The following is a 140,324-nucleotide window of genomic DNA, read 5'->3' as shown; positions in this document are numbered from 1 at the left end:
CTCTTGCATTAACCCGCTTCCCATTGCAAGTTGCCAACCACACAAATACCAGTTACCGGCCTGTATCAGCTCCAAATATTTACGGGTAAAATTGCTTTTATTTCTTTACTTTTTTCCCTTCAAATTCCACCTAAATATTTCCACCGTATTTTTCCAGCCGTGCTTTGAGGTTATTGCAGACTCCGGGGTTTGCTCCTTCTTGCAAAGTTTATTATTATTATTTTTTTTCTGCGAAGACTCCAGGGATGTGCCACGCACCTGGGAAAAGCACCGGGATTTGGGGAGGATTTGATGTTTTCAGTAAAAAAAAAGAACACATGGGAGTTTTTGATGTAGACGCAAACTGGATAGTGAAGACTAAAAATAATAAAACCAAAATAAGATTAAACCGCCCGTTCTATGTCGTGAGCGTAGATTTAGGAGGCGAAATACACAAATTCACTTCTCGCCCGAATTAATTTTTATTACGAATTCATTTTTCACCTGAATTCATTTTTACAGTCGGACCGGATTAAGGTAAGAAAACTACTCGCTGTTCGGAGCTTCCCACGGGCTGGAGCGATCCTAAATCAAACCACGATATAAAAAGGTGTTTTAGGGTATTTTTTTTGTTTCTACCTTGCCTTTGCTGGCCCACGGCCACTCCAGGGTGGCCACCAGCCCGGGCGCTTTGCACCCATCCTTCACCTCACGGTAAAGCCGATGGGGGAGAAGAGAAGAATTACCGCCACTAAGGAGGTCAAATGTGCAAAACTGCCATTTTTTTTTCCGGGAAAATAAATAAAAAATAAAGAGGACAGACCAAACCTCAGGTTTTACCCCACCCCAGAGCCCTTTGGAGGGTGGAAGATGCTCTGGGCTCAAGCCCAGGGTGCTTCTGCCTCCTCCACCCCAGAGATGGGCAGAGACACTGGCTCTGGAGAGGTTATTCACCCCAAAAATACCCCTTGACATAACCTCCCTCCAAAAAAAAATACCCCAAATCCTGCATCTCCCAGGAATTTAATGGTGAACAACCCGTCCCGATCGCTCTTCGTTCCGTGGCAGGAAGAATTTTCACGAAGGATAAATTAAACAATTTAAAGATGATTTGTTCCTCTTTTCCTGCTCATGTACACGCAGCCAGAGATGGAAGGATAAAGGGATCTATGCCCACACAGATGCGCATATATATATATATTTAGGGCGATGCCTGTGGTTATCTACATATATATATGCATATTTGCATGCAGATATGGATAAATGGTTGGGGGGAATTTAATTAAGAGTTATCAAGGTGGTTTAATCGGCTGCCCTGGATTAGCTGGAGCAATGCTGTGAGTTTGGGGGATACTCGGTGGGTTTTTTTTTGCGAATTTGGGAATTCTGAGGCAGTTTTTTGGTGCAGGCAGAGGCTGCTGAAGGTGAAAAATGCGGTTAGTTCCTTGTAAATTCTGTGGTGCATTGCGGCCTCTTTGGAGGAGAAAAGGAAAGAGGAGAGGGGGAGAAATGGGAGAAAGAGGGAGTGAGAGTGAGAAGAAGGAAGAGAAGAGAGAAGAGAAGAGAAGAGAAGAGAAGAGAAGAGAAGAGAAGAGAAGAGAAGAGAAGAGAAGAGAAGAGAAGAGAAGAGAAGAGAAGAGAAGAATGAGAGAAAAGATAACAAAAAAGATAATAAAAGAGAAAATAAAAGAGAAAAGAAAATAAAAGAAAAAGAAAATAAACTGCGATTTTAATCTCTTTTTTTTTTTTTTTAAGGCAATTGAGCTCAAGCGAAGCCAAGAGAAACAAGAGGAAAAATTTTACTGGCAAAACTCCACCTTTGGATAATTGCAACTATTCTTCTCTTCCCAACGGTGGCGGCTTTTGATGTTCTTCGTCCTTTGCTTCTTCGTGATGCATTTTGCCATTTGCCCATATTGAGCCAAACGTGGTCCAAGGACCTGCAGAGTGAACCACCAAGTCCTGGGGCTGCCGAGGGGTTGGTACGGTTCCATCTCAGGGTGCCAGTAGGGTGGTCGGTGCCGTGAACCCGAGCCCCTGCCGTGGGCACCTTGTGCCTTCATGAAACGTGTCCTGCTCCTGGAAACCTCTTCCAGCTCCCACATTTTTGGTCTTCTCCACCTGGATGAGGATGAGTAGGAAGTGCAGCCTCGAGGTCTCTTGTTGCTGCAACCTCCCCCTGCCCTGGCCCCTCCATCTGAGTTTCTCCCACGCTCAGGGCTGGGCTGTAGGTGTACCTAACAGTCTCCAGTGAGAGCTCATCTTTCTCTTCTTCCCCTGTTCCAACCCCAAATTTGGGGCAGACCATCCTCTTTGTCCATTTTAGGCCAAAGTTTGCTCAAGTCTCAGCATCCCACCCAGTCCCCCTGGGACAATGAAGCTGTCCCCACCGTCCTCCATGGGGGACAACAAGGAGTTGCTCATGGTCCCCAGACAATGGGGAAGTGCCAGCAGCCCCCAGGGGTCAGAGCAACCTCCTGTCGCCCAGAACAATGGGGACATCTCCACCCTCCCAAAAACAATCGGATCAGCCTGTAGCCAGGACCTGGCCACATGTGGCCTCTTCCGTGCTGGTGGCATGTGTCCTCTGTCCTCCTCTTGGCCTTGTGGTATTTGGGGTATGGGTCCATCATGGCTGATCCAGGACTGCTGGGGTGCAGGGACTATCTCAATCCATCTCTTTTTATTGTCCCCGGGCCACCTCCTCATGCCAGCATTGAGTGGCATGTTCTGCTTGTGTTGTCTTAGTTGTCCTGTCTTCCTTGGGACACCAAAGTGGAGAGATCATCCCCAAAAAAGCTTCTGCAGCCCATCCAGCTGCAGGAACCTGTGTGTTTCCCACAAAAAGTGCATTTCCCTTCTCCTTGTCTGTCCATCTCACCCTGGATGAAATCCCAGCTGACACCGGGAGAGGAAAAGTGTCACCTCCAGGGACAACAGACCTTTGTCTCTTGGCCAAGGGGACAGTCTGGGATGCAGCAACGACCAAGACACACATTCCCATTCCCTCCTGGTAGAGAACCATGACACGGAGCTGCATGGTGGTAACCTCCAAGCTCAGCCCAGGCACGGCCTGAACCCAAATCTTCATTTTTTTTTATTAGCGGTCACCCCACAGGAGCACGTATCTTTGTGTCCATCCTCCCATCCATCCATCCATCCATCCATCCATCCATCCATCCATCCATCCATCCATCCATCGTCCTACTCGTGCTCACACACCTCTGCAGCACACCCGCGTGCAAACGTACGCCCACAGAAACATTGATTTGCACACACACACGTGCAGAAGCACACATGGTCCATATAGATGCACGATGGGATGGTCACCAAGACGTCCCTGCGATGGGATGGGTCAGAATGGGGAAATGAGAAGCTGCGTTTCTTCCAGGATTTTTTTTTTTTTTTTTTAGCAAAACCGTGGTGTAACTCGGGGCCTGATCCTGCCCTTACTAGGACTCAGCATCACTCGTTTCCTCATGGAGTTTTTTTTTTTTTTCCAGCTTCTGGCCTCTCCTTACCTTTGGGTTTGAGAGGAGCTGAGTGGTGTCATGGGGGAATCCCAGGATCTGGGGTGTCGGCAGGAGGTTGGGGAGGCAAAGCGGATCCTCCCGGCGCTAATTAAGTGCGATTAACACGTTAATTGAGCATCACGGTGTGCTAATGGACTTGGGGGATGAGGGGAGAAGTGGGGGAGCCACGCTTTTGGGTGTCTGGCACAGATTTTACGCTTTAATTAACGGGAAAGATGCTCTGGGCGACGCTTTTAAACCGACACTGAAATCCAGACGCTCTGAAATGCCCCCAAAAAAAAAAATCAGCGACTGGCAGAGAATAATTACACTGGGTCGGGCAGTCCCGGGTGATCTGAGCAACAATTCTGTTTCCCCCTCCTGCCTCTCCTAACTGAAAAAAAAACAAAAACAAAACCAAAAATTTTAAATAATTAAGTGTCTGGGCTTAAATCCGGCCAAATCCACCTCCCACCCGACCAGAGGGGATGAGTTACGGGGAGGCACCGTCCCCACTTCATTTTATTCCCTTTTTCTCCACTTTGGTTGTTTTTTTTTTTTAGGTTTTTATTGAGCGAGATTTTTTTTTTTTTTCCCAGCAAAGGCCTAATTTTTCTCATGTTTCCTGAGCTTTCAGGCTCCCCCTAACCCTTCCTCTCCACCCTATTTCTCCCCATCTTCGCTCACAGCATCCCCCAAAGACGGGGAACACCGTGGGGCTCAACCCCTTCTAAGGCATTTTCCTTCCAATGTTTAAACCAAGTTGATAATTTAACCGTTTTTTTCTTATTTTCTTTCATTTTTAAATTTATTTTATTTATTTATTTATTTTTCAAATTTATTTTTTAAAAAATAATTTATTTTTAAAATTTAATTTGAAATTAATTTAATCCAAATCTGTTATTTCCTGAACTGCAGGATAAGCCGCGGAATATCGTGGGAAATGGACGCTCCCAAAAACCCACTCGCCCGCACTTTAGGCTCCGGAATTGCAGGAAAATGGGATGAAAATGGGCAAAAATGGGGAAGTCATCACCCTCTCATGTCCGACCACACAGGGTCCTGGAGGGTTTTTCCTTCCAGTGCTCGGTGCAGGTCATTTCTGCAGACTTTATGTAAAAAAAAATAAAAATCATGAACAAGTTAAATCACTTTCTCGGAGAGAACATTAAAAAAAGCACGAACAAGCCCGAAAATCTCGGATTTTGATAAGTTTTCTCCCCTTTCTTTTCCCTTTTAACTTCCAGATAAGTTATCTGACGGACAAAGAAGTACTGAAGGGTAAAAACACCGAAAATAAGAAACTCTGGTTTAAAACGAGGAAAAATAAATTCTTGAAAAAGTCCTTGATGCTTAAAGTTGTGGTTTTCTGGAAGGACACAAACCGCAGCAACTCTGAAGGAAAACCGGTTAGAATTCTTGTCGGGGTATATTTTTTTCTGTTCTTCCTTCGGGAATTTCAATTCAGGAGCCAATCTTGGAAATATCTCCTCCTGAGTGAACACATACCTTCTCATTCAGGCATTTATTTTTTATTTTTTTCTTCCTGATTTAAATACCTATTAATTTAGGAAAGCGAAGCACTGATAGAAAAAAAAAATAATTTAAAAAAAGTCGATCATTATCAGTCGCGAAACCGCAGCGCCGGTCTTTGAACTGCTAATAATTTATTTGAGGAAGGAAATCGTTTCTTCGGGCTTTATTTTCTTTTCCCTGTAAGTGCTCGAGTCTTTCCTTTCACCTCCCCATGGCTTTTAAATCCCAGAGATGGGCTATTTTCGAGGCGGGGGGGGGGGGAGGATTATGGGTCTATTTGGGGTTTTCCTAAGCGGAAAAAAAAAATTAAAAATCAATTAAAAATCAAAAATAATCATAAGCAAAAGGCAGGAAAACAGCCCAGGACGGGTGGTTCGGTGCCAACTCGCTCCCGTGGGAATGGGAAGAGATTTCCATGATGATTCGTGCATGTCTTAACTCGGAGCCTTCCCGGTGACCTATGACTAATGCGATGAGCGCTTCCAGGCTCAGCCGACTGGGATAGATTTTTTTTTTGGGGGGTGGGTTTATCTCTGCACCCCCCCCCGCCGCAGAGCATCCTTATTTTTTTCCCGGAAAAAAAAAAAAAAATCGCATTTTAGGGGGATGGGAAGCGCCCAAAAGCCGCGGAAATAGCGCCTTTCTCAGGTAGGCACCGCGCGGGGAGGTGGGAGGGGGGGGGGGGGCGGAGAGGTGATGGAGAATCCGCAGCTGCGCGGATGTTCGCACAGACCCAGTTCCCTCGTTTTTTGCCCCAAACAACGCGCACGCACTTCCCTTCCGCCCCCCCGTCTCTAAATAAAAAAACGTAGAAGAAAACAATATATTTTGTAATATTTTTAAATTTATTTGTTTATTTACTCTTCCCTTCCCACCCCCCCGCCTCTAAATAAAAAATGTAGAAGAAAATAATATATATATTTAAAATATTATTTATTTAAGAAAAGGAAAAAAAGCAAAAAGCTCAATCTCACTTTTTCTATTCTCACTTTTTTTTTTTTTTCTCTCTTTCCTGGCGATCAGGTATTTTCTATAATATCAAAATTCTGTTACAGGGGTTGGTGCCATTTTGGGCTCAAGCTGGTGGGAAACGTCGCTGAGTTTGTCACCTCAGTGTCACGCCATTGTCCGTGTAACTGGGTGGGATTTTTTTGGGGGGTGTAGAGATGATCCGAGTACATCCCATCTTCTGTGTCCCTCGGAGATGGGTGTGTCTCACCCATCGCCCAACTCCTCGTGTTCCTGTTGTGTTTCTGGCCTTTCTCCTCTCCTGATGACTCCACCACGCTATTCAAATTCATCGTCTGCACCAATCTGGAGCTCTCCCAGTGAAAAATGAGACATTCCCCTCCCAGGTAGGTGAGACTCCAGTTGAGGTTGCAACCTCCAGCTCCAGAAACCATTGGCATGTGCTTCAAATGTATCCCAGGGCATGATCGATTTTGAGGAGATTCCTTGATTTACACTTAAAGCTACGAGGGAAGGACCCAGAGGAGGACAACGTACATGATGGGGGACCAAATGGGTTCAAGACGAGCAGGTCTGTTGTACAAATATATCCATTACAAGAATGACTTCAAAGGTGTCAGGGAATTTCGTTCTCTTTGGGAAACCCCCGTTTTCCTTATCGACGCACAGGTGTGCTGGAAGCAGGAGGTGGGAAGGAGGCACGGGGAGGAGAGGTGCAGGGGATAGGGCTTCCTTTCCCACGTGGGGCAAGAAATACTGCTTCTTCTGGAAGATCTGGTCCTCTCTGCAGCTTCAGAGGTGGTCACCTCCAGAGACCTGTTGTTCCCAGAATGTCCGGAAAGGTCTCTGAGAGAGAGAGGAGAAGATGGGAGGCAGGACCAGAGGGCTCATTTTGCAACCCTGATGATGTTGAAGCCCTTGTGAAGGTGTCCTCCAAGGAAATTGGGTTGCAGATACAAGTGTTGAGGTGATATTCAACATGGAAATGAATGGATGCATCTATTCCTGATGAGCTGGGTCATCGCACAAGGGGGTTTCATTCCCAGATGATAGTTTTTGGCAGAAATGTTCATTTTTATTGAAAATACTGAATTCCTCTTCAATGTAAAGTTGTTGGGCTTTTTAAATCTTGGGTGCTCTTTACAAACCCAGGAGTCTCCAAAGAAAATTACCAATGGAAATTAAAAGAAACGGGAGGTCCACCTAGGGCTGCCTGTCCGTTTGCCTATCTGACCATCCATCCATCCACCCATCTATCCACCACAGTGTGCACCATGTGCCAATGTGGACCTTGACCAGTCCAGATGTTCTCCATCACCGGTGCACGGTCAGAGAAAGGGGCCAGCAACATGCTGGCCCTCCAGGAACATCCTGTATTTGTTCTCTGGAATATTTTCCCAGCTTATATATTATATTTCCAGGATATTTTGTCTTTCTTGTCTGTGAGCTGAGGAGCCAGGCACCACACAAGTAGAACCGAGCCTTCCTCCTGCTCCCTGCGAGGAGGAGGACGTCTGAAGGCATCTGAACCCAACCAAGACCTCCTGGACACGCAACTGGGCTTGACCCTCTTGGTTTCCCACTGCCTCCAAGGCATCACGTAAGGATTTCATCCGCTTTCCAGTGCGGTTTCTTTGTTGGTTTTCCTTTACGTTGGCTGACAGCCTTTTATGGACTTTTAACTATTTTTATAAGAGGCCTTTTCCTCTCGTTTTAGTTATGTATTTTGCTTTTCCTCTAGCCGGAGGGGGTGGTTCAATAAATAATGGTAATGAGGCTCCGGTAATTGCTTTTGGATGTGCCTGCAGATGAAATCTTGGATAAATTATTTCTTGGTGGGAAGATTTCACTTGACTTTTCGTTGTTGTTCTTTTTCCCCTTTCTTCTTTCCCAGCTACCAAAAAAAACTGATTTCCTAAACAACAGCTACACCTCAGGGACTTTTGAGGGCTTTTTAAAAAACAACAACTTTACAATTTACCATCTTATAGAGTTGTTGTTTTTTTTTTCCCCCCCGTGCACTTTCCCAGTGCAAAGAGAGATTTATTCTGCCTGAAATGCCTCCGTCTCACAACAACCCTTTATGAAAAATCGCCGCCCTTACGAGATGTTCGGGCTCATTCTTTGCCTCCTAAATTTGTCAGGCGTAAATTCAACAAAATAAAACATGTCAACAGGAAGAGAAATGACTCGCGCTTCCATGAAATAGTCCTCTTGGTAGGAAAATGGTGCTTTTACTGGGTTTAAATGAAGTTCCCTCTTGACCTGGACTGAGGTTCTGCTTAAAAATTAATGGCTAGAGACGACTCCATATTATTAAAAAAATATTGCAGTCAAAAGGAATGTTTTTGGCAAAAATCAAAGCTGAGGGGAGAGCTGGAAAAGCAGGGTGCAGGGGATGGAAATGGCGGAGAGAGGAAAGTGGGACACAGTGGGATGGTTGAACGGCTGAAAACGCCCTGGGAGCCGTCGGAGAGGTTCGGCCGGATGCGAACGCGGAGGGTAACGGGATCGGCTGCTGTTGCATAAATTGATTAACAAAAGCTAAAAAAACCCACCCCGCTCACACCCACCCACCCATGACTAAATATGCCTTTGGTTGGCCAAGTTGAAGAAACCTTCTCACTCTGTCTCGCATGGTTAAAAATCTGTTTTCCAGTCAAACAAAGGATTTTTCCCATGACTCGCTGCCTCTGGAAATATTCCTCTCCCAGACCTTTCTCCCCTCCCCCAAATCCGCGTTTTTTTCCCCTTCTCTTGGACATTTTTGTCTTATTTATTTCCATCACTACAGCAAAACTTTCCGAGTCAGTAGGGAGAAAAATGGCAGCAAATGGCCAAGGGACTTCAAATCCAGGGATGTCATTTCCAAAAAGCTTGGAAAATCACCAGGGGAACAGTTTCAGAAGTGCCTGTTCATCTCAGGAGCTTCGAAAGCGCCCAAGCCAAGAAGGACTTGACTCTTTGGCCTCTAAATCGCTTAGACGTAAGGCAGAAAATGCCATCTCCCTTGCCTCCAAACCCGTTGTATTTCAGGACACAAAATTTGGGCAGGATCCTTTGAAAATTGCTCCCTGGGGAGATTGGGGGCAGGTGGGAAATGGGAGAGATGAGTCTGGGAGGGCAAAGCTCTCCATCCTCTTTCTGATTCCATCTCCTTTTCCTGCTGTGGTAAAAAAGCCTGCCTAGATAAGTCCCAACTCGTCTTGGGGGGCTCCCATTTACACGAGCTGGGACGAGCAGCGATGAGAGCAGCTACAGAAATAAAAGGTAAATTCCCTCCATAATCCCACAACTTAAAGCGGTTTATTCTTCAACGCACGGATGGATCATCCAGGTTAGCGCTAGAGCCAAAAGAAGGATTTCTCCTGGTTTTATTAAGCCAAGAACCAAACCCTGTGCACACACAGACTAACAAAAATGCTTCATTTTCCCCCACATGCACCCAAAATGTGGTCTCCTTTGCACACATCCATGACAGGTTTTGGATCCCCGGATACTATTCTGACTTTGAGATAATGAATTTATTAATTTCCATAAATGAAATGCTCAGCATGCCGCGTGCGAGGAGGGAAGTAAACCCAACCGAGCGCTGGCGTGTTTGCCAGCTCGTCCAACGCCCGTGCCCGGGATGGTGCTGGGCTGTGGAGCCAAACGATGGGAGCTTTCATCAGAGCATCTTGCTCGGGTCGGAGTGAGCTGAGCCCTGGCGTGGCTGGAAGCTCCAACTGCCAAGAAAAAGTCTTCCGTGGGCCAAATGTGTTGGTGGTGTAAGGCAAGCCTGGCTCCTTTGAAATGTTTGGGGCAGAGCCAATTTACACCCAGTTGGGTTTGGCCCATGGTTCATGTTTAGCAATAATGTTTTCAAAAACAAACACTGGGGAGGGAACTCGTGGGTATTTTTTGCCCCAGGGCATTGAATTTACCAGCATTAAAGGAAGCATTCCTCTTCCTTTTTCCCTTCCCTTCCCTTCCCTTCCCTTCCCTCTTTCTACCTTTCCCTTCTTTCTTTCACATCCTCAAGCCAGCGAAACGATCTTCCCATCCCAGTTCCTCGTTCCTCCAGGATTTCAGCACCCAATTCCCCAAGGCTTCCCCTGGCCCCAGCCCATCTCAGTGGGAATTAGGTGCCTGGTCCTCGGAGATCTCAGCAGCTGGACCATACCAGAGGTCACTGTCCAACCTCAGTCCCCACTTGGTTGGGATGCGATGGGATTAATGCCCACTGAGTTGGAAGATTTCACCCAAAACTAGAGTTTGGTTGAAGGGAATAGGTTGTAAGCCCCAAAAATCTCTGGGTCAGACATGGCCTCGTGCACACTCCTGCTCCCATGAATCACAGCGCTCGGCTCCGGGGAGTGGAACTGTACTCAGCATTTGCAACCGTGTGATTCATGGCAGTTGGTGGCTGCTCATACCCACGTGCAGCACATCGACCTTGAAACAACCTCTGCCAGGATGAGCCAGGCTCATCTTTTGGTTTGCAGAAACATTTGCTTTTGAAGTCTCCATCTGATGAGCCAAAAACAAGACAGAAAGAAAAGACATGGTGAAAGCCAGCGGTGGCTTTGGGTTTCAGATGTATGGGCACCCAGGCGTTTGCATGCTTGGCTTCAGCATCTAAAAGGGTCAGACCTGCTGTGTACCCAAAGTGCCACCATCGAGGACATCTTTGATCCCTCAAGAGGTCTTGGGACCTGAGTAAAACCCGCCACCACCAATGAAGTTATCCTAACCAGGGAACCACGATTTCACCCTGGTATTTTGGAGCTTGGGCATCAAAGCGTTACACGGTGCGCTTCCTCCCAGAACAAAACGCGCATTACTTGGCGTCATCGCGACGGATTAGGGTGACTAGAGTCGGCTGAGGGGACGGCAAAGAAAACTCACCCTTTTATCTGCCTGGAGAGGCGGGAGTCACCCGGCCGGTCACACACGAACCAGTTCTGCAGAGCTTCAAACCAGCCGCAGCAGCTGATGGCACCGGCCCAGCCAAGTGGAGGGTGTCTGGGATTTGGGACACCCTCAGCTTTGTGGTTTCTGAAGACATGGAAGAGATTTGGGCTGTTGCACGTTCAGCTCAGGGCAAAGACTTGCGGGGGGCTGTGAAGTTGGGTTTAACGAATCCCTCTTTGATGCTCAGCTCCTCTTTGGTCCCACATCTGCACGATGAGTCCCAACTGCAACTGGGGTTCTCCATTCTGTCCTACAAGGTTTGCTGCTGCAATGTTTCACGCACATTCAATGTCTTTTTTCCTCTCTAGGACCTGGAAAAGGGCAATAAATGGGATTTCTGGAAACTCAACACCTTTGGAGAGGCAAAGCCAGTTCAATCTGCCCCTGTCATCACGCCGGCATGAAACTCAGACCAGGGAGTTTTCTGTTTGCGTGCTGATGACACCACCCTTTAACTCCATGACTAAGCGCTGGAGATGAGCCATACCCGCTCGCACCTTGTTTCTTCCTGCCAAAGCACTGCACCTCGCTGCACTCGCTGGAGATGAGGATCATTCCACAGTGCACTACTGTATCCACCGCGTTTCATAAACCCCAAAATCAGGAAGGACCCGTCAACCTCTCTTGTTTGCTCAGCTCCCTCTTCGGGAATGTCCTCTGCTGTGCACTTCTGCAAAACCTGTCCCCCTCATTCCCTGGATCCGTCTCCTCCCACATCTGGGACAGACAGAGCTGCGTTTGCCGAGGGGAAGGGGAAAGAAGGGTTTATTTGTGGGATTTTTTTGCTCTCCTTGCTTTGCCCTACGAATTGCAAACCCAAAGTTGTGTATTGACAGGAGGGGACCATGCCTAGTGAGCTGGACATGTTTCCTAGCATTGCTCCATCTTTTCACCCAAATCCAAATTGATTCTCACATTATTTTAGCACATTCTTACCCAACAACGTCCTTTCTCAAGCGGTTATGCCAAGCAAGATGTTTGCTTTCTGGGCTGCGAGCAGCCACAGCTTCTGGAGAGCTTTGAGTTCTCAGCTCCACCTGCTCCGTTCATCTCTGGAAAGGGTTGGGAGCCCTCAACCATCTGGTTGCACCTTGCACACCACCTGGTGTGCTCATCGCTGGGTCTGCCATCAGCTTGCCAGCGGCCTCAGCCACATCCTTTCTCCTCCTGGTCCTCTAATTTCTTATTCTATAAAATAGAGATAACAGTTGTGACTTCTCTGGCAAAACACTTGGACAACTCCAGCTGAAAAGCTTTCTGACCACCGGTGCGTGCAGAAGAAGGTTTTACCTCTATCTGACAGGTAGATCTGGGATCGCAGGGAATTACACGGCTCTCAAGCATTTACTGAGCTGTTCTTAACCTCGTAAAAGCAAACCAAGCCCATGGATGAGGAGAAGACTCCTCACCTCAAGGCTCACTTCCACCAAAGCCAAGTGGTTGTTATCCTGAAGTTATGGTCAACAAGATGAGATGGGAACAAGTCACCCACTGGGTTATCTTGGCCTTAGCAGAAAGTTTTCCCCATGGAGATTTGTTTGAGCTGCTCTTCCAGCACTTGGGAGCCAACGTTCCCTGCGAGCAACGGATTTCAATGCCTCCCTTTTTGTAACAGCCAGGGCCGTATTTCATCCCCCGTCCCCAGAGATTCTGCACTAGAAAAATTTATAAGCCTGGAGGATCGTACTTAAGGATGAGCTAATGGAGGCCAGGGGTGCCTCTTCTGGGAAATGCTTTGGTGGTCTGATAAAAGCTGGAAAATATACCTATTTTGTCCATTTCAGCCATTCATCAAATAAAAGACCCCTGTTCCCCGGTAGATTTTGGTAGTTCCTATCAACCCGGGCAAAGGAATAGGAAGACCACGGGGGACATGAGGGGGCAGCGTTAGGCATCCTGCAGAAATTGCGTCTGAAACGGAAAGAACTTTCCTCTGCATCTGTGACTCTTTCCATCAGGAAAGAGGAGGAGGACAGAGGGGGGGTCTAACCCTGCAGCCACATGCTTTGGAGTCAATGGCACTGGTCGTGGGCAGGTTAGATATGGGATAAATTGCAGAAATAGGTGCCCAGTTGACTTCCACCCAGGTCTGCTGACTCCAGGAGGGATAACCAGGTCAGGAGATGCATGGCGTGAATGTGGCTTTGCAGCTTCCCCAAGCTGGGCTGGTTCGACCGGGGTCAGCTCGATGTGGAGCCAAGCTGAGCCTTGACGTGCACCAGCACTGGGCTATGACGTGGGGGATGAGGGAAGTGCAGAGCCCGTGGTGTCATCCTGCCCGGGTGATGCTGCAAAGTTTTGGGCAGCAAAACTGTTAGGTGTTGACATTTCTATCCAAAAACCTTGGCCCTGCTGAAGTTATTTGTGTTTTGGAGGGCTCTCAGCACTCACAGCTGCTTCGGACGTGGTCTTCAGGCCTGGAGAAAGAGCAAGACCTCAAGAGTGTAACATCCTTTGGAGAATCTGATGGGACTGGGCAGGGTCTGGCTGCTCAGCCTGAGCTCACCCCATATATCCCGTAATGTTTCACAGTGACCTTACGGGGTCAAGAAACCAGCCCTGATCCTTCTTGGAGAGGCTGAGCGCTGGGTGCAGGAGATGGTTTAACTATAGGCATCCTTCGGGCCTGATCCCACATAAGACCCATCAGAAACGGGCTGCAAGATCTCCCATGGACTCCAAGAAGCCTCAAACTCATCCTGCAAAACTACAGATGCTTTTGGTCCTACCACGGGGGACTCGAGAGAGCCGAATGTTGGGCCATGCCTTCTTTCTTTCTTGAGGCCTCATCACCCAAGATTTAAATCCCCAGCGAGTCTCAGAGGCTGTCGTAATCGTGCAGAACCACCCGTAACGAAAAGAAAGTTCGAAGGAGAAACCAACAATTACCGTTCAGCAAAATAACTCAATTTGGGGAAAGCCGGGAACCGGCGCGTTCACTTTCCTCCTGTCATTCCTCACGCTGAACTTATTTGTTTTAAAATAAATTACCGGCCGCCCTGTAAAACACTTTACTGGCAGCTTTTAAAAATGGCCTCTCCCTCCAGCTCCTAATGCCACGTTATCCAGCGAAAAGCGGTGTTTCGCAGACGGCAGCCATCAACCGCATTGATTTGTGTGGACTCGAAGATGAATGATAACGCCGGGCCATGGGATGGATGGTGATTTATGAGCCGGGGGGGAGCTGACGGCTCGCTCCTCGCAGCCCGGGCTCCGGCATTGCTCAGGAATGAGCATCGCATCAGCACCCTGCTACTGGTCCCACTGGGAGAGGGTTACTGGGAAGGGAGGGTGGAGGGGGTCCTCTGCTTGTACTCATGGTCACAGGATGCCCAACTGGGTCATGGCATGCCATGGTGTCCCATGCCATCCTTGGAGATGGTTGCACTGAAGGTGAGTTGAGGCTGGGTGAACGTTCTCCATGACATGATACCTGTGGTTTTTGGGTGCTATTTGAGCCAGTAGCAACTCATGAGTCCCGGGATGGAGGAAACCGGGGTGCCAGCGGTTCATAGCTTGTGGTGGTGGGTGTCCCTGCCCACGGCAGGAGGGTTGGAACTAGATGATCTTGAAGGTCCCTTCCAACCCAAACCATTCTACGATAGCTTGCTGTTTTGAGCAAAGTCTCCCTAACTCTAAAGCACCACCTGAAAAATGGATTTTCCATTTGCCAGCAGGATCCGGGCTCCGGGTGAAGTTTCCGTTGGGCTTTAGGTAGCATTAATGTCTCTCTCTGGCAGGGAAGCTCCAAAGGTTATGCTGAGGTGGAGCTCACCCAGACCTCCTCGAGATAGAAATACCGTCCCTTGCCTTCACCCGGTTACATCAATACTGTAAGAATTTAATTACTTCGGAGACCTTTAGCTCAGTCCTGATATTAATGTGGCCAACAGGTCTAAAAGACATAGAGAGGGGGGAATTTATACACTGGCTCACACTGACACACACAGAGCACGAGTGATAATTCCTTTAGGAAAGCAGCTGAGACTCATCAACGGGTTCAGTTGGGATTTTTTACGGGCACATCCAGGTAAAAAAGGGATGCGCTGTTGGAGGAGGAACCCCACATGTAGGAATGGCAGCTCAGCATCACCTCGAATTAAGTTAATACCTAAACCCAGCGGGATTGTGCCCTCTCCCACCACCGTCCCCAGCGCCGAGCCCTTGCACAAGACCCTGAGGAGTGCAATGACGTGGCAGGATTTTCCTTCTAAAAAAAGAAAAAATTCCACCCTGCTCTGCAGGATCGCAGCGGGCTGGAAAATTCGGCTGAGCATGTGCAACTCTGGGTTGTGCTGGATGCAAATTACCTTGATTACAGGTTGGGTAATTATAGTCGCAGCAGCGGCGGTTGGAGGGCTGCAGGGGGAAGCCCCTTTTTGGGTTTTTTTTTTTTTTTTGGTGTTTTTTTAGAGGCTGCCTGTTAATTCATCTTAAAACTTTCAACAGAGAAGGGGTGTGCGTGCGTGGGGTTGGGAGCGGGCGGGGGGGGGGAAGCTCTGCCGCTCCGCTAAGAGCATAAATCACTTTTAGGGAATCGTAAATCAATCTCTTCCCGAGCCTTCCAGCCCGGGAACGCAACGAGGCGACGGCAGAGCTCACGCTTCGCAGCCGGCGCGCGGCTCCGGCAAGAAAAACACTCTCCGAAATAGAAAGAAGTCTGGAGAGCGTAAAAAGCCCTTTATTCAGAGTGGGCAGACGCAGGGGGGGTGGTCAAAAAGGGGCCCTGGAAACTCGAGGTATTTAGATAGGGGAGGATGAAGGGGGGTTGTTGAGGGGATTAGTGCTGGAGCACCTTTCCCACTTGGATTTTGGGGAAGCAAGGTCTGAGCACGGCTGTATGGAATCACACAATCCTAGAATGGTTCGGGTTGGAAGGGACCTCAAAGATCATCTGGTTCCAACCCTCCTGCCACAGGCAGGGACACCTTCCACTACACCAGGTTGCCCTCCACATCCCAATTTAGTCCCTGAGGGCTGCAGACACCTTCATGCCTTTATCCCAACCGCTCTCAACCTCTGCCTATCCCAACCCCGGAGCCGAATCAGCCCCGGGGAAGCCGCCGCGGCGCTGAGAATGGCCATATTGGGTTTCCCGGGGTGGTCGGGTGCCAACGCCGAGCTCAGGGCTGCTCGAGGTGGGGGGCACCCAGCTCAAGAACATTAACTGCTCCACGCTTGAGCTGCCCACGTCGGGGTTCGCCGGTGGGAGACGCCGATTTCTCTCCGACGAGCGCTTCGAGCAAGTGTATTAAACGCTCAGCGTCCCGCCGAGCCCTCCGCGCTCGGCGCGGGTAATGGATGTATTAACGCGCCGGCGAGACGCGGCATTATTCTTATTAAAAGTAATTTACGCAGCCCCATCGCTTGACATTTATGTTTCGAAGCCGGTATAAATCTGGCGCGCCCAGGCAGGGGGGGGTTCTGCATGGATGGGCCATCCGGAACGGGATGTTCCTGCCACCGAAAAGCTTTGGTTCGAGGCCAGAGAGATGCAGGGTAGCTCCAGGAGGCTTTTATTATCGGGGGAAAAAGGGAATATTTAGGGAATGAGGACTAAGGAAGCACTGCGGCTCTTTCTCCTGGTTTGGCTCCGCTGTTAATTTGACAGTGAACGACGATGGGATGGTTGTAAATCCGCTGAAGCCGTCTGCAGCGAAGAGGTACGACGGCCCCCGGGGCTCGGTGGCTCCAGGTGAGTCTCAGCCCTGTGGGGTCCGGCTGCCCTTCCCATGTCGGAGCCAACGTTCCAGTGTGAGCGGGCACGGAGGGAGGTCAGAGCGACCGGTTGTGGCAAGTCCCCATGTCCCCCGGGGCCGGTGTGTGCCATGAGCTCATCGCTCGGGGGATCTCTGACTCAGTAAACGACCCGTTGGAAGAAATGAGGGGGAAAAATACTGGTGGAAAGAGAAAAAAAATTTATTATTTTTTTATTTTTATTTCCCCCAGAGTGAAAGATCTGGGGGAGTTGGAACTGGACGATCTTTAAGGTCATTTCCAACCCAAACCATTCCATCATTCTATGATTCTATGAATCTTTCCACCCAGCCTCTACCCTGTGCTGTGCTGCGTCGTGTCCCAGAGCCCTGATGCCAATCAGGCCTATTACCAGGTTGTGCCTCAGTTTCCCCATCTCTAAACCAGCACACCGCTTGTTTGGAGAGGTCTCAGAAAGCCCTGAAGTGAGATACAGCAGACAAACAGGCCGTGAGTTATTTGCAGATGAGTGGGGACAAGACCCCGAAGAGCCCCAAAAAGGGTCCCTGAGAGCCCCACCTTGAGCCCGTGGCACAGTTGCGTCCCTGTGCCCTGAGATGTCCCACCACATCCCGTTTCCCACCACCTGGGCTTTGCCAGCACCCAACACTCAGCGCTCAGAGGGCACCTTGGCCACCCTCTCCGAGCTGCTGATCTCGGGATGGGGTGACCCGCCCATGGGAGGCACTTCTTTCTCCTGGGGGACTCCAAAGGGTGCTGAGGACAACTGGATCAGGCCCAGATCCCTGGGGTGGAGCTGCCCGGGTTGCAACTCCGATGGATGCGGGCTGGAGAGGGGGCACAGACAAGGCTGTGTGGGTGGTGGAGGAGAGCGGGGTGACAGTGGGAACAGACACCGTATCCCTCTGCATCGCTGGCAGTCGGTGAGGGACCGGATCCAGCATCAGCAGCTCCTGGGAAAGGGCCAAGACGTAGACAGGTACCACCAAACACCTCTCCTGGGATGGAGGCAACCAGCAGGTCCCAGAACTATTGCTCTCATGGAAAGTATCCGGTGACCTACTTGTTGAGGAGTTGAACCCGGCGCTAAGAAGAAAATCAACGCCTTTAGCTAAATCTGCTCCGCTTTCCGTGGCCTATATACCCACCCGCCTCCTGGGCAGCGGCAAAGTCTCCTCCACCAAGAAACGCCGCAGAGATGACCTGTTTCTCCCGCCGCTGATGCCTCCAGCCCATCACGGTGGCACGAGGAACTGGAGGAGCCCATACGCCCGAAGATGACGCATAAAGGGTCTCCTGCAACCTCCTCCTTCCCCGTTCCTTAACATGAGATTTAATTAGGGCTTTTTTTCCTTCCTAGAGATACCCAAGCAATGTTTTCCCCATGTTTTCTTGTTTTTGAAGGTCCAAGGATGAGGCTTTTTGGAGGAATCATCTTGTCCCTGTAACCCAAGGGTGGTTGGACCCCATGGTACAACACCGATGGGTCTTCCTTGGGAGAGACGCAGCAAAGCGTCGCAGGACAGTGGCGGAAAAGGGGGATCGGATCGCTTGGCTCTGCAGAAATGCCTTTAATTCCTTAATATCCCCCTTTTTTTTTTTAGGGTACAATTATGGATTGGCTGCACCTCGCTGCCGTAAATCAGCATCAAAGGCTCCCTCGCGTCGAGAGGAGAACACATGTACTTACAAGACTCCGGCTGTTTGATGCTAATAAAAAAAGATTAAACGAGAGGTCGTAATCACCCGCCGAACCTGCCGGGGCCAACGCGGCGTAAGCAGCCCGGAGAAACCGGGACCAAACCCCTCCGAGGACACCCCCCACCTCAGGGTCCTTCCTCGCAGGGACCCACCGGTGCTGCTCCAGCCCTCGGCTCCATCTGCTCCCCCTCCTCCTCCTCTCCCCACCTCCCACACCCCACGCTGGATTTCAGGAACATTAATCACCTTCCCTAAACTGACAGTCCGGCTTTCCGTACCCGTAGCGATGATCCAAGCGTTTTAATGACACCTTGGACCCAAGGTATCAATTAGACATGTCAGGATAAGAACTGCCTTGAGCTGATTCAGCCCATCGCGACCACAACGCGGGGACCCATTCCAGGATCTCCCCGGGATGGGTTCAAACTTTTGGGGTTGGGATGGCTCCGAAATGCCTCGGAGCAGGGGGGGAACCAGACGAGGACTTGGCGCTTTTTGTTTAGTGCCTCGCGCGCCGCCGAGCCTTGCGCAACGGCCACCGCGACGAGAGGACGAGGACGCATCCGGGTTTCTACTCGGCGCGGAACAGCGCAGGGCAGGGCGCGGGGGGTCCGCAGCGGAATTCGGGTGGGATCATGGGGTGATTCGGGTCGGATGGGATCTCGGGAGGTCCCTAGTCCAAGCTCCTGCTGGAATTAAGACCAGCTATGGGGTCAGACAAGGTTGCTCAGGGTTTCATCATCCTCTTCTCTACCTACTCATCCTTTTTCTTTAATTTTCTCCCTCCATTTTCCATATTATTTTATCCCAACCTGGTGCGTCACCCACCTGCAACGGCTTCTAATGTCCAAAATCTTTTCCTGCTGCCTACACACAAATCTCCATTATCTTCCTCCCTGACATATCCTTGCTTTGCAAATGTGACACCCGCAGACCCCATGGCTCCTGCCGTTGACGATTTTATTTTCCTTTAGATGACAGCCACACAGGAGGTTCTTCAGCGTCTCTTCAGCCATGGGAAGGGAAAGTGCTCAGGGTAGACCTGAACAAGCCACTTGCAGCGGTTTGGGTTTCAGCTGCATCTCCTGCCTTGGTGGAACTGTCAACAAAGGGCCTTGTCTCATGGGTCCCAATCCGGGGTGATGCAGAAGAAAAATCCCACATGGGAGGCTAGCAGCCCTGAAAGCCAACCATGTCCTGGGCTGCATCCAAAGCAGCATGGGCAGCAGGTCGAGGGGGATTGGAACTAGATGGTCTTGAAGGTCCCTTCCAAACCACATCATTCATGGTTTTATGAAAAGCTCCCAAAAGCAAAATCTGGTCTTGAGGGCTTGGGAAGAGCTGCTAAGCCACAGGGACAAGGTTCTTCGTTGCTTTTCCAAGGAGTTTTTCAAACAGTCATCAGCATAAAAGGGACCGAACATCCATGGGGTTTCAGATCTCCTGGATTTTTTTGGAACTCTCTGCTTGCAGTGTCCCATGGAAATGCGGTGTCATCAGGTGGGGTTTGGGGCACGCAGAGGCTTGGAGGAGCTGTAAGGGGGACTTGAGAGTCACAAATGGAGGTGCTGAACATCGCCAGGGTGGATTTAAAGAATCATTTTTCTATTCAAAGGTCAAACAACCCTTACGCTGACCACATCACGGGCAGCCCACACAGCTGTGGGATTGGACACGGGCAGTACGTGAAGCACATCCTGCTCCCAGCTGCTCCAAGGAGCATTCCAGCACAAAGCAGATGTGCTCGCAGGTCTTGAGATAGCTCCCACAGATGTGGCTGCTCTTGGCAGATGTAAAGCACCACTCTTTAGTTGGGTATCGCTCTTCCTGGGGGTCGCCCAAGATGCATGGACTCTAGGAGACCTTGGAGGTGTCCATAGCTTTCCTCTAACATCAGGCTGTCAAGTCAAGGATTTCCGTTGAGGGAGACCAAAACATGACAGAAAACCACTCTACAAGTGGAAGAGGCTCAGGGCTTGGGCGGCAGCTCGGCCCGCGGTTGCCTGCCACGGCCAATGACTCAATGTGGTTGTGGGCTCAGGTTTTTCGCGTTCCTCCAAGCACACAGGGAGCATTTCCACCCACAAATTGCACGGCGCCCACGGCTCGGCACCCTTCCTCCTGAGAAAAGCCTCTGAGAAGATGAGGGAACCTCAAAGCTGTCGTCGACATGTGGGCAAGCCGATGAGCACTTTGTGGTGATGGAGGGCCCGTCCTCGTGAGCTGGCCTGCCAAAAATGTGTCTCTCGGAACGCTGGCAATGACATATTTTTGGGCGCTGGCTGCCTCCTACTCCTCTGGAGCTAGAAAGGCTCTAAAGCCAACGATCTGTCAAAGCCTAAGGGCTATAAACATGTGGTTTTTGCCACCCAAGGTCTTTCTCCTTGGCTTTTGCCTTTGCCATTTTGGGATTGGGTGTTTTTTTTCTTCTTTTTTTTTTTTTTTGAAGAGCCTGTAGGAGAGGGCAAATTTAATACATCCAGCCTATGGTTCCCTGCACCGCTTGGGCCTGCAGCTACGCTACTTTTAGGCTAAGAGCAATGCAAGAGTTGGGAGGCTTCACCATGAAGCCAGAAGCTTGGGATGCAGGACACCTTGGCTCCTCTCCACTGCAACGTTGGCCAACCTCTGCCCATAATTCATCTGTTTGAGTCCCTGGGGGAAAAGGTCAGAGTTTTTCAGGTAGACCTGGCCAGCCCTCGCATCATGTCTGTGGCCTCCTCTGGACTCGCTCCAGCAGCTCCATGTCCTTCTGCTGTTGGGGCCCCCAGAGCTGAAGGCAACACTGCGGGGGGGTCTCAGGAGAGTAGAGCAGAGGGGCAGAATCCCCCCCCTCACCCTGCTGCCCACGCTGCTTTGGATGCAGCCCAGGACACCGTTGGCTTTCTGGGCTGCCAGCGCACGGTGCCGGCTCATGTTGAGCTTCTCATCTTTCATTTATCCTCCAGATCGGTCTTGAACGAGGTGCTCAAAAGCGGCCGTGCAGGTAGGACCTGTCTACGATAAAGGCTGAGATATCAAAGACTCCCGTTATAATCAAAGGGGAGGAAGAGACACCTGCAGAGGATGAATCACCGGAGATTGGTACCCGAGATAACGTCGATGGATTGTCCTCTGCGTGTGCATGCTTCTCCCCGCTGCCGACGTCAGGAGCCGGGTGGAACCTGATGAAATGTAACTGTCGCAGGATTGCACCTGGACATGGGTGGCACGGGCTGAGGTGGCATTTCGTGCCTATTGAAGGTGGGGGGTCACTTTGGCCCCCTCGTTTATGTGTCCTCGTAGGATGCTGGTGTGAACACGCGCAGCAGTCTGGCATTGCCCGGATGCAATGGGAGCAAACAGGATCCAGCTTCGCTTTTTAATATTTTTAATTTTTAAAATTCTTTTTCTTTTTCTCTTTTTTTCTTTTCTTTTTCTTTTCTTCTTTTTCTTTTTCTTTTTCTTTTTCTTTTTCTTTTTCTTTTCTTTTTTTCTTTTTCTTTTTCTTTTTCTTTTTCTTTTCTTTTTTCTTTTTCTTTTTCTTTTTCTTTTTCTTTTTCTTTTTCTTTTTCTTTTCTTTTTCTTTTTCTTTTTCTTTTTTTTTCTTTTTCTTCATTATATTTTTCTTCTTCTTCTTTTAATTTTTTTTCTTTTCTCTTTTTTTCTTTTTTTTTTCTCTTCTTTTTTTTTTTTTTCCTCCCCACAGAGCATTGGTTTGATTCCAGGACATTTTTTAAAATAACTTTCAGAATTAACAGGAGGTGGGGCAGGGCAAAGATCTGTTCTGGAGTTAAGCTGGGATATACGGGCTTAATTCTCCACTCCACGGGGAGCCTGGTGATGCAAACTGGCAGCGAAGGCACGGAGCTGAGCGACTGCAATCCCGTCTTCTCTGGGGCACGCGGGAAGGTCGGGGTGACTCAGAAAGCCGCCGTAGCTGCTGCTGGGAGAGGAGTGAGCTAGTCTGAGCCCGTCGCTGCACGTGAGAGTGGGCAAGGGAGGGCAGGCAGGGTTAGGATCGACGTGGCGGAGGCAGGGAAGGAAAGCTGCAGCTTCTCAGCGAGAAATAAGCTTTGGAAACGGCGATGCTGCTCACCGTGGCCCCGGCAGCACAAAGGAGGGGAGGAGGAGGATGAGTGGAGACCGTCCATCCATCGCCATCCTCGTTCTCCAACTGTAGAGTCTGGCGTTACCTGGGCAGGGATCAGGGCTGGGGCGGGAATGGGTCTGGCTCGTGTACGGGCGGGTGGACATATGGCTTGCTGAGTTGGGGTCCCTGTCATTGCCTGTGGGTCAACCCAGCCTGCCCCGAATGGCACGAGTTGGGGGTGATGTACACAAGACCTGCTCTATGAGATGTCTCAGATACCCCGGGCAACTGAAATGACTCCAGACACCTACGTGTGGGCGACCCAACTGAGTCCTCGAACACTTATCTCATGTAATCTTAGAAGACCACAGGGAAGATGTCCCCATGTGAACTGCTCTTACCAGGCTTCCTTTATCAGCCATGCAGAGGACCACATGCTCCCCAACCATCACAGTGACACGTTGGTCTCCATCTCAACAACGGCAAGACGCAGAAAGGCAGATTCCTCATGGGATTCATGGAGGTGGTGCATGGAGAAGGGACCTCATCACCATCTCTTCAAGCCCCAGTGCCACCAAGTGCCACTTCAGTCTCTGCATCTGCTGGCCTGGGAGCAAAAACCATGTGCTTGTGAGTTGCACCTTCCTAGTTGCCCTGAGCCTCAAATAGCCCCTCAAAGCATCGCAACATGGCAAAGAGGAGGAAGAACCCAACCAGTGGGCCATAAGACCTCAACTATGGGTACCTGAGAGCAGCTTTCAAGAGCCAAGTGAGGTTCAGGGCTGCACTGACAGGAGCAGCAATACTGGGATCCCAGTTTGGTTTGGGGAGCTCAGGTCTCACAGGGCTTGTTCCCCATGTGGAGGTTTCCTACCATGAGGGCTTAGTGGTGAGCTGGGCTGGGAGGAGGGTCTGGAAGAACCAAGAGACTCCTGTCAAATCTCTCCTTGTCCTCTTGAACAAGACTTTATCTTATCTACTGACAGCCATGGAGGCCTTCTTACTTGATGGAGTGACTGCTACCTCCAAAAAACCTCCTCCCATCTGGATTTTCCTATCTCAGATGGGCCAAATGACCCTTATAAGGTGCCCGTTTCTCTCCACTGGCTCCAAAAGATTGGACAAGTTCATGCTGCAAGGCTAGAGTGAAACATCTCCTGGCCTCCATACCAGGGCCAACATGTTGCCCTCTCCCTTCCAGCTCTTTCAGGATGGACGCAGGGTTAAGAGGTGCCCTGGAGAGGTAGAGGATGGGTTGGAGAAGGCCACCCTTGGCACCAATGAAGCCCAACCTTGCTCGCCTTGCCTCGGCAGCTCTTGCCACGCGGAGACGCGCAGCTGAAGAGGTCACGAGTTGAGAGGAGACGTCTTGGCGGTTGGGTTGGCGGAGGAGGCAGGGAGGAGGCAAGGAGGTGCGTTTGTTCTAGGCAAGGAGACAACCAGGCAAAAGAGTCATGAGATCTTGGCTATGGAGGGGCCCATTCCTCGGAGAGAAAATTACTGGCAAATGGTTGAACATTGAGCGTTTCTCCCCAGCCCTTCCCTCGCTGAGAGCGATGCGAAGGCAATTATTAGAGCTACTTCTGAAAGGGAAAAAAAGGAGGAGGGAGAGGAGGGGAAAGGAAAAAAAAAAAAAAAAAAAGAAAGGGAACAACCTGGAGAGCTGAAAGCTGCTGCCTGGATGTGGGTTTTCAACAAGACTCCTTGGCACATCTGTTTGCCTAACCCAATGCATCACCCGGGCTCCCAAAGCTATAATCAGGCAATTTCAGGGTGTGGAGCCGGGCACTAAATAAGTACTGAGATAAGTGCACGCATTGTTCACACGCCAAAGAGTCAAAGAAGCCCAGACGGCGAGACCCCCGCGTCGGCCCGAGCCGGGAAATCACGAGAGCCTTGAGGGCTCGGGGATGGTGGGGACCATCCTGGGACCTGGTGCTCCAATGCCCGTGGGGGAAAAGGATGAGAAAAATGAAAGAAAAAAAAAAAAAGAAAAAAAAAAAAAAAAGAAAGGAGGAGAAAGCAGCCTGGCTTCTGCTTCTCCACACCTCCCCACGCCAAAAAAACCCTCGGTGTAAGTGTCAATGGCGTCATCGTGGAAAGGTGGTGCTTGTCACAAATAAATCAGCCCTTGCCTTTTAGCTGCGATGATAATTATATGGTGTCTTAAGTATCTGTACAAACTGTCAGGGGAAATATATGGTGAGTAAAGAAACTTGGAGCTCGCTAGCAGGGAAGTGTTAAGGTGTCTCAGCTTAGCTGCTACAAAGGAACCTTGTCTGGATTTATTTGGGGGTGGGAATGATGAAAGGTTGGATTCGTGTCCTTTCTTGTCCGTCAGGAGACATTTAATGTGGTTGTATAACCCTAATGGTTTTTTATTTTTTTTTTTTTTTTTTTAAAAAAAAAAAAAAGGAAAATTAGAGAATTAGAGGTTTGGTCAAGGGAGAGCCAGATCCTGGGCACTGTGGTGGTAGAAGAGGTCCTCGTGGTTGGGACAGTGGGGTGGTGGCACCCCAAGTGTTGCTACTCGACAGACGCGAGCCCGGAAAGGGCGGATGGGGCCAGGAGCGATGCTCAGGCAGGATTGAACCCCACCGAGTGGCCACACAGGACCTTCACCTGCAGGTGCAGATATCATCTTGGGTTTAGGAGATCCTCAGACTGCAGATGTTTGCAGATGACTTCATCCACCACCTGCCCATCGTCGGAGCCCAACTCAGAAGATAACCACCACCGAGGATGGATCCTGGCACTGAGAACAGCCCCGGCCTCACTGCGCTTCCGACTCAGGCCACGCTGATGGCTGTGGCAGGATACAGCCCCACTGAGGTGGCACATCTGCGTTTCACTGAGCTTTTCCAAGGGCACCCATCACCATGGCCTCTGGGTGCCTGGCGGCCAAGCTGAGCGTGTTGCATCCACAGCCGTCATGGTGCTCAGAGAAGCTGCAGAGACACCAAAAGGGGGTCATGCTTTGGTTGTTCTCCACCCAAACACAATCAATAACTCAGTGTGCACATCAAGTTTGCCCCAAAACGCCCCATTTTACCAAAAAATGCTTAATTCCTCCCACAATTCAATTTTTATTTTCTTTATCTTCTTTTCCTTTCCTTTCTTTCCTTTCCTTTTTTTATCTCTTCTCTTCTCTTTCTTCTCTTCTCTCTTCTCTTTCTCTTCTCTTCTCTTCTCTTCTCTTTCTTCTCTTCTCTTCTCTTCTCTTTCTCTTCTCTTCTCTTCTCTTCTCTTCTCTTTCTCTTCTCTTCTCTTTTCTCTTCTCTTCTCTTCTCTCTTCTCTTCTCTTCTATTCTCTTTCTCTTCTCTATCTTCTCTTCTCTTCTCTTCTCTTCTTCTTTCTCTTTCTCTTCTCTTCTCTTCTCTTCCTCTCCTCTCCTCTCCTCTCCTCTCCTCCTCCTCTTCTCTTCTCTCTTTTTTTCCTCTTGGGGTTCCTGGTTTTGGCAAATCCAAGACCTGCCACGCTCACAGGTTGGGTTCGGGTGTAGATATTTTCGGTTCTAGGTGTGGCTGCTTACACAAACTATAATTACACCAACAAAACCCCCATGGCGGCCATGGTTACAACGGCACCGAGGTGCCAAAGACAGTTACGGGGATAACGAGCCCTCGACAGACCACGTCCACCCCAGTGCCTTCAGAAGAAGGCGTCAGCACCGCCATCCCAGCATCCCAGGCAGTGAAACCGAGGCACAGGGCCATGACTTGCTCAAGGCCAACTACCGTCAGGACCGGCCTCACCCCTTGCCGCCGCGTTTCACATTCCTCCCTCTCCTCGGCAACCCACGGCCGGGAGCTCCTTGCACGATATCCTACGTGAGGGCTCGCGGGTGATGAAGCGGAGCCAGGGCTCGGTGGCGGGAGGGATGCTGCAAGCTCGCACATGCCGGAGCTGGGATAATCCCCGCCGGCGCGGCTGGAGCCGGGCAGGGTGGCTCTGGAGTCCGAAACGTGGGGGTTTGGGGTATCCCAAAGACGGGGGAAGATGGGGATATCACGATGTGTTTTCCCATGTTGCCACCACGCGATGGGTTTGTGGGGCAGCAGAGGTGGGGACGTGGCAGCCCCGTCCCTGTCCCTGTCCCTGTCCCTGTCCCTGTCCCTGTCCCCATCCCAGTGGCTCTGGAGGATTCGGAGCAGTGTGGGGGTCACTCCAGACGGGGGAAGATGTTCACAAGCGGGACGGTGCAGAGCATCTCCCCTCGCAGGGCAGCCACGGAGGGGGCCACATCCCGCTCCAGGGGCTGCATCCCGCCCCAGCCGCCCCTTTCCCGCGGGACACCCACCCTGCAGCATCATCCCAGGGTTCCATCCTGCCCAGGTCCTGCTGCACCACAGGGCATCCCCCCTGTTGGCTGCACCCACCCCCTCAGCCAATCCCCTTCTGCCAGCTGTATTCCTGACCAATCCTGTGCTGCCACCTAGCTCTGCTTCCAGCCAATCTCATGCTGCCACCTCGCTCTGCTTCCAGCCAATCCCATGCTGCCACCTCACTCTGCTTCCAGCCAATCCCGTGCTGCTACCCATGTTCCCAGCCAATACCATGTTGCCACCCACGTTCCCGGCCAATCTCGTGCTGCCCCCTAGCTCTGCTTCCAGCCAATCCCACGCTGCCACCCACGTTCCCAGCCAATCTCATGCTGCCACCTACATTCCCAACCAATCCCGTGCTGCCTCCTAGCTCTGCTTCCAGCCAATCCCGTGCTGCCACCCACATTCCCAGCCAATCCCGTGCTGCCCCCTCCAGGGAGCTATAAAACTCCGGTGGCTGCTGCCCCACAGTGTCTGTGCAAACCCTTTTTGGGCCAAAAATTGGGGTTTTTGGTCAGCGAGGCCACCCCAGAGCACCCAAAACTGCCCCCCAGGGTGGGACAAAGGGGTCCCTGCACCCCGCCAGCCCTCCGCCCCTCCTGGCTGCCCCGTACGGCCCCGCTGCCACCTGAGCTCGTTAGTGCCCGGTGCTAATTACCCTTCAGAGCCAATACGGACACGGCGGCTCTCGTTAACCCCTGCCCGGTGTCTCCGCTCTGCCGCAATTAAAACAAAGCTCGTTTGCACGCCGAGCTCCGGGTAAACGAGCTCTTCCGGAGCGAGCCGGCAGCCCATTTTTTAATTTTATTTCATATTTTCGGTTCCAGCCCCCTCCTGTTTCTCCTCGCCTCTCCTCGGTTCCTTCGCTTGGTTATTTATTGGCCTTTTATCGCGTCGGATATTTGCATGGAAACTGTTTCCTGCTGTTCCTTTCCCGCTCCAAGCCATCGTCCTCGGGTTGGGATATTGCGGTTTCCACGGCAACGCGTTGAGATGCCACAGAGGACCGGCACTGCCTTCAGGTGGGGAGTCGGGCAGATGGAGCCGGTGAGAAACAAAGAGAGGAGGGAAGAAAACGCCCGTTCTTGTGTGGCTGTAGTGGCACCGCGATGCCGGGGTGCCATGACGGGTGATGCCAGCTTTGGGGGTTCGTTTTTGAGCGGTGTGAGGATAAACTGCAGGGCTGGACATGTCCTTAACTGCTCAACTCGTTGTAAAAAAAGGGTTTGGGGGTGATGACGAGGGGGTTGCTCAAGGGCAAAAGGTATGAGGTGATTTTCTACCCGCATCCCAGCGCACCCCGCCTCACCCAGAGATGCCCGAAACCCAGATGGCTTCATGCATCTTCAAGAATAACCCTTGATGTCTCCATTCAAGGACAGTGGGAGGTGCAACACCACCTCTCCATAGGCAGCTCCCTTGGCCCATTCCCCCAACCCCTTCAAACTCTGTTCTCCTCCAGATCTCAGCATGAAGAAGCTCAACGTGAGCCGGCACCGTGCGCTGGCAGCCCAGAAAGGCAATGGTGTACTGGTGCACCCAGAGCAGCGTGGGCAGCAGGGTGAGGGAGGGGATTCTGCACCTCTGCTCTGCTCTCCTGAGACCCCCCATGTAGTGCTGCCTTCAGCTCTGGGGCCCCAACAGCAGAAGGACATGGAGCTGCTGGAGCGGGGCCAGAGGAGGCCACGGAGATGATCCGAGGGCTGGAGCACCTCTGTATGGAGACAGGCTGGGAGAGTTGGGGCTGTTCAGCCTGGAGAAGAGAAGGTTCCAGGGAGACCTTCCAGCACTTCCCAGTACCTAAAGGGGCTACAGGAAAGCTGGAGAGGGGATTTGGACACGGGCGTGGAGTGACAGGACACGGAGTGATGGCTTTAAACTGAAAGAGGGGAGATTTTGATGGGATCTAAGGAAGAAATTCTTCCCTCTGAGGGTGCTGAGGCACTGGCACAGGTTGCCCAGAGAAGTTGTGGCTGCCCCATCCCTGGCAGTGTTCCAGGCCAGGTTGGATGGGGCTTTAGGCAACCTGGTGTAGTGGAGGGTGTCCCTGCCCATGGCAGGGGGGTTGGAACGAGATGGTCTTGAAGGTCCCTTTCAACCCAACCTATTCCATGATTCTGTGATTTCCAGCCGAGGCTGCTGGCTGGTGTCGTGCCTTCCCCTCCTTGGCTGCAGATGGGGATGTCTGGAAATCGTTAATCCCAAGAATGCCGCTGGGTTTCTGGCGCAATGGGAAGGGGACAGAGTTGGTCTATAAAACCTGAGCAGCCTGAGAGCGGGCGGTTTGCGAGCTTGTTCCTCCTCGCTTGGCCTCTTCAGGAGAGGTCGAGCTCTCAGCTTTCCTGAATCCATCCTGATGGCTGCTGCATCTCCAGATGTTTGTCATCCTGATGGGTCTCCTTGATTAGGTGAGCACCCAACCACAGCCCCATCTTCCAGTAGAGATGTGGCCCTCGGAGAGACGGGTCCAAATTCTCTCCCTGATGTGGGAGAGGAAGAGATGAGATGTGCCTTTGCAGAGGTCTGCTTGCTTGGCTTCCCTTGACCCCTAAAAGTGACCCTCCCTTGGATCCAAAAACCTCCATGTGCTGGTTTCAAGAGGATGTTGTGAAGTTCACATTTTGCCTTTCATCGGGAAAATTGCCCTGGTAAAGGGTAGGATGCGTTTCATGAGGTAGAAACCCCAAAAATGCTCATTTCTCACCAGTTTCATGCTCTCAGGCAGCTGGGGAGAGCAGAGGACACCCTGGTATCTCCCGGCTGCCCCGTGCGCCCAACCTCCCTTAGACATCAGCGAGTCCGTGCGGCTGAGATGGAGGTGGCACCTCCAGGAGAAAGGACGTCCTGGGACACCTCCAGTCACCGAATGGTTTAGCAAAGGTGAAATCCAAACCACGTCCGAGCGTGGACCTCTTCCTCCAGACCTTCCCAAAACGGATGCCGAAGCCCTTGGCTGGCGGCCGGCATCTCTCCCGCACCATGAGCCGGCGGGACGGTGGCCTCACACCTTGGTTTCGGGTCACGTTTTGCTCAAAGCTTCGTCTCTCCCTTTCCCAGGACCAGCCCTCGGTACCTCTGCGCTGTCTTTTGTTGTATTTTTATTTCGATTGCTTTTCCCAGTCTATAAAATGCCAGTAATAGGTGCTGCAAATCACGGGTGTCTGGATGCTAAACACGCTGCCGCTCGCCGATGGGCTCTTTGTGACCCCGGCACAGCGATACTGATTATTCTTTTCTTTTTTTTTTTTTTCTTTTTCGCTCGGAAAAGAGAATTTCTCTGCAAAACCTAAACCACGACTTCCCGCAACAAAGGAGGGAGCTATTACCGCAAAAAAAAACCCCACAACAACCAACCCACCCAACCTGCTGACTGCAACCAAGACACATCTTCGCAGTATATTACTGCTTATTGGAATATTCCCCGCGTCTACTTTGCCATATGTTTGTCCTCCCTCATTTTAGGTTGTGCTGCTTTGCTAAATTACGTGTTGGAAGCCAACGGAAGGAGGAGAGGGGAGATTGGAAACCCACCAGGGGGGGTTTCTTATCCTTTTTACCAAACTGACTCAAAAAACATGATGAAGGCGCTGCGCCGGCAGCCGAAGCCCCCCCCGAAATTCCCTCGGTGATTAGATTTGGGAGGGGAAGGAAAAAAAACTCAAACCCAAGGGCGATGGTTGCGTCTTCCGTTTTGGGTTCCCCTCTCGAAGTGGCAGTGGAACACTCGGGCGCTCTGTTCGTGCTACTCTCTATTCATACGGTAATTAGAAAGCCGGGAATGACAGCCCGTTTAATGACGGCTGTAATATGTACCTGCATCTCGCCCGACAGCTGGTGCGCTGGAGAAAATGCAGCCATGTTTCTTGGAGATGGGCTAATAGGAAAATCTTGAGCTAACAAGGAAATAAATCTCCCCAAGGCTAAACTTCGCAGAAAAAAAAAAAAAAAAAAAAGGGTTTCGTGCGCAGGGAAAGGAATTTTAAACAAGTCAGGCCAAATTCAGCCTGGCTGGAGCTGAACCGGCGCTGCCGCCAGCCTGCTGCCGGCGTAACGGAGCGCGGTACCTGCGCCTCGGCGCGTTGGGTTTGTTGTTTTTTTGATTTTTTTTTTTGCTGTTTATGCTGGTATAAATCAGGGCTGACACGTCCTGGGTTTTGCACCGGGCTGTAAAAGCAGCAGCCGGGCAGATGCGAAAGGACGCGGCGGTCGGGGCTGGGGGGCTGCTCCCCCGGGCCGGTGTGTGCCGTTAATGACCCCCGTTCTTGGCGTAAGCTGGCAGCCTTGGTGAGGGCTTTGCGTCAGGGTGATGCAACAAAACCCCCCCTGGGTATCTCAGGGGATGAAGAGTATGAGGAGGGTGGAGGTGCGGATGCCGTGTGTGATGTCCAAGCTCAGGCTCTGGCTTTTCAGGCTCGGAGAGGCCAAAGACACAAGGATGGGGCTGAAGGCTCCAGAAAAGAGACCTTTGCATGGCCCCAGGTGATGCAGCGGACCATTCGGAGAAAGATCTGGATCATTGTGCTCTCTGTCTGCATGGGATGGATGAATCCGTGCGTCTCTGTGTCGGAGCATGGGGTTAACCTTCTCCCTTCGAGACCACACCTGGTTTCAAAAGATGATATGGTTTCCTTGAGGTGTTTTCCCAATGAGGAGTCACCTCTCCAGGGTCTCCTTTCCCCTTCAGATCCCTCCAGCATCTACTATAGGTCTTCTGCTTTGCTCCGCTAGATCCACCCAGTTCCTTTTGTGTCTCCATGGGTGATGGCAGCTGGGAAAAACGAAAAGAAGCAGCCGAGGTCTCCTGGCATCCAGCAATCGCCCCAAAGTCCCTCTTGCCCAGTTCAGCCCTGAGACTGGGGCTGGTTTCATTGGGCACAAGGACATCCCTTCGCCCAGCATCCCATCCATGGAGAACCACCCCGATCCGCACCTTCTGGTACCCAATGGGCGCAAGCTGAGGTCACGAAAGGAAAAGGAGCAGGATGGGACCGGGACCCCCTGCTCTGCCGTGAGTTACAACCGTGGGGCTGCCGAGCCCCAGCCCGGCGAGGACCTGCCGGTGCCTCTCGCCGCGGCGATGATTTGCGGCGCGGCCCAGCCCGGCGCGCTGCGTGCCGTCTCCAAACGGATCCGCCTGATCCGGCTCAAGTTCTCCCCAGCACTAATTGATTTCTCCTCGCAGCCAGCTCCCTTTCAGCCCCCCCGCCAGCCCCCAGCCCTCAGGAACCCGGAGATAAAGCCCCGGGGTCTCGGTTTCCTGGAGCCAACCTCCAAACATCTGATCAAGTGTCTTAAATTGTGCGGATTTCGCTTCTTTTTTTTTTTTTTTTTCTCTCTTCCCCTTTCTCAGGCATCCCTGGGGAAGTTCCCAGAACCATTCCTCATTTCTTCCAGCCATCTGCTTGGACCTACGGCGAGAAAAATCTCCCTTCCTCCCAAACTCCCCCTTAAAACCCGCGTTAATCCGACGTCGCACATGGCTTTGGGAAGGGACGTGGGAAACGGCTCCGTGGCGGGAGAGGGACCTCAAAGGAAAGCCGGAGCGAGCGGAAAGCTTTCGGGGAGGGATGGGGGAAGAGGGCCGAGCGCGGTAGCATCCGTGATGCCGTGAAATGGGGCGTCTCGGGATGGGGAAGGGGGTCAACCCCGACCATTGTCAGCCCATAAAAACAAATCCTGCAAACAACTTCTCCGTGTCCTTCCGAGGGAGCTGCTGCTCCGCTCCGTCCCTCCTCGGGCTGTAATTTCAGGGCTCCGAGGGGGTGCGCGTCCTTTCCTGGAACCGCCGGCGCTCCGCATGCTGTGAATAATATTCCGTTTTTTCCATCTGTGAGTAGATTTACGACCCGGCAGCTCCGTTCAGATCTAGGTCTGATTTCGACGGTCGATGCCGGAATGTGATATTTTCCTAAATGTCCCTGTAGTGCCATGAAATCCAGTTATAAAGAAAACAAGGACATGTTTTAACAATAAAACCAATGTGCATGATCTAATTAAATGGCATAATAAAATTAGGAAATAAATGCACAAAGCATGAAAACCTGTTCCTTGAAAAGTGAATCAAATTGGCTGCTAAAAACGAGCGTTTATTCCTCGTGAAGGAAGCTGGAAGATCCCGTCCTCCGTCTCTGGGAAGGGATCTCCGAGCTGGTTTCCAGGTTTTGGGAAGGTTTAGCCGTTAAGGGTTGTTTTTCTCCGAGAGCTGGACAGAGCAGACGGGAGGGGGAAAAGGAAAGAAATATTTGCCTTGTGGATGAATTTACCTGCTGGAAAACCCATCCCGATAATAAATATATCACAAGGGAGGCCAAGATGCCAAAGGTGAGGGAGGAGAGGGGTTTGCTGCCGGGGTTAACTCCAACAAGCCCCAAAAACACGGTCGGGAGACACCACCTGCCCCACAGAGCTGCTGTTGGCAAAAAAAAAGGAGCAAATTTGGTTGCCCAACTCTCAAACCCCTCTGAAATGTGGATAATATTAATCCTTTGCTATCCATAATTTCCTCGTGCCCTCCAACAGTGGGTTCGGGAGCTGGAGCAGGGGAAACTGAGGCAAGGGTGTTTGAGTCAGGAGCCCAGGGGACGTTCCTGGCCCGTGGCAGCGGAGCGGAGGAGGAGGAGGAGGAGGAGGAGAAGGTTTGGTTCTGCGGCTCAGAGCCTCGGATCCCACCACACTGGTGAGGGAAGAGGGAGCGAGACTGAAGCTGGAGGCTCCGGGGGTTGGAATTTCCAAAAGTGGTTTGTTGTTTTTTTTTTTTTTTTCCATTTTTCCATTTTGTATAAGTTTCAAAACCCAGCCTGGAGTCTGGGAACCTCCACATTTCCAAAGCGGGGAGCTCCGACATCTGCAACGACCCCGGTTATCGCCCGCGCGCCCCGAGCCAGGCTGGTGCCAGCAACCACGAGGTTCTGGAGTGGGGGGCTGAGGACCACCTGGGAGCCCCCAGCTCTTCCCTCCCGCTCTCCCGGGGATGCCAGTAGAAAAATTCCCTTCTCCTTCTCTACTTGGCACCGCCGCCCGCCCTTCCATAGCCCATCCATCAATTCGCTTGGCGCGCTCTCCCTCCCAACCGCCTGCGCCGTCTCGCGTACCCCCCCCGTGGTGTTAAATAATTAAACTGTAGCACGTTGTAAAAGAAGAGGGGGGGGGGAGAGAAAAATAATTAAAAAAAAGAGCGATCTGTCTTACAGCTGCGGAATAAAATCATTTGGCAACCGCCGCCGAGATCAGATAACGTTCTGGCAAGCGCCGGTGCCAACGGCGGGCGCGAGTCGGGGCTGGTGGCCTGGTAGATCTGCGGGATTTCGGATGACCCCGGTGGTGGAGTTGGTCCCCCCATGGCAGAAGAAAAGACTCTCCGGCTCCGGCACGGTGGAAAGGTTGTGGTTTTTTTTTTTTCCAAGAGGTGGGAAAAACCTATTCAAAAATAATTATTGCCCAACGTCAGGAGGTACCGGGAGCTCGTAACTCAGCGTGGGAACGCGGGGGGGTTGGGTTATTGCTTGAATCAGCCTCGCGGGGTGTCGATAAGGACACGGGGTCTTATTTATTGCGTAGGTGAGAGCGCGTTCCGGCTCCGCGCCGGCTCCTGCCAACCTCGCGCCGGCGCCGCGGCTCCACGTGCCATCGCGGGAGATGGACGTCCAACCCAACCGCGTGCCATCGCGGGAGATGGACATCCCAACCCCGCAGCCAGGGACGCCAGACGGGTAAAAACCCCAAGAGTTTGGGGCCTTTTCTTTCCTTTTTGCCATTTTGCTGCCTAAAGAAACTTTCTGATTTATTCTTAGCCCCCGTTTTTCACGCTTAAGGGCATGACACACATTATCATTCACCACCTTCGTTTACATGTAGCAAACATAGGTCAATTTATTTCTAAATCCCCTTTTTTATGGCTCTATTGAACTATTTGCCACATTATTTATACGTTAATGCGATGAATCCCTCTGGATATCGCACTGTCTAATAAATAACGCGACAAATCATTAAGCAGGGTGATAAAATCAAGCCATTTAAAAATACATCAACCTGTGTTGCTTTCGTGTAAAATAAGCTCCAGGGGCCCATCAGCGCTGGAGAGGAGGTGAGAGACGCAGGCACACACACAAAAAAAAGGCAAAACACCTGCTTTTGGCGAATATCGTGGAAAATGAGGACGTGGCTGGTTGGGGGTTGGGGTTTTTTTATGTAGGTGACGAGGCTGGAAGGGGAAGGATGGAACAAAAGGGAGGATGATGCGGGGTTGCGGTGAGGGATGGATGGTTTTGGGTGCGGAGCTGAAGGCAGCCGGGCAAAATGGGCTCCCCAAAACCACGCGAGACCCAAATCCCGCCGTCGGCAGGATGAGACGCGCGGGCACGGCACGGCACGGCTGTCGGCATCCTCCCGAAACGGTTACGTAGGTAAAGGCAAAGCTGACTTGCTGCAACACGCTGAGGCGTTCGCAGCTCCCGGCTTTGGGCGAGGAAAGGTACCGGGTGGGAGAGCGGATCCGCAGTCCCGGCACCGCGGCTGGGATTTTCCAGAGGAGTCGTGGCCACGGGATCCCAAATCCCGGGCGGTCAAGCAACGTGTGCATTGGGGAGGAGAGGTGGCACCTTGTTCACCCAGCCACAGGTGGGTTAGACAGTGAGTGCTTTGGCATCCCTGATAGCACCCAAAATCCTTCCAAGGATGAGGGAGGTGACCAAGGCCAGTGGGAAGGCAGTGTCAGAGGAATAACAGCTTCCACCTGCTTTTGCCTTCATCACCCACCTCCCAACATCCCTAAAAACGGGTTTTGCATCCACAGAGGCTCCATCGTCCCCGGCGAACAGATCCACTGGCTCCAGGTGAATCCCGAACCGGAGGGGCCTTTGCTGGGCACCATCTCACCCAAACCCAAGGAGAAAACCCGCCTGACTCGCCTGCTCGCTGCTCCGGAGCCATCGCTTGCCTCTGGCACTTACAAATGATGTAATCCACTTTATTTGTGTGACAACAAAACGGTTATTATAGTAATAAGTATAATTAGCACAAGACAATTACCATAATAATACATTTCCCTTGTTCCAGAGGTACCTTTAAAAAACAGGTTTATTTAAGATTTTGAAGAAATAAATAAGAATTGCTCAGCGAGGCGCAGCAATAAAGCGTTTTGTTGTGCTGATGCGTGGGGAACGAGAAACAGCGTCTGCCAGAGGCGAGCGTGGACTCGGAGGTCACTGGGTTGCTGTTTGCCCAGAGCTCGGGAAAAACTCATCCCAAATATCTTCTCCGGGCAGGCAACGCAGCTGGGGAGAAATGGGAAATGTGTGGGATAACCTGGACAGAGCACTCTAGCATCATCTCCCAATAGATGCAACCCATCAAGCTCGAGGATGGTGCTCGGATGTGCCACATGCAGGTGGTGGACCTCCAAAAGACCTCGATTTGGTGGCCACCATGGGAGGAAATTCCCCGAGAACTTTTTCAGGGCTCGATGCTGTCGCTTTTGAAGATGCTACAGGGAAGTGGAGCTTGAGGAGCTGCTGATAATTACATAGGGTTAAAAAATGCCTTTTTTTTTTTTAATTTTAAAAACACACCCTTTGTGTCCATCTGAAGAGCAGGGAAGCATTTCCAGGGAGCTTGGGTCTGGAGGTGCTTCAGGGCTGGGAGTTGAGCATCACGCCAAGGGCTTAGCTGCTCTGCGGGGTCTTTAGGCTGGGTTTTAAGCCCAGAGTTGTTAAAAATAGTCTGGGAGACACGTTGCCGATGTGACACCCTTGTTCCCAACGTGTCCGACTCCAGTCGGGCTGAAAATGTCACCTTCGATGGACCTTGTGTCCTTCCACTGAGTTGAACGGGAGATGGAGAAGCTGTGGGAGCAGCGCAGTCCCCTCCTAACCCATCTGGCACCCCCCACCCCCAAAATCCTCTCCTGCTCAATCCTTTATACCCTGATGTCTCTCTCCAGTGTGGATTATCCAGTGGCTGGTAGGGTTGTGCTTTGGTTACAGCTTTTCCTTTGGTTGGAGAGGTCATGTCCACGGAGATGGTGGAGATGGTTGGAGAACAGGGTGCCCAGAGAAGCTGTGGCTGCCCCATCCCTGGCAGTGTTCCAGGCCAGGTTGGATGGGGCTTTGGGCAACCTGGTGTAGTGGAGGGTGTCCCTGCCCATGGCAGGGGGGTTGGAACTATATGGTCTTGAAGGTCTCTTCTATAGGACCTTCTATTCTATGGGTCAGCAAACGGGCATTTTCTCACTCAAAACAAATGGTGAAAACGCATCCAGCTGGAGCTGTGGGCGCAGTGGAGGCAACTGCCAAGGACGATGGCTAACAAGCCTCTTGCTGCTGCCTCTCCTTGCCACCAAGTGACCCCATGGGCAGCATCTCCCCAGCCACTGTGCTCAAAACCAGTTCAAAACCAGTCCCGGGCTCCTACTTTGCTGCTCCTGTCTTTTGTCCTTGGCTCACCCAACGCTGCATCGGCAGGACGCCTCTTCCAGAGCATCACTCTGTGTTTTGGGGCAGGATTTGGGGATTTTGGGTGGAGGCAGCTGCGTCGGAGCCGCCTGGCGCTGACTCATCACTGACCCAAGGGCTGAATCACCTTTTTCTTGGTCTCCTGGCCAAAAGGGACGGGTTTTCCACTCAGCCCGGCAGAAGAAGCTGCTGTTTCTCCAGGATGGTGTTTGACCACCAGTAAAACCATCCCAAATTTCCTCAAGCCCTTAACTTTTTTTGCATTTAACCCCTTCCAGCTCATCCCAGGAATGAGATCTGGGGGACATCACCTCTTGCTCATCTCCTTCCACAAACTCTCTGGGTCCAGCTCTGACCCGAAGACTTTTTCTCTTCCTGCCTTTGAAGCAGACGACGTCTCCTTGAGCGTAAACACAAGCCTGGCCTCGGTATTTTTAAAAGAGGCTTTGAAAAATTCACTTTAGGACTATTATTCCCGCAGCCTTATTATTTTCAGATGCAGAGCGAGCCGTTTGGCAGCCGGCAGCCGGAGTTAATACGATGCAAATGCGGCGAATCCACCGCAGCTGAACTCCTTACATCCCGGAGTACGGCTGCGCCCTTGATTTCTTGACAACGGCTCTTTGGAAAGACACCAAAACCTCTTTCTGCAAAGGATTTTTTTTTTTTTTTTTTTTTTTTTCCTCTTCTCAAGTCTGGTTCGACCGAAAGTTTATTAGTGGAAAGGGGGTAATGAAAATAACGTGAGCTGGCATCGTAAACACGCACGCTCAGACGGAGGAGCCGAACGCAGTTTGGAACGAGCCGTGTAAGCACCACGGGATCGTATTCCTGCAATCCTCCCAGCCAGCCGAACGCCAATAATTAGCCATAAATAATACCTAGGCTCCTCACAGCAGGTTAATCCACTATAAACACGAACCGAGCTGGAGAAATAACCCCAGGATGGAAAACAGCCTGGTAGCCAAGCGCAAAGTTTCGCCCAGACGGAGCCGTTGCCAGATTTCGAGTCGCTGGATATAAACAGTTTCTTGGCTCGTCTGGCGGCTCTTTGGCCACTGAACAGCTCTGCCTCCGTGGGGGGGTTCGGGGCTGCTCCACGCCGCGGCGGGGACACCCGATGGCTGCCGTCCTTCCTCGCGGCACTCCCGAAATCCCGGTGGGATGCAGGTGGGGTTGGCTGGATTTGCGAGGGTGGGTGCACGGGGAGGCTGCTGGGGACACCGTCGTGAACGAGGAGCCCAGGATCCATCCAGGTGGATTGAAGCGTGGAGCTTCGGGGTGGATTTCACCTGCCACCGACCCTGGATGAGTCTCAGGAGACATCAAGGTGGTCGTCTGATCTACAGCCCCCCCAAATTATCCAGCGGCGGTGAAGGGAGAGGACAGATGACCCAAAATACACCTTTTCTCGTGGATCCATGGGGATGTCCTGATGTTGAAGATGACAAAGCCTGGCCATGAGTCATGACCGTGGGTGACCAGGAGGTGCCAGAGGTTCCACCAACCTGCTGAGATAGATACTCAACCTGACCCCCTGCCCCGGACCCTTGTCTCCCACCACCCGGGCGGACCAGGACCGAGTTGCCCGGGACGCCGGCTCATGCTGGATTCCCCTTCGCAGGAGCTGCCAAAACTTAGTCTAAATAGAGGACGGTTAAGTCAGGCAGATCCCCATCCAGGACCTCTCGGCTGCTATTTATAAAAGCCGCTGCTTTCGTTAGAGCCGAGCGGGAGAGCGCGGAGGGCTCACGGAGTCTGGGAGAGCGGCTGGAGCAGCGTGTCTGCTTCGAAGACAGCTCCGTGTCCGTAACGCTCTGCAGATGTTCAACCAAAAACAATTTAGTCATCAGCTGCTTTCATTTTCCTATTTTTTTTAAATTATTTTTTTTCCCCCTCTTCCCTTCCCATATGCATATTTTTTTCTTTCCAAGCTACAAACCCCACATGCTTTCCCCCCTCTGACGGGATAACCCCAACCCTCCAACGGGACCAACCTCCCTCCAGCCCTGCCCCAACCTCTTCCCTTGAGCCAAAATGTCTTTTTAAATGCCACAAGGGTAGGAAAAAAAGCCAGAACCCCAAACCCACAGGTCACGAGGGTGCCCAAGGTGGGACTCCAAAGGTCCATCTCGGTCGTTTCTCTCTGTCCCAGTGTGGTTGGGGGGCCTGGGCTGGTCAGGGTGGGGGACGCATTAAGGATCCATCCCCTGTCAGCAACCAGCTTTGATGTTTTAAGAGAAAAATCCTGGATCTCTCCCGCTCAGGGGCTGCTTTCCTGCTCAGATGGATTAATCTAAAGCAAAGGAAGAAATTCATAGCAAAAAGCCCCTGGGAAAGGGAGTAAGAGGGTGGAAAAGCTCCGTCGGTGGCCCCATCTACTGAAATAAGAGGTTTTCCATGGCCAGGGAAGGGATGGGGGGCTGGAGATGGGGTCTGGGGGGAGGACAACGCAGGATGGGATGTCTGTCCCTGGGCAAACCCGTTGCCTGCAGCTGGAGAGGTTGGACCTGCTGGGAAATGCAGCCGTTTCTCCCCTAAAAAAAAAATAAATAAAAATATTGGGTGTCAGCCCTGATGTGAGTTGGGCAGGAGGGTGAAAAAAAAGGCCATTTTCTGTCCCAGCATAATTCCTCCTTGTCACTCGCCGCGAGGAGCCGCATTCCAGCCCCACCAGCCGAGGCAAACTCTCCAAAAATATCTCTTTCACGAGAAGTTATGGTTTTCGGCTTCCTCTCTCGGGGCAAAATCCTTCCCTACCCCCATCCCTCCGTCACAGCAGCCCTTTCCAGCCAGCAGAGAAATGAAACACAGAATATTTTGCCCCAGATCTTTCCAGCTGCGGCCAAGAAAAGACACGGCTCCGTTGAAGCCAAACGTGGCCCCTTTCCAGCTCCCATGAATGGGATGTTTGGAAACCAGTTAGGATTTTTTTTTTTTTCACTGGGTTGTCAAAGAGCAGAAGGAGGGGCAGGAGGGCTGCTGGGTTGTTTTATTTATATATTTTTTTAAGAGACATCTCTGACGTCATTTATTTTAAAAGGAGAAAAAGGGGAAAGGTGAAGGGGTAAAAAATGGCTATTTATGCAACTGTTCTTGGCACGTGAGTGTACGTGTCACCTAAGAACTTTGAACCCAGAGGCCGAGACCAAGTGGATGAGGCCGTGATGCTCGGCTCTGCCAAATTTTGTTGAACCAGCAAAGAAGGATCCCAAAGGAGGATTTTCAACCCTTCGTAGACATCAGAGAATCCACACGGCACGTCATCCTCCGCAGTTGCTCATGGTGAACTCAATGCTGCCCGATCCACCATTCAGGATCCTCTTCTTTCCACCCCCAATAATCTTCTTTCCACCCCCAATAATCTTCCTTCCACCCCCAATCCCCTTCTTTCCACCCGCAGTCCTCTTCCTTCCACCCAGGAGCCTCTTCTTTCCACCCCCAATCCTCGTCTTTCCACCCGCAATCCTCTTCCTTCAACCCAGGATCCTCTTCTTTCCACCTGGAATCCTCTTCCTTCCACCCAGAATCTTCTTCCTTCCACCCACGATCCTCTTCTTTCCACCACAATCCTCTTTTTTCCATCCAGGATCCTCTTCCTTCCACCCCAAATCCTCACCTTTCCACCCACGATCCTCTTCTTTCCACCCAGGATACCTTTTTTTCCGACGACCGAATTTCAGAGAGAACTCCCTTGCCCAATCCCCTTCGGATTAGCCCCGAGTCGCTCCTCTAAGCCTCATACCTCCAAGACGACGGTGCCAATTAGGGATCGCGTGTTCACAATTAAGCGCGTTGGTATCGCCGAGAAATAAAATAAAACTAAAATATCAAGCGGAGCCCATTATATCGGCTAATTGGCCGACGGCACGGAGCGGGTGTTAAAATGGGTCTTTTAACTGTGCGTTAATCTCCCCGAAGACAAACTGTTTGTTTTCACGTTTTTACGGCTCTCGCTCCCACACACGTTGTATATTTTGACCCGGATGATGGACAGAGTTATGGGAGACAACTGTAAAAAAGTAATTGCAAATTATGAAAAACATATATAGCCTTTTCAGGCTGGTGGATGAGGCAGCGTGGCCGGTGTCTGGTGAAGATTTAATGCTCTTGGGCTTTATTATCTCCATCTAACCATCCATCCTTACGAAGCGATGGCGGTGCAGTCCGCTGCTGTAATAGCCCCAAAACGCCGCAGCCTGCGGAAGCGATAAGGCAGCTCGCGCCCGGCCAGTATTCGAGCATCATTTTATCCGTTAAACCCGTGCAAAATGGCCGGTTCTCCAAGGTCAAGGCAGTTGGGGCGATACCAAAGCCCCATCAATCCCCGTGACGTTAACGAGGTGGTAGAAGTAGGCTCTTGGCCAGGCTGTGGTTTGGCTGAGGATGAGGAGTTGGGCTGCGCGCCGGGGAGCTGAGAGGCGTGTCTCCACCGCGGCGGGCTGGCACAACCCCCGTGGGGTCCCCCAGGCCACCGAATCCACGATGATGGCTCGTGGCCACCAAGTCAACACAGTTGAGTTGACGACGCTGGTGTGTTTGGTGTTGGGAGAAGCCAGGATGACCCAACGGTGACCATGTGCATGGTGCAACACGTGTGCAATGACCCTGGCCACCACATGTCCACCGTACCAAGAGCTATGTATGTCCTCAGTGGTGGTAGAAGCTCTCTGGGACCATCCAGAAACCACAACTCAACCTCCAGACTGCGCTGGGGCGATATTTCTGGGAAAAACAATAAAAAAAGGCACATGAGGGAAACCCATCGGCAGGGTAGCCCAGGCTGGGAGGTGCTCAGCAGCAGTCAGGATGATACCACAACCCTCTCTGGCAGGTCTCTCCCACCCGACAGACGCTCGCCCCACGGTCAGCCATCGCTGGCAAGCCAACAAGGCCGGATGCTGGCAAGGAGCTGACAGCGAAATGAAAAACATCAGGTTGGAGATGCTCCAGCTCCTTGACAAGGCGACTACTCACACGCGGCGATGCCAGATGAGCCGCGGCCAAGAGGCAAGGGCCAGCTCCCCGCGGGGACGCTGCTCCGTGCCGGCCCCAGCCGCAGCCGCGGGTGGGAAGGGAGGGTTGTAAAAACACCTCCACGCCTGGGATTTTACGACTTGCTTCCAAAAAGATTTAGGTCCTCCAGGAGGAGGTCCGGTGGCAGGCGGCGGGATGCCGGCTCCCTGTGCACAGCGACGTGCAGGTGAGTTGGAAAACCTCCCAAAATTGGCCAATTCAAGATCTCCAGGCTGGAGAGGAGAGGAGATTATCCAAGATGTATTGGTTGGGTGTCACCTCCCTGATCTTCAGCAGTGGTGTCTAGCCAAGAGTGTCCTCCAACTTGTCCCATGGAAGGGGAGACATTGAAGCCAGGGCAGAGGAACCACCATGAAGGTCTTCACACTCTCCATTGACTCTAGCCCAGCTCTCGACACTTGCATGGGATAAGGAAGGTGGAAGCCCTGAGGCAGGTGGACGGTCTCCATCCTTGAGATCTCAATTCCTGAAGTCTTCAAGTCTTGGTCATCTCCAGTGACCCAAGGTTGGCCGAGAGTCCTCCAGAGTCCCTTCCAGCCAACACTGCTGGTCCCTGCAAACTCAAGGGAGCCAAATCCCGCTGTGGCACCCCAAAGAGCCTCCACAAGAGCCCAGATTTGTCTCCTAGTAGTAGCCGTCAGGCGCTTTTAAATCAATGCCCCCCCCAGCCGCCGCAGCACCGGCGCCGGCAGCTTTATAGGGAGGTATTTCCGGAAAGTGCCGGCCATCGGGAAGGCGGCGTCTGCGCCGTCACTGGGCTGGAAGGAAACGTCACAGGATTGGTTTTTGTTCAAAATCCAAGACAAAGGTGGGGTTTGGAGGTTGAGTTTCCGGGGGGGAAGGGGTGGTGGAAGCCTTTTGGGTTTAAGGGAGGGAATGTGGGGCTTCAGCCCAAGCTTCGTCGCTTCGGGATGGGTGGGGTCCACCTACCCACCTACCACCACGGTGGACACACCGCTGTGGTCATCGTTAGGCTGAGAGGTCTCCCCACCACGTCAACCTGCATATGGTGGGATGTTCCCATCGGTAAAGTTTCAATGCCCAAACATCCAGGAGGGAAACTGAGGCACAAGGACCCACTTTCCTTGTGGTCAGCAACAGTCTTCAAGATGCCACCAAATGTCTCCAGGAGGTGATTTGGGTGGGTTAAACCTCTGTCCCTGAGCTCTTGTTTCCTCACATGGGTAGTGTTGGTGTCCCAGATCCCTGACTCACCTCCTGCGACATCCCCTTGCTGCCCCGCGGCTGGAAAACCTCACGAAATCCTCTTCATCACGCGGGCTTTATTGCGCTGTAAAAGGTGTGGACCTTCCAGTCCAGCCTGGCGAAGGAGGGAGAAAAAGATAAATAACACGTCCCCGTAAATCCCGCCGAGATGAATGGAGAGTCGTGGATAATACGGGTACGTGCAGAAGTGGCAGCACCCCGGTGGAGCCTCCATGTGCTTCAGGGAACGGTGGATGAGGCTGTTGGCCATGGGATGCCGTTGGCCATGGGATGCCGTTGGCCATGGGATGCTGTTGGCCATGGGATGCTGTTGGTGATGGGATGCTGTGCGTGGCAGGATGCTGTTGGTGATGGGATGCTGTTGGTGATGGGATGCTGTTGGTGACGGGATGCTGTTGGTGATGGGATGCTGTTGGTGACGGGATGCTGTTGGTGATGGGATGCCTTTGGCGATGGGATGCTGTTGGCAATGGGATACTATTGGTGGTGAGATGCTGTTGGTAGGATGCTGCTGGTGATGGGGTGCTGGTGGTGGTGGGATGCTGGTGGTGGTGGTATGCCATTGGCAACGGGATGCCATTGGTGATGGGATGCTGTTGGCAATGGAATGCTGTTGGTGACGGGATGCCATTGGCGACGGGATGCCATTGGTGACAGGATGCCATTGGCGACGGGATGCCATTGGTGACGGGATGCCATTGGTGACAGGATGGCATTGGTGATGGGATGCCGTTGGCAATGGGATGCTGTTGGTGATGGGATGCCGTTGGCAATGGGATGCCGTTGGCGATGGGATGCTGTTGGTGATGGGATGCCATTGGCAACGGGATGCTGTTGGTGATGGGATGGTGCTGGCAATGGGATGCTGTTGGTGGTGGGATGCCGCTGGTGATGGGATGCCATCCAGTGCTGCCTAACTGCTCCATACCTCAGTTTCCCCACCTCCATCTTCACGGGATGCTCCTGGGCCTCTCTGCCTCCTCATCCCCCACCACCACACACCAGCTCCCCCATTCCCACCCATCCCTGTGCATCCCCCCGCAAACAACTAGAGCCCAAATGCTCTTTGGCTCCTTCAAAGCACCAAATCCAGCTCGAGGAGCAAAACCCCGGTAACGCGGCTGCTCTGACCACTGAGCCGCGCTCCCACGTGCGCCGCAAGATTTATCCCTGGGTAGTTGGCTGAGTTTCTAACGAGAGCCAAGACGGATGCTCCACTCACCAGTTAATAGGCCGGGTCTTGGATTAGTCACACTAACTGGCATCAATGCGCTGATTTTCTTTTTATTGCACATTATAACTCATGCCTGGGGAGGAGAGATAGAGGAGTCTGGTGGCACTGGGAAGATACGGCTCCAGCCGCCCAGGATTGGTCGTTCCCCGGCTGCCAGGGGTGGACGGGAGGGAGGGCTTGGTGCCCCCAACCAGGGACCCTCATGGTGGGAAGGGGGAGATGGGGATGAGGAGGGTGAGGGGGGGACAGTCGGTTCCAGCATCTCGTCTAGGGGGCTGTGCAGCAGCTTTGCCATCCTCTTCACCTCCCAGGCAGGAAGGACACGGCACCGCTGGAGTCCCCGTTGCATCTCCTGAAGCTTCTCCTGGTGGGTTTTGGCGTTGGACCAGATGTTTAGAGACTGGAGGGGGGATCCTCCAGCATCTCCCACCCCCAAGAGCACCAGGATCCAGGTGGCCACGGGATCGGGGCAAGCCATGGACCACAAATCCCCATCTCAACTGGCCTGGATGTGTCGGCACTCAACTCGATGGGTGCCCCGGTGTATCTCCAGCACCCATCCGTCTCCAGTTCCTGGGGTGGAAATCCCAGCTCGGAGGGGCCGGAGAAGCTCCGGCAGCCAGGCAGGAGCCGGCAGCAGCTCCGCGAGCTCCTGCGAAGCTGTTCTCTCCCCATCTAGTGACCGCAACACGCATAGCAGGACGCGCGATGTCAAAAATTATTTGGGACCCTCCCAAATTCTTTAGGAACCCAACAAACGAAGAAGAGCTCCCAGAAAACAACCCCTTCGAAATCAAACCCACGCCAGGTGGGTGCTTGGATGTGTCACCCGCGCGACACCGGCCAAAGGGGTCCCGTCCCTCGCGTGCCCCCAAACCGGGGGCACCCCGAGGTGTCCCCACCCTGGGAGGCCTCGAGCACGAGGCGGCTCCGACCGCAGCCACCGCGGGGAATATTTTTTCCCCCCCCTCCACTTTCCCCACTCAGCAGCTGGTTGTGATTTACGGCTCTCGCCTCAACGTTGCCACGTGGCCGAGCTCCCGTGGGCGCCCGCTCCGAGCCCCCGAAATCCCGGCGGGGGCCGATGGGATGCTCAATTTTATTTTTTTTTTAATATTATATTATTTTGGCACCGCACACGGTGCTTTATTTGGCTTTAAAACGCCAGAAAGGGGAAAAAAAAAGCACCAAAATTGGCCTCGATCGCTGGGGTTGCGGCTGTATCCGGAGGGTGCCGCCGGGCTGGGGATGCCCCCGCTGGCACTGGGCACCCCGAGCCCCCGGGTGAACAGTGATTTTTTTGGCTCTTTCACCCTAATTTCTCCTCTTTGAGGTGACGTGGGCATCGAGGGAGCGTTTTCCCTCGGGGTTGATTCATCTCAACCCGCTTCGGCGACGCTTGGGCCTGGCTTCCCCAGCGCCCAGCCCGTCACCGGGGCATCAGGGCACCTATTTTCCACCCCCCCCAAACCCAATCCTTGACTCTCTCTCCACACCAACCCCAGCCTCCCCCTTCCCTTTCCCACCTCATGGCACGTTTCAAGCTTTACACCCCAAAACACAAAGGCTCCGGCTCTCCCCGGATCCGACGCGCCTGCCGATGCCGGTGATTCACGAATCCTTTTTTTTTTTTTCTTTCCCCAGACATTTCCATAACTTTCTCAACCTTTCCAGAGGCAAAACGCGGCTGATAATTGTTTTCATGCAAATTAGAGCCAATTAAACCGAGATAGAGTTTACTGGAAGGCGAGACGGACTTTCTGCGGAGCGAAGCCTGTCGGAATTTCGTCACGGCGTTAATTACAGGTTGACGCGGGGGTGATTGTGCGGACGCAGCTCGGGCGCGCGTTGGCCCCTGGCAGGTTTATTTTCATCTTTTTGGAAGGTTTTTAATCTTTTTCCAGCAAAAAAAAAGCACAGGGCAGGACTTCTCCTGCCTGCTCCGTGCAGGGAGGGCTCCATCCCGGCTGCAAACGGGGTGTAGGGTGGAGGCAGGATCCAACCCCCGCTTGGGGCAGGGAGGGAAATTTGGGGCCGTCTTTTGGCAGGAATGCCGAAATCGCGGGAGCGAGGAGCAGGTAATTGCTTTGCAGCCTCCGGAGCCTCGCGGAGCCCCAACGGGAGGCAGAACTTTGCCGACGCAGCCGTAAAATATGCAGGGAACAAGCTGGAACAGGCCAAGCCGCCCAGGCTCCAGTCGCCCGCTGCGCCCGGCTCGCCCCGGCTCTGCTCGCGATGGAGCACAAGGAGGAACGTGCTCTCCTCACATTTTTTTTTCCGTCATTTTTTTTCTTTCCCCTTTGGCATTCCCAGGCAATTCTTGCAGAGAGCGGCCCGGCGGAGCTCGTGGAGAGGTTGGTGTGAGGTGGGTGCAGAACCGAGGTGAGATCTTTGCTCGGCTTGGCTCCGGTTGTTGGGTGCTCCCGTGGTGCAAGAGTGAACCAAGATGGAAATGTCTCACAATGCAAGAGCAAAGCCAACGTGGAGATGCCCTGTGGTGCAAGAGCAAAGCCAAAGTGGAGATGTCCCATGGTGGAAGAGTAAAGCCAAGGTGGGAATGTTGAGTGATGCAAGAGCAAAGCCAAGGTGGGGATGTCCAGTGGTGCAAAAGCAAAGCCAAGGGGGGGATGTCCCATGGTGGAAGAGCAAAGCCAAGGTGGGGATGTTGAATGGTGCAGGAGCAAAGCCAGAGTGAGAATGTCCCACTATGCAAGAGCAAAGCCAAGGAGGGGATGTCCAGTGGTGCAAAAGCAAAGCCAAGGTGGGGATGTCCCATGGTGCAAGAGTAAAGCCAAGGAGGGGATGTCCAGTGGTGCAAAAGCAAAGCCAAGGTGGGGATGTCCCATGGTGCAAGAGCAAAGCCAAGCTGGAGATGTCCCATGGGAGAAGAGCAAAGCCAATTTGAAGATGTCCCATGATGCAAGACCAAAGCCAACGTGTGGACGTCCAGTGGTGCAAGAGCAAAGCCAAGGTGAGGAGGCTCCCGTGGTGCAAAAGCAAAGCTGCAACGTTGATGCTCCCCCCGTGCAAAAGCAAACCCAAGGCTGGGACGTCCCCCCGGTACAAAACCAAACCCCGAAGGGTCCCGCACCGACCCCACGGTCCCTCCCAGCCCTGCCCCAACCCACCCACCACCCACCACCCCGGCCTTTCCACGCGGGGACTTTGCCCTCCTCCCGCCCGCTGTTGGACAGGGTACAAAGCAGCCCAGCACCGCCGGCGCGGCGACGAGCCGGGACGCGCCGAGCCCAGACGGGAGGTGGTTGCCCAGAAAATGCGCCCTGGAGAGGCAAAACCTTCGCCGATGATGCCAACCCCACCAGCCCCGCTGCCTCCTCGCCGGCAGCGAGTCGTTTGCCTTTTGATCAGCAAATAAAATATAATTAGTCTTTTTTTTCTTTCTTTTTCTCTGTTTTTTGGGGTTTTTTTTGCATTTCCCCCCACCGTCAGCAGAGACTGACGGAGCAAATTTCTATTTTTTGCCTTTTTCTTTCTTTTCTTGTCTTTTCCCTACTCGAACCATCCGCTGGCGACGCTCCTCCGTGAACAGCGGAGGATTTTGTGGGATTTGTCCCCTTCGGACAGTGCCCGTGGCAGGATTTGGCCCCCCCGGCAGCCGAAATCACCTCCCTGGGGCTCGCTGTCTCCTGCTTGGCTTCTCCAGTGTCTCATAAAAGGTTGTGCCCCAGTGGAGGCCATCGGTGCCATTATGTCCCCTTTTCCCAGCTGCCTCATTTGGGGTAATTTAGGGTTTTTTGCCCCGTTATTGACGTGGCTGAGAAATGGCAAAATTTGGTTGGATTTTGGCGAGGGCTGAACTGCCTCCGATGATATTTGCACGAAGCATTAAGAAATAATCGGAAATAAGAGGTGGGAGGGGGAGAGGGTGACCAGGAGCACCCCAGGGTGCTGCCTCTGCCGCCCACCCGGGGCTGGGGAGGGGGTGGTCACCCCTAAAACCTCACCCCCTTCATCGTGACTTGCTGGATCTGTGTGCGTGTCCCCCCAAAAAAACCCTTTGGCAAACTCAGGGAAGGGAAAAGCTGAACTGCAAAAACGCCGCTCGAACCCTCGGACCCCCCCCCCAATTTTGCAGCGTTTCAACTCCGCCTCATCTCATTAGATTTTTTTTCACCCCCCTCCAAAAAAAAAAAAGAACCTCCGGGGAGAGGCACAACCCCAGGAATGTGGCTTCAGACCCGGGAAGGCTGGAAAAGGGGCATTGACTCAGCTGCTGGCCCCTTTTTGGGGTTCCTGGAGGGATGTGGGGCTGTTTCTCCAGCGGTTTGGGATCCCTGTGTCCATCTTCATCCAACCCACAGGTCGTGTTTAATTACTAATGATTAATTTTCCCTCCAGACAACCATTTAATTGCTTTTGTGACCAGCAGCCGACCCTGGAGGAGGAAAAAAAGAGGACATCCCTCTGCCACTGCCACCCCACGCGACCACGGTCACCTCCCCCAGCCCTCCCCAATGTCCCCAGGGAAATGCCACGTCCCCACGGGTGACACTTTTCAGCGCAGCCGTTTTATCCCAAATAAGAAGCTTCTGCCAATCCATATCCACGGCGATGCCGGCGAGGAGGATCTCGTTTCCTACGTGAATTTATTTACCTGCAGCTCCTGGGTCTGGTTGGAGAGCCCTGAGCAAACGGCTCCTTCCTCCCTGTGTGGCTAGTTATAGTCCAGGATATTTATAAACAAGCCCAAAACGCTCCGAACGGATCGAATCACCCATAAAAACACGGAGATTTGCAAAGTGGACGCGGCAAAGGGTCGGGGGGAGGAACCCACCGAGGTCTGCGGCGGTGTGGAGCATCTCCTGGGCATCAGGAGATGGGGGTTTGCTCATTTTCCCCTAGGAATTTGGGGGGTCAGGGTGGAAAATGCTTGATTTCCACCCAAAAATACCCCCAAGGATCTCAGCGGCTCTTGGATGTGTCACCGCTGTGCGGCTACTGAAAGCGGAGCGGTGGCCACCAAAACTTCTGCCACCTCCCCGGCTCCAAAAGGGATGAATTTCACCCCAAATGACGCCCCGTGGTTGGAACAGCAGGAAAAAGAGTAAACTGGGGCAATTTTCCGGGATTTTTGGGTCACTCGTGACACGGAGTGACGGGAAAGGGCTGGTTTGTCCGTCCGTCCGTCCGTCCCGCCGTGTGCGGGTGCCCGAGGTTGGCACCAACCCAGCTGGGCGGGGGTGGCTTTATGCTTTGATTAACCCCCTTCCGGTTAAATCAGGCGCCCAAAATTTCCCAAAAAACACGGATATTGGGAAAAAAATCACCAGGAGGGAGGCTGCAGGGAGCCGGAGCCAACCAGCCCTCGGTGGCGGCAGTCGGCGAGAGCCGCTCGAACGTTTCAGACCGGAAAAAAAACCACAAACCAACCAAAAAAACCTCTTTTTTTTTTTTCATTTTTTCATTTTATTAACATACTATTTTTTCGGAAGCGGCGGATTCGCGGGCGGAACGTGGCCGAGGCAGTTTTTTTTTTTTTTTTCCTCTCCGGGGGCAAATAAATAAAGCGAAATGAAACCGGGGGGGAAGGAGCATCGCCTGACCTTTTCCAAGACAATTAAAATCCCGGCAGAAATGGTGTTTTAAGGAGCACGATCCAAGCTTTGCATGGAAAAAAATATTAAAAAAAAGCTTTAATTTTTTTTTTTTTTTTTGCTCAAGGTTTTTTTTTTTCCTTCGGTCAGCTGTTTTTTTGGGGGGAATAAGTGGGTTTTTGGGTGCGTTTGTACATAATGATGGTAATTTGGAGCGGTGTGGGGGCTGAAAATTTCCCCGGTGTTTTTTGGAGGTGTTTTTTTTTTAGGGAAAATGTGGATATTTCTACCTGGTGGCCTTTTTATTCCCCCTCCTCCCTCATCCCTGCAGCCTCGCTCGGGTTTATAGAGCATCTCTGCGGTGCTCATTACCACCGTGTCTGTTCTTTTGGACTATTTTAACTTTTTTTTTATTTTATTTTATTATTTGATTTTACGACTTTTTTTTCTTTTTTTTTCCCCCCTCTCCCAGGTAATACCAAAAAAATAAAAAAAAGGGAAAAAAAGAAAAAAAAAAAGCCCATCCTGCAGCCCCTTTGCCTGGAGGGATCCGATATAAAATACAGAACAATTTGTCAGTTACAACAGGAAATAAAAATGATGTATTAGAGGGACAGAGCCAACCTCCACCCCGCTCCCATCGGCAAAGGTTTCACCTCCTCTCGTTGTAAGGAGCTGGAAAAAAGGCTGGAGAAAACAGGCTTTTGGGGAAATATTTGGGATTTTTCGGGGAGGATTTTCCAGGCTGGGGAATGTCAAATCATCTACAATTGGGATTTTTAACCCAAAACGCAGTGGTTGGACCCTGAGAGGCTTCAAAAGCTGCAGAGGGGAAATCAAGGATCTAAAAATGTCCTTTAATTCTCTTTCCATCAATAAAAAATGTGGATTTTGAGGCTGAAAACACACTGTGGGAATCAAAGTGCTCTTACCAGAGCCAGACCCGCAGCCAAATTTTCCCAAATGTTCCATCTTGAGGGAGAAAATGGCCAAATTTGGGGTTTCTTCACCAAAAATGAGTCTTTCCTACGGGAAGCTGTGCTCCCAACAAAAACACTCATGTCCAAAAATGAGGCAGAGGGGAAAAAATGGTTGAAAAATGCTGGAAAAAAATGGTATTTCACCATCATCCTCCTGGATTTTTTTGATTTCGGCGTCTTCCCAGAGCATCACTGCGAGAGATGCTGGTGAGGAGCTGGTGCAAGGAAATAAGGTTGGGGTTTTTTGGGGGGAGAAAAATGAAATATTCCATTCCAGAGGAGGGAAGATTTCCCTGGGAAGCTTTGGATGGAGTCAGGATCTTGCCCCAAACACGCTTTGCTTCATCCGAGCACCCATGGGAGATGGTGGGGTGGGGGGGAGGAAGCCCCAGAAATGCTTCCGAGAAGCTGCTGCCTCCTTTTTTGGGGAAAAATGGGATTAAATCCCAAGTCTTGGGAGGAATTGGGATCTCTCAGTCTTCACTCCCCCCCTCCCCACCCCGGCACCCATCCCACGGCGGGTGCTGCTCCATGGGTGTTCTGGCCAAGGAACCATTCGGAAGCTCTCTGCTGTGTTTTGGGGTGTTTCTGACCCAAATTGATCCCATCAGACATTTATTCCGGGGGGGGGGTGGAGGTGCAAGGAGAGATGTGAATTTGGGGATGGAGGCAGCAGGTGCCCATCACCACGGCATCCGGGCTTCATCCCCCTGCTCTGTGTCCCCCCCAAACCTCCAACCTAAGGCGAAACCCTGACGTCCATCTATCGCATCCTCTGCGTCCCCGTCGTCCCTGTCCCTGATTTTTGGGAAATCTGCTGGAAAAGGAAAATGGAGATGGGAAGAAGGGAAAAAAAAAGGTGAAAACCGCCCTTTTTGGGAGCGCGGCGCGGACAAAGGACTGCAGCGCCAACGTGAAACAAAGCCCTGGGAAGAGGCAGATGTTTTCCGAGGAGATGCCGTTATTAAATCACGATCGTGCCGGTGCGGCTCCGATCGCTGGGACTGGGAGCGCTGGGAATGTCTGGGGACCCCCCGGCTCGGTGTCACCCCCCTGCCCTGCAAAGCACCCACGTTGTCCTGGGGTGGGGGGGTCTGCAGCGTTGCCCACCCCCAGGGTGGGGTTTGGGCCCTGGGTGGGCATCGCTGGGGGATGGAGGGATGGATCCAGGTCCATGTGTCCGGCTCTGGGCTGCGTCCATCCCCCTTGGACCCTGTCCCAGTCGGTTCAGCTCACAGAACCTGTGGGAAACTGGTTGGAAACTGGGGTGGGGTAACAGTGGGATGAGGAAGGGGGAGACTGGGGGGCTCAAACCCACTGGGATAAGGATGAGGGGGACTGCGAGGTTCAGCCCTATTGAGATAAGGAGTGGGGGGATTGTGGGGCTCAGCCCCAGTGGGATAAGGATGGGAGGACTGGGGCGCTCAGCCCCACTAGGATAGGAATGGGGGGCGTTGGGGCTCAAACCCACTGGGGGGACTGGGAGGCTCAAACCCACTGGGATAAGGATGAGGGGGAACTGAGCGGCTCAGCCCCATCGGGGTGAGGATGAGGAGGTGACTGGGAGGTCAAACCCACTGGGATAAGAATGAGGGGACTGGGAGACTCAGCCCCACCAGGATAAGGACTGGGGAGTGCTGGGGGGCTCAGCCCCACCAGGATAAGGATGAGGGGGGACTGGAGGGAGCAGCCCCGCTGGGATAAGGTGGGGGGGACTGGGAGGCTCAAACCCACTGGGATGGAAAGGACAGATGGAGGGCGAGGACAGCCAGCCAGGAAGGATAAAGAGATGGATAGAAAGGACAGACAGACGGACAGACGGGAAGGTCCTTGTGTGTCTACTTCCTCCCCAGCACCCATCCCCTTCACCTTGACCTCCACAGCTCCCACGTCAGCCTGGCCACAGCACCCGGACCCCTCACCCCTCCCCGCTGTCCCCATCCCTGACCCCATCCCCATCCCCATCCTCACCCTCCTCACCCGGGACGGCACTAAATACCGGGGGGGCCCCGCGCCGCTCCCCCACCTCCCCGATAACCGCCCCGGCAGCCACGCTCCTGCCTTCGCCTTTTTGATTTTCCGCTCGGATTTCAGCGGCGCCGCGCTCCCGCCTGCATACAAATGACACTTTTACCCCCAAACGGAGAAATGCAGATATAGAATTTTTTTATTTTTTTCTTCTTTCGAGGGGGGAGTCGTTGCCATGGAAACCTTCCCTCCGCTGCTCTTCAACTTTCCGAGCATCCCTTCGGCCAACGCAGCGGCCGTCGGGCCGGAACGGGGTCCCTGTGGTACCCGGCGGGGATGGGTGACGACGTGCCACCCGTTGGGTGGCGGATCGGGACCCAGGGGCAGCCCCGGATGCAACCGTGACCTTGGGTGGGCCCTACTCCAGGGATGAGGAATGAGGTTTGGGGTGGAGGGGATCCCCCCAGCACCCCTGGACCAGAACCCCCCCCTCGAACTCCCTATTTTGCCCTTTTTCTGCCCAAAATGGGGCTCTGCAGCTGTTTTACCGCTCTGCTCACGTCGGCTTTACGACCTGCCCGTATTCCCTGAAATCCTGACGTTCGGCCCCATAAAAGCGGCTGCGGAGCCGGTGGTGCCGGGGGAGCTCCGGGTTTTATCGGCTTTGGGCTTGAGGCACCGCGTCCTTGTGGCCTTGGTGTTATCAAAATTATTTGGGGGGGGGGTGGGGGGGCCCATTTCCAGCCCCAAAATGCACCTCCCGACCCTGAAGTGGCTTCATCCCCCGCTAACCCACACCAGAATTTCAATTCTGGGTGGGAAACAGGGAGAATGGAGGGAGCCGAGCATCCTCCCTGGCGTTTGCACATGGGGAAACTGAGGCACGGGAGGGTGGGAGGTGCTGGAAGGGCCACGATGCTGCAGGTGGCCCCAGGACAGAGCTGGGGGCTGAATTTGTCCCCTGCCCAGTTCAGAGCTGTGTCCCCCCCCCCCCAAACCTTCCCCTCCCGCAGCCACTTTCCCTCTGCCTGCCCCGGCGCTGATTTAATGGGCTGTAATGGGAATAAAACTGAAGCCGTTTTAATGGGTTTCCTTCTCTTTTAAATATTCATTTTCCAGCAGCTTTGGCGGCTTTTTCCTCTCCCCCCACCCCCCTTTTGTCACCGGGGCTGGTGGAACAAATTCCATTTCCCACCTCCCTCCAAAGGGTGGGACTCAGGAATCCCCCCAAAACTCTGCCGTGGGGAGGGGGCAAAGCCTCTGCCGTGCCTTGGGGGTACCCCAATATAGGGCCAGGGGCTGGGGGTGACAGCAGGGGAGGGGGGGGCAGTGTGTGACCCCACTGCAACCCCAAAGCTCCGCTTCCCCCCCCCCCTTAATAACTTTTATCCTTTTAATTTTTTTTTTTTTACTTTTCTTGACCGAATTTAGGAAAAAAAAAAGAAACACACAAAAAACCGAAATGGCGAGTTCACCCTTTTGCCCGAATTTGGGGGGAATTAGGCAAAAAGTCGGGGTGAAACTGCGGGGAGGGGCCCGGGGAGCACAACGGGGATCAGACAGCGGAGAATCCACCGCGGCCGGATACCGTCGGGGGGGGGGGGGGGAGCGATCTGGGGGGTTGGGGGATGCTGAGGGGTCTCGCTGAGCCCCGGGGTGGTCCCAGGGGTGGGGGGCGATCGCTTCGCTGCGCTCCTGGGCGAGCCCGGAGGGGGGAGCAGTTGTCCCGAAAATGGGACCCGGTGGCTCCGTGTCCCCCCCCCACACCCACTCCCCATTTCGGGGGTCCGAGTCCAGCCCAGGACACTCGGCTGCGGGGGGGGCAGGGGGCTGGCACGTCTTTGGGTGGCACCTGAGCACCCCTGGGTGCTCCGGGATACCACCCCTCCCCGCCCCGAGGGTCCCAGTGCCGCCTGTCGTGGTGCTGCGGGTCCCATCCTGCTCCGCTTCCCGGTGGGGCGCCCGTGGGTGCCCGAGTCCCGTCCCGTGGCACCCAGCCCCATCCGGCACCCACAGCCCCGGCCTGCGGTTCCCCTTCCCAGCTTGGAACCTGCATCCATCCCACCCATCCCACCCCACCCCATCCCACCCCATCCCATCCCATCCCACCCCACCCCATCCCATCCCATCCCATCCCATCCCATCCCACACCATCCCATCCCCTGACTCACCATCTGTCCCATCCCACCACCCATTTTCCCACCCTGTGACCCACCACCCCATCCCATTCCTCCACACCCATCCCACAACCCACCATCCCACCCTACATCCCACCACCCCATCCCACAACCCACCACCCCATCCTGCATCCCACCACCTCACCCCAAGACCCACCACCCCATCCTATGCCCCACCACCACTCCACTCCATATCCCACCCTCCATCCCACAACCCACCACCCCATCCCATGTCTCACCACCTCACCCCAAGACCCTAGGAACCACCACCCCACCCCACATCCCACCACCCCACCCCACGTCCCACCACCCCATCCTAGGACCCACCACCCCACCCCACATCCCACCACCCCATCCCACAACCCACCACCCCATCCCATGACCCACCACCCCATCCCACAACCCACCACCCCATCCCATGACCCCCCACCCACCCCATCTCTCCCCACAACCCCCCCCCCACCCCGCATCATCCCTCATCTTCTCCCCATCCCCATCGCAGTGCCGGGATCGGGGGCCCAGACACGGTGTGGGGTGGGACAAGAGAGGGGAAAAAAATCACCCAATTTAGGTGAAAACCCTCCAGAAAAAGGGAAAAATAGGAAAACGGTGGGAAAAGCTGCCGCGGCGGCGGGCGGGGCCCTTCGTTGGGAGAACAAAGGAACGGCAGAAAATATTGGGAGAAAAGACGCCGGATTGATTCACACCCCCCCCCTCGCCCCCCCCCCCTCCCCCCCCCCCCCCCCAGCCTTTTGTCGCAGGTTCGTGATGGGGGGGGGGGGGTAGGGGGGGTGTCTTGGCCTGTAAATCACGGCTCCTCACTCACCTGCTCTAATTGGGGGCCCTAACGAAGCCCAGCAGCACCCCGATGCTCAGCTGTGGCACCCACTGGCACCCAAAAATGGGGTTCGGTTTATGGGGGGGGGGGCGGGTATTTATAAAGGGGCCGGATTCTGCCGGGGGCACTTTGGAGGGTCCCAGTTGCAGGATTTGAGGGGGGGGTTGGAAAAAAAGGGGTCACGGCAAGGGGGGAAGGACCCGACTCGTCCCCAAATGGCTTTACTGGGAGCAGACGACCTTTCCCAGCTCTGCCCCCCCCTCACTCCCCCCCCTCGCTCCTCTTTTTTTATTTTTTTTCCCATTTTTGTAATGTTCTCCCGCTGCCGGGTTATTATTTTCCTGGAGCATCGTGGTGCAGTGCAGGGGGGGGGGGCCAGAGCCCTCGCCCACCCCCACCCCAGCCCCCCCCCCCCCATGAGCAGCACCCATGACAGGAGCCCCCAGACCCCCTTTTCCACATCCCCCCCCCCCCCAAAAAAAACATAATAAGGGGAACAGCTGGGGGGGGAAAGGGGGGTTGGGGTTTGCTGAAAGGGCCGTAAATGGTCAGGGCGGAGGGGGCTGCACCACCGCGTGTGTGCACACGCGTGTGCAGGGGCACACGCACACGCTTGCACACCTGTGTGTGCACGCTCACCTGCCTGCACGCACACACGCGTGTGTCAGGCTGTGTACACACACGCACACTTGCACGCACACACATGCTTGCACACACACATGCTTGCACACACGCACACTTGCACACACACATGCTTGCACACACACATGCTTGCACACACGCACACTTGCACACACACACATGCTTGCACACATATATGCTTGCACACACGCACACTTGCACACGTACACGCTTGCACACACACGTCTGTGGTTACGTGCACACCCATGTCTGCAGACGCACGACCTGCACACGCCGTTGCACGCAGCTCACGCACGTGTGCACACCTGCACACGCACACTCACGTGCACTCCGCTGCCTGTGCTCGCCAGTGCACGCAAACACTGACACGCACACACGCGCGCGCACACGTGTGCAAACATGCAGTCGCACACACTCATGCACGCGCAAATGCTCTCGCATACGCGTGCAAGCACACGTATGCACACGCATTCGTACACGTGCGCGCGCACACAGACGCACAGGCGCGCACGGACACATGCACGTACACGCAGGGACACGCATGGACGCGCACACGCGTGCACACACGCGCGCACGCGCACGCACGCGTGCGCACACGCACACCGCCGCCCCCCGCCCCTCCCCAGCCCGTGGGGGGTGACTCACCGGCTCCCGGCCCCCACCGATCCCACCGATCCCACCGATCCCACCGATCCCATCGATCCCATCGATCTCCCCGGGGCAGCCGCTCCCCCCGCGCCCCCCCGCGCTGCCCCCGCGCCAGCTCCGCGGTCGCCTCGGCAACCGTCGCCATGGAGCCCGCAGCATCCTCCGGCCCCCCCGCACCCCCGGGACCCCCGGGCCCGGCACCGGCATCGTGCTCCCATGGGGGGGGGGGTCACACTCACATGGGGGGTCACGTTCACATGGGGGGGGTCACACTCACATGGGGGGGTCACACTCACATGGGGGTCACACTCACATGGGGGGGTCACACTCACATGGGGGTCACGTTCACATGGGGGGGGTCACACACCCATGGGGGGGTCACATTCACATGGGGGGGGTCACACTCACATGGGTGTCACGCTCATGTGGAGTGATCATGCTCACATGGGGGGGTCACACTCACATGAGGGGGTCACACTCACATGGGGGTCACACTCACATGGGGGTCACGTTCACATGGAGGGGGTCACACACCCATGGGGGGGTCACATTCACATGGGGGGGGTCACACTCAAATGTGGGGGTCACACTCACATGGGGGGTCACGTTCACACGGGGGGGGTCACACTCACATGGGGGGAGTCATACTCAAATGGGGGGGTCACACTCACATGGGGGGTCACACTCACATGAAGGGGTCACACTCACATGGGGGGAGTCATACTCAAATGGGGGGGGTCACACTCACATGGGGGTCACACTCACATGGGGGGGATCACACTCACATGGGGGTCATGTTCACATGGGGGGGGTCACACACCCATGGGGGGTCACACTCACATGGGGGGGGGGGTCACACTCAAATGTGGGGGTCACACTCACATGGGGGGTCACGTTCACACGGGGGGGGGTCACACTCACATGGGTGTCACGCTCACGTGGAGTGATCATGCTCACACGGGGGGGTCACACTCACATGGGGGGGGTCACACACCCATGGGGGGGGTCACGCTCACATGGGGGGGGTCACACTTGCAGGGGGGTATCACACGCGTGGCGACACGTTTGCACAAGAGCCATCCCCCTGGCACAGGGGATCACACTTCTATGGGGGTATCACCCCCATGGGGGGGGTGTTCAGGGTGGAGACTGGGGGGGTTTGCCCCAATTTGGGGGGATTTAGCCCCACATTGAGCCCCGCTTGCACGGTGCGGAGGTGGGGGGGGGTGTCTCTTGGAGCCTGCGGTTATTGTCCCCAAACTGGTAGTTTTTAACCCAAAATTCAGCCCGGCTTTCCTGGTGCTGCTGGAAGCGAGTTGGGGGGGGGGGGAGTTGTGTTTGGAGATGGCCCAGTTCGGGGGGGGGGCGGTTTGTCCCCAAATTTCCCCCTGGGCAACTCCAGCCGCGATTGGTCGGGACAGAGCAAAGCGCTGAGGCTGGATTGGCCCAGAAGCCAAATTAACCTTTTTTAGGATTGGTCCGAGGGGGATGGGGGGCTGCTGACATCACCGGCTCAGTGAGGCAAAAAAAATAAAATGATGACATCACCCAGGCAAGCAGTGACGTCACCTTTTCTACTCCAGAGCTGCAGCTCTGGGCCTGACGCCGCGGTGACGGGCGTTTGCTGCCAGGTGGTGGTGGTGGGGCTGATCATCAACATTAACCCCCTCCCGGGAATATTTGTGCCCAAATGACGCAAATAAAGATAACGTGGGGGGGTCCCTGAGGGGTCCCCGGGCCTGTGGAGCTGGTGCTGGTGGTGACCCCCCTCCCACATGCCAGGGGGGAGGAATCTCCATCGTTAGTGGTGGGAAATAACGACGGGGGCAGGAAAAGGCGGCGATGATGTTGTATTTGGGGCTTTTTTGGTGAGGTGGGGTCTCAAAAGCCACCCTGGCCCACGGAAGGGACATCCACAATGTGTCCCCAGGTCTGAGATGTTGTCCCCAGGTCTGAGACACTGTCCCCAACCCAAGACCCCTTCCCCAGGTCCAAGACCTTGTCACTTGACCCCAGACCTGGCCCCAGGTCCCAGACACTGTCCCAAGAGTCTCTTTGCAGGTCCAGGACATTGTCCCTCACCCCAAGACACCGTTCCCCATCCCCAGGTATCATTCCCAGGTGCAAGACCCCATCATTTGACCCAAGACCCGTTCCCCCAAGCCACGACATGTCCCCAGGTCCAAGGCATCGTTCCCCACTGAGGACCCCATCCTCCAGTCCGAGCCACTCCCGAGACATCGTCCCCAGCTCTGAGACAAAATCCTTTCACCCAAGACACGTCCCTGGCTCCAAGACACCATCCCAAGACACCAACCCCAGGTCTAAGATGTGCTCCTCAACCTGGTAGACCATCCCCAGGTCCAAGACACGTCCCTCAAGTCATGTTCCAAGGTCCAGGACACCATCCCTGACCTTGGACATGTCCCCACATCCTGAATGCTGTTCCCAGCCCAAGGCTGGAGATGCCAAAGAGCTGAGGAGCAGGTAGAGAAGCAGGAGAGCAGCAGGCAGGGGGTTGGAGGGCAGAGAGGAGCTGCAGAACAACACGGAAAAATCCCAAACTTTCACTTTCAAACAACAAAACCCTTCCAAGAAAGCGCCGCGGTCACCCCAGCACAGCCCCGTGCCTGCCACCGGAGAATCCCCACCGCGGCGGCACGGGATGAGCCGGCCCCGGCTCTCGCCACCTTCCAGCCACCCTTTCTCGGGGGGGGGGGGGGACTAAACCGAACCCTGAGCCCCCCATAAATCGTCGTGTCCTCAGGCTGCGGCGCGGCCCGCGGCACCGGCGGCACCGGCGGCACCGGCGGCACCGGCCGCCCAGACGAGATCTATAATCCTGCCGCGCTGTCGGAATAAATCTCGCGGCTCTCCCGGCATCGGCGAGACCCCAATAAATATCTCCATTTCCTGCTGTCCTGGAGGGAAGATCTGATCAGCTTTTAAATGTCAAACGTAAAGTAAAGTTTGTCATAAAAAAGCCTGTAAAAAAATGGGAAAAAAAATAAAAAATAAAAGAGGAAAATCCCCCGGTGGAGGCGGGGCGGGAGCCGGGGCGAGGTCCAAGGAGCTGCGGGATGTTTCGGGTGCCCCCGTCCCCGTCGGGGGGTGGGGGGGTGGGGTGGGGGGACACACTCGTTTTGAGCCCCCCTCACCCCAAAAAGGCTCCGCTGATCCCCCGGATGGGAGGGGCCAGGGATGGGGATGGGATGGGATGGGATGGGATGGGATGGGATGGGATGGGATGGGATGGGATGAGATGGGATGGGATGGGATGGGATGGGATGGGGTTGGGGATGGGGCTGGGGATGGGGATGGGGATGGGATGGGGATGGGGATGGGGATGGGATGGGATGGGGATGGGGATGAGATTGGAATTGGAATTAAGATGGGGATGGGATGGGATGGGATGGGGACAGGGATGGAATGGGGAAGGGGATGGGGATGGGGACAGGGATGGGATGGGATGGGGAAGGGGATGGGGATGGGGACAGGGATGGGGATGAGATTGGAATTGGGATTAGGATGGGGATGGGATGGGATGGGATGGGATGGGATGGGGATGGGGACGGGGATGGGATGGGATGGGATGGGGACAGGGATGGAATGGGGAAGGGGATGGGGATGGGGACAGGGATGGGATGGGATGGGGAAGGGGATGGGGATGGGGACAGGGATGGGGATGAGATTGGAATTGGGATTAGGATGGGGATGGGATGGGATGGGATGGGATGGGATGGGATGGGGATGGGGACAGGGATGGGATGGGGAAGGGGATGGAGATGGGGACAGGGATGTGGATGAGATTGGAATTGGGATTAGGATGGGGATGGGATGGGATGGGATGGGATGGGGATGGGGACGGGAACATGGATGGCTCAGGGGCTGTGGCGGAGTGAAGGGTGTTTTTGCGGCATCATCCCTAAATCCTGGGGGATAAATCAGATTCACCCCACCCCTTCCCTGGCATCACTAGGGAGGTCAAAAAAAAAACAAATTCCCCCCCAAAAGTGTTCCCCCCCCATTTTATTCTCCTCCCCCCCACCCAATTCCCCTCCCTTTAACGCTTCCCATGACGTCATCCCATTTGGGTGCTTCTGCATCGCGTCGTTTCACCTCCTAACGAAGCAATAAAACCCGACGGGGCCGGATTTACGGGGCCGGATTTCACGGGGGGGGCAGCAATGGTTTCCCCGCCCCCCCCCCGGCCACAGCACCCTCCTCATGAAACTGTGGCACCCAAGGGTCCCACCTGCCACCCCGAGGGTCCCATTTGTCACCGTGGGGACACCGGCTGGTCCCCCCACCTGGGTGTCACGAAGCAGGATCCCGCACACACGTCACGTAGCGTCACCCCCAGCCCGGTGGCACCCCCAGACCAGTGTCACCTCCAGACCAGTGTCACCTCCAGCTCAGTGTCACCCACTGTCCAGTGTCACTCCCAGCCCAGTGTCACCCCCAGCCCAGTGTCACCCACTGTCCAGTGTCACCCCCAGCTCAGTGTCACCCCCAGCCCAGTGTCACCCACTGTCCAGTGTCACTCCCAGCCCAGTGTCACCCCCAGCCCAGTGTCACCCACTGTCCAGTGTCACCCCCAGCTCAGTGTCACCCCCAGCCCAGTGTCACCCACTGTCCAGTGTCACTCCCAGCCCAGTGTCACCCCCAGCTCAGTGTCACCCACTGTCCAGTGTCACCCCCAGCCCGGTGTCACCCCCAGCCTGGTGGCACCCATTCCCTAGGGACAGGGACCAGTGAGGGAGGGGTCTCCAGGGCTGGAGTGGGAGGTGGTGATCCCTGGGATCCAGCTGTGGGTGTCATGGTGACCCGCCCCCCCGATCCAGCTGTGGGTGTAACAGTGATCCCTGGGATCCAGATGTGGGTGTCTCAGTGACCCCCTCAATCCAGCTGTGGGTCTCAATCCAGCTGTGGGTGTAACGGTGATCCCTGGGATCCAGATGTGGGTGTCTCAGTGACCCCCTCAATCCAGCTGTGGGTGTCAATCCAGCTGTGGGTGTAACGGTGATCCCTGGGATCCAGATGTGGGTGTCACAGTGACCCCCTCAATCCAGCTGTGGGTTTAATGATGCTCCAGCTGGGATCCAGCTGTGGCTGGGTGTCCCGGTGACCCTCCGCTCCAGCTGTGGATGTAATAGTGATCCTTGCGATCCAGCTGTGGGTGTCATGGTGACACTCCCCCCCCCCACCCCGATCCAGCTGTGGATGTAGTAGTGACACCCCCCCCCATCCAGCTGTGCGGGTGTGGCAGGGACGGGCGGTGCGGGAGTGACTGTCCTTGGGGGGGGGGGGATTCGGGAGGGGTCGGGGGGATCTCGATCCCCCCGACCCCCCCCGAATCCCCCCCCCCATCCCCCGGGTCTCCGCGGGGCCGATCCCGCTCCCGCCGCCGCCTCATTAGGATTCAGCGCGGGCGGTGACTGCGCCAGCGCCGGGAGCGGGGCCGGGAAACGGGAGCGGGGCGGGGCTGGGGGGCAGCAGCACCCGCCCCCCCTCCCCCGGTACCCCCCACCCCTGGTACCCCCCACCCCTGGTACCCCCTTTGCCCAGCACCCCCCTTCTCCGGTACCTCCCACTCCCGGTAACCCCCATCCTCAAGTGCCCCCCACCCCTGGTACCCCTCTCCCCTCCCAACACCAAGCCCCCTACCACCCCAAAACCCCCCCCTCCCCAAAAAGAGTGAGTCACCCCCTCAACCCCCCCCAATTTACCTCATTCCCCCGCCCAGTCCCCACCATTCCCCACTCGTGCCTCAGTTTCCCCACCCAACACCAAGCCCCCTACCACTCTAATCCCCCTCCTCAAAAAAAATAGAGACACCCCCCCCCACCTCTCCCACCCCCCCCACACCCCCCACCCCCCCCGGCCGCCGTCACGCCGCGGCGGCTTTTGCAAATCCCGCTATTAATCGCAAGGTCAAAGCCATTACGGGGATATTAAAACCATCAGAGCCCACTGGGAGGGGTGGAAAAGAGGGGGGGGGGGACTGGGGGCTGGGGGGGCCCCCCCTTTCTAACCCCCCCCTCGTTCTTCTCCGGGCTCGGCGGCTTGGCAGGCGCGCACAGAACATTGCTTTTTAATTTAAGCCGTTAAGGTCAGCGGCGGCAAATGGAGTCGGGGTTTAAATCAGGGAATAATAATAAAAAAAAATAATAAAATAATAAAATGGGCAAAGGAGGGGAAAAAAAAAGAGGAGGAAGAGGGGGGGGAGGAAAGGCGGATAAAGACGGACGGACGGACAGGCCGTGGAGGGGGGGTTTGGGGGGGCTGAGGGGGTTTGGGGGGCTTGGAGGGGTTGGGGGGGGCATGGAGGGGTGTCCCCAGGGATGGGAGGGGTGACTGGGGGCACTGGGGGGGTGACTGGGGGCATTTGGGGGGTAATTAGGGGCACTGGGGGGGTGACTGGGGGCATTTGGGGGGTAATTGGGGCACTGGGGGGGTAATTGGGGGCACTGAGGGGGTGACTGGGGCACTGAGGGGTAATTGGGGGCACTGGGGGGTAATTGGGGGCACTAGGGGGGTAACTGTGGGCACTGGGAGGGTAACTGAGGGCACTGAGGGGGTAATCGGGGGCACTGGGGGGGTAACTGGGGGGTAACTGGAGGCATTGGGGGGTAATTAGGGGCACTGGGGGGTAACTGGAGGCATTGGGTGGGTAACTGGGGGGGGCATTGGGGGGAATTGGGGGATCTGGGGGTAACTGGGGGTATTGGGGGGGTAATTGGGAGCACTGGGGGTTAATTTGCGGCATGGGGGGGTAACTGGGGGAATTGGGAGATAACTGGGGGCACTGGGGGGGTTGGGGGCTGAGTGGGGGTTCGGGGGGCACGCGTTGCACACGCGCTGCTGCAGGGGTGCGCACACACGTGTGTGTCGCTGTGCAGGGCCCTCGTGGGCGCACATGCACCCCCGCGTGTGCACGACCCCCCCGTGAGCACACACATACGTGTGCACACCCCCCTGTGTGCACGCATGTACACACATGCAGCCGCCTGTGTGCAACCCCCGTGCACACCCTCCACGCGCACACACGTGTGCACATCCCCGTGTGCACGCACACACGTGCACACCTGTCTGTGCGCACACTCACGCATGTGCCCACCCCGGTGTGCAACCCCTGTGCATGCACACTCTTGCACACACACGTGCACACCCCCTTGTGCACACACACACGTGCACACCCTTCTGCTTGCACACTCACACATACACACCCGTGTGCAACCCCTGTGCATGCACACTCATGCACACCCCCGTGTGCACACACACACACGTGCTCACATCCATGTGCACACACACGTGTGCACACGCGTGTCCCTGGCACGCGCAGGGCCGCACACGGAGCCCCCCCCCGCGCCCCCCGGCTGGGGGGGTGAAGGGGGAGGGGGGCCGGGCCGCCTTCCAGCACCGCTATTGATTTTCCCTTAATGAAAGTTAATTAGAGCAGCGGGTTAATTAACGGCGGCTCGCTCGGCCCTCGCGGCTGCCCATCGATCCGGCCCCCGTGTCCCCCCCCGCACCCTGGGGGGGGGTCCCAGCACCCCGGGGGGGTCCAAATACCCCAGCACCCTTGGGTGACAGAGCCCCCCCCCAACCCTGGGGGGGTCCCCAGCACCCTGGGGTGACACCGTGTCCCCCCGCAGACCCTGGGGGCCCCCCCAGCATCCTGGGGTGACACAGCCCCCCCCCACCCTGGGGGGGTCCCCAGCACCTTGGGGTGACACAGGCCCCCCCCACCCTGGGGGGATCCCAGCACCTTGGGGTGACACAGCCCCCCCCCACCCTGGGGGGGTCCCAGCACCCTGGGGTGACACAGCCCCCCCCCACCCTGGGGGGATCCCAGCATCCTGGGGTGACGCAGCCCCCCCCCCCCCCCCCCCCTGGGGGTCCCCCAGCACCCTGGGGTCTCCCAGTCTCGCAGCACCCTGGGTGACACGGCGCTCCCCCAGCCTCCCACATGTGTCCACTCCTCGCACACACGTGTGCAAACGCGCACACATAAGCACACACGGGCCACAGCAATGCACGTGCCCCCGTGCACACACACGTGTGCGCACACACCTGAGCACGCACACGTCACGCATGCAGGCAGACGTGTACCCACACGTACAGACATGTGTGCACACACGTGTGCTCACACATCTGGGCACACACGTGTGTCACACACACCTGCAGACCGACGTGTACCTACATGTACAGACATGTGCGCGCACACGTGTCCACACACCTGAGCACGCACACGTCATGCAGGCAGACGTGTACCTACATGTACCCACGTGCGCACACACGTGTGCTCACGCATCTGGGCACGCACGTGTGTCACACATGCAGACAGACGTGTACCCACAGGTACAGACATGTGCGCGCACACGTACACGCGTGTACACACTTGAGCACGTACATGTCACTCATGCAGACAGACGTGTACCCACAGGTACACACGTGTGCACACACGCCTGAGCACGCACACGTGTCACGCATGCAGACCGGCGCGTACCCACACGCACACACGTGTGCGTGCACACTTACACGCGTGTACACACGTTCACGTGCACACACACACGTGCCATGCACTCACACGTGCACACGCGTGCGCGCACACACGTGCACACACGTTCACGTGCACGCACACACGTGCCATGCACGCGCACGTGCACACACGCGCGCGCACACACGCACCCCCCCCACGCCCGCTCGTGCCCCCTCCCCGAAACGGCGCCCGCAGCGCCCCTCGCAGCCGCCAGGGGGCGCGACGCGAGGCCCCGCCCCCTCCACTAGACCACGCCCCCTCCTCCTGACCACGCCCCCCGCCCCGCAGCTCCCGGCCCCGCCTCCTCCCGGCCCGCAGGCGGCGCCGCGGGGCGGGCGGCGCTCTGGGCGGCCGCAGCGCGGGGCTCTCTGTGGTGCTTCCGGGCGGCGCTTCCGGGCGCGCCTGCGCACTCGACGCCTCCGCGACCTGCCCGCCGCCGCCGGCCCGCCAGGTGAGCGTGAGGGGGGGCACCCCTGGGCGGGGGGGGATCCCTGTGATGGGGGCACGGGGAGGGGGGAGAGAGACCCCCCCCGCTTTGGGTGGGACAGGGAAGGGGGTTTACCCCCCCCCCCCCCTCCAAGGAGCTGGTTGGGGTGGGGGCACCCCCCCCGAGTTTTGAGATGACCCCCCCGAGTTTTGGGGTGAATTTCCCCCAGGTTTGGGGTGAACCCTCAGTTTTGGGGTGACCCCCCCGAGTTTTGGGATGACCCTCCCTAGTTTTGGGGTGAATTTTCCCCAGTTTTGGGGTGACCCTCCGGTTTTGGGATGACCCCCCCGAGTTTTGGAATGACCCCCCCGAGTTTTGGAATGACCACCCCGAGTTTGGGGTGACCCTCCTCCAGTTTTGGGGTGAACCCCCAGTTTTGGGGTGACCGCCCCACTAGTTTAAGGTGCCATCACCTCACGCTGCCTTTCGGGGTGACCTCCCTCCACACTGGGGTTCCCGCCCCCCCCCCCAGGCTCTGTCCCCTCCAGCCCCCACACCCCCTGCCCGGGCTGGGGGGCCCCAGGCCGGGACCCCCTCCATGGCCCAGCGGGTGCCTGGAGCTGCCCCGTTCTCCATCAGGAGGCAGAACCGGGGGGGGGGAATCCCCAGGGCTGTCCCACCCCATGGGCACCAGGGGCCTCGTGAGCTCCTGTCGCCCCCCCGGCGCAGGTGAAACCCCCCCTGGAGCGATTCCTGGACCCCAAAATCCTGAGCTGCAAAGTGCCACCGCTCAGCGAGGCGCTGTCACCCGAGACACGTCCCACGCCGCCGTTCCCGCGTGCCTCGGACCTCCCGTGTGTCCCCCCGCCCGTCCCGGGGGCCACCCGCGTCCCCGAGGCCGGGTCCCACGTGTTGTGGCTCCTCACGCCCTGCTGTCCATGTGTCTTTTCCCAGCCGTGTGTCCCTCCGTCCGTCGGCATGTCCGCCTGTGCAAAGTTGGTCTCCGCTCCTTTCCTCGTGAGTAGTGGCAAACCTCTCCGTCACCCTCCGTGTGCCCTCTCCAGGACAAGGGGCATCTGGGGGGGGGTCTGGGGGTGGGTAACGTGTCCTTGGGGGCAGAGAGAGAGATTCTGGGATGGTTTGGAGGCACCCTGATCCATACGGAAGGTGAGCGGAGCCCGGAGCGCTCGTCCACTCCAGTTAAAGACCGTTAGCCGTTGCTCGACGGTTCCTAATTACCCACGTGGAGGCAGAGGGATGGATGCCAGCCCCGCTGGCACACAGGATCCGTACACCCACCCCTGCGGATGTGGGTGCTCATGTGGGATGCCCAGGAGCTCCCCTTGAGCGGCGGGTGCCGGGACAGGCTCTCCCAGCTGGGTGCTGCTGGCTCCTGGGGTGCCCCGAGGGGCTGAGCGGGTTCGGGGGTACCAGAGGTGGCAGCAGTGGCCTCAGGGGACCCCGGGTGGAGTTGTACTGCCCGAGGGCAGCGTAGGGTGGGGTGTCCCACCCGAATCTGAGGGTTTCTGTGCTTTGCAGGTGAGGAGGAGCTCGCGGGCGCTGTGCCAGCCCCTCTCTGCCTCCATGCTGAGCAGCCCTGAGGCCCGGACGGAGCAGGTAATGTGCCCAGCTTGGGCTGGGGGTACCCGAGGGTGCTAAGCACCAGCCCTGGGAGGGGTGCGAGGAGGTGACTGTGCCCCCTATCCTCTCTGGGGCTCCCCGAGAGGCTGCGGGGAGCTCGCTGGGGGGGAAACTGAGGCACTGGGGGGACTGGGGGTGAGGTTCCTCCCGCTCTCCCCTCTTGCCCACCCTCCCGTCCTCCCAGGAGCGGCCGGGTGCCCACCGCGCCATCCAGACGAGCGCGGCCCACCGGGACATCGACACCGCCGCCAAGTTCATCGGCGCTGGCGCTGCCACCGTGGGGGTGGCCGGCTCTGGCGCCGGCATCGGCACCGTCTTCGGCAGCCTCATCATCGGCTATGCCAGGTCAGGGGGGCACAGCGGGGGGGTGGGAATGGGGGGGTCGGGGGCTGGCTGCGCCCCCGCTGACCACCCTCTCCTCTCCTTGCAGGAACCCGTCGCTTAAACAGCAGCTTTTCTCCTACGCCATCTTGGGCTTTGCCCTCTCCGAGGCCATGGGGCTCTTCTGCCTCATGGTGGCCTTCCTCATCCTCTTCGCCATGTGATGGAGCTGCTGACGGTGACAGAGCTGACACCCCGCTGCGTCCGGTGTCCCGCCCAGCCGTGAATACCAGTCAGGGCGTGGGGGAGAGCCCCGACCCCGGCCTCGCCGTGGGCGGGAGGGGAATAAAGACGGTTTGGTGACGGAGTCTCTCGGCTCCTCGTGTCTCCTTGGTGGCCCCATCTCGTGTCACTTGCCCGCGGCTGGCGCTGGGGCACGGCAGCGGGGCACCACGCTGCCCTGGGCTCGCGTTCTCCCTCTGGGGAGGTGACGGTGCCGCCCTGAGCCCTCAGCCGTGTCCCCACGGGGATGGGGACATGGCGGATCCCCGGGGACCGCCGGGAGTGCCCGGCACCACCGCCCGGGCGGTCACGTCCCGCTGTCCCTGCCCAGGACACCCCGCCCTGGGGGGCACCGCAGCCGGGACCGGCTCCCGGGCAGCGCCAGGGCCCGGAGCGGGGGTCTGGGGAGCTCCGGGGTGCGCTGCTGGGCTCAGCGGTGTCCCGGTGTCCCGCCGGTGTCCCGCAGGATCGGTCCCCCCGGGCGGGTCCCGCCCTCTCCGTCTGGCCACGCCCACAGAGGCGTGGTCAGCCCCGCCCCTCCACGCCGAGACTCCGCCCCCGGAGCCCCCCCATTGGCCCCGGCGCCGTTCCCTCCCCTCGGGTCTCGCGAGAGTCTCGCGCGCGGGGAGGGAGGGGAGGGGAGAAGGGGGAGGCGGGAGCCGTGAGCGCAAGAGGCAGCGAGCGCGAGGCCCCGGCGGCGGCGCGGCCCGGCCCTCCCTCAGGTAACCGGCGGCACCGGGGCTCGGTCGGGCCGCGGGGCCGCCCTGCACGGCGCGGGCGGCGGGAGAGGCGGCGGAGCGGCCGCCGGGAGGGGCCGCGGGGAGCCCCGGCCGGCCCCTCCCCCCCCCCAACTCTCCCCGAGTTTTCGTGAGGCAGCCCCGCCGCCGCCCCGCCCCTTCGCTGATTGACGGCGCCGTCTGGCCAGTCGGCTCCTCGCTTGGCCCGGAGTGACGGGCGGCGCGGCCAATGGTAGTTTAGGGGCTGCCGCCGCGGGGCCAAGCCCCTCCCCGGGTGGGCGGGGCTGCTGGAGGCAGCGAGGGGCCCGGGCGGTGCCTGAGGGGGGAAACCCGGAGGCCGCGGGGGCCCCGGAGCGGGGGAAACCCGGGGAGGTGGTGGTGGGGGGGGGGTGAGCGGGTGTGGGGGTGTCACGAGGGGTGGGGGTCTGGGGAGGCCTTTGAGGCGGGGGCCTTGGGGGGGGTCCCGGGAATACGAGGGGACTTGAGGGGCTGCGAATAGGGGGGCAGCGGGGGGGGTCTGCAGGGGGTCTTGGGGGTTTGGAAATATGGGGGGGCTTTAAAGAGGGGCTGTCTTGAGGGGGATTTGGGGAGGCGAACCCTGGAGAGGTATCGGGGATCTTGAGGGACTGGGGAGGGGAGTTGGGGGGGAGCTTTAGAAATGAGGGAGATTTGGGGGGTCTGCAGGGGATCTTGGGGGTTTGGAAATATGGGGGGCCTTTAAAGAGGGGTTGTCTTGCAGGGGATTTCTGAGGGGTGAACCCTGGAGAGGTATTGGGGAGTCTTGAGGGACTGGGGGGGGGGGGGGGGGGAGTTGAGGGGGGGGAGCTTTAGAAAGGAGGGAGATTTGGGGAGGGGTCTTTGGAAGATGGAGATGTGGAAGACCCTTTGGTGTGCAGGACCCTGAAGAGATATGGGGTGCCCTGGGGGATGGCAGATGGAGACCTCAGGGGGTAAAGGGGATCCTGGGGGGGACCCCCTGGGGTGCAGGAGGAACCCCTTTAACTGGGACACTGCTCTGGTTTGGGCTCAGCGTGGTGGCTCGTGGCTTGTGGGGCAGCTGGGGAGGATCCTGGTGGCAAGTAGAGCTGGAGAGCTCGTCGGTGCCCGTGGGGAACGGGGTGTAGGCTGGTGAAGGGCTGTGGGGTGTTGGGAGGTGGGGGGCTCTCAGCCCCATCCATCCCACCCCGTGCTGTCCCAGGGGAGCAGTGACTCCCACATCACCGAGTAATGGGAGACATGCAGACAGCGGGAATTAGGGAATTCGGTTGTTTCTTCCCAAGTCTGAAATCACAGTTAATTCACGTTGGGGGCTTTCAGAGCTCGTCGGAGGAAGTGCTGGTGCAGAGTCCCTCAACCGTCCCAAAGAGATCAGCGGGTTCAGTCCTGAGATAAAAACCCCTCGTTCTGCTCGGCTTTCCCCATTTTGCTCTTCCTCCCTCTTCCGTTGTCGCCTCTTCTTCGCCGAGTCCCACCGTGATCTTTCTTGATGAAGTTGCTGCTTCTTTCCCCGCTCAGGTCCCTCTAAAGACGACGTTTCCATTTAACATACCAGTTCAGAAGTACAGCATAAAAGCTCTGCTGACACTTCCACGGACTTCCCAGTTTATTTTGCCTCGCCACGGTGCTTGTTGGGCAGGGACTTTCTTCCGCCAGTTGAAGGGCACGGTCTGGAGGGGTTGTCTGGTTGTTTGCAAACTAATTTAAAAATAGTTGTCACTAAAACGCAGTCGTTTCTGGAGAGGAATTCCACAGCAGTTCCGAACCACCGGCTTTGCCGGGCAGTTTTTTTTGGATTGGGGTTTCCTCAGCGGAGACTGGGAGATTTTACGGGGGGGTGTCTTTGGAAGATGGAGATGTGGAGGACTCTTTGGTGTGCAGGACCCTGAGGAGATATGGGGTGCCCTGGGGGATTGCAGATGGGGACCTCAGGGGGTAGAGGAGATCCTGGGGGGGACCCCTGGGGTGCAGGTGCTGGAGGAACCCCTTTAACTGGGACACTGCTCTGGTTTGGGCTCAGCGTGGTGGCTTGTGGCTTGTGGGGCAGCTGGGGAGGATCCCGGTGGCAAGCAGAGCTGGAGAGCTCTTCGGTGCCCGTGGGGAACGGGGTGTAGGCTGGCGAAGGGCTGTGGGTCTGTGGGATGTTGGGAGGTGGGGGGTTTGTCCTGATTCCCTGTGGCCGGGATGGTCCTGTCTCAGAAAGGTGTTTTATTGCTGATCCTAGAAGTTGGTTGAGAATTGAGAGACTGTTTTTGAGAACTTTTTTAAAAGCAGCCAGGAGTTACCTTAATTGCGTGCCAATCCTTTGGTTGTACCTAGAATCACAGAATCATGGAATGGTTTGGGTTGGAAGGGACCTTCAGGATCATCCAGTTCCAACCCCCCTGCCATGGGCAGGGACACCCTCCACCACACCAGGTTGCCCAAAGCCTCATCCAACCTGGCCTGGGACACTGCCAGGGATGGGGCAGCCACAGCTTCTCTGGGCAACCTGGTCCAGTGCCTCAGCACCCTCAGAGGGAAGAATTTCTTCCTCATATCCCATCGAAATCTCCCCTCTTCCAGTTTAAAGCCATCACCCCATGTCCTGTCACTCCACACCCGTGTCCAAACCCCCTCTCCAGCTTTCCTGTAGCCCCTTTAGGCACTGGGAGGTGCTGGAAGGTCTCCCTGGAGCCTTCTCTTCTCCAGGCTGAACAGCCCCAACTCTCCCAGTTTGTCTCCATACAGAGGTGCTCCAGCCCTTGTTGGCTCTCTGGGCTGCCAGTGCACGGTGCCGGCTCACGTTGAGCTTCTCCTCACCCACCACCCCCCAGTCCTTCTCCTCTGTGCTGCTCTCCAGCCATTCTCCACCCAGCCTGTGCTCGTGCTTGGACGACGTTGAGCCTCGTTGTAGCATGTTAAACGTTTCCTCTCCCGTTTGGCACTTCCCTGCCAACTAACTGTAAAAAATCATCGTGTCCACCTTCCTCACCGCTTGGCCAAACTGGGCGCCTAGTTATTTTAATCCTTGTAAACCAATCCCTCCAGCTGCTTAACTGTGTTTTCCCGAATGCCTTCCAGTTTGCCAAGATCCTTCCGATACCGAGCAGCTCGGAGTCGAACGTGGCTTTCATCAGAGTGCCGGAGCTCGGGACTTTCCCTCCTGCCTCTCCGTCCGCCTCGATTATGCGACGGAAAAGCTTTAGGCAAACTTTGTGAATGTGTTAAACCTTCCGCTTGTGACTTGTCTTTCACTCTGACTTAACTTTCCCCTCTTGCAGGGTATTTCTGACAGTAATTCCTACTTGTTCTCGCTCGTATTTCCGTTTTCTCGAGGTTCCTTATTTCCCAGTCGTCTCCAGCGTCTCCCACTGCATGGATTTAGCGCTGTGATTTTTTTTCTGTGTGTGATTTACAAAGATACCGGCTGAAAACGCGCTCGCTGTTGAGCCTCGCTGAGTCCTGCCGTTGGACTTGGGTATGTTACAAGTGTTATTTCGCTTTTTCAGCTTGTTGGCTGGACTGTTGGTAGCCTAAATTATCTTGGAAGTGCTGTGGAGTCTGCGTGGCACGGCCGTGGTGGTGCTTACGTGGATATGCCATGTCGGAAGATGGCAAACATAAAAGGATATGGCTTAAAAAAAAAAAAAAATCAAACTTCTCATTAAGGTCTTTGTTCCCATCTCTTCCGAAACCCGTCGGAGCTTGACAGGAGGAGATGCTGGCCATGGAGGGCGTTCTCAGGATGGCTCAAAGGGGGGTTGTGGACGTGGCGTGGGGCAGGTAGGAGATTTCCCTCGCCCGTTTTTGGAAGATGAGGAAGTTTGAGAGAGGAAGCGCGAGTGGACGGTCGGGGGGAAAGAAACAGAATCCTCCTTCCGTCCTCCTTCGACACGTGGGTCCTTCTTGCACGGTCCACTGGTTTCTCCTGATGAGGCAGCTGGGAGGAACTGGAGCTCTTCTGAGGGTGTGCAGTGACTGGGACACGTCCTTGCCCAGAGCTGGTCGCTGCCTCTTTGTGGTGGAACCGTTTTTGGAATGTTTTGGGAAGACACGCTCGATTCTGGCAGACCTCGCGGTGCGTGTGTTGGTTTTTTGCGGCGGGTGGCAGCGGAGGAGCTCTGGGATGGATTTCCTTTTGGACTTGTTTTCTGCTGCATCACGTGTGATGCTTTTTTGCGTTCTGTTTGGTTTTATTTACGCTTCTGACTTTCTTGGGGCCTTTTTTTTTTTATTATTTTTACGTTCCTGGCGCCGAGAATTGAGGCCAGATTTCCAAAACCGCTCTTCCCCAGTCTTTTAGCACCCAACAACGACGCGTTTTCAGAGAAAATCTATTTTTTTGTGATAGACCTTCAGGACTGGGGGACCTGTTGCTTCCTGTAACTTCATTAATTTTCTATTTTTCCCCCTCCTTTTAAAATAATCTCATTTCTTGGTTTTGCTTTCAAGGAACTTGTCATACAGTGAATGCTGAGTAACGTAGTCTGAGCAGAGCTCTTCATTAGCGGTGATACATCTTAGAATCATGGAATCATGGAACGGTTTGGGTTGGAAGGGACCTCAAAGATCATCCAGTTCCAACCCCCTACCATGGGCAGGGACACCCTCCACTACACCAGGTTGCTCAAAGCCCCATCCAGCCTGGCCTTGAACACTTCCAGGGATGGGGCAGCCACAGCTTCTCTGGGCAACCTGTGCCAGTGCCTCAGCACCCTCAGAGGGAAGAATTTCTTCCTTAGATCTCATCTAAGTCGGGTGCTTGGTCTTGAAACGTGATAAATTCCGCCGCAGTGTGGTTTCACCGAGCCTAAACCTGATTTTAACTCAGGCTGATGATTTAGCGGAGTGGGATTTTTTTGGGATTGCTCCTCTTCCCTCCATGCTCTTGGCACGCTTCGCTGGGCTGGCGGCGAGAGCCCGCGCTGGCCAGGGTGAGTTTTCCTGTCTCCACGTCTCCCTTTTGCTGCTGTGCACGAGCAGGGGCTGCCGTTTAGTGAAATTTCCCGACGAAACCACCGTGTTCGGCTCCCGGGGAGTGGTGTAGGGATCAGGAACAGCGCAGGATCCGGCCCGTGGAGAGCCTGGAGCGGTCTGGAACGCTGCTTTGCTGTCCCACCCTTGCCCAGGAGAACAAAGCGGCAATGGGGACGTGGTGCCAGCCGTCGCGAGCTGGGTCGTTGAGCAAACAAAGCGTCTCTGCCAGCTGCGGGACATGCTGCCCGCTGCGGGTATTTCTCTGGGCACGCTCTGCAGAGCTCTGAGAGCTCTTTGTTGCCGAAAAAACCCTACAAGAGAAGCTGCATGAAGACAGTTTCCTCCTCTTCTCCCGAAAAAAAGATATTTGAAGTACTTTAGGATGAGCCTGGAGCTCAGGAGGGAGGGAAGCTGCAAATTTCACCATTTTGCACAGCCTTTTGCAGTGCTGCTGTTAGTAAAACTCTTGCACAGCTAACTTCTTCTCTTTTTTTTTTGTGCTTATGGAGAACATTTTCAGCCCTGGCTGGCGGAGACCTCGCTCTGAATACCACTGTTACTATTTAAAATAATAATAATAATAAAAAGCAGTCTTTAACAGACTCCAGTGTATTAAGGACTTGGCAGCGCTGGGGAAGAAGCGGTGCCCAAACCAGTGTATTTATACCTGCGTAACTAACCCTACCGCGCCGTCTCGTTCCCTTCAACTGTTTCCAAAGTGGCCAAACCAGACTTGGAGCAGAACATGGCTTCTGGGTTTTCTGCCAAAAAGCTCATGTTGGTGCTGAGTCTGCTGAGATGAAGGGAACAAATCTTCCAATCGCTAAGCAGGTGATGCTTGGAATGGTTTAAAATGTAAACTAGACTTGTTTCCAGAGATACAGCTGGCCGGGTCCGTGGCTGGAGATGCTGCAAATCCTTAGGAGTTGTGACAGTGAGGTTGAGTTGCTGCTGGTGGAGCCGAAGCACTGGGGAGGGAAAGCTTTGCCAGTTAATCTTGCAGTGAAATGTAAAATTTTCTTCTGCCTCGTGCTGCTCTCGTTGCAGCGGGACCCAAGGGTGGGCTCGGCCGCCTTGCACGGGCCCTTCTGCCACCGCGGTGTGAATATTCTCTTTGTTTTTTTTTGTGTGTTAGTAAAATAGAGCCAGAGGAGGAACAGCAGGAGAAGGAGATGAGATCCAAAGGCAGATTGTGACAGCAGCTGGACGCCAGGTCTCCCGGAATTAACGACTGAGTCCCGAAAATGTGACGGCAGAGGCTTAGCTGAGCGTCCCGCAGCGCGGGGTAGATTGACTGCATGAAAACGGGGCTGAGAAAGTTTTGTAGAATTACGGAATCCCAGAAAGGTTTGGGTTGGAAGGGACCTCAAAGATTACCCAGTTCCAACCCCCCTGCCATGGGCAGGGACACCTTCCACCACACCAGGTTGCTCCAAGCCCCATCCAACGTGGCCTGGAACACTTCCAGGGATGGGGCAGCCACAGCTTCTCTGGGCAACCTGTGCCAGTGCCTCAGCACCCTCAGAGGGAAGAATTTCTTCCTTAGATCCCATCAAAATCTCCCCTCTTCCAGTTTAAAGCCATCGCCCCGTGTCCTGTCACTCCACGCCTGTGTCCAAATCCCCTCTCCAGCTTTCCTGTAGCCCCTTTAGGCACTGGGAGGTGCTGGAAGGTCTCCCCGGAGCCTTCTCTTCTCCAGGCTGAACAGCCCCAACTCTCCCAGCCTGTCTCCATACAGAGGTGCTCCAGCCCTCGCATCATCTCCGTGGCCTCCTCTGACCCTGCTCCAGCAGTTCCATGTCCTTCCAAAGTTGTGTTATCCACAACTTTAATTGGATCAGGAGTCTTTATACAGCAGAGTGCACTGCTACAAACCTGGACAGTTTACATGAGTGAGTGATTCTTGTCATCCCGATCCTCACTCCAACCAAGCTGGCTGCAAAGCCAACATGACAAAACGTGGGTTTTGGGTTTTTTTTGTCCATAATCCTAGGTGTGTTGGCAGCGTTTTAACATACATTTTCTGGTGGAGGTGGTGAGAAACCTCCTGAGGGATGCTCGCTCTTCTCCGCGTGGATGTTTTCCATCGTTCTACCCCACGTTGCTTTCTTTTCCTTTGGTTTTTGGGAAAGCTGCCTGGTTTTAATGCACGTAGAGCGCCCGTTTGTATGACCCACCTTTAGGACCTTCTGTCCTTCATCTGTGGAAGGTTTCACATTTTGAATTATGTGAACTTTATCTGGGAAATCATTGCTTTGGTCGCTGCTGAAACGCTATCGTTCCGCAGGCGGAAGGCAGCTCTGGTTAAACAACTCCCAGTAACGTACCGGATTTCTGAACGTCGCTTGTATTTGGAATATTTCTTGCTCCCCTCTGATTTTAGGGCTCTCATATCAAACGACGGCACCGTAATACGCGTGTGCCTTGGAATGCTGAATAAATAAAAACGCCGCGTGTGAGGGAAATAATAACAGGTGAGACAAAATATTTTTGCTTTATGACCACGCGTAGGTACAAGAACATTGTGCCTTTCTGTCCCCTGTCCCGCCGGTGCCATTTCAGTCGTTTTTATTCATCGACGAGAGCTTTATCCATAGGTATTCGCTTCCATAAAAGCCTCTCCTCTTCTGAACTCCGTGCAGCCGTGACTTTGATCTTCCTTGAAAACTATTCACATGCCGTTGCGGGGAAAATATGTTGGAGGTTGACTTGGGCTCTTGCGTCCCATTTTCGGCAGCTTTTTTTTCTTGCTTTCGTTGAAACGAGGGCTCTTAAGCAGCTAAATAATTTCAGGAAATGGGACTCCAGTTTCTAGGTCACTTAGGCATTTCCTAGGTAAAATAATGTGTTCTGTAAGGCTTGTCACGGCTTCCTTCTAATTATCTCTCCTCGGTAAGAAGCAGTGGGTCTCTTAGGTTTTTCCTCCCTTTCTTAAACGTGAATTATTTCCCTCTCCTGTAGTAGATCTCTTGCAATACGTTGTCCCTGCTGTGAAGAAGCACATAGCTGAAGAACACAAGAAGGACATGGAGCTGCTGGAGTGGGGCCAGAGGAGGCCACGGAGCTGATCCGAGGGCTGGAGCACCTCTGTATGGAGACAGACTGGGAGAGTTGGGGTTGTTCAGCCTGGAGAAGAGAAGGCTCCGGGGAGACCTTCCAGCACCTCCCAGTACCTAAAGGGGCCCTACAGGAAAGCTGGAGAGGGGCTTTTTCCAGGGGTGTGTAGTGATAGGACATGGGGCAATGGCTTTAAACTGGAAGAGGGGAGATTTCGATGGGATCTAAGGAAGAAATTCTCCCCTCTGAGGGTGCTGAGGCACTGGCACAGGTTGCCCAGAGAAGCTGTGGCTGCCCCATCCCTGGCAGTGTTCAAGGCCAGGTTGGATGGGGTTTGGGCAACCTGGTGTGGTGGAAGGTGTCCCTGCCCATGGCAGGGGGGTTGGAACTGGATGATCCTGAAGGTCCCTTCCAACCCAAACCATTCCATGACTCTGTGATTCTAGGTACAACCAAAGGATTGGCACGCAATTAAGGTAACTCCTGGCTGCTTTTAAAAAAGTTCCAGTTTGCTCAGCGTGCCGTCGCGCTGCGCACGCGACCCTGCTGGAAGCAACGCTGGAAGCGTTTCCTGCCCGGTGATCTCTGCTCGGAGCCCCTTTTCCTGCGGGCTGCCAGGGTTCAGCTGGTCGGGGTGTGAAGGAGGGCAGAAAAGCTTTTTCCCTTGAGGTCACGGGGAACGTTTGTGCCGTGTGGCTTTTGGCTGGAGTCGGATACGGGTGTGCTCTCCCGTCACCCCTCTGGGTTCACGCGTAGGTTGGTGCCTCGCTCCTGGTGACAGATGGACCTCTGGGTCTGCTCTGGTCTCAAAGGTGACAGCAGCGGTGGGAATGAAGTGGAGGCTTGTCTGACCTCAGTCAGGAGGCTCAGGGACTTCCATGTAGGTCCTTCCATTTTGGAGGAGGTCCTGGAGCAACCAGTTGATGTTGAACTGCGCCTTGGGCCTTGCTGCTCGTTGCAGTGTTGAGGCTGGATGCTCTACTTGGTGAGATCTTTGGTGCCCCCACCAAATGCCCTGTCTAGGTGCTGCTAGAGAGTCCTGCTCTGTCCTGGTCTTGCAGTTTGGTCTCTCTTTCGTGCCTTTGTGTAAACACCTTAGGGACATCCTGTAGAGTCCATTTTTCCTCCAGAAATGGGGAGGGGAAGCAGAACTTTGGCATAATGAGTAGCTGGGTGATGACTTAGAGATGGTCTTTCTCCGTCTTCTTGCCTGGGGAAGTTGCTGACTTGCTGGTTTATGTTGGATTTTTGTCTCATGTTCATCAAAGGCTTCGAAACCCTTTGGACAGATGCCTTCTCCTATTAGAAATCTGATACTTGGCACCTGACTAGAGAAACCGTGCGTGCCTTGAAGCGTGTTTTGCCAAGCTACGGCCGCCTCGGTGATGTTTGGCAAGGGTTAGCTGAAGGAGGAGGTGCTTGAAGAGCAGCAGCTACTTCTCTCTCAGGAATCTGACCGTGAAAAGAGGAGCAGGAGGACGTGTGCTGTTAGCGAGCTGAAATCTGACCTCCTGGCACGTGGAAAACACCGAACCGGAGAAGTGCTGGTGAGGTGTCTGCGCATTGGTGTCCCTCAGCAGAGCAGAAGGACCTCCTGAAGATGGTTCCGCATCACTTGAGCTTCTTGTGGTTGGTCTCACTTGCTTTTTTCGCCACGGTGTTCTGCATAGATTAAAAAAACCCCTCAATATTCTTCCCTTTGGGCTGCCTGTGATACGCAGGCGGCCCCGTGGCGTCGAGATGACACCAGACTTTCTCTGACACCTTGCTCTGAAGTCAGAGGCCAGGCCAGATCTGGTCTGGATGCTGGCCAGCAGGAGCAGGCTCTTGGACGATGGAGCTTCTCTAACGGTTTTTATCCTGCCAGGCCCTAACGTGGAGGCAACGTTAAGAAATTACACTTTTTGTTATGGTAACGGTAAACTCTGTCTTTTAAGAGGGTAATAAACAGTCGTGAGTTGAGGAGCTGGGAGGACTGGTGGGAGCTGTGCTGGGAAGAGCCTTCGGGCTGCTTGGAGCGCTCAGCCCCGGGGCGTTAGTTGCTCTGACTGCAGAGGAGAAGCTTTTCTGGTCTCGGGTTAAGTCGCTCGTGGCTGGTGTGCTGGTTTGGGGCCCACGTTATTCCTTTCGTTGGAATTAGTTTTATCCTTGGCAGGGCAGTGCCTCCCTGTCCCATCACTCACGCACCGAGGAGAGCGACTCTTGTTGCTTCATGTGAGTTTTGACCCTTTTCCCAAAGCACATGGAAATACTCTTTGCTGTTAATCTGCTCCTCCGTGAGCTGAGAGCTGCGTTTTACATCATTTTTCGGCCAAATGTCCTGTCTGATGGGAAATATCATTCTGATAGCAGCAACTGGGGATGCTCTTGTGGACTGGGAACCCTCTACAAGCTGGAGAGCAGTGCTGAACACCCAGAGAGGTCCAGTCAGATGGCGAGTGGCTGGACTTTGCTTTCACCCTGCGCTGTAGGTTAACTCGTAATGACTTGTTAAATACTCTGTGTCTGTTGGAGATTTACTTGGAGCAAGTTCCGTGCCAATATTCCAGTTTATACAGTTGGGTTTGCTTTATCAAGCTTATAAAGCACAAGGGTGTTATGCCTCTAAAGCAGATTTTATAGCGTCGGCTTTTGGCCTTCTTTCCCAGCTGACAATTTTAAGCTCTCTTGTAGCTTTTTGGTTACAAAGCAAACATTCTCACTCCTTCCCTCACACCCCAAAATAACTTTAAAGTCAGAGTCTGGGACTAACAGCGGTCCACGCGTTTTCACTAAGCTGGGTGGTGGCCTCTCCCTGTAAAACTTAACATCTTTCAACATCTTTCCCAATCTCTTTGGGTGTAGAACAGCTGGCGACAGTCCAGCAGAGATCTGGGCACCCAAAGGTGCAGAGTGAGGTCTGCTCCTGGGTCCCTGCAGGCACCTAATTTAGTGTGGGAGCCAACAGTCATTCACCAGTGAAAATTAGGTTAGATTAATTAGGAAATTAGGTCCTGCACGTGAGCCGGGGCAATCCCAAGCACAAGCACAGGCTGGGTGGAGAATGGCTGGAGAGCAGCATGGAGGAGAAGGACTTGCGGGTGGTGGGTGAGGAGAAGCTCGACACGAGCCGGCACCGTGCGCTGGCAGCCCAGAGAGCCACCCGTGCCCTGGGCTGCACCCAGAGCAGCGTGGGCAGCAGGGCGAGGGGGGGGATTCTGCCCCTCTGCTCTGCTCTCCTGAGCCCCCCCTGCAGTGCTGCCTTCAGCTCTGGGGCCTCAACAGCAGAAGGACATGGAGCTGCTGGAGCGGGGCCAGAGGAGGCCACGGAGATGATTCGAGGGCTGGAGCAGCTCTGTATGGAGACAGACTGGGAGAGTTGGGGCTGTTCAGCCTGGAGAAGAGAAGGCTCCGGGGAGACCTTCCAGCACCTCCCAGTGCCTAAAGGGGCTACAGGAAAGCTGGAGAGGGGCTTTGGACACGGGTGTGTAATGACAGGACATGGGGCAATGGCTTTAAACTGGAAGAGGGGAGATTTCGATGGGATCTAAGGAAGAAATTCTTCCCTCTGAGGGTGCTGAGGCCCTGGCACAGGTTGCCCAGAGAAGCTGTGGCTGCCCCATCCCTGGCAGTGTTCCAGGCCAGGTTGGATGGGGCTTGGAGCAACCTGGTGTGGTGGAGGGTGTCCCTGCCCGTGGCAGGGGGGTTGGAACTGGGTGGTCTTTGAGGTCCCTTCCCACCCAAACCATTCCATGATTCTATGAAATTAGGTGCCAAATTGGCTTTACAAAGCACCTGAAAGCAGGTTGGGCTCCTCTGTCTTGCAGAGCTGACCCTGCAGCATGGAAACCTGAAGTTCCCTGTTCTCCTGGTTGGTAATTTTTTTTAAGGAAGAGCTTGACCTGTTTGTTTTACCCCACTTTATGACGGATTACGGTGCTCCGAGTCATCACTGCGGTGTTGTACGTTGAGCCGGGGTCGGATGGGGAATGCCGACCCCAAACCCCAGCCGAGTGCCGGGGAAGGGCTGGGTTCCCCTCCGTGCCTTTTCCGGGTGCTGCTGTCTCATGTCCCTGCTGATCTCAGCCTCCTCAGAGCCCCGTGTGCTGAGTATTCGTTTGGGGGGTCAGGAAGCTGGAGGCAGAGAGCTGTTAATGACCACACTTAGAAAAATAATAAAGAGCCTTTCCTGGAACGGTCTCAAAGCAGCATGTTTCCTTCCTTGCATTTTAGTGGGAAATCTCTTACTATTTTTGCAAGCTTGGGGCAGTGCCTTGTGCTTCCTTCTCGTTTGGCTGGCGGAGCAGAAACGCCCGTCGTAGCCCGACTTTCTTTCCCTCCTACTTCCCAAAAAACCGTTTGGTTTTTGATTGCAACAAACCTCTCTCCCAGTTGCAGCTCCCAGTGGCAATTACGGATTCTGTCTCCGGTCTGCTTGCGATCTTGTGTATTCTCCTGCAGTAAGATGTATGCTACAGCCCAGATTCCGTGCAGCCATCCATAATAATCTAGTTTATTGTGGGTTTTATCTCTTCTTCCCAGTAGCAGTGTACTGCCTGTCCTTGGGGCTTGCTCTGGTGTCTTGAGCACTATTTGTGTTTGAATAGGCTTGTTTGTATCGCAGCTCCGGTTGTTAATGCTCTTGGCACGGCTCCCAGGTCTCCACAAAGTTACCCAAATTGATCTGGGATGGCCCCGCCACTCATTAGTCTCTGAGAATTAATCCCGTGTAGCTCAGGCTCGTAAAAAGTTAACTCCTGGCTCTGTTTTACCTTCTGCGTTAAAGCGTGCCGAAAGCAAGGAGAGCGGTGAGGATCGGGGAGAAAACAGGCTTCGCCTGCTGTAGGTGTAGTTGTGCCCCGCGATAAATCCAGGTGACGAAGCCTTCTTTCTCTTTTTTTGGGAAATACGGAGATTTTTATAAGAATGCCATTTCTGATCCACTTCTGCCTTTGCTTCTGCTGTCAGCTCAGCTCTGTAACTTTCCTACAAAAGTCACAGCCCTCCCTGGATCCTCTGCCCTTCTTGAAAACCCTTTTCCTCCCAGGACAGTTGCAAATGGGTTTCTGTATTGTCCGTTGGTAGAAAGATACTTTACCTTTAGCTGCACCTTTGCTTGGACTTGGACCTTCGTGTCTGTGATGGGTTTTACATCTGACTGTGTCGGGTGCTTTTTCATTTTGGAGAGTGAAACAGTTGTAATCTCCGTGCCAGTATGTGTCCCACAGTGGAACGGGACGGGGCAGTTGTGCTGAACCATCTGGGTGTCCTCTTTTTTGCTTGCAGATGGCACTGCCCATCTGGGATGAGCTCCCTCATCCCAGAAACCCCGGTAAGAGCCTTTTTGGGGTGCTGGGTGCTGCACTAATCATAGAACCATGGAATGGTCTGGGTCAGAAGGGACCTTCAAGACCATCTAGTTCCAACCGCCCCTGCCAGGGACACCCTCCACCATACCAGGTTACTCCAAGCCCCATCCAACCTGGCCTGGAACACTTCCAGGGATGGGGCAGCCACAGCTTCTCTGGGCAACCTGTGCCAGTGCCTCACCACCCTCAAAGGGAAGAATTTCTCCCTTAGATCCCATCAAAATCTCCCCTCTTCCAGTTTAAAGCCATCACCCCGTGTCCTGTCGCTCCACGCCCGTGTCCAAAGCCCCTCTCCAGCTTTCCTGTAGCCTCTTTAGGTACTGGGAGGTGCTGGAAGGTCTCCCCGGAGCCTTCTCTTCTCCAGACTGAACAGCCCCAACTCTCCCAGTCTGTTTCCTACAGAGGTGCTCCAGCCCTCGGATCAGCTCCGTGGCCTCCTCTGACCCCGCTCCAGCAGCTCCATGTCTTTCTTGTGTTGAGGACTCTAGAGCTGATCCTGACACTGAGGCACCAGCACAGTTATCCCGTGTGATGTGCCTGCTTTTCCTCGCTCCCCCTCCCGCCGTCATTATCCTAACTCTTGGCAGACTTTTAAAACTGGTGCTGAAATTCCCTGAATTGTCCCTTTTCGCGGTGCAGCGCTCCATCGTTTGCTCTTTCGGCAGCTGCAAATCGGAGGGGTAAGAGTGCTCAGTGGGAGACTGGAGCCTTTTTACTGGAATCTGAAAAATATCCGTGGCTAAACTCATGCACAGGCAGAATATAGAGCGAGGGAAGCTCGGTCGTACCCGCTGGTGTCCGTTCATCCGTTGGAAACCCTTTTGTTTCTGCACCGCACCTTTCGCTGCCAGTCTGAACTCACAGCCAGCTCCCAAGGTACGTCCTTCCTCGTGACGTCCCTGTCTCCAGGAATTTTCTTTCTTCTGCCTCATTTTGCAGCTCGTTCCTCGCTCAGGTCTTCCTGGGCGAGTAAATCCAAGTGGGGAGAGACTCGTGTCAGCAGAGCGTGCCGTTGGCTTCGGTTTTCTGCTTTAAGCCTGTTTTTAGGAAGTTGCTCTGCAGCTCTTTTGGTTTTGTTGCATAGCTGGTGCAACCTCTCGCTTTAATTTTGTGGTCGTATTAATGTAAAGTTTATCCTGACGATTTGTGGGAGTAAACCATAAACGTGCTTGTACTGGTGTACTGGAGAGGGGAACCGTGCCGCCAAACTCGGAGCAGTTTTTGCGTTGGGTGGGATCTGAAGTATTTCAGCTCGTCCTGCAAGGCACGAGAGCGTTGGGTAGAAGCATTCCTGCAATAACAACAGTCCCATGGAAGTACAACAATAGAGCCTTATTTTTAGAGCATTTTTCATTCCGACTCTATCCCCCGACGTTCAGCCGAGTTAATGACCTTGGAGTTTCTTCCATCTTAACGCTGAGGTTTCAGGAAAAGGTTGGGCTTTTTTGATGGGGATTTGAGGTGATCCAGAAACAAAACAACGACAAAAAAGTGCTTTCCAGTTGGTGGGAGTTGGGAGGGTCCCAGTGTTGGGTGCAGGAGATGCCGGGCCACCGTTGGAGGCAGCTGGATGTAGGATATGAGACCCAGCAATGTCCTCGGAGAGGATGAGGGGGCCAGTTGCTCCTGCTGTTGGCAAGCCAGCAGAGGCATGACTCAGATTTACAAATCTTGGCTCGAGGCTGTTTCCAGACCTCAGCCGCTTGTCAGTAATTCAGCTGGAATGGGTCCGTGAAAGCTTCACGGACACAAACACCCGCGGCGCTCGTACCCGGATCCTGACGCGTACTGGGACAACGGGGCGTGCTCACCACTGGGATGTGGGATGTTTGTAGCAATATCCACTTCTGAAACCGTGGTGTGGGTAACAATGCTGACACCATTAAAACTCTGACCGTGGCCCTTTCTGTGGCATCAGACTGATGCTGCCAACCAAAACCACGACTTGTCCTGCGGCTGCAGGCATACCTCGGGATCCCTTTTCCGGTTGTAACGCTGAAATAGTGCATTGGAAAGGCTGTGGAACATCTTGGATGGAAGGATCCGTAAATGCCAAACGCGCTTTTTGAAACACGTATCCTGCTTCTCGTGTCTCTTCCTAAACTGTTTCCAAATGGAAGTTTTTAAAATGGATTCCGCGAGGTGCCAACACGCGTCCCGGGGGAAATCCTGTTCAGGAAGGCTGGTCTTTCATTGCTGCTGGTGGTGCATGTAATATGTCTGATTCCTTTTCAGGGAGCGAAAATATTGCCCCTGCGTGTCTGTCTAGACGAGGATAACGGGCTGAGTTTTTTGCTTAATGGGTTGGTTAACACGCTGTGGGACCACTTCGGTTTATGGACTGGTGTACCAGGGGGAAAGGAGCATATGGGCTGAGTTCAATATCTGCAGGAAGAATTAACTTTTAAATAAGTGGGAATTCTGATTATTGAGGTAAGCAAACCAGCTTATCCCCAGTCTCAGTCAAGCTCTTCATCGTAAATAGAGGATCCGATGGGCAGTTCGGATGGGAAGGGGAGGTCTCAGCTTTCTTTGGATACCTGCAGCCTTTCCCCACCAGCTCTTGCAAGTACCAAGAGCCCATTCAGTCGGCTGAAATGCATATTTTAATTTTAATTTTAATTTTAATTTTAATTTTAATTTTAATTTTAATTTTAATTTAATTTTAATTTTAATTTTAATTTTAATTTTAATTTTAATTTTAATTTTAATTTTAAAGGTGACAGCGTCATCCTGTGTATATACGAGCCTGGGCATCACTTCTGACCTCTCAAGAGTTTCACACCTGTGTCGTGGTTCATTTCCAAGTTTAGAATTAAACCTTTTGTTAGTGTTTAACGTGCCTGGCAGGTGGTGCTGGACTGTGGATGTTGGTGGGGAAAAGGGATGACTGAGGCATTCGGCAGGAACGGTGGGAAAAGGCAGAACATCCCCATTAGACTGGGGAGGAGTGTGTGCAGGAGAGGGGGGTCCTGAGCTGGGGGGCAATGTCCCAGACTGGACCCCCTTTCTGCTTCCCACCCCAGCAATTAATTTGCATTTCTTTGTTTCCTGATGGACTTTTGTGAAAAGTCGTGAGTAAGAATAACAGCAAAGCAACTTCCAAAGCGCCCATTTGAAAAGTGTGGAGCTTGACATCCTTAAAATGGTGGGGGGGGGTGCTGTGAATCTGCTCCCCGTTACGGAATGCTTTGTCATCACAAAATTGCCAGCGCTTGTCCCGCTCTGCCTGTGGCCTTGCACAGCTCCTTGGGAAGCTCCTTCTCGTCTCCGTCCGTCGTTCAGAGAACCTCGTGGCGTGGCACCTCTTCCTGTGCTGGCACCGGTGCCGCGGGCAAAACTCTGCCCCCCGTTTGCGGTAGGGATCCTCACGGCTGCCGGGGATGGCAGCGGATCCTGTCTGCACCAAGCGTTGCAGACAGGATTGGTAAAACGTACTTCTAAATCTAGGGTAATAGACAGGTATTCCGAAACATGGAGAGGTCCTTCTCCATAGAATCATAGAATAGAACCATGGAATGGGTTGGGTTGGAAGGGATCATCCAGTTCCAACCCCCCTGTCACGGACAGGGACACCCTCCACCACACCAGGTTGCCTAAAGCCCCATCCAACCTGGCCTGGCACACTGCCAGGGATGGGGCAGCCACAGCTTCTCTGGGCAACCTGTCCCAGTGCCTCAGCACCCTCAGAGGGAAGAATTTCTTCCTTAGATCCCATCGAAATCTCCCCTCTTCCAGTTTAAAGCCATCACCCCGTGTCCTGTCACTCCACGCCCGTGTCCAAAGCCCCTCTCCAGCTTTCCTGTAGCCCCTTTAGGTACTGGGAAGTGCTGGAAGGTCTCCCTGAAGTATTCTCTTCTCCAGGCTGAACAGCCCCAACTCTCCCAGTCTGTCTCCATACAGAGGTGCTCCAGCCCTCGGATCATCTCCGTGGCCTCCTCTGGCCCCACTCCAGCAGCTCCATGTCCTTCTGCTGTTGGGGCCCCCAGAGCTGAAGGCAGCACTGCAGGGGGGGCTCAGGAGAGCAGAGGGTCAGAATCCCCCCCCTCGCCCTGCTGCCCACGCTGCTCTGGGTGCAGCCCAGGACACGGGTGGCTCTCTGGGCTGCCAGCGCACGGTGCTGGCTCATGTTGAGCTTTGCATCTCATTGTCATTCCTCTGTTCAGTTTAAACTTTGAGAGGGCAAACCAGTTCAAAACTGGTGAGCCCTCATCAGCGCAGCTGTATCAAAGCCTGTTGGTCTCCTGATGTCCATTACCGGGGTGAATCGCCACCTTCTTCATGGCTCAGAACAAGCTCTCGTGCCCACCTGCAGCCCGTGCCGCATCTTTCACGTTTGAGCCTCTGTGGTTCTAAGGGGATTCGGAATGGTTCGAGTTCTGCAGCTGCTAATTTGATATTTTGATTTGTTTGAGGGTTTTCTTTTTTAATTCTCTCGACTCTTCACAAGGGAATTCTTCCACCAGGTTTCAGGTGGGTCCGCTGACGGAATTATTTATTAAGCAATCCGCGGCGTGCTCGGTGCGTTGCACACAAAATTGATGGGGCTCCTGCACCACCACGTTCACACTCTTGGCTCACATTTTTCCCAAAGCCTTAAAGTAAAGTAGATTTGTCTCCAGTTCTTTCTTCATCAGACCAATAATCATCCCCAAAACAACGTCTTGTAGTTCTTCTGAACTTAATAGAAGCCCTCTGCTGCGGGGAAGGCCTGGGGCTGCCCAAAATGCTCTCTGGTTAATGGACGTTTAGAACACGCCGCCTCGCAGCACGCACAGCAGAATACTGGACTTTATTACACACCAACTGTGACTTGATGACTTTTCCCTTTAAAAAAACGCGTGGAATCGCTCCCAGCTAAGGACCTGACCTAACGAAAGGCTTTGCACACGAGTTCTTTGTGGAAATCAAAACTTTGAACATCTTCGTACCCTGCAAACGCGATTTGTTCAGCGATCGAGCAAGCGGAGCCTCCGTGGGGGTGTGTTTAATCTCCCGAGGGTTTGTTTTCTCCAGCTCCAGCGCAGTCATGAGCGGGTGGCCCAGGATGACGGAGCTGGGAAGAGGACTCGGAGCTGGGAAGAGGACTTGGGTGAGCGTGGCCCTGCAGAAGAGCCCCTCGTCTCTGTGATGCTGTCACAACATGTGGCTCCTGTGTCAGCCCAGCGTCCTGGCATGCGCTGAACCGCTCCGTGTGATGTTCCTCGTTTATCTCCATGCCAGGAATAGGAAGAAGCGATGTCTCCAGCAAGTGGAGAACGAGATTATCTTCAGGAAAACGTCGTCATTGCTCCGTCAGTGCTTTGATAAGCAGCGCTGGAGAAACGGTGCAGGGTGGCCGTTGTCCTGGCTACACGTGTCCGGCTTTGCAGACATCCCCGTGAGGAGCTGAAGTTGCGCTTGGAGGTGGGAACGAGCCCCGCTCTTGGATGCTCAAAGCCTCATCCAACCTGGCCTTGAACACTGCCAGGGATGGGGCAGCCACAGCTTCTGTGGGCAACCTGGTCCAGTGCCTCAGCACCCTCAGAGGGAAGAATTTCTTCCTTAGATCCCATCAAAATCTCCCCTCTTCCAGTTTAAAGCCATTGCCCCATGTCCTGTCACTCCACGCCCTTGTCCAAAGCCCCTCTCCAGCTTTCCTGTAGCCCCTTTAGGGACTGGAAGGTGCTGGAAGGTCTCCCCGGAGCTTGTGTATGTTCTGCTTCCCGCAGCTGTGCGTGCTCCAGAGGAGCTGCTCCCGTTGAGAGTGCCGCTCTGTACGAGCTCCTCTTGGCAAAATTTGTGCTCTTTGACAACCAGTGCACCCTCCGAGGGGTGCCCGGTTGTTGGCACAACGCGCTCTCGAGGCTGCTGCCATGTGAGGCGTTTGGTTTGCTTCTTGGTACGGGCAACCTGGAGCTTATTTGCGTGAGTTAATAAGGCGAGAGAGAGAGAGAAAACACCTGGAGAGCAACGAAACTAGGGAAGGGTTTGGAGAACTTGTCCTATAAGGAGCGGCTGAGGGAGCTGGGACTGGTCAGTCTGGAGAAGAGGAGGCTCAGGGGGGACCTTCTCGCTCTCTACAATTACCTGAAAGGAAGTTGTAGAGAGGTGGGGATTGGTCTCTCCCTCCACGTTAGGAATGACAGGATGAGAGGGAATGACCTCAAGTTACGCCAGGGGAGATTTAGGTTGGATCTCAGGAAAAATTTCTTTACGGGGAGGGTTGTGAAGTATTGGAACAGGCTGCCCAGGGAGGTGGTGAAGTCCCCATCCCTGGAGATGTTTAAAAACCGTGTGGATTTGGTGTTGAGGAACATGGTTTAGGGCCCTTGACAGTGCAGGGTGAACGGTTGGAGTCAATGATCTTGAGGGGCTCTTCCAACCAGATGATTCCATGATTCCGTGATTCTGTGAGAGTGGGGAGCTCCGTCCGTTTCAGCTGGAAATGTCCTTTTGGTTCTCCATGAGAAGGCAGCTGCTTGTCAGGCCTGTGCTGTCAGAACTTTGCGGAACGTTGCAGCAATCCGTCTGCGTTTCTTCGCTTCCCTTTGCTGTTTCCAACATGCTAAAAATCATCAAAGCAGTGAAATACTGTCCCGTGGCTGCAGGAAGAGGAATGGGAATGTGTTCCCGGTATCCAATCATCTGCTTATTCCGCCTGTTCTTAAGAACAGAATTTATTGAAGCAATTTATCCTGACTAAATGTGATATAAATCTGAGCACACGTATGTACATACCAGTCATATTCTGGAGTGAACGAGCAGCTAAATCTTTCTTTAAAGAATGAGCGAATCCTCCTGACGCTTTGCAAGACCCAGTAAACTGAGGTTTTTCCAGTGTGTTGGTCCTGAATTTTTTTTTTAATAGAGCTGCTCGTTAACGCTATCAGAAGCGGCTGGCGGGCAGCCTGGAATGCCAGTGGGTTTTTTTTTTTTTTGTTTTCCTGCTCTCCCTTTCAGCTTGCGTTATCAGAGCCCCAGGAGTGACAGCTGAGCCATTTCTTTAATTTCTCAAATAGCTTTTCCATGCACGGGAAGCATAAATATGAGGTGGAGAGACGCCGAAGTTCTCCGTGTCGGCAAAGGCAGCGGGCTGGTGAAGTGACAGCGGTAAGGACGGATCTCTGACCCGTGGTAATTAAAAAAGCAGAGGGTTGGCTGCCCTGCGAAACGCAGCAGTCTCCCCCCGTAGCGATTACGCTGCGTGGTTAACAAGAAGATTTGTTTGTGGATGAAGCAAACGCATCCCCAACCTCATCCCACGCAGTTTAAACGTCCGGGGGTGATTGAAACCCTCTGCAGACACTTCCAGCACCAGCCTGACTTTGACAGCAGCGGGCATTACCACTGGCCTTCAAAGTTTGGTGACTTTGCTGCTCTCTCAGTCCATCGCTCTTAACTGGGAGCTGCTTAGACTGGCAGAAGACTTCTGATTTTTTTGTGGTTAGTTTGAGAACAGGCTTCAAACGCTGATGCCCCTCGCTTTGCCGCAGGTACCCAATGTGTCGAAGCCAAGACTGAATAGGGATTAAGGAATCTGGGACTAGTGACTTTGGCTTCTACCTTCAGCTTGATCAACAACACTGACTGCAGCTGCCGGGAGCCTTGGCCGTGCCGAGAGCGTGGGCAGCAGGTCGAGGGAGGGGATTCTGTCCCTCTACTCTGCTCTTGTGAGACCCCACCTGGAATACTGCGTTCAGCTCTGGAGTCCCCAACACAAGAAGGACATGGAGCTGCTGGAGTGGGGCCAGAGGAGGCCACGGAGATGATCCGAGGGCTGGAGCACCTCTGTATGGAGACAGACTGGGAGAGTTGGGGCTGTTCAGCCTTGAGAAGAGAAGGCTCCGGGGAGACCTTCCAGCACCTTCCAGTACCCAACGGGGTTACAGGAAAGCTGGAGAGGGACTTTGGACATGGGCATGGAGTGACGGGACATGAGGTGATGGCTTTAAACTGGAAGAGGGGAGATTTCGATGGGATCCAAGGAAGAAATTCTTCCCTCTGAGGGTGCTGAGGCACTGGGACACGTTGCCCAGAGAAGTTGTGGCTGCCCCATCCCTGGAAGTGCTCAAGGCCAGGTTGGATGAGGCTTTGGGCAACCTGGTGTAGTGGAGGGTGTCCCTGCCCATGGCGGGGGGTTGGAACTGGGTGGTCTCTGAGGTCCCTTCCCACCCAACCCATTCCATGATTCTATGATTCTATAATCCTTGTCTTTTCTAGGGAAGGAAGACGGGTGCAAAGCCAGACTGTTGGGAGCAGAAAAAACAAGGGCCAGGTTGCCCAAGAAAGCAATCATTGACTTTTATCGGACTGTATCGTGATGCCATAGTCTTACCAGTCACCATACTGCAAAGGTGATGGGTGGTGGTAAAATGACTCAAGCTCGTGTCCTCTTTGTATCTGTTCTGATTTCTCTCCACCCTCCTTCTGGTGGAAGGTGTCCCTGCCCACGGCAGGGGGGTCAGAACTAGATGATCTTGAAGGTCCCTCCCAACCCAACCCATTCCATGATTTTCTTACAGATAGAGTAGTAGTTGGGCTGCCCTCTGCCTGGGGTGGGTGATGAAGGACCAAGGTCTTTCTGGACTCATTCGGAATTTAGCTTTTGTGCAGCTGAGTGGAAGGTTCAGGTGCCTCCAGCGCGGGTGATAAAAAGTGTTTCATCAGTTTCGTGCTTCTCCTCTTTGCAGTGTCAGGGAGTCGATCTGAGCAGTGCTTGGATATTATGGGAAGGTTCGACCTCTTCATCCTGCCTTACTGGAGGCTGGTTTTACATGTTGAAACTTCCTGAGGAAGCCTGGGCTTCTCTGTGCCTTCAGAGATCACCAGAGCAGTCGTGGCATCGTAAAAAGCCCCTCTCCAGCTTTCCTGTAGCCCCTTTGGGTACTGGAAGGTGCTGGAAGTTCTCCCCGGAGCCTTCTTTTCTCTTCTCCAGGCTGAACAGCCCCAACTCTCCCAGTCTGTCTCCATACAGAGGTGCTCCAGCCCTCGGATCAGCTCCGTGGCCTCCTCTGGCCCCACTCCAGCAGCTCCGTGTCCTTCTGCTGTTGGGGCCCCCAGAGCTGAAGGCAGCACTGCAGGGGGGGCTCAGGAGAGCAGAGCAGAGGGGCAGAATCCCCCCCCTCGCCCTGCTGCCCACGCTGCTCTGGGTGCAGCCCAGGACACGGGTGGCTCTCTGGGCACGGTGATAAAACACGGTGATAAGCGCACGGTGCTGGCTCGTGTTGAGCTTCTCATCAACCACCACCCCCAAGTCCTTCTCCTCAGGACTTCTCCGCAGCCGTTCTCCACCCAGCCTGTGCTTGTGCTTGGGATGGCCCCGACCCATGTGCAGGACCTTGCACTTGGCCTTGTTGAACTTAATTAGGTCCTCACAGGCCCACCTCTCCAGCAGATCCCTGATTGTTTAGCAGGCAGGAGCAAAAGTTTGGTATTTTGGTTTCTTGAGTTGCCAGTTTGGAGCTTCTCTGGAAGTTGGGAAGGATGGTGTGAAGACTCCAATCTCTTCAACATGTCCTCGCTCATGTCGTGCTGTCACCTCAAGGCCAACCTTTGCCAGGATTTAACCACCCTCCAGTTCTGCAACCCCCATGTCACCTCTGTGGCCTTTCCTGGGGCGGGTGGACATTCCTGACCCCTTTTATTCCCTTTATCATTCCGACTGCCCTACGGTAGGGAGCATCTTGGCCGTTCGCCCGTTCCGTTTGTCGGAGGGCTCTTTATCCTTCGCGAGCCGGCGTTTGCCCAGGCCCTGGAGTTTTCCTTAATAAATCCAAACACAGCCTGATGTTCTTGGACATCTCTCCCCTTTTTGTGGCAGAAGGACTGGCAGCCACTTTCTCCTCGCTTTCGGTCGATGCCGTTGTGCACCGCGGCCGAGCCAGCACCCGGGGAAGGGAATTCCACCTCGTGTAGTCACCCGTTTCAGCGGCGCGCCGCCCTACTGCGTGGTTGTAGGAAAATAATCTTTTTTTTTTTTCTTTTTTCATAGGAAACAATAACTGATTTCTGCCTCTTTTTCAAGAAAAGCAAAAGGGGACTGTTTTGCTGCGGAGTCGCCTTCTCGGAGCGCTTTCTCATCCAGCTCCTAAAAATAACAAGTCTTCCCCGCCCTCTGGGCGCGTGCGTGCGGGTATTAATGGTCAGAAATGGTTAGAAATGCCCAAAAAGCCCACTCGAAAGGGCCTTTGAGTCTCCACGGAGGCGTTTTGGCCGCGTCGGGGGTTTCGTTCGTGCTCTTGGCGCCGGAGCCAAGTGCCGAAGTTGGAGCGAAGAGACGCTGGAAGCGTTTGCACAGGAAACCCCCCGAAGAGACAGCGTTTGCTTTATTATGGCTTTTTAAAATCCTGCCATAAAAAATATCCAGGGGGGGAGGGAACCATTAGCTCTTGGATTTGAGGGGGGGGGTTACTTTATTTACTCTTATTTTTTATTAATAAGAATAGCTTCACTTGTGGCATAATAGGACGGAGTGTTTTGTTATCCTTGGCTATAATCCGTGATAAACTACCCCTGCCATCAGCCTCGTAGTTTACCCACTAGGGAGCCAGATTATTGCCTTGTAAAACGGAGCACCACTCCTATAATCCCTTAATTAATTAAATGACAAATTTTAGTTCTCTCCCATTGAAAATATAACTTGTACAGAGAGAGGACTTGGATTTATTTGATCGCTTCTTGTTTTTTTTTGTTTTGTTTTTTTTTTTCCTGTAGATTGTCGCTGTCTTTGCTTCTGTGTCTGTGCTTGCGGCCGTGGGTGCTAAGGGAGGGTGAAGCCGCCGTGCCCTCCCTCAACACCCTCCCTCTGGGGCACGTTCTGTGGGTCTTTGCTGGTCCTTTGCAAGAGATGGACGTTGTCCCCGTCTTGCAGGTGGTGACACTGAGACGCAGAAGGTCCCCTGACCCTCTGGAGAACTGGTGGTGGGCCTCAGTGGGAGCCCAGGCGTGGCAAACTCCTTCCCTACCCATTGGCCCACGCTGTCTTGCTGCCACTGTTCCCAGTCCGCGGTGCCATGCGTCGACTGGGCCCTCCGAAGTCTTATTTAAACTTGGGTTGGATGAATTCCTCTTCCCCGATTGTGTCTAGGGCACGAAGAGATCCTCCTTCCCCGCGAGCGCGGCGGTGATTAATTACAGCCCTGCAAAGGGCAGCTTCTGCTCTTGATATTTTTAATTTTTTTTTCAGCTTATTTAACAATTTCCTCTTCTCCCCTTTTCTCCCCAGCTCAGCTCAGCTGCATGAATATGGGAGACGACAGACCGTTTGTGTGCAATGCCCCCGGCTGCGGACAGGTACGTTTACAGTATACTTTATTGGGAATGTGTCGTTGTGAATCAAAGTGGCTGTTTTATCACCCAGGCAAAGAGTTTAAAGCCGGTGTTTTACGTGATCACTGGAGGTAATCAGATCGGAGGATTTGCAGTGTGTAAATCCAGGTTATGAGCAAGTGCAGGCACTCCAAAGGAATGAAACCTGCCGCGCTTCCTGCCGGATTGTTATTCTGCTGGTGTTTTCCGTGGAGGCCCGGAGAAAACACGCTGATCTCCCGTTGCTGTTTTCTGATCACATTCCTCATCTTCTTCCAAGACTCTTTAACCAGAGGACGGATGCTCCGTCGGGATGAGTTCGCTGCCGTAGCGTGTTCTGTAAAGCAGCTGAGAATGTGACAGTTGATGGTTGGTGTTACGCGAAGCCCCAAACTGCCGGGGTCTATTTTGGGCTTGCAAAAAAAAAAAAAAAAAAGAAAAAAAAGATCCATTGTGAATTTTTCCTCCATGGACAGCGCGCCGGACGTGGCTACGGCCTCGCAGAGCTTCTGCTGGCTTTCCGAGCGCGGATAATTAGTGCTTCGAGTGGGTCTTTTCGCTCACACCTTTCTCGTGGGCACCTTCCCGTTGCGTTTGCCTTGGTGCCGTTATTCCAAGGCTGTTTTAATGGGAGCTACTGGAGACTGGGGCTTCCGCGGAGCGCGGGGAGAACTGGGATGGTCTGTTCCGAAGTGTGGGAGCCTCAAAATGCAGAGATGCTTTTTGCAGGGGAAGGAGGAGGGGGCGGAATTGGGGCTTTTAATTAGCTATTAAATGATGTGCACACGCTTCGTTTTCCTGGCCGCAGCCGTTGGGTGTCGGGTTGCCAAACTGGTACGGCTGTGACGCGTTCGGGAGCTCTAACCGGTCCCAGGGTGCTCCCTGTGACCCCCTACCCCAATTTTTCGGTGTATTTAATATCTTAATGCCTCTTGCGGGTCCCTCACTTGAAATTCAAGAGAATTCTGCATCCCCAGGGCACGTCCTTTGAGACTGCCCGTGAATTCTGTGCCATATTTATTTTTACAGTGCAGAAATGGGTCCAAAATCTCCTCTGGTAACTCTTGGAGACTGGAGCTCTTCAAAAATACTCAGGACTTCGCCACTTTTTGGTCATTCTGGCACTAGTCTCATCTGAAGCATTTTCTATCCACTTGCAGGTGATCTTCCTCTTTTTTTCCCTTTTTTTTTTTTTTTTGTAGGCTGCTTTTTATCTTGAACTTCTTTGCCTGTGAAATTGTGCAAGTCATTTATAAAATGTATTAGCTGTATTTGAGCACTTAATGATGTGAGGACTTCAATCATACAACCTTAAAATCGGATTCAAACAAGCAATTAAGGCAAACAACAATGTATTTAAATTTAATCTCCCACAATCTCCCACAAATGACATATAAAGGTGGTTGCTTCCTCCTTTCGCTGTTCCAGACTGCTGCTTATGGGTAATTCTGACAATTCTTCATGTTAATATTGAAATGTTAGAATCCGGGTAATTCATACCGGTATGATTCATTGTGATCTAACCTGACCTCGTGCACAGTTTCCTAGAACGTCCTTCAATACCTGTTCAAACCAGAGCATCTATTAAATAATGATGATCCAAGCTTGATGTAAAATATTTCCAGTGATGGAAAATTCACCACAGCCCTTGGTTAAGTTGTTCTAATAGTTAATTGCTCTCGCTGGTAAGGAAAAATTATGCTTTATTTCCAGTCTAAACCTGTTCAGCTGCAGCTTCCAGGCTGTGGATCTTGTTAATTTTTGGTTGGTAGACAGAAGATCCTTCCTATCAAATTTCGGATGGCTGTAGGTGTTTACTGACCGATCAAGTCACCCCTTAACAGGACTGACTGTGTACGTGGAGCCCGAAGCCTCTCCCTGTAAGTCCTAGTGTCTCACCTGCATTTTCTTGGGTGTGTGTCCTCTATTCTGTACCCCACAGAATCCCAGAATGTCAGGGATGGGAAGGGACCTCAAAGGATCGTGGAGTCCAATCCCCCTGCCGGAGCAGGGCCACCCAGATCAGATCCCACCAGAACGCGTCCAGGCGGGTTTGGAACATCTCCAGAGAAGGAGACTCCGCAACCTCTCTGGGCAGCCTGTCCCAGTGTTCTGTTCCCCTTACTGGGAAGAAGTTCTTCCTCATGTTGAAGCGGAACCTCCTGTGTTCCAGCTTAGATCGATTTCCCCTTGAACTATCGTTGGATGCCACTGAGAAGAGCCTGGCTCCATCCTCATGGCAGTCACCCTTTCCGTATTTATAAACATTAATGAGGTCCCCCCTCAGTCTCCTCTTCTCCAAGCTAAAGAGACCAGTACAGCCCAGTACAGCTCCCTCAACCTTTCCTCATACGGGAGATGCTCCACTCCCTCCATCATCGTCCTGACCCTGCGCTGGACTTTCTCCAGCAGTTCCTTGTCCTTCTTGAACTGGGGGGCCCAGAACTGGACACAATATTCCAGATGTGGCCTCAGCAGGGCCGAGTAGAGGGGGAGGAGAACCTCTCTCGACCTACTCACCACCCCCCTTCCAACACACCCCAGGGTGCCACTGGCCTTCTTGGCCACGTGCTCCACGTTGAAGGTTTTTAGGAGCCTGCACACATCCTGCTCTCCACTCCCACGCAGCGGTTCCGCAGCGGCACCCGAGAGCCGTACGGACCGTCGCAGAAGGATCATCAGCTCAAATTAACGTGCGGCGAGCGGCGCGTTCTGGGGCGAGTGGAGTCAGACTGGATCGTTGCCACGAGCTGGGCAGGGCAGCACGATTGGTAGCTTCGAAGATTAAAAATAAATCCCAGTTTGAAGTCAAGGGGCTGGTGGAGCCTGCTCCGAAGCACGTGCCGCGTTTTTTCCCCGGTGGTTCGTGCTGCCTTTTGGCGCTGAACCCTGACCCTTGACAAGCCGCCGTGGATCATCCCAGCAGAATGTGGGACACCCATCCCAGTGTGGACTGGTGTTGAAGTGAAGCCTTAATAAGGGTCAGGGGTGGCTGCACCTATCTCGGTTCATCCCCTCATTCCCGAAGATCGAGACCCTTGTCTTCAGGCATAGGAGGCAAAAATAGGGACAGTCAGCTCTGGGTGGTCTGCTACAGAAGCATCCTGACCATCCCATGGGTGCTGAGTGCCCATAGCTCCCGTCAGAGTCTGTATAATCCAGAGGTTGGAGCTCTCTGGAAGCTAAACTGATGATTTTTTTTCACCCAGGCACACAAACGCAGCGCCGTGTTACTGCTCGTGGCACAGGAAGCTTTTTCCCAGCTGGCAGAAGAGGGGAGACTTCCTTGCAGGACTCAGCCTTTTTTTCCTGATTCTTTCAAGACCTTTGGGTGCGTTTTCCTTTGGAAAAAAGCTGTTTGAATGGGAGGGTGTCGGGGGCTGTTGAGCCTCTTTGGTTATCAGGGTCAGTATTTTTGGGAGAACGCCTGGCTCACTGTGTCCCTCCACCACGGTGGCTCCAGCGTCTCCGTTCCTCTCTCTCATTTCTAAACATTTGATCCCGTGCCCGATCCATTAGAGCATTTTTATCCCTGCAGATTCCTGCTCTGTCAGGTTTAGGGGTGCACTCTGGTTTTGGTGGGCTGCTCCCACTGCTTTGATCGGGAGGAAATTGGGATGGGCTGATTTTTCCCCCTTTAGTTTAAAGGAAAAAAAAAACCAACCCACCAAAAATATTTATTTTGCTTCCCAGCATAATTTCTTTGAACCATTAGCTGCTTCTTTCCCTCTGTAACTGGTACCAGCCCCGCCTTTTATGCTCTATGCCCTTTTTTCCTCCTTTTCCTTCACCGTTTCTACGTAGCAACCAAGTTTTTCTATGTAAAGCCAACTTTTCAGGGAAGTGAGGAGAGGGAAGAGGGAATAGCCACCAAAAATAGATGAGCAGATCTTACTGTACCCCCCGTATCATCCCAGCTAGTGGGCTTCCAGTGGATGAGTAAACATGTTTTGGTTGCTAGGTCTTCAGCGGGTGTTATTTTTGGATTCCGTACGCGATCGCTTCCCAACAGCGAGTCTGCTGTGGCACAGCTGACTTCTAAAACCGCTTTTAAAAAAGATTCTTCCCAAGGTCATTGATCTGAGTTCTTCTCCAACAGGGCAGCTGGCACATTTTTCCCTGACCCCCCTCCCTTCCCTCTGCCTAGAGGGAGAAGAGCTATTCTCCAGCAGGGATGTGGTCCCCCCTGCCCCGTGCCGCTCCTGGAAGGCGAGGAGAGAGGTGGAGGCAGGTCCCTGCCTCTGGAATGTCTGCAGGAGCAATGCCTGGAGTGAGGCTTTTGGTGAATGTGTGAAGTGAAACTCATCTGGGGGTGGTGTGCGCTGCTAATCGTTATCAAAATCTTCTAATCCCGTTTAAAACACGGCGGGTGATGAAGGGCAGCCTTCGCGGTGGCCGCAGACTCCAGCGTTGCCGTTCAAGTTGGAAGGTGTTAACTCAGTCTGCCTAACGAGGCAGCTCTGACTCATTAACGCAAGGTAATTAAAACTTTGGCCCTCCCGGCTAAGGCATCCAGAGCAAAGGTCTGGCAGGAAGACGAGGGCTTCGGATGCTCCGGTGCCGCTGCGTTACCACGAGCTGGTGGTGGCAGAGGGAAGATGCTCAATCTCTGGCTCTATATCCATATGAAACAGGGTAAAACCCTTCTGGGGTGCCCGACGGCTGATCTGGGCAGGCAGGTTGGCAGCGTGGAGCGTAGGTTGGCGGGTAGACCTCCCTCTCCGACCGTCCTGCCTCTCCTGCTCCTCTCCGGAAGGCTTCGGGAGCGCTGGATGCCTGAGGCTTTATGAAGTGTCATAACGGAGGAACATCTTTATTAATAAAACTGTTTGGTCCACTCCTGTTGCCCAAACTAATGGAGGGGCCATAATATTGGATATATTCTGCCGGGATCACGACTCTCCCTACCCCTGCCTCCCCGCTCCGCGGCATTTCACTTTTTATAAGTGACACAAATCATCGCTCGGGCCCTAATTCCGGCACTACAGTTATACAGGCCATTTCCTCAAACAATCGTTTGCTTTTTAAACCCACCCTTAATTTCACAATTTATTCCCCTTAAACCCGTGCCACCGAGGTGATGCTCGCGCGGTGTCCGAGAAACGCCAAGCCCAGAACTTTCACGAGGCCAGAAAATGATTTTTCTTCTTGGTGGTTTATTGTATCCTCTTATCTTGTCATATAATAGAAATAATGTTTATGGCATCGAGGCCTCAGCATCACTTGGCATTTAACCAACCTCAAAAGCAGTTTATTGCTTTGTATACTCTGCCGCCATGACCATTATCCCTTAAATCTCTATTGCTTTGTAATATACGAGGCAACAAATGGCTCCTGCGATTGGTTCAGTGTGGAACCGGAGCTGAGGTGTGTTTGGGAGCTTGTATAATCCAAACGAATATAGATTATTCCTTTTATGTGAGTCCTGGTGTCGAGAGGAGGGGGAAAAAACGACCCTCTTCTCTTTCCAAGAAGCGGCGAGCTCTCCTTGTCACGGTTCAAACTTCCCAGGATGTGTGGGGCCATGGCCGCTCGGAAGTTTGCCGTGGGATTTCCAGCCGTGGAGTTATCGCTGTCGCAGCCTGAGCTATGGTTTGTACTGGCGTGTCTTTGTACTGGTGTATCTTCATACCAGTGTGTCTTTGTACTGGTTTCAGGTAGGCACCGGGTCCGCCAGGACGAGGAACAAGTCTTGCCCCAGTCTCTGAAGGTCCTCAGCGGGCACCAATCGTTCAAGCCGAACTGTCGTGATGAAAAATGCGGAATAATTTAGTGAAGCGAGTCGGTGGGTGGGTAGAGCAGCCCAGAGGTGGGAGGAACAAGGCGCCCGTGCCCGTTGGCTTCCCAACAAACCATCTTTTGCTCCATTCTAGGGTTTCCTTTGTTACCATCCCTTCCTTCCAGTTACAGTGGGAAGTGAAAGGTAAGAATATTCCCTGTCTCTGCTGCCAGAGGAAAATCCAAAGGGATGTCTCAGCCCTGCTGAAGCTCGTTGGCAGCCCGGCCGGGGCCACGCGTGTGCAGGACGTGACTATATTCGCCTCGATACGAGAAACACACTCGTGTGCATTGATTTAACAGCCTCCTCTCGAGGCTTTGTTCCTGAGGCTTAGGAAGGGAAACCAGAGGGATTCAGGGAATTAAACTCGAATCTTTGAGAAACTTCAGGCCAGTTGGCTACCTGCCGGTACGGCAAACAGGAATTTAAATGGTTATTAAGCAGAGTTATGACACCCTGTCCTCCCGTAGAAACTGGTACTGTCCTGGCACGGGAGCTGAGTGGGACTGGACTTGGCCACAGGCACGGGGTGTTTTTCCTAAAGAATTCAAGCTCCTGACACCCGCTGATTTAGCGAGGTGGGAGCCGCTGTGTCGTCGGAAATCCGAGCCTTATTAATCAGGAGAAGGGCTTCCGTGGGGCGAGGTGGCTAATGCCAGTCCCCGCGGTCGGATGGCGCTGGTGAGAGTGGCGAGGCAAGAGCAGGACTCGCAGCTGCCCCTTGCCAGGGTTCCGTGGCACGATCGGCAGCGGCTCTCAGCCCCGGATGCCGCGTGTCACCGAGGGACCCGAGCAAAGGGCTGGATCCCCCGGGGAGCAATTCCCATCCGCCTGCCAGCCCTTGCAGGTAGCCCCAGGTGATGTAAAGGCTTCCAAAAGGGTCGATCCCCATCGGGGTCGAGCCACGGCTGCCACCCCCCTCTACCAGCCAAATGCCAACGTGAAAAATGGCGGCTGCTAACGACGGAGCGAGGATAAAATCCTTCTCCGAGCTTTTGTTATGCCTGGGCACAGATACCCTCGCCTGTAGTTAGCATGCAAAGTCACGTATGTGTTGTGTCCCTACTGCACCCAAGTGGTTTGAAGAGCCGAGCCGTAAACTGGAGTTTCTTTTCTGGTTTTTAATGGAAGGAACCGTCTGAAGCTCGGCGGCGAGGAATTCCTGGCCGTGCACGCCTCGCTCGCTTCACATCTGCAGCTTTTTTTTTGATTTGAAGCTGCCGCAGCCGAAATAAAATTCTGCAGAGAAACATCTTGGTTAAAGGTCTGCTGTCGTTTTACGGGAGCGCAGGTTTCCAGAGTTCATTATTTATTCCAAAATTATAACCTTGACGGCTGCGGTACCTGCGCGTCGGGCGCAGAACGGCAGATGCTGCGCCGGTCTCTGAACGTTGGCGGTGCGTAACGAGCCCGTGTAAACGTGGTGGTGGGTTGTAGTAACTCTTTGGGCTGTTGGCGTGGAAAGAAGTGGATTAATTTGAATTGTGACTCGTGTGTTGTCAGCAGAGTAAAAGCGATCTCTCCTGCCTCTTGCCGAAGGTATTTTGGGAGGTGGGGAGGGGAAAGCTAATTTTGAATAATAATAAGCGCGAGAAGGCATCTGAAACCAGTAAACGTTTATTTTTTACACTCCTATAACTTAAAAACGGCCAAACCAATTTAAACCAAATTGGATAATAAAAAATATTGCTCCTAGGCTGAGCCCCTGTATGCCAAGTTCCAGCCTAGAATGAATTTTTATGACCAAATTATAAACCCCCTAGAAATGAAGGTTTAAAATGGAAATGTTGACAGACCTTTAACTACAAAAGCACTATAATAGAACTTCTTTTTTTATAAAATGGCTGTTTTAAAATATAATTAAGACTTAAATATTATTTAATAGCAGCATTTCCTGTAAGTTAAAATCTTTATCATTCCTCTGGCTGGGGTTCAGTGCCAGTTCTGCCAACGCCGACTCTGCTTTGCATTTGAGGCACGTGTGCGGTGCTGAACCGCCGCAGACTCTTGTCTGTCAGATGGAAATGGGTCTGGACAGCTTTCCAAATTCCCCTTTCCGAAATAAAAGCCCGGATGCCACAGGACTGGCCGGACCTCTGCGCAAATCCTGTGGCTCCGCGAAGAAACGGCCGCCCGAGCCGCTGCCGGAGACTCAACTTTTAATAGCGTGCAACGCCGGCGGCTCGTTTCTTCCCAGGAGAACGTGTTTGCATCCCCTCTGGCTAATTAGGGATTAATTAGGAGTTGTGCTTTTCAGCGTGGTGGCTGCTTCCGTGTTCCCGGCACGCGCCGACAGCCTTTCGGGGCGCTTTGGAAAGCCGGGCACCGAGCTGGCGCACCCCACCCAGCTCAGAGCTTGGTTTTCATCCCTGCCCCCTTCCCTGCACTTGCTAATTCCTCTATTTTGCCTTTCTCCCTGCCCCTGCTCCCTCCCCAGTTCCCCACGTGAAATGCTGCTGGTTAAAAATAACCCCTGGGCTGGTGGCCGCGGTGCCGCGGGGATTGCCGCAACGCCCAGTTCCGTGTTGGCGTGTGGCCGGCTCGAAAGTGGAACTAACAGTGGGAGAGCAACAGTGACTCCACGGCGTCCTCTGCCTTTTCCTACTGCTTTTCCTGCTCTCTCCTGTCCTTTTGCAGGTGAATAAGCTTCCTGGCTTTAACCCCGCTGCCGAACACCTTCTCGGCACAGCCGTTGTCATCGGGAATGCTCGTAGCAGGATGCGGAGACCTGGGAGATCTTCGGCCTCATCTGTTGGGGTGATACGTTCTTGTATAGGGTTGTGGTTTTTTTTAAGGAAGACTAGGGAGAAAGCAACATACCCTGGAAATTGGGAATGTTTGTAGGTGAAACTCTGCGATGCTACGTGCACGCAGCGTTACTCACCCTCCCTCTTCTTCCTCGTGGGAGCTGCCGGAGCTGCTCTCCCTTCTGCAGCCACGTGTGAAGGGCTGAGGGTGCCAGAGCAGCGTTTTCCCCTCCTCTGCAGGGACAGCCACCAGCTGGGACATCCCCCCCAGGCCGTTCTGGGAGGGGGCTGCTTAGAAGGGCAGGCATCGGAACAAAATTTATCCAGAAACTGTTATGACATGTATTTTACGTCCTCCTCCTGCTCGTGCAGTGCTGGAATTTGGCTGGGAAAAGGTCTTGGGAAGCTGCAGTGGACGTGCTTGATGAGGCTGTGCTGCACGTTTCGCTAGAAACCTCCCAGGTCTGGCTGATGGGATCGATCCGTGGGGTTTTCTTTGTGAGAAGTTTGGGCAAGTGAGCACCAATTGATTTAACGTGGACGTAGAGGAGATAAGGGACTTCAACTCATGCTAGCTCCTTCCCAGTTTGGATTTGCTCAGAAGCGTCTGGGCTATGATTTTGAAAAATTTCTTCCTTTTAGATTAGATCTAAGGAAGAAATTCTTCCCTCTGAGGGTGCTGAGGCCCTGGCACAGGTTGCCCAGAGAAGCTGTGGCTGCCCCATCCCTGGCAGTGTCCCAAGGCCAGGTTGGATGGGGTTTGGGCAACCTGGTGTGGTGGAGGGTGTCCCTGCCCATGGCAGGGGGGTTGGAACTGGGTGATCTTTGAGGTCCTTTCCAACCCAAACCATTCCATGATTCTATGATTTGGCTTCTTGCTCTGGAGATGCAGGGAGGTTTGCCAATAGCTTTCACATTTCTGTTCCGCCGAATGCCTGTTCTGGAATTAAAGCCCTCGTTAGGGTTTCGTACCCGTATTGGCAGCCGCAGCAATTCAAACGAAGAAATAGCACCTCCAGCTTTGCGTGCTTCCCCCCTCTGTCGTCTTCCGAGACGCCGTGCCGAGGCTGCACAATCCCTAATAACGCCTTAAAATATGCAGCAGCCCCCTTGAATGCGGGTCTTGTCGGAGAAACCGCGGTCGGAGGCCGAGCCGTGCCGTGCCGCACCGCGCTGGCTCGCCGGCCGCCGCGTCGGGCACGCGCTCCCGTCCCTTCGTTAGCGTGCTCGTTCATTTGGGCGTCAAAACGGAGCGGGTGAGGCGGCACACGACCAGTAAACCTGTTTCACGTGGCAATAGAATAGGTGGGAATGGATCTCATTGCCCTTTTGGAGCAACCTCGTGTCCCAAAGGGTTCTTCAACCGCTCGCAAATCACCTCCGGAATGCACCTACCGCCGAGCCGCGGCACCGGGGAAGGTGCATTCCTGGTCTCCCGGGTCTCCCCAGGAGAGATGGGGGGCTGAAAGCTCGGGGGCAGCGGCACAGGTTTTCTTCGGAGCCGCTTCAGGCTTGGTTTGACCTTCCTCGTTTCGGAGGAAGGGCACGGAGCGGTGCCACGGGGCGCTGAGCCGTATTTCCAGGGAAAGCTGGACTGCTCAGCCATCTGCGTTTCCATGGGTGACTTGCAGACTCAGCAACCATAAATATATCTAGAGAGAGAGAAACCACATGCCAGGATATGTTCTTGCATAAATAGTCATATATTTATATATGTATATCTATATGGCCATGAGCACATCCTGGCGGTCCCGCGTTATTTCGGCTGGTGGGTGCCACGTACCGGGAGGCAGCAGGAAGGAACGTCCGCAGCGGTCGGTAACTCCGGACGAGGATGCAGGAGAGCATCTCCCGCAGGAGAAGCGGGCTCCGTGCCCCGCCGGGGGCTGCGGGGTTGGCAGGGCACCCCTCGGTGCCATAGGGCACCTTTGCTCGGCGCTCGGTGGTTCATGTCTCACCCCCCCGGCACGTCCCGTGGGTCGTGCCCATCGCACCGGGTTTGCAGGCACTGCCAGGTTTCGAATGATAGAAATTTCTGTTTTGTTGGGTTTTTGGTTATTTTTTAACCAAGCTGTATCCTCGTGTCCCCACATCATGGGATAATTTCCACTCCCTGCAGCGGTGGGGAAGGGGAACAGGACGGAGGGTTTCCCCTTTCCTGGGAAAACGCTCAGGGCTGCAGAAATCCCCCCCCGAAGGAACACGGCCGTGCGCTCGCGGGGAACGGTTCCTTCTCTTTTTTGATTTAAGGCAGTTTCGCAGGTGTGGAACGAGCTCATCTCAGCCCAGTCCTCACCTCAAAACCGCAAACCGCGCCTGCTCCTGGCGCGAAGCCGTAAATTGAGCCGGGCTCTTTTATTAATTTGGAAATTAGGCTGATCTAAAGGCTCGTCTTGAGCTTAAGAGGAGCAGAAAGCTGCCGGTGGCCACGTGCTCCTCTGGCCAAACCCGTGAAAACTGCCAAAAAAAGGTCAAACTGCCAAACCTGGTTTTCACCCGTGCCGCGTGGCAGCCGCCGTCCCGCGCCGAGCGGCAGAGAAACAGGGCGCCGAGCTGGGAGGGTTTAGGGAGAGGAGGAAGGTTTAGGAACCGAGAAAGAGAAATCAAAGAAATGGGTTCAAAAATAAATTTGAATTTTTCCTGCCTTTTTTGAGCTCCGTGTTTTTTCTCAGCCAGTAAAATATTTCCTTGTGTTCAAACCAGGCTGTTTGGGTTTGGTTTTTTTCCTTCTTTTTCTCATTCAAAGCCTCGCTTGCCACCTGCCTGCTCATCCCTGAGAAATTCCCGAGAGAACAGATAACTTATTCCCTGAGTGCGGCTGCAGTTTTGGCAAAGGCCTCGTTATCGTTGCATTTTCAAAAAGGTGCGTGAGTTCACAGGATTTTCCATAAAATTCTTGCGGAAAATCCAGCCGAGTTGCCGCTTAAGGAAAAAAAAAAAACCAGTTGGGGGGACTCTGCGTGGGGCTCCCACCTCCTTCCCCAGCAGAAACGGCTGCTTTGGGTTTTCCTTCAGCAAATCCACGGAGTTATTAGCAACCAACAAACCTGTGAGCTGGTTTTATTTCAATATCTAAATAACCAGGGGAATTTTAAAAAATTTTTTACTGAGCCCACTTCCCCCGTTTGCTTTGTGTCCCAGACAGACACAACGGAGCTTTGCAGAGACGCGAGGAGGCAGCTGGGAACGATTGAATAATTGGAAAAGCAGCTAAAATCCTCTTTTTTTTTTGTCCTCCCAAGGATGCTGGCCGGGCCGGAGATGGGCACCGTCGGATGGCGGAGGCCGCTCCGCCCCTCTGCGGCACTGCTGCTGGCGCAGAGCAGCGCACGGGTGATGGCTGCGGCGCTGCCGGCCGCCGCGGTGATGCCGGAGCACCGGCGAGCGGGAGATGCCGGGTCCTTACGCGTTCGGTGGGGAGAAAACCAACCCCCGAGCATCTCAGCGCCGGAGAGCAAGGTGGGGAAAAAAACCCCAAAAAAACCCAAACAACAAACCTTTAAGCTGTAATATCTCAAGTTTTTTCTAAAGATTTCATGTAAGAGCTGAGAATGAAAGCGGGGCTGTTTGTAGAACTGATTTTTTTTTGTAGCTTTAGGGGGTTTTTGGCCAACGCTTCCCTCGGTGGTTACTGCTTTGCATGTGAACCTTCTATAAAGAGTCAGTTCTTGGGTTGAGGTGTAAAAAACTCACGATAAATACGTTTATTTCTTGGGTTGAGGTGTAAAAAACTCACGATAAGTACATTTATTTCTAGCAAAGCCGGGAGGAAACGTTGAGATTTGTAAAGGACTGATGGATGCGCTGCGCGTTATCCTGCCGCCGCCGCGGTCGCGATGCTGGAGCCGCACAAAGGGCTTGGCGTGGTGGAAAGAAAAAAAAAAAAAAAGAACCTTTTTGGGGCTTTTTTTTTTGTCTTCACCGTGCGTAAAGCAGAGGGCACGTGGCCCATCTGCAGAAATCCCCTTTGTGTACGGAAGGCAGTGAGCGGGGATTTTTGTGATGCCACGGTCACCCCTTCCCTGGGTGGGTGGGACAGTCTGGAGGAATTTGGGCTAAATCAGGTGCTGGGGGTGTTGGTGGGAAGACAAAGGTCCGTGAGCTCCCTGCCCCTTCCCAAAAGATCCCGGTGGTAAATCTCGGGAGGAGCGTGGCATCGTGTTTATTTAACACCTGCTTAACGACGCGAGCTGAGAAACTGCTCCGCCACTTTCCGAGCGCTCGTACCAGCTGTTTTGCTCAAATAATTTTTTTTATATGCCGGATTAAAACAATAAAAACATTAAAGTCCTAAAATTCCCCCTGAGAGTAAACATCTCGACAATAAAGAATTGTGTGTGCGTAGGGGATGGGGTGGGAGAGTTTTGCAGCGGTGCTAAACAAGCTATAAATTAATCTCAGCAGTAAAGCCTGCTGAATTAAACCGTTCCGTAAAATGAAGTTCTTGCAAAAATGTCGGATCAGGCTGGCTTTGGGGCAGTTAAAAATTAAATTTTTTTTGGCTTCTGAACTTCTCCAGGTTATTTATAAATGGTAAAACGGGTCTCGCGTAGCTGCGTCGGTCGCTGCTTTATTTTAGGGGATTATTTTGGGGGTTTATTTTTATTAATATTTTCGGGGGTTATTTTGGGGGATTTGGGCAGGGTTTTATGGTCACTGGAATAACTGACCAGAATTCAGAGCATCACCTGTTACATTTATCTGCTTAAACCCCCCTTAAAGTGGGCTTCAGACGGGGACGTGAGCGGTTCAGTCGCAAAAAAAAAAAGCTCATTTGTAAGAATAAACGTTCAAAGAACCAGATTTGAAGGTTTGAAGCGATCCAAGCTGGACATAAAAGTCAGGAGCAGATCGTTCCACCGACGTCTTGCTCGTGCATATCTTGCTGACTCTTTTCCTTGCTTTTTTCCTGCGAGACTCCCGTTTTCCCCCGCTGCTCCGGCAGCCCCGGACACCTGCAAACCCGCCGTCCAACGCGTCCCCGGATCCGTGCCGGGAAGCCGAAGGTGCAGGTGCGAGCGCTCTCCGTCGCCGTCGCCACCTTCATCCCAGCTTCCGCACTGGGAACATCGCTGATTCACCCCCTCGCTGGGGTATCAATCCCAGTTTTTGTTCCTGGGGCTGCGGGAGGTGTTTCCTGCACGTGTTTTTAGGTATTCCAACCAATTTGCCGGGGAGGAAGGCTGTAGATCCAACGGCGCGGGGAAAAGCTTATGGGAAAGCTGCTGGCGTTACGCTTGGCTCTGATTTTTTTTTTTTTCCTTGCACTTAGGAGTTTATCCACTTAATTTTTATTAAGGGCTGCAGGTGGAGGGGAACGTTGAAAGGGTTTGCCATTAGCCGGGAACAATTAGGAGCGAGCGGCAGCTCCGGGCTGGTGCGAGCTGCAGCTGCAGAGCCCGCGTCAGATGCGGAAAGGCTTTTCCCAGGGATTTTGTCGGGGTCATGAAGGAGGCAGAGGATAGCTGGGAGCGTGGTAGCATGTTCCTGGAGCGGAATCCTGGTGCGGAGACAACCGAAACCTCCCCTGTAACGGCAGGAGGTTGGAAGCGGAGGCGAGGAGAAGACTCGCTTCCCCGGAAACCTGACCCGGCTTGCTGGGGAAAAACTTGGTGCTTTTTGAACGTGCAGTTTCCTATTGGGGATGATTTTGGGGGAGAAAGAAAGGATGCAGATCCTCGGTGCCGGAGATCTGCGGGTGCAGGCTGGAGCCATGCAGAGAGCTGGGAATTAGACCCTTCTGCCATAGTCTGCTCGGAGAAATCATAAATCTCGGGAGAGAAGAGGGTCACTGAGGACCTCATCAGGGTGGGAGCAGCAGCGCCGCGTTAATATGCCCATAAATCTACCTGTTACCATAAAACAGGTGGCTCTTCCAAGAGGCAAAAATAGTCAAACGTCCCGATTTTTTTTTTTTTCCCTGCTGCTGCCTATCTCCTCTTAAAAGCTTAATTACCGCCGTGCGCCGACATCTGACAACTTATCACGGGCGACCAGGGTCCTTTGTAAAACACTGAGACTCAGTTTCACGTCTGTGTCTGGAAAGTAAGGAGAGAAAAAGAGGAATGGGCTCGGCAGGTTGGCCAGAATCTTTGGGAGAAAGGTGGGGAGAGGAACAAAGACCGGCCGCGTTTCGGTGCGTGGTGGTGGTGAGGTTGGTGCGAAGGGCTCCGTGGAATGCAGAAGACGGAGGGAGGTGGAGGATGGGTCAGTCGTAGGGGGAAAATTGTGCCCTAGGATAAAGCTGGGAGCTCTGTAAATAAGGCTGGGTGGGAAGGGATGGTTCTGGCCCGACGGGAGTCACCGCGGGGCTTTGGTGAATTCCTCGTTTCATGGCTTGCACTGGGATGTACATGGAAGTCCGGGTTGGCCAGAGCCATCTCCGCTGAGCTTCTGCACAGCACTCCTGCCTGTCCGCAGAGATGAAGATCCCCCTTATTCCGAAACGCCCCCGTCGCTTCTCAAGGTGGCCACGGATCCGTAAATCTCCATCTGCCTCCTATATTTCGCAGCCTCCCAGTGCCTAAAGGGGCTCCAGGAAAGCTGGAGAGGGGCTTTGGACACGGGTGTGGAGTGACAGGACACGGGGCGATGGCTTTAAACTGGAAGAGGGGAGATTTCGATGGGATCCAAGGAAGAAATTCTTCCCTCTGAGGGTGCTGAGGCACTGGCACAGGTTGCCCAGAGAAGCTGTGGCTGCCCCATCCCTGGCAGTGTGCCAGGCCGGGTTGGATGGGGCTTTGGGCAACCTGGTGCAGTGGAGGGTGTCCCTGCCCGTGGTGGGGGGATTGGAACTGGATGATCTTTGAGGTCCCTTCCCACCCAACCCATTCCATGATTCTATGATTCTGTTTTGTCCGTCTCAACTCGATGACACCCCATCTACAACCCTCAGTAACTACTTTCCCGGTGTTTTACACCGCGTCAGCGTACGGAAGTCGTGCTCACACACCTCCGGTTTTGTGGATCTACTCTTCCCTATGGCTCATTCCCTCTAAGTAGCAAATACCAACATTAAAGGGGGGAAAAAACCTCTAAGCCACTTGAATTCTGTCTCCATTTACCAGGATGCCCCCTCCAAACCGTTGGAGCTTCCCCACGAGAGGTTCTAGCTCAGGTCCACAATGGAAAAAATCCCTTTTTTCAGGCAATAAAGCCCATGAATGGGTGGGCGCCCACCCAATATTCCAAACGAATTGAAGGAAACCAACCTTCCAGTGCATTAAAAACCTGAATGGGGGGAGCGTGGTGTCCTTTTTCTGATTGTGGTGTTGTTCAAAGGTCGGGGCTGAGTCACCTCGACTCCATCAAGCCGCGGCACGTTGGCACAACGGACGCTTTTTTCCATTGGAGCCAACTTTTTTTTTTTATTTTAGGCTCAGCTTTCTCCCAGCCCTCAAACAATAGCGTGGCAGAGAGGGTCTGCCAAACCTCTTAGATGAGCCCAAATTTAACCGCTCCCTCGGCGGAGAATCCGCTTTGGAAATAACCGTAAGGGGGTTGGGCTGGAGTTGGGGGACCGGCTATCCGGAGCGGAGTCCGCTGCTGGAATCCCGCTTTCCCAGCACGGTTTTCTCCTATGCTCTTGCCAGGGTAAGTATGGAAAGGGAGATCCCACCGTCCCGTGCCGGAGCACGGCAGCTCCGCTGCCCGAGGACGCGTCCGCAGACCCCTGCTCCGGCACGTCTGCACCGGGGGTATCTCCAGATCCAAGGATGACATCGGAGTCTTGGATTTGGGTCATTCCTTCTGGCTCAAACCCTCAGTTTTCCCTCACTTTCCTACGTTTCTAAGCTCGCCACCGGCGCCGACAGCGCTGCCGTGCCGGGGGAGCGCGGCGACGTCCCCGCCGTGGGCTGCAGGACTCCCCGTTGTCACCCCGGGCTCCCGACGGGGCCGAGCGCTCCGTTTGGCAGCGAGCGGAGAAACCGGAGTGGCTTCGTACCGCGGCGGTGCCGGGGCTGCGTGTGCCCTGGCACCTGCTGCCAGAGCCTCTCCTCGCCCGCGCCGTCCCGACAGCCTTGGCCAGCGTCCAGAGACTTCTGAAGATCCCGGTGCCGCCTCCCAGCGCACGAATCCTCAGCCCCGCAGACAAATTAATCGACTCCAGTTCGGATTTAATTATTTTGACGCGGACGTTCTTGTTTCTGGGAGCGTGCGGAGAAGGAGTTTCCTGTTTTTCTTTTCTTTTCACTCTATAAATTATTTCTCGCATGCCTGCGTCGCGCGGGGCTCGCTGCCGGTGCTGTTTGTTTGCCGGGACAGAGTCTTTGCTCCTGGATTTTTTATTCAGGAGCTGTGGAGCAAGAGTCTTTGCTCCCAGATTTTTCATTCAGGAGCTGCGGAGCGTTGGAGGCAGGAAGGGTGACTCATTTGGTAAACAGCAGAGCCTTGCAGGGGGAGGCAGGAGCCCAGATTGGGTTTCTGTGGTAGATCTTTGGTCTTTGGAGGGGGGGAATTTATATTTTTTTCCTCTTTTTTTTTTTTTTTAACCCTTTCCTCTCTACCCCCAGCACCAGGGACTCACGATTCTTTCTCCACGTTGCACGAGAGCGAAGCCCGGCTGCGTAATTCACCCTCTTCCTCCCGCGATGCCACATAACTTCCTAAACGCCTCGGCCGGAGCAGCTCTCTGCGGTAGGGCAGGGCAGGAATTCCACTTAGCCCGAGCTCCGTGCCCTCTGCCATCCCTCTGCCCCTTTTCCTGCTGCTCTAATTCCCCGGCTCTTGTGATGGAGGAGATGCCCGAGCTCCGTGCCCTCTGCCATCCCTCTGCCCCTTTTCCTGCCGCCCTAATTCCTCGGCTCTTGTGATGGGAGGAGATGCCCGAGCTCTCTGCCCTCCGCCATCCCTCTGCCCCTTTTCCTGCTGCTCTAATTCCACGGCTCTTGTGACAGGAGGCGATGCCTGAGCTCCATGCCCTCTGCCCCTTTTCCTGCGGCTCTAATTCCCCAGCTTTTGTGACGGGAGGAGATGCCCGAGCTCTCTGCCCTCCGCCGTCCCTCTCCCCCTTTTCCTGCGGCTCTAATTCCCTGGCTCTTGTGGCAGGAGGAGATGCCCGAGCTCCCTACCCTCTGCCATCCCTCTGCCCCTTTTCCTGCCGCCCTAATTCCCCGGCTCTTGTGATGGGAGGAGATGCCCGAGCTCCCTGCCCTCCACCATCCCTCTGCCCCTTTTCCTGCGGCTCTAATTCCCCGGCTCTTGTGGCAGGAGGAGATGCTGAGCTCCTAATGAATCACCCCGCGCTTGGAATACGGTTGGGGAAACGCAGCTGTAATTGCCTTTGTTAATGTGGTTTGTGTGGGTTTGGTTTTTTTTTTTTTCCCTCTTTTCCCTGCAGTGCCTCTCGCACGGCTCCCGCTTCTTGCCGGCGCGGTCGGCTTCCTCTCCTAACGCCCCTGTGAAGTATGGCGCCTTTTCCCTTTTTATTTGCTCTGTCTGGGTAGGTAGGGAGAGGATTGATGGCTTTGCCCAAGGTCACGCTGCAAACCTGCCGTGCTGCTGGGATTCGAGGCGGGGACGTAATAATGATTCACATCCACGCTGGAGCTATCCGGGGGTTCCCGTGGGGCAGCCGCAGATCCGTAGGCACAAGCCGCGGAGTCGCTGACGCTCCGCAACTCCACCCCCTCGCTCACCTCCGTTAATTACCGCTGCGCCTCTCCTCGGAAGTTCTGTGGCAGCGGTAATTAATACGTGGGCTTTAATAACCTTCACTTTTCAGCGAAACGAGGCTAAAAACGCTCCACCGTGTGGAGGTAAATAATTATTGCGTTCGCTGTGCGGCTCGCGGGTCGCCGCGGAGATCTGTCTGCTGCCGATGGGATGGAGCAGCCGATGCCTCCGCACGGAGAGCTCGGGAGGAGCGGGTGGATTCCTCGAGGTCTCCGTCCCCCACGAGCAGAGGAAAGGGGGTCGGTGTCTCTCCCACCTCACGTAGACCCGTTAAGAGATTTAGGAGCCTGATCTTCCCAGCTTAGGTTTGCATCCCGAGGTTTGGGCTGTAATTCCAGTGGCTATCCCGGAGGAGCTGTGCCGACGAGGCACGGAGGGCTCCTCATCTGTGGGGCTGGGGGTAATTTAGGCAAAACAAGGGGCTCGCTTCCCTCCCAGGTGCTCCATAAACCATCTCCACCATCTGCTGTGCCCCTTTTTTAAGGAGAGAAGGTTGGTTCGTGGGCCTTCGGTGTGCTGCAGGGAAATTCCTCGGGAGCTGGAGGGTTGGGTTTGGTAGCTAAAGCACCCGGTGTCCAACCCAGGTTAAATCCCACCGGGATGAACACCGTCCTGGCCAAGCAGGTCAGCTGCTGGCCACTCCGAAGGGTGGGCAGTTGTTTTTTATCTGCACCCAGACGTGCCGATGCTCAACTCAGGTGCGCTGGAGATGAAGAAACTGCGCCTGCCGTATGAGATGTTATTAAAATTAAAAAAAAAAAAGAAAAAGTTGAACCCAGAGTTTATTAAAGAGTTTGCCCCGTACGTCCTTGGCCAACGCTTCCCTCCTCACCGGGTAGGCCAGATGGCTGCTGCCTTCCCCCCTGCTGAAACACCTGCATTTCGGTGGAGGGGCATGTGTATGAGAAGCCCTTTGGGATAAGCGAAGCTATAGAAATGTAAATTAAATTATTTACCTACTCCCAGTTAAATGCTCTGCCCTTCTGGCCAAGGAGAAACCGGGAAGGGGCTCCAGAACCTGGTTAACCCTTTGTTTAAATTGCAGGGAAGTTTGTGGAGCCACCTGAGTATCTCACCATTAATTGCCAGGTGGTTTGGTCGGACCCAAATACTGAGCTGCCTGTAAAAATCTGCTCCCTCCGGCCCGGGACGCGCTGCTTTGTATAAAACATAACTCATTGTCACCTCCCAGTTGCTGATCTGGGAGAAACCAGTGTCCTGCTTCATGCCTTGGCATCTTCACCTTGTGGCTCCTCTCCCTCGGCGCGTGCAGACGGGAGAAGGCCGGCGCGGAGGTGGATTATACGACACGGAGAAGATGCTGCTGCGCAGCGCTGGTCTGGGATAACCACCTTAAACCCAAAACGTGCCATCCCCCAGAAAAAAAACCAAAATCTGAAGGCAGATGTTTCTCTCTCAGCACAAAAAAAAAAGAAAAAAAAGGCACGTTTTTGTGGTTTGCACAATGTTTGTCCCAAACAAAGTGCTGTTTTGGCAGTTTGGTGGTGGCTTCCTGACACCAGCACTGAGTGCTGCCCCTGAACAGGCTGAAGTTTCTGCTTATTATTCTTATTCTTTCCTTTTTTTTTTTTTCCAAGGAAAGGAACGTGAATTAATCACAGGGCAGGATGTAAGTGGATTTTTAAAGTAAAAGGCACAGCCACATGAGTCCCTGGAGTTGCCTGAGCCAAAAATAACATTTTAAGGTTTAATCTTGATGCAGTTTTTGGGGGGGATGCAGGGGGGCATCGCACAAAACGTATCCAAACCCGCTCCTCTCCGGAGCGGTTGAGCTGCCCGGGGCCTTTCTGATTTCCACAGGACCTGAGCGAGTAGAAATCAGCTTTTCCAACTGCCTCCAATTCGGGAAGGGCAGCGGGCGCGTAACCGAGCGCCCACTCCCCCCTCCTGCCGAAGGCTTTGTGCTCGGGATTTATTCAGTTTTCTTTGTTCTGGAGCTGATGGCTCCCAAACCCTCACTCCTCTTCTCGTTTGTCCTCGCTCAGGCTCGCCGAGGTGCTCGCTCTTCCCACCCTCTCCCGCTGAAACCAGCTTTCCAGAAGCGCTCGGTACCGCCGCCGCGTGGACTCGCTGCTTTGGCTACCTCCAAAAACCATAGCCACGAGTTTTCCAAAGTGGGAGCGACCGGGCTCCGAGCTCTTCTGAAACCTGGCACGGTCGGCGCAGCCTGACGGGGAACCCTCCGAGAGGGAACGGGTCCGAAATCTTTCCCAGATTCCATCTTGTCCGCGTGAAAACAAGCCGCCGCCGCCGCGCTGTCGTGGCGTTGGTTCAAACCAACAAGTCTTTGCGGCGTTGTCTCCGCGGTGACTCCTCTTTTCCGATGGAAATGGGCCCATCTGGGGATTCACGTGGTCCCGGGCAGATAATTGTAATGGTCCCCCCGGCCTTTAAAATCCATGAATCACTCCAGTATCTGGGCACTTTATGCACATTAGCGAATTAATCCTTACAGCCTCTCCGCGAGGGAGGGAATTATCGTCGTCATTGCTCAGATGGGAAATGGGTGAGATGGAGCCCAGATCGGCGGGAGAACTGGGGGGTCACATCACTCACCGCCGTAACAGCTAACCTTTGGGCACCCAGCCCTCGGGGGCACCCGTGACCCCGCATTAGTTACCTCCGCGGCCGTGCCGAGCCAACGGGGGATATCTATGGAGCCTGCCACGCGCCTAGAAATCCATCGGAGCCCTGTCATGGCAAGATGGATGGACAGGGCGTAGGCAGCGGGGCTGCCGTGGCCGGGAAGCGCGGGGAAGGATGCGCTGCCTCGGGCGCCGGGTGGGCTGGGACGCGTGCGGGGGGTCCGGCGTCTCCCCGTGGCGTTGGCCGCGCTCTCGGCACGCCGCCGTGTCCCGGCTTGCGTTGGTGCCCCCAAACAAAGGGCACAGCTGCCCCTCACCCAAGGTGGCACCAGGAGAGCGGGGTGAACCCCAGGACAGCGCCCGGCCCCCTCGCCCAGCGCCGGTCGCACCACCACGGAGTGAAACCCCTCAGGTTTTGGGATCGAATCCTGTTGTGGCTCCTTTTGGAGCTGGTGGGTTCGGGCTCAGCTCATCCACACCGGAGGGCTTAGGCAGTGCGAGACACGTGCTGATTTCTTTTGTTTCCCCTGGTATCCAGGTGTTTCACCGTGGTGTCCGTGGGCGGAATAACGCGCCGCTGCGCTGGAGTTAAGGTTGGAGCAGCGCTTCAGCTTCCACGTGTTAGTGACACCGCGTTAATTCAGCCGTGTCAGGAGCTTGGAGACAGGTTTGGCTCCTCACCCCGTTCAAATCCGCTGAGGTCGTACCAGGGCTTGGGTTTTGGGGCAAGGAAAAGCCTCTTTTACACAAGCGTGTGCCCGTGGAGCCGTTGGTGCTGGTGCAGCCTACACCCTCTCTATATTAAAACCGGATTTTGGCCGGGTGACCGGCTCGGTTCGCAGCCGGAGTTTATGTTCTTTGAAAATTACTGTCAAGGTTAAAAAACAGCCGTGCGGCTCGAGCGCCGGAGCCGCCGGCAGAGCCAGCGAGTGCCTGGGCTCCTGCCCGGCCGCGGGGCTGGATGCGGCGGCTTCGGCGCTCGCCTGACCCTCCTTTTGCATCAAAGGCAGTCCCAGGTTTTACAAAAGCGAGGAAAAACCCCGAGCAACCCCTCGGTTTTCGTGTTGCACTTATTAAACCGATAGAAAAAAAAAATAAATAATCTCCTTCTGACTAAAGATCCGGGCTTCAGCCCGCTGTGTTTATTCCCTGGCTCTGATGGAGATGGTGCCTTGATCCAGCTGGAAGTATTGTGTCCTATTAAATAAAGATTTTTAAATGAGCACATTTATCCATCGAGCTGTCACAGCCTGTTGAGGAAAGAATGCGGGACTGGCCAGCGGATCTGCCCCAAACCTCATTTCTCCAAAAAGTCTCTGGGATAAAGAAACTCAGCCCCGTGTCCACCCACACCCCGAATTCCATCCCCTGGGCTGGAGGGCTGTCCCGGGAAGGGGGAGGAATCAAGCAGAACTGGGGGTGCGTGCGCTGCTGGAGCTCTGGTTTTACGCCGGCAGCGGAGGGTCGGGGGCCGATGCGCGGCGCGGGGGCGGCAGCGGCGGCGTTATCCCGGTGCCTGTCCCTCGCCCCACGGATTTTACAGCCTACATCTTCTTTTTAATTCGGACACCCCGCAAAATGGCAGGCTGAAATAACACCGCTGCGTGTCAGCTGCTGATGGAAGGAGATTAAATATTAAAGCCGGTGCTGTGGCTTTAACTCATTCCCTTTTTTTTTTTTTTCCTTTTTTTTTTTTTTTTCCCTCCCCTCCCTCCTCTTCCCCCCCCCCCCCTCCTTTCTCCCCCCTCCTCCTTTCTCCCCCCTCCCCGCTTTCTTCTCTGTGTAAAACGACATGATTTAGAACCGGAGCGCCAGACTCAGCCTCTGGGTTTCGGCGTTTGGAAATGTGTGTCGAAAGATATATTGTGTCTGCGAGCGTTTCTGCGCCCAGAAAGAGCTCCCGAGCTGCCGGGACCACATAAAGATGGTAAATAGAGCCGTAACGGCACCGAAAGCAGGAAAAGTGCCCTGGGAAGGGGAAAAAAAAATGCAAAAAAAAAAAAAAAAAAAATCTTGCAATGGAGCAAAAATGAAAGATTCAAATAAATTCAGAGGGAATTGTGGAGCTGATGGGGAGAGAAATGTGACCCCGTTCCCTACCTCGTCCTCTTGCTGCTTCCCTCATTGACCTAAAACCTTTCCCCGGCACAAAACCGAGTCAGAGAATTGGGAATTTTCTTCCTTTTCCTTTTTTTTTTGCCCCCTCCTGCCTCTGTGTGTTCAGCAGCGGCCGCCTGACTGCTAAATATTCATCCGGAGCCGCCCGCTCCTCTGTCCTCACAAAAAAACGGATTTATTTTTCTCCACTTTCCATCACCCACCTATTTCCCCCGGCTACCGCCGCCGCGCCGCGCCGGTTTGGGGCCAGAAACGTGCCGAGGTGCCGGTGCCCACCCTTTCTCCCCAGTATCCCCCCACCTTTCTGCCGGTGCTCTATGGTGCGCCGCGAAACGCCGCCGGGAATTTTGTCGGAAAACGGCGGCGGTTCGCTGCCTTCTCCTTTGTTCGGGGCCGTTTTGGCGTCGCCGAGATTCCCAACGCCGTTTGGTGGGGCTGAGGGATTTCGGAAGCTGCGGGGGGGGAAATAAAACCTGGGAACATGCAAATCTTTAGCAAAATCTTGGAGAAATTTTAGTGAAGGTTTAGTTACGGACCACATCCCGCGGCGGTTGGGAAAACCGGAGCACGTGCGGCCGGAGTTACGGTGGAAGGCAAAAACCTCTTTGGTTTTCTCCCTCCAAATGTGTTCAGACCCACCAGCTTTTAATTTCTTTTTTTTTAATTTCTTTTTTTAAATTTCTTTTTTTTAATTTCTTAATTTCTTTTTTAATTTCTTTTTCTAATTTCTTTTTTAATGTCTTTTGTTTTAATTTCTTTTTTTAATTTCTTTTTTTAATTTCTTTTTTTTTTTTTTTAATTTCTTTTTTTTTTTTTAATTTCTCTTTTTAAAATTTCTTTTCATTTGAGTCACCAGCAAAAAACACCCTGCGATAGAACGCAGTCAAAGAACGCTTTGCATAATACACTGCGTATTGCTCCGAAGGGGAAGATGGATGGGATGTGTGCGGATGCTCCCGGCGTCTCATCCCCCCCCGGATGCCTCTGCTGTCGTGTCCCCCCCCCATCGCCGCACGGGCGCAGCTTTGGTCGTTTTTTACAAAAAAATAGAGTCGGAACTAAGTGTCGGGAAGAGCGAGCGAAGCCGGAGGGTCACGTTTGAGCTAATTCCCGGGAACAGGTGGCGTTGGGTTGGCTTGTTTGCGGGTTTTAAGGAGCGAGGGAAAAAGGGAAGGGGGAAAAGGGCCCAAACTCTCGGCTGCGACGCAGCGGCGCGGCTCCTGGCTGCGGAAAAATCCTGCGGAGCGGCCAGCGGTGCCCTCGGTGCCCGCTTTGTCGCAGTCTATTAGGAGAGGCCAATCCATCCTCGGGGCTTTATGGTTGTTTGCTTTAACCCCATCCCTGCCTCTTCTTCCTCTTCTTCCTCCCCCCCTCCGGAGCTTTGCTCCGTCTCAGGGTTGGGGTTGCAGCTCCGCGACGGGCGGCGCTGCCCTTTGTCCGGCTGTCGCGGTGGCCCCGTGCACCCAGTCCTGCCACCCTGCTGGTGGGGGGCACGTGAGCCCCCACCCACCCAGCGCATCCCCAAAGCCGTCACAGGTGGGATTTTATCCTGCAGTAGGAAGTCCGGAGGGCATCTTTATGGCACATGGGCCCCCCACCCACCCAACACATCCCCAAAGCCGTCACGGGTGGGTTTTTATCCTGCAGGTGGAATTCCAGGCGGCATCTTTGTGTGCCAGCCCCTCCACGCAGCACATCCCTAAAGCCGTCACGGGTGGGATTTTATCCTGCAGTTCTCCCGCAGTTGGAATTCCAGACGGTGTCTTTATGGCACACGAGCTCCCTGCACCCATTGCATCCCTAAAGCTGTCACGGGTGGGTTTTTATCCAGCAGTTCTCCCACAGTTGGAATTCCAGATGACATCTTTATGTACCAGCCCTTCCACGCAGCACATCCATAAAGCCATCACGGGTGGGATTTTATCCTGCAGGTGGAATTCCAGACTATATGGCACATGAGCTCCCCCTCCAGCGCTTCCCTAAAGCCATCACGGATGGGATTTTATCCTGCAGGTGGAATTCTGGGTGGCATCTTTATGGCACACCAGCCCCCCACCTCCCCAACGCATCCCTAAAGCTGTCACGGGTGGGATTTTATCCTGCAGTTCTCCTGCAGGTGGAATTCCAGACAATATCTTTATGGCACACGAGCACCCCCCAACCCAACGCATCCCCTAAAGCCATCATGGATGGGATTTTATCCTGCAGTTCTCCTGCAGGTGGAATTCCAGACGGAGCCTTTATGGCACACGAAACACCTTTTCCCCACCCCGGTTCGGCAGTGGCCGTGCCACGGGCAGGGATGGTGGGCACCCGGCTCCGTAATCACCGGAGCGGGTGCCACCTCTGTCACCCACCATCCCAAAAAAGTTGCCTGACCCCTAACCCTAATAATTAGAGTTATTACTCTAATTCATCCCTCCATTACCCAGCGAGAAAGCGGCGGATTTACATTCCCCGGATCGGTCGCGTGGCCCTGCTGCTTCAAAAAAAAAAAAAAAAACTAATAAAAAAATAATTATTAAAACTATTTATTCCCAGCAGCCCCACGTAATGACTTTTTCATTCCGAGCAACGCGTCCACACGCCGCTTCTCGCCCAGTCTGCCCCGCTCTGGTTTCGCTTAACGCTCGGCGGCGGCCGCCTTCCAGCCGCTCCCCCCCTCCCCGCTGCGGGATGGATCCGTAAAAACCCAAAACGCACTTTTTATTCACCGTTTCCCAAATTGTTTCGTTTCAGAGGTTCACAAACGAGGACCACCTGGCGGTTCATAAACACAAGCATGAGATGACATTGAAATTCGGCCCCGCTCGAACCGACTCCGTCATCATCGCAGGTATGCGGCGTGCAGCCCCGGCCAGCTCGGAAAATGCTTCCCATTAATCCAGCGTGACTGCAAGATTAATACTGGGGACCAGATGCACTGAAAAACGTCTCTACCTCCCATAAAAACCTCTTGTGATCTGCATTTAATCAGGAGGAAAGGAAAGCCAGAGGCTTCCAAGTTTCTTTTTTTTTATTTTTTTCCCTTTTTTTATGGTAGTATCAGGTTTTGTGGGTTGGTGGTTGTGGGTTTTTTTTTTTTTTTATTATTATTTTTTAGCTCTCACCCTTTTTATTAAGACTTGGGAGATTTATGGACAAAAGGTCTTTCACGTTTCTGCCTGTGATTTGAGGATGAGGAACAAACTGGGACAAAGGCAGCTTCCTCTCCTCAGCCCAGGTGTCGATTTTCCTGAGCTTTTAGGTTTGCAGTTAATAAATTAAAACGCCGCCGAGCGCGCCGGCTACTGCCGAGAGCGCGTTCGCGGAGCCCGGGCTGCTCCGGCAGCGCACGGTCAATGCAGCCTTTATAAGATTGGGGGGGAAAAAAAACGGGAAAAACAACCCCAAAACCCCCACGTGTATCGTTATCTGGCAGCAGATCGTTGTCCTGCCTTGTCAGTCCCCTTTCCGTCGGGATTCTGGAAAGGGCGTGAGGTTTGTGTTACCCTCTGGATGGAAAGGCTGTTGCTGGGAACAGGAAGAGAGGAGGAAACGCTTTCTGAAGCCCTCAGAGTTCAGAGGGGAAACAAAATGTCTGCTGCGAGGGCCTGGCACCCTTTTCCCACCTTCCCCAGTGTCATCTCCCTTTTCCCAGCGTCCTCTCCCTTTTCCCAGTGTCATCTCCCTTTTCCCACCTTCATCTCCCTTTTCCCAGTGTCATCTCCCTTTTCCCACCTTCATCTCCCTTTTCCCAGTGTCATCTCCCTTTTCCCAGCATCATCTCGCTTTTCCCAGCATCACCTCCCTTTTTCCACTTTCATCTCCCTTTTCCCACCTTCATCTCCCTTTTCCCACCTTCATCTCCCTTTTCCCAGCATCATCTCGCTTTTCCCAGCATCACCTCCCTTTTTCCACCTTCATCTCCCTTTTCCCACCTTCATCTCCCTTTTCCCAGCATCATCTCCCTTTTCCCAGTGTCATCTCCCTTTCCCCAGCTTCATCTCCCTTTCCCAGCATCATCTCCCTTTTCCCGGCTTCATCTCCAGCCCGAATTCAGGGCTGCAGTCGGCGACGGCGATTCCGTTGGTTCCCGAAAGCCTCGGAGTTCCTCGTCGCCGGGGGTGGGATCGTAAACTCGCGCAGCCTTCGCCGGGAGGGCGGAAAGCTTCTCCCAGGGGCGGCTTCGCGGAGACAAAACGGGCTCCCGGAGGGAGAATGAATTTCCGATGAGATCAGGCTAATGGGAGTTGCTGGCGGAGGATTTGGGGCAGGGGCTGGAAGAAACCTCCGACTCCTAAAGGTGGTTTTCCCTTCGGTTTTCCCCCTTTTCTAAAGCGAGGGCACAGCGGGAGGGTTCGATTTCGCTTGATGAAGCCGGGCTGTGAATTGGCCCAGCGGTGACGGGGGAGCGGAAACGGGATGCGGTCCCGTCTCCGGCCGAATCCCACCTGCTCTAACAGGGATGCAGCATTCCCAGTCCTCATCTTTGCGGCTCCCGCAGCCCTACGCTCCTCCCGCACGCAAACTCTTACGGGGAAAACTGGGGGTGGGATAAAACCCTTCGGTTTTAGGCCGAGGAAGAGCAGCGCAGGCGGGTCGAGCCCCCCTCTCCCGGCTCCTCTGGGCTGATGCCCGGTGGATTGCTCCGGTGTAAAACCACAAAACCTGGAAAAACAAAACCCCGGATGCGTTTAGCCGTGGTCAGCACAAGACCGACCTATTTAACGCCGAGACGGAGCTGCCGGGGGTTTACGGGGGCTATAAAGGATGTCGGCGTTGCCATCGGGACCGTTATTCCCTTATTCCCACACTTTCCTAACGCCCTTCCATCTGGATTTTTTTTAAGCCACGATTTTGTCTCTGGGTTCTCTTCTTCTCTCCCTCCCTCGTTGCTTTGTGCCGAGGCCGGGGCAGCTCCCCGTGCCGTGCCGAGCAGGCGGATTCGGCGTACGGCTCCTGCCGTAGCGCCGCGGTTAAGCTAAAGAGCCGTAAAGGATTGATCTGCCGGTTAGAGCCGGCGGCGGAGAGACCTATTGAAATGGGAACTGGGGGAGGAAAAGCTGCCGTGATTCCCGGAGTATGAATTCGGGAAGGGTAGGATGAGGGAGGTTATACCACTGGGCTTTTGGGAAAACTTCTGCTGGAGGTTTAGGCCCCGGCCGGCGACTCGGAAGGACGTTACTAAATGGGGAACGGTGGGAAAAGAGCCCCAGTTAAAGCACTGGAAAAACAACCTCCTGCTGAGATGGTCAGTGGGAGAAAGTCTCTTGGTTTAACGAGGAGGGGGAGCCGAGGTGTGCTCGGAGGGCGCCTTTGCTTTGTTAACAAAACCAGTAAGTAGGGTTCAAAGTCGGACTGGAAATTAAATTCTGCGACAACGAGGTGAACCAGTCGCCGGAGTCGCTCCCCGAAAGCTGCGGGAGCCCGGTTGGCAGAGGGGATGCTTTCCATAGATCTCTCAGCTCTACGGAACGGGCAGTGCCCGTGCCAAAGAGCCACCATTTTATGCAGGAGGTCAGGCGAAACCACCCCAGGGATCCCCTCTGCCCTTAAAAACCTGGATAGTTTTCTGCCAGATGGATTCTTTCGGTGTAACGCGCTCGTGCCGCGCTCCCGCTAGTGCCTGGACTCCTGACCCAACGTCCCGCAGAAAAACGAGGCTCGCTGGGAGCGGGGAGATGGCTTCCTGCTGTACAGCCGGGGTGGTGGCCAGAGAGATCATGACTCCGTGTGTTAATACGGTGGAAAACGGGTCCCGCAGGGATTGCTTTGGACAGCGGTGGGAATTATTAGCACTCCCACGTAGCCGTCTGCCCTAGGATGCGCGTTCGTGCACGGAGCCGGCGCAGGGACACGGCTGCCCGGCTTTATTCCGCATCAGCCGTGGAGCTGCTCCCATCAGCTGTTTCCCCCTCTCATCACTCCCTGTTTTTAGCATCTGCTGTTTCAGGGAGATCAAATCCCGCTATTTTCCTTCCTTTTCGGCAGCAATCCAGCTGAGGACGGGCAAAACCCGGGGTGGGAGGGATGGGACGCGACCCACAGGCAGGAATTCCGCAGAAATCTCGGCACACCTCTCGGTTATGTCTTCACACAGCGTTTGCCAGAGAAACACAACGAACAAGGAATTGTTTTCCCCTTCCTTGAGTTAAAATCATGGAACGGGTTGGGTTGGGAGGGACCTTAATCGGTCAGAATTGCCACTTGCTTTGCAAACACAACACTCACCTTAGTGGAAAAGCATCCAGGTTTCCAAAAAAACCCAGAGACCACGTTTGCTGCGGGTCCCCCAGCGAGGACCAAAGTGGTTCCAACGAATTTTCCGCCCGCTTTCTGACCGGTGTTTGGTCTTACAACCCAAACAGACCAGACTCCGACCCCGACCCGCTTCTTGAAGAACTGCGAGGAAGTGGGACTCTTCAACGAGCTGGCCAGCTCCTTCGAGCACGAGTTCAAGAAAGCCGCCGAGGATGAGGAGAAAAAGGCAAGAGGCGAAGGCCACCGTTGGCGGAAAACGGAGCCGCGGGCGTATTTTGGGGGCTGGAGGGGGAACGGTGGGGGTGTGATGGCGAGTGTGGGTTTGTCGGGTCACGGAGGGTGGGCTGGGATTCAACGTGCTGGTTTGCACGGGATTTTGTTGGTTTAACTGGGGTGACTTTGGCTTGCTCTCCTGCAATCCGAGGCCTGGTGAGAACGGATTTTAATGGTTTATTATTCCTTTGGCTTTGCACTTCAAAAAAAAAAAAAGAAGGCGGTACCCCCAAATACCTCGCCTCTTGGGAAGGAGATGCAGGAAAAGAGCAGGACTCTGGTTAAGCGCTCAGGATCCCGGAAAAAATTCCCTCGGAGCCTCCCTGGGGATCAAGATCCTTAACGATGATGCCGTTAAGGTGCCATCGGGCAGGGAAGGGGCCGAGCTCAGCCCTGTGCCGTTGGCATTTGGACGGGTGGCACGATACGTGGAAATGGAGAGGGACTCCGTGGAGGGAATGAGGCTTTTCCGAACAAAGAGCTCCCTCCGTGTGCGAGCGCTATCGATTCACGCTGCCCCTGCCAACCTCGGGGCTGAAGGACAACGGGATCTCGTCAAGATAGCAGCTAATTAAGGACATTTTCCTCCGCCCTCCCTCCCTCTCTCCCCCCCAACTCCCCTTTCCAGAATCCGAGGAGCAGCAGATGCGTACTGGGCTCTTAGACTGGCACATACATTTACTAAATTGATATATGTACGTACATACGCTCGCAGTCAGCGGCGCTGCTCGGAAATAAACTGCGGGAGCGCGGCCGCGTAAATCTTTCCCGAGATGGGGAACGGAGGAATTCGGAATTAAAACTGAAAACTGTCTCTCACCCCCCTCTCCTAATAACAAGGCTCTTTAAAGCATAAATTGATCTCTCTCATTGGTATGCTGCGGGGCCTCGGCGAGGCTGCGGGGCGTTTTATGCTCTTGAATTCCCTCCCTGCCTTTTGTTCTCCGGAGCCCGGAGCGCTGGGAGAAGGTAGCTTGGCATTTGTGGTTTTCCCAAATAAACGGTGGAGCGGCCCACAGTCTAGCCAGTCGGTTTATATGTGAGACCACCCATCTCCTGGGCTGTGCTACCTACTAACTGCAGCTCACATCCTCGGGCTGTTGGATGTTTTTTAGATATTTTCCTGGTTCGTTGGGGTTTTTTGTTGGGTTTTTATCACTTTAGCATGACTGCAGTCTAAATATTTCCGCCGGCGGCCAGGCGAACGCGGCGGCGGGAAGCTTGGGGTGGTTTGGGGCGTTAAGGAAAGCATTATCCTCCCTCCCCTGCTAGAAAAATCCCCGCGGAGGTGAGATCCCCCCGGGCTCGGATGCCGCGTCGCTCGCCGAACCCACCCAGCGCTGCCCGCCGCGTCTCCGAGCCGCTTCCAACACTTGGTTGTGTTCTGCCCTCCGCTTCCAAGGGTGGTCTCGACACCACCAGCGTCTTAATTAAAACCATAGACGCAGCGGGGGGGTTCCCTGGAGGCCCTTTAAGTGGTTTGAAACTTTCCTGCATGTTAATCCCTTCTCCTTTGTCGATTCCCAGCGCATCGTCTCTGCATAAGAGGGCAGGTAAATGGTTACTGCGCCTGCCGCAAGCGTGTAAATCAGTGCCGGAGCCGCATCCCACTCGAGAGCAGCCGGAGCGTCTCGGAGATGCCCGGATTTACCCTCTTGCCGCAATTTTTCCCTCCCTTGAGGAGGGCTCGAAAATGCGGCAAAGGGGGGGGAGGTTTCGGTCGGACGCGAGGACGAGCCGTCGGCGCTCGGGCGAGGGAAGGACCGCGTCGGGATTGATTGCGGAGGGAGGGGAGAGCAGGTCGGACAAACGGCCATCAGGACTGATTTAAGGAGAGTTTCTCCTGCCCCAGACGCAGGGAGGGACTGGGTGATTTGCGAGGTCCGGTGGAACCCCATGGAATGCAGCATCCTGCAGTCGGAGGCTCGCTCCGTCGCGTGCTCCTCCGCTGCTCCCGTCTTCTCCCACGTCTCCTCTTTCTCCGGGTCTGGGACCATTCGGTTTAGTCCCCCTCCCTTCTTGTCACCCTGCCCCTTTTCTCCCCCCCGTCCCCAGCAAGTCATGAACTGGTTAAACTGGGGCACGTGGCACCGCTGGAACCCGGGGTGGTGGCAGGTTGCCAGGTTCAGGCATATGGTTGGGTTTTATTTTAATGGGGCGCTCATAGATATTTAATAACTTGCATGGCTCTTTGTTTGCTTTTGATAATCGGGTAATAAAATAATTCAGGCTGATTTATACAATGCTTTACAGCTCTTCCGTGAGTGAAAGTGCCTTCTGGAATTCGCAGGCGTTTGGCTTTGTTACCTGTTCTCCTTAGCAGAGCCCTTTTGTGCAAAAAAAAACACCACCAAAAACCAGCAAACCCTTGGAAAGAATTGTGTGTGTGTTGCTGAGAAACCACAAAATGGTGCCATCTGGGGCAGAGACCGTCTTTCCAAGGCCTCCGTCTCCGTTTGGACGGGGCCGGCGCGGCACCGCTCTCCGCCTCGGGCTCCCAGATGCTACTTCAGTACAAATAAATAATAATAATTTGGCAAGAGCTCAGAGCTGGAGCTCTTCCTCTGGGAGCAGCCGAACAGTTTCACAAACAATATGAGCTAATTGTCCTTTCAATCCGTGGCCGGTTTTCCCGTAGAGCGCCGGAGCCCTGGACATGTCTCTGCCCTCCACCCCAGACATCAAGATAAAGGAGGAAGAGCCGGTGGAGGTGGATTCTTCGCCGCCAGACAGCCCTGCCTCCAACCCGCGGTCGCCGCAGAAGAAGGAGAAGGTGGGTCTTGGTGTCCTTCTCCGGATGAGGACGAGCTTTTTTTCTCCACTTGAGTGCCAAGGCCTGGCTTGGGCGCGTGAGATTCCCTTCGTTTTCGAAAGAAAGGGAAAAGCTCGTTGGCTAAAAGCTGCCCTCGAGTCTCCGTGTGGATTTGGCCGCTGCGGAAAGCCTTGTCCTTCACCCTGGGAAGGTGTTCCTGGCAGAGGGAAAGTGCCCAACACGTGAATGTGTCTTCTCCCAGTGTCCTGGGGGACGGCCCAGGCCAGGTGACACAATCGCCACCTAAATAACTTCCCAGAGACAGTAGCCGGGGCCGGAGCGGTGATTCGGAGAGCGAGGGGTTGTTTCCCAGTGACTGCTGGAAGCAGCAGGAATCCGAATTCCTGACATCACATCAGGGTGGGTCGCTCCCCTCCGCGCCTCGGCTTCGAGGGTGCAAAAATTTCCACTCAATTGTTGTTAAACCATCAGAAGGAAGAGGCAGCCAGGTGATTATTAAGCTAATAAGTAATGACCTGTCTCCTTTTCTCCATCCATCCTCTCCAGGAGATCACCTCCAAGCCCGTGATCATTTCTACGCCCACTCCAACCATCGTGCGTCCGGGCTCGCTGCCGCTACACCTGGGTTACGACCCGCTCCACCCTACGCTGCCGTCCCCAACCTCTGTCATCACCCAGGCTCCCCCTTCCAACAGACAGCTGGGGTGAGTACGGAGCAGGGAGGTTTTCCTCCCGTCCCGTCAGGCTTTCCTGGGCACTAATTAGGTACCTCCGTAAGATCCTTGATTATCGGAACGACCGAGGTGCCGCGATTCCCGCTGCGGCTGCTTGGGCATAAGGGCCTCGTTGCGGCACCGTCTACAAACCCGGAATGGGGTGTAAGTGCGGAGAGCAGGAACTAATTGTCGTGGTGGAACGAAACGAGGCAAAACTCACCGCGGGGAGGAATTAAACCCAGTCCCCCAGCGCGCTGACGTGGCGCCGCTGCCTGCGATGGGAGCGTGGGCCCAACTGGGGACTCCCCAGTTGCTTTTTGCAGCCCGGTGCAGCGGAGAGAGCTCAGCTAAACCGGCGGTAGGAAATCGTCTGCGTCTTTAATGGCTTTGGGATTTTCCCAGACAGCTGTTGCCTCTGAAGTGTAACCTCTTCGGCAACCTGCTGGCCTCCTCCACCGCCGGCTTCTGCCTCGGGAGCCGTTTGTTTCGGCACATCTAACGACCTGCTCCTTTTTGCCCCTTTAACAATCTGGATCGGAGGCTCCAGAGCGCTCGCCGCGCTGGTTATGAGCCTGCCGCACCGCCGGCTCGCTCCGGCCCCGCACATAAAAGGAAGGAGCCTGAAGGATGCAGGAAACACATTACAATGAGCCCTCAGGAGACGTATATTTACCCCACTTCTATTCTTTGGTGTCAGGATGCTGCTTTTTTCTTGCCTTTTTCTAATTCCCCTTGTTTGAGGCTGGCTCCTTACATTAACCAAGACATTTTTTCTGGCTGTCGGTTCGTATTTTTGCGTGTGTTTCTGCTTTGACCCTCTGGCACCATCAATCCAGGCTTCCTGACGGGAAGTTTTCAATCCTGTCTCGAGGTATTAAGGGGTTAAGTGATTGTCCTGCGGTGTCGAAAGGGCATTGTATTCCTTCCGTAACCCCGGCACAGGCACTGGACTCCAGGGGCTTTTTGGAACCGAGTCCTCATGCGCTTGGAGACATGAAAAAATCAGAACTGGAGTGAGCTGGACTTTAATGGGATTTTCTGTGGCTGTTGCAGCCCCCGGGGGTCGATCCCTCCTCGGGCGGGCGGCAGCTTTAACGAGGGTCCCTGCGTTAGGGCCGCTGCGGACGGGACGCGGTGGGGCCGTCAGCGTGACGGAGATGGAGCGGAGGCTGTGACCTCCCTGGAACTCGCCTCGGTAGGGCTGGGATTTTCAAAGCAGCCTGGAGGATTTGGGACGCCCAATAGAAATGAATGAGAGTCGAGCCTTCACGTTCCCAAGGCAGCCTTAAAAATTCCAGCCTGAGTTATTGGCACGATGAACTCCCCCCTCCTCTGACCCCCAGCCCCGGCTGCTCCCCACCCTGCCGTTACTCCGTGCCAGCGCCGCTTCCTCCGAGCATCCCAGGCAGCCCGGCCTCGTCCATCCCCTTCCCTGGGCTCCGCAGAGGAGGCAGCAGCAATTTTATTTCCTTCTCCTTCCCCCAAGCTCCCAGCAGCTCTTCTCTTCCCTTCCTGGCTCATCTCTGCCTCCGTCCGGCTCCGTGCTGCGCTGTCGTCAGCTGAGGAGGAGCAGGAGAGGCCGTTTCCGTGCTCTCCTCATCGGTCGGAGCAGATCAGCTCCAGTTTTTCCTCCGCTCTCCTAGAAAGGTTGAGTCCAGAGGGTCAGAGCCGGAGCACGGTGAGCTTTGGGACAGGCAGGGGTGTGTTCCCACAGAAAACGTCGCTAAGGAACGCTGAATCCTTGCAAACCCTCTCGTGGGAGCTCAGCAGATGCCGCTCACGGGCCGAGAAGCTACTGGTTGGCAGGAGCAGCTGCCCGGATGCCCCATCTGCCCCGTCAGCCGGGGAGGGCACTTTTAACCTCCCTGGGGGGAATGGCAGCACCCCCTGGATTTGCTTTTCTGCCTGTTCCGGTGGGCGTCGTGTCCCGGGGCTTTGGCAGCCGTGGCGTTTCGGCTTGGACCGCGTACGCCCCGGAGTTACCCAGGGCACGTGGTAACGCCGGCCCGGAGCGAGGAACGGCCGCCGGGATCACCACGGCGTGACGCTGGCACGTGCCGGCCGCCGCGCGGTGGGCACGCGGGACGCCGAGTTACCGGAACGCCGTTCGGAAAGCGGCAAACCAGCCCTAGTTCGCTCACCGGAATTCGTTCACGCGTCTGCCCTCGAGCTCACGGGGCCGCCGGGATGGCGTAAACTGGGAATGATCCATGAGAACTGGAATTGTTGTTTCTCCAGGTCTCCCACCGGTTCCCTTCCGCTCGTGGTGCAGCTCGCAAACGGCCAGACCATGCCCGTCCTCCCAGGCCCTCCCGTACAGATGCCTTCTGTCATCTCGGTGAGAGAAACTTCCGACGCGGCTCTGCGCGGGGGACAGGGTTTGGATTTTTATCCCTGCCAAATAAATGCAGACACTTCCATTTTGTAAAAATGGAAATATATCTCCCCCTCCGTGCGAGATAAGACTGGGAGAGGAGGAGGAGGGGGGGGGTGCAGCTCTGGCAAGGCAGCAGTAACATGTCGATCACACTAGAGGGCAATAATTCTGGAAAAAAACAAAGCCTTGCCTGGACAGATGGCTCATGCCATTGATCCAGGGCTGGGAACTGCAGGATCCCTGATTAGCTGCTTCCATTTGGAACAGCGTGCCTCCATTGAAACCGTTCGAGCTTGCAGAGAACATGTTGGTCCTTGCAGGCCAGGAAAGCCACCCTCACCTCGCCAGCGTTCCAAAATTGCTCTTGCAACATCCAGCCTTGCGGGCTGGGCTTTTTGCACGCAGAGAATTTTCCGTGGTGCAGAACTCAGGAGCACGTTTGCCTGGCGGGTGGCTCCTACGTCTTCCGAGCGCTTCCGCTCCCGACCGAGCAGCCCGTGGGAATCTCCTCTGTCCCGCTGGGCACGTCTTTTGGGTTTTGAGTTGAGTAAGGGCCAAAACCTTCTGCCTCAGGTAACAGGGACGTTGATGTCAAAGCAGGCAGAGGCGCACGTGGCTCGGCAGAGCTGGTGGGCACGGAAACATCTTTGCACCATCCCAAATCCTGCTTTTTTCCCCTCTTTGGCGAGGGAGAAGGCTCTCCGTGTTTGGGAGGGGGTGCTGTGATTACCCATGGTGTTGTGGCAGCTTCTTGATAGAGCTGGGCAGAGACCCAGAGTGGGTCTTGTACCTTCCCTCCTCCATCCACCCCTCCTGTACTGGGGGGGAAAAGCCCTCTGGGAGGGAAGGGAAGGAGGGAGGCTCTGGGGCTGCCCTCCTCCCTGTCCTCAGCGCTAAGCTGGTGTGGCCGGGTGATCCCGAAACGGCCACCACAGGAGTGTGACAGCTGGTGTAACGGATGGCAGTGGTGAAACACCGAGCGTTTGTCAAGGTTTATTTTGGGGAATTACGACGGAGCCGCTTCGCGGAGCGCGCTCACGAAACCCACGTCTTGCTTCCTCCCCGATAGCTGGCTCGGCCGATGTCCATGGTGCCGAACATTCCCGGTATTCCTGGGCCGCCCATCAACAGCAGCGGGTCCATTTCACCGTCAGGACTTCCAGTGCACTCAGAAGCCAAAATGGTAAGTGTCCAAATACACGCTGGGACTGGTGGCACGTCCGCAGCGTTGCCCCTGAGTCTCCGTTAGCTCCTCCAGAGGAGGAGGAGGCTTTTTCCCTGCAGCCTTCGCGCAGAGCCGCTGCTTCTCCGCAATCCTGCGCCGCCGCCGGAGCGCTTCCCCGTGCCGAGAGCAGGTGTTGCAAATGCCACCAGGAATATTAGACTAATCAGCGCTGCGGCGCTGGCAGGCGGAGCAGGCGCTCTGCTGTCGAGGCAAACCTCAGCCCCATCCTAAACGCGGCTGTTTGGTGAAGCTGGCGCTTCCAGTTCCAAGATGACAGATGGGCTGGAGGTGGGCTTGAGGAAGGCAGAGCCAAGAGAAGAGCTGCTGTGCCGTAATCCAAGGATCCTGCTAATGGCTGTCACGTAGACCTCTTTGAAAGTCTACAAAAGAATTTTCCTCTCCTGGCTCTTGGTGGCTCAGACCGGATGGGCGCAGGGAAGCGAACTGAAGTTTCCGAACAAAGAGCAGCGAAACTCCCCGGGGTTTGGCTGGGATGGGGTGGGGGCGTCGCAAACCCACCTCTTACAGCAAACCCACCTCTTACAGCGCTGCCCCTCACCGCTGCTGGGGTGTCGTGGCTGTTCCCGTCGCTCCCTGTTTAGGTGTCTGCAGGATTCATGGGCAGATCAGAGCTACGAGTGGGATGAGAGATCTTAAACTCTGTTGGAGGCGTGGAACACCCATAGAAGCATGGAATGGTTTGGGTTGGAAGGGACCTGGAAGGATCACCCAGTTGCAACCCCCCTGCCATGGGCAGGGACACCCTCCACCACACCAGGTTGCCCAAAGCCCCATCCAACCTGGCCCGGAACACTTCCAGGGATGGGGCAACCACAGCTTCTCTGGGCAACCTGGTCCAGTGCCTCACCACCCTCAATGTAAAAAATTTCTTCCTTAGATCCCATCATAATCTCCCCCCTTCCAGTTTAAAGCCATCCTGCCCCTCTGGCATGTGTCTGGCTGCCCGGAGAAGGAGCTCACAAGACATGGTCTTGATCACACCTCAGTCCTTCTCCAGCCCCCGGGCACTCAGGGGTGGCTGGAGCTCCGCAGCCCGTCCAGTCCGCGGTCCTTCCGCAGAGCCCACCAGCTGGGGAGCGGATCGGTGCCAGTGGCAGTAGGGGTTTTGGGATGCGGACACCTGCCTGCTTGGGTCTGGGGTTGGAAGCCGCTGTCTGTCTTTGGGGAGGCCAGATGGTGATGGCTTTCCGTTGGATTTGAACCAGCCGCCGTCCCCGGAGAGCCCGTTCCCCAGCGGCCTGGCTCCTCGGATGGTTAAAGCCTTAACAGCGTGGAGAAAGCTCCACTGACATCGTTTTTTTCCTCCTTTAACAGAGGCTGAAGGCCAGCCTGACGGCGTCTTCCTCGCTGAACGGCAGCAACTTGGTGGTGGGCTCAGCCAGCACGATGGTGACCGCCCGTCCGGAGCAGAGTCAGATCCTTGTCCAGCATCCTGACGCCCCTTCCCCAGCTCAGCCACAGGTCTGGAGGCATTGCACGTTTCTGGGCCTTGGGGGAAAGAGAAGGAAAACTTGTTTCCTGGCTCACAAAATGGGTTAAAAACCTTCTTTTTCCGGTGCCGCTGCAGCACTAACGCTCTCGGGCACCACCGGGCAGAAAACTTCAGCAACGCCTTAATTTGTTTGACGAGGTCTGGAATTTGGAAAGAATATTTTGCTCTTTTCTCCCTGCTCAATTACTGGGGTTAAACGCTCCCCTCTTAGGCAATCAGCTCCGCTGGCTCCTGCCAGCTCACCAAATGCCAACCTTCCAGCAGGATCGCCACCTGCTCCGGCAGTTCCGTGGGCTTCCAAAAGTTTAATATCCATATGCTGCCTGACAGCGAGTGCCGGAGTGTAACTGCACCCCCGGATTGTGGCCGTGCAGTTACGGACCCTTCGCCCTCGCTGCCTTTTCCTTTGTTCTCCCGAAATAAAACCGGGAAACGTGCGGCGCTACCAAATCGTTTCGCGCCGCGTTGCCTCCGAGAGCGCGTTTAGCTGAAGGTGTTCAGGGAAAATTGAACCTGAATTAATTTTGAAAGCAAATTACCCGCTCGGAACAAACGTAATTTGTTTGTGCTCCACGAGTGAGTTGCGGAACCCGAACGGAGACACGTGTCAGAGCGGGATCGAGCGCTCCCGGCCCCGTGCCTGGAAGTTTCCCTCCGTCAGCTGATCCGTGCTCGCCGGCCACGTGGGAATCTCCGACGTCACGGCAGCGTCAAGCTCGTTTTAAAGTCTCCTAAGTGAAATTCAAAGGAATTTAATTCCAACCTCTGCGTTGCCCTGTGGCCGTTCACCACGCTGGCTCCTCGGCGTGGAGGGGAGGAAACCTCGGCTGTCGGTTCCGTGCCGTTAGCCGACTGTAGGAGTTTGGGATGGAGCTAATTCCCTCGATGCTCACACCTTCCCCGGGGTCAGGATCTTGGAGAGGATCCACACCTTGAGCTCACGGGGCATTTCAGCTGAGAAATTGCTGTTGGAAACGCTGGTTCTAGCTGCTCCGCAAAAGCAATTCCCTTTTTGCCGCAGCGGAGAGCTGGCATCTCCTCTGCCAGAGCGCGGTTCCTGGCGCGTCCGCCCGCCCCGCCGCTTCTTCTCAGTGTCTCTCTTCACCTGCCCCATCTCCAGGTCTCCCCTGCCCAGCCCACCCCCAGCACCGGCGGGCGACGGAGACGTACGGTTGACGAAGACCCGGACGAGCGTCGGCAGCGCTTCCTGGAGCGGAACCGGGCTGCGGCGTCCCGCTGCCGGCAGAAGCGCAAACTCTGGGTGTCTTCTTTGGAGAAGAAAGCCGAGGAGCTCACCACCCAGAACATCCAGCTGAGCGTGAGTATGTAACCGTGGAGGCGCTCCGGAGGGAACGTCTTCCCTGTGCCGCAGAGCCACCGTTGCATTCGGATGCTGCTCTCTGGAGCAGGATTTCTGCCTCCATGCTTGGATTTCGCTCCCCGCTTTCCGTCTTGTTGCAATGCTTTGAGCAAACCGTGAGAGAAGAGCACTGCAGTGCTCTTGGTTCTCTCCTTGTCCCCCTCGAAAGGGCTTTGTCCCTCCAGGAGCAACGCCGGCCTCGGGAGCAGGGAATGCAAAGGCCCTGGGAAGCGGCTTTTTTTGCAGAGTTCGGGAGGGAGAGCCCTTGGGTGGCACGGGGGCAGCACAAGCAGCCCGGCTTCCCTTCCCGGCGTGGTGGAGCTGGCACAGGGGTGAGCAGGAAGCTCATACTGATTTTTCCGGAGAACTGGGCTTCCCTGGCTCACCAGCAGTGCCCTCCGTGTGCCTCGCAGGAGGGCAGCATGTCCAAAAATCCAGACTCCGCTCCCGTTGCCGGTAGCGTCCCGGGAAGGAGGATTGAAGGGGCTGCAGGGACCCAGCTCAGGTCCGTGCTGGGCTTTTGCTGTCGCTGCTGGCTAACGACTCGTGCGGTGGGATTTCTTCAGTAGCCCTGATCGTAGTATTTTCATTCTCTTCCCAAGATGCTTATGGAAACCCTTTCCTTGGATAATTTTGAAATACAATTGACAAGGTTTCGGCTGCTTTCTCCAAACATTTCAATAATACACGGCACAAAGTTTTCAGGGGAGTAGAGGTGGTTTGCAGGAGCAGCTCACAGAGGTACCGTGAGCTCCAGGATTAGGTGATCCTGATCCTCCTGGATTAATGTCCAGGATTAGGTGATCCTGATCCTCCTAGATTAATGTCCAGAATTAGGTGATCCTGATCCTCCTGGATTAACGTCCAGGATTAGGTGATCCTGATCCTCCTGGATTAATGTCCAGGATTAGGTGATTAACGTAACAAGAGGCTTTCCAGCAGCGGGGGCTGCTGGAGGGAAACCCAGTCCACACCTTCCACGCTAAATTCCCCAAATCCAGAAACATCCTTTGGTGTTCCCGGCCCAGAGGCGTCTCAAACGAGACAAGAAGTTTGTAAGTTTTCCGGGCGCGTGAATCGGCGTCGCGCCGCTGCCGGAGGCTGTGCCGCAGGGCGGGAGCGATGCAGACGCGCGTTCGTTTGTTCTTCCGTCGCAGAACGAGGTGACGCTGCTGAGGAACGAGGTGGCTCAGCTGAAGCAGCTCCTGCTGGCTCACAAGGACTGCCCCGTCACTGCACTACAGAAGAAAACCCAGGGCTATCTCGGTGAGTGAGGACTTCACTGCTCCATAATTATCCTCTGAGTAGGTCTGAGCTGCTGAAACCCCCGTAAGATGTAAAGCAAATCTTCATGGAATTGTGGAATGGGTTGGGTTGGAAGGGACCTCAAAGATCATCCAGTTCCAACCCCCCTGCCATGGACAGGGACACCCTCCACCACACCAGGTTGCCCAAAGCCTCATCCAACCTGGACTGGACGCCCCCAGGGATGGGGCAGCCACAGCTTCTCTGGGCAACCTGTGCCAGTGCCTCAGCACCCTCAGAGGGAAGAATTTCTCCCTTAGATCCCATTGAAATCTCCCCTCTCCCAGTTCAAAGCCATCACCCCGTGTCCTGTCACTCCATGCCCGTGTCCAAAGCCCCTCTCCAGCTTTCCTGTAGCCCCTTTAGGTACTGGGAGGTGCTGGAAGGTCTCCCCGGAGCCTTCTCTTCTCCAGGCTGAACAGCCCTGACTCTCCCAGCCTGTCTCTATACAGAGGTGCTCCAGCCCTCGGATCAGCTCCTTATATCCCATTGAAATCTCCCCTCTTTCAGTTTAAATCCATTGCCCCGTGTCCCATCACTCCATACCCTTGTAAAAAGTCCCTCTCCAGCTTTCCTGTAGGCCCCTTCATCCCAATCCCTGCTCCATCACCCACCAGCTACCACCTGGCAGGACAGCCCTTGACCCTGCGTATCCCGCTGCCCCAGGCTCCGCAGCCTCCGTGTTGAGGAGGGTCACCCAGGCCGGACCTGCGCGTTTCGGCACCGTAACCGGGTTTAGAAGCTCTTCCAACCGGGCAGCGAGCGGCCGCCATGGCGCGAAGATCCCGGAGATCCGTAGCTCCGCTCCTCCCTGGAGCGCAGGCAGCATGCCAGGCGCTCGATATTCTCTTGGAATTAAAAACTCTTGCTCCTCCGACAGCGAAGCCGGAGTCAGAAAAGGCCAGACTCTATAAATGACATCATGGGGCTCTATATCTCATTCTCTGCAATTCCCATCAAATTGGCTCAGCTTTCCAAGTAAGGCAGCCTCTTTTTTTCAGCTTTTCCTTTTTTTTTTATTTTTAAAGCTGCCTGTTTCATTATAACCAACCCGGGAGCTAAACATTACGTCTGGATTCTTATGTCATCTCCGCAATAATTCCACGCTGTGGTGTTCGGGCAAAGGGAGGACGCTGGAGTCCTCTAGCGTTGCCTGGATTAGCGGGATGAGAGGCAGGGAACGATGGAGACCAGGAAAAGACAGAGCAAAAAAACCCCAAAATCCAAAAATCCAGGTGCTGTCCTTTCCCTGCTTGCCTCCTGCTTCCCAGCTCCCAGCTCCCTGCACCGCCCCTCGCCCGCGCGGTGAGGCACAGACACCGGGTCTGGCACAACCAGTTTATTTTCCCTCGTTACGGGGACTCGGAACTGGAGAAATGGGGTCGTGAAATCCCTCCCCGTCCCCCGGCCCTCGCAGGCAGGTGTTGGCTCCGCGCGCAACGCCGAGCGGCGCCGGGGTTTTTCCCTGTTAACTTCCCAAGTTTACGGTTCCTGTTGGTACGCCTCGCAGCCTGCCTGCTCCAATGATAGGAATTCATCACCCATCCGAATAATAAAATGGAAATTCACACCTCCCTCCCCGTGCCCCCCCTCCCTTCCCCTCCTGCCTTTTTTATTACTGAGATTTGTGACTGAGCAGGTCCTTAAACAAAAATCCCCGGATTCCCTCGATGGAATCACAGCTGCCTCATGTACAGTTGGCTTGTTTTATTTGTAATACCTTGTAAATCTGCTTTTTGGGATGCCAAACTGGTATATGGCTCTGCTCCACCTTCCCTCTCGCCACCAAGGCAGTTTTCAAATCCGCTGGCCGCGTCCTTCGGAACGCTGCCGAAGGCCAAGCCGAGGTAAAGGCAAAACTCCTTTGGGAAAGGGCTACCATATTCGAGCCCCTGGTCGGAAACTCGAGCCCTAAAATACGTTGGTTGGTGCCCAGTAAGGTCGTAAACCTCCTCTCTGATTTTTTTTCCCCCAGTGTCATGGGAGGTTTACCCTCTTGACATGGAAGAAGTATCCCAGCTCGTGCCGTTATTTTGCTCTTTTCAAGGAAGGTGACCGCGTTCTTCCCCGTAATTCATCTACCCAAGTGCACGGGAGGGAATTTCCTCCTGACATCTGTGGATAACGAGTGGGTACCCCCAAAGAGAGGGGTCTGATTGCTCTCGCCTTGGCGTTTGATGGGTCACAAATTATCTTCTCTGCCTGGGCTCAAGCGGGCTGTTGCGGGGAGAGAATCCAAAATTTCGGCAGCCGCGCCGCTCCGAAAGGAGCGCGGGAGAAGGGCTCTGCCTTTGTTTGCCATAACCAGGGAAAGAAATCAAGTAAACCAACAGCTTGTCACGGGCTCTAATTGATTTTAATGTTCTGGAGGACGATAAAGAGCAAACCAGGTGATTTATAGAAAAAAATAGGGAAAAATGGGTTTCTCCTGCACCGCTTTCCTCTGTGCTCACCCAACAGATGGCGAAGGCTCCGCCGGAGCTGCTCGGGCTCGGGGATAAATGGCCTCGAACCAAGCGCCGCGCCAGGAAAGTTCGTTTGTTGTAACGAGGAGAGGGATTTATGATGATGAAGGTTCCGCCGGGTTCTGCCATCCCCGGTGCGAAGCCTCTGGGCTTTGTGCCTTCCCGGCGTGAATTCCGTAAGACTCGGGGGTGTTTCTCCAAGGGATGGGATCAGCTGGACCCGGTGGCTCGTTATGTCATACAGTCACAGAGTCACAGAACGGTTTGGGTTGGAAGGGACCTTCAGGATCATCCAGTTCCAACCCCCCTGCCATGGGCAGGGACACCCTCCACCACACCAGGTTGCCCAAAGCCCCATCCAGCCTGGCCTGGCACACTGCCAGGGATGGGGCAGCCACAGCTTCTCTGGGCAACCTAGAGAAGGTTAGATGTCCCGATCTAACGTTTTTTTTTCCAGTCCTCACTTGCTTTTGCCCAGCAGCTGCTTGGGGGGGGGTGGCCCAGCTTGGTGGGGAGGAGCTGAGATTCCTGCAGGGATCAGCCTCTCCTCTCCAGGCTGCTTTGGCTGGAAAAGTGAGCATTAAGGAAACCCCCGACTCATTCCCGCGCGCCCTCCGAGGCACCAGCATTCTCCCATCCCGCCGCCGACACCGGCAGCAACACGCACAGCCTCTCTCTAACCTTTATTCCCTTTTTTTTTTTGTTTTTTTTTTTTTCCACCTCCACTCAAGCAGAAAGCCCGAAGGAGAGCTCGGAGCCCACCGGCTCCCCGGCGCCCGTCATCCAGCACAGCTCCGTGACGGCTTCTCCCAACGGGCTCAGCGTGCGCTCGGCGGCGGAGGCGGTGGCCACGTCGGTGCTGACGCAGATGGCGACTCACAGGACAGAACTGAGCGTGCCGGTGGCCTCGCACGTCATCATGGCTCCACAGTCGCAGTCTGCGGGCAGATGATGTCACAGCTGATGTCACCGCCTGCGCGCGTGACGCGGGAGCCGCACCGCCAACTCCCGGACGGAGAGACTCACCGTCGACGACTCCCTGACCAGGGCGGGCCGATAAGGATTTTTATTTCTTTTCTTTGGTTTTTTTTTCTTTTTTTGGGGGGTTTTGCCTCTTTTTCAAGTGAGTACAACCGCAGAGCCCGTACGGATCCCGGCCCCCGGCAGGACGGCCGCGGATCGAGCGCTTCCCTCCATCCTTCGGTTGACGTTCCGTCAACGCGCGGAGGCATCCGATCGCGCGGAGCCTCACGGTGAAAAGCACCTTGAAAGTTTCACTTTCAAGTATCAATTAACACTAAACCTCCGCGCTCGGTGGATCCCCGCGGCGCTTTCACTCTTCCAGGTCCCTCCTTCATCCTTCTCCCTCCTCTTCCTCCGCTCTCAGCAAAGGAAAACACAGCTCTGGGGAGGCTGTGACATTTAGTCGTGCTGTCGATGTATTTTATTTTTAACAGCGTGCTGCTTCCAGGCATCTGCTCCCCCCTCTGCTCCAGCTCCCTGGAACGTTGCACCTTCGCACGAGAAGCCTCCTCGAGCTCTGAGGTTAAAGGGATTCGGGATATTCTCGTCGCGGAGATGTCGGCGACGGATTCCGGACACGACAGGAGTGTTAATTAATCGCTGTAAATTGGTTTGCGCCCAACAGTTGGGAAAAAGGGGGGATGCAGAGCCGGAGAGGGGATCCCGGGGATCCCGGTGATCCCGGTCGCGTGTGCCGCGCCGGGAGCTGCGGCCGTGGAGGTGCTGCTCCGGGAAGGCGACGCTGGGAAAAGGTGCCGCCGGTTTTAGCGGCGGAGGGGGCTGCTCTCGGTCTTCCGTACGATAAACTGGTGCTGAGCTGCGTCTGCTGGGACCGGAGCGAAGGCGCTCTGGGAGGCGCACGGAAAGGACGAGCCGACCCAGCAGACCATAATAATGTGAGTCCCAGAATTCATCGCCCGCTCCCAACTCCGCCGTACACCCCTCTATTTCCAGGGATCATCTCCTTTACACGGAACCTCCATGACCTTAATAACGGTGGCCTTAAATCCTGACTCAGTTGCCTGTTCCGAGGGGAGGGAGCACGGAGTGGGGTTTGGTTTTCCCGCTCTTCTCCGCCATGGAGCATCCGCCGCTTCCCAGCTGGAGCAAACAAAGGATTCCCAGAGCTTCCAGTTTCCGTAGGGTGGGTTAAAAATTCAGCCTGGCTGTCGAGAGACGCTCGGAACGGGATCCGCTTGCTCACGTGTGCGATTCCCGAGGCTGCCGCTGGGAAGTCGTTACTTTGGAAAGGGGAAGGGTGTTCGGAGCGCGGCGGGGCTCGTGGAAGGACCCTGGTCGAAGGCCGTGGAGCTGCGTCAGCCCCCGGCCTTCCTCCCCCGCTCGGGAGGTCCCTCCTCGCCTGAGCTCTCAGGTTGCACTCGCCACTTTTGAGCCAAGTTTGTTTGTCCAAGCGATTCCGTTTGGCTTATCCAGACTTGGAAGGTTTCCAGGGACAGCGAAACCCAAAGCAAAGTCCGAGCAAGGAACCGGATGCCGTTACGGACGGGGAAGTTCAGCCGTTGGGATTTTCTATCGATGGGATCTCTCTTCTCCTCCCCATTTTTTTTTTTTTTTTTGCCTCCAGTCTTTCCTCGATTTCTCGGCGGTGTCGGATGCGGCGTTTCCCGGTTTGGTTTGTCTCGACGCGGTGCCGCTCTCCTGCTTTCCCGTGCTCGTCTGGAGCGTCGTCGTGTGCCTCATCAGGGTTGTTCTGCTTCAGCTCCTCCGTAGCCCCCCTGAATCCGCTTTTTCTTTCCGGAAAACTGTTTGTGCTGAGTCTGGGTGTAGACAGAAGTTTCGGCTCTTACTATCCCGACACGGTGTGTGTTTTCACCGCCGGAGCGAGCCGTGGGAAGGAGACACGGAGGGGTTTCGGCACATCTCAAAGCCGTTCGACCTGGGTGAGAAGGGGTTTTGGGCCGGTGAGGCACAGCGGGGGATCAGGACTTTTTTGGGGAACCAGGATCTAAGGCAGAGGGTTTGCAGGAGGCAGAAGATCC

The 140,324-nt window shown here is 54.5% G+C and overlaps 2 protein-coding genes across 3 annotated transcripts; both read left to right on the top strand.

The window, feature by feature from the left end:
• Positions 1–66,500: 66,500 nt before the first annotated feature.
• On the top strand, positions 66,501–68,781 carry ATP5MC2 (ATP synthase membrane subunit c locus 2). 2 transcript variants are annotated; one of them, XM_086630918.1, is made up of 5 exons: positions 66,501–66,519; positions 67,450–67,512; positions 68,035–68,112; positions 68,324–68,481; positions 68,567–68,781. In XM_086630918.1, exons 2-5 carry the CDS (start codon positions 67,474–67,476, stop codon positions 68,679–68,681), a joined length of 390 nt encoding a protein of 129 aa, XP_086487044.1. In that variant the 5' UTR covers positions 66,501–66,519; positions 67,450–67,473; the 3' UTR covers positions 68,682–68,781. The 2 variants fall into 2 exon arrangements, with proteins under 2 accessions (XP_086487044.1, XP_086487045.1); XM_086630919.1 differs by lacking the exon at positions 66,501–66,519 and having other exon boundaries at positions 67,436–67,512; positions 68,321–68,481.
• Positions 68,782–69,427: 646 nt separating this feature from the next.
• On the top strand, positions 69,428–138,253 carry LOC104379355 (cyclic AMP-dependent transcription factor ATF-7). The gene is made up of 12 exons (XM_086630911.1): positions 69,428–69,461; positions 94,044–94,111; positions 119,791–119,887; positions 123,402–123,520; positions 126,206–126,340; positions 126,887–127,044; positions 129,295–129,394; positions 130,503–130,616; positions 131,994–132,140; positions 133,292–133,489; positions 134,689–134,797; positions 138,036–138,253. Exons 2-12 carry the CDS (start codon positions 94,058–94,060, stop codon positions 138,251–138,253), a joined length of 1,449 nt encoding a protein of 482 aa, XP_086487037.1. The 5' UTR covers positions 69,428–69,461; positions 94,044–94,057.
• The last annotated feature ends 2,071 nt before the right edge of the window (positions 138,254–140,324 follow it).

This window comes from Tauraco erythrolophus, unplaced genomic scaffold (genome assembly GCF_009769465.1).
Source record: "Tauraco erythrolophus isolate bTauEry1 unplaced genomic scaffold, bTauEry1.pri scaffold_60_arrow_ctg1, whole genome shotgun sequence".
In the NCBI taxonomy this organism is placed as follows: Eukaryota; Metazoa; Chordata; class Aves; order Musophagiformes; family Musophagidae; genus Tauraco; species Tauraco erythrolophus.
Note: the sequence above shows the minus strand (reverse complement) of the source record. Positions and strands in the feature narration are given on the sequence as shown.

Excerpts from the sequence above, each read along its gene's own strand:
- ATP5MC2 (XM_086630919.1), top strand. The coding sequence starts at position 67,474 with ATGTCCGCCTGTGCAAAGTTGGTCTCCGCTCCTTTCCTC. Across the intron at positions 67,513-68,034 it reads TGGTCTCCGCTCCTTTCCTC|GTGAGGAGGAGCTCGCGGGC; the intron begins GTGAGTAGTGGC and ends TGTGCTTTGCAG. Across the intron at positions 68,113-68,320 it reads CTGAGGCCCGGACGGAGCAG|GAGCGGCCGGGTGCCCACCG; the intron begins GTAATGTGCCCA and ends CCGTCCTCCCAG.
- LOC104379355 (XM_086630911.1), top strand. The coding sequence starts at position 94,058 with ATGAATATGGGAGACGACAGACCGTTTGTGTGCAATGCCCCCGGCTGC. Across the intron at positions 126,341-126,886 it reads CGCCGCAGAAGAAGGAGAAG|GAGATCACCTCCAAGCCCGT; the intron begins GTGGGTCTTGGT and ends CATCCTCTCCAG. Across the intron at positions 133,490-134,688 it reads CCCAGAACATCCAGCTGAGC|AACGAGGTGACGCTGCTGAG; the intron begins GTGAGTATGTAA and ends CTTCCGTCGCAG.